This window comes from Dipodomys spectabilis, unplaced genomic scaffold, assembly GCF_019054845.1.
Source record: "Dipodomys spectabilis isolate Male_0828 unplaced genomic scaffold, ASM1905484v1 ptg000573l, whole genome shotgun sequence".
Classification (NCBI taxonomy): Eukaryota; Metazoa; Chordata; class Mammalia; order Rodentia; family Heteromyidae; genus Dipodomys; species Dipodomys spectabilis.
Window position 1 is genome coordinate 8,784 of NW_024871250.1, and position 121,896 is coordinate 130,679.

General features: G+C 64.9%; 6 protein-coding genes across 16 annotated transcripts; 1 reads left to right on the top strand and 5 right to left on the bottom strand.

Moving 5' to 3' along the window:
• Window positions 1–4,775: 4,775 nt before the first annotated feature.
• Window positions 4,776–42,060, bottom strand: Eps15l1 (epidermal growth factor receptor pathway substrate 15 like 1). Of its 5 annotated transcripts, XM_042670609.1 has the most exons (24): window positions 41,985–42,060; window positions 34,824–34,865; window positions 34,650–34,739; window positions 34,271–34,318; window positions 33,757–33,852; window positions 33,453–33,515; window positions 30,256–30,381; window positions 29,458–29,517; window positions 27,582–27,815; window positions 26,013–26,170; window positions 25,476–25,632; window positions 24,151–24,236; window positions 23,997–24,069; window positions 23,072–23,233; window positions 20,778–20,975; window positions 19,689–19,817; window positions 16,187–16,310; window positions 15,840–15,890; window positions 14,904–15,040; window positions 14,710–14,767; window positions 14,185–14,267; window positions 10,424–10,553; window positions 6,473–6,660; window positions 4,776–4,997 (listed from the first exon to the last, which is right to left on the bottom strand). In XM_042670609.1, exons 1-24 carry the CDS (start codon window positions 42,015–42,017, stop codon window positions 4,854–4,856), a joined length of 2,670 nt encoding a protein of 889 aa, XP_042526543.1. In that variant the 5' UTR covers window positions 42,018–42,060; the 3' UTR covers window positions 4,776–4,853. The 5 variants fall into 5 exon arrangements, with proteins under 5 accessions (XP_042526543.1, XP_042526544.1, XP_042526545.1 ...); XM_042670611.1 differs by lacking the exon at window positions 6,473–6,660 and having other exon boundaries at window positions 4,905–4,997; XM_042670610.1 differs by lacking the exons at window positions 6,473–6,660; window positions 10,424–10,553.
• A 2,563-nt stretch (window positions 42,061–44,623) lies between these two features.
• On the bottom strand, window positions 44,624–55,536 carry Calr3 (calreticulin 3). 3 transcript variants are annotated; one of them, XM_042670616.1, is made up of 9 exons: window positions 55,424–55,536; window positions 55,238–55,339; window positions 52,159–52,362; window positions 50,223–50,317; window positions 49,544–49,732; window positions 48,361–48,462; window positions 48,152–48,283; window positions 47,064–47,156; window positions 44,624–45,257 (listed from the first exon to the last, which is right to left on the bottom strand). In XM_042670616.1, the coding sequence occupies exons 1-9, from the start codon at window positions 55,515–55,517 to the stop codon at window positions 45,114–45,116; spliced, it is 1,155 nt and encodes a 384-aa protein (XP_042526550.1). In that variant the 5' UTR covers window positions 55,518–55,536; the 3' UTR covers window positions 44,624–45,113. The 3 variants fall into 3 exon arrangements, with proteins under 3 accessions (XP_042526550.1, XP_042526549.1, XP_042526551.1); XM_042670615.1 differs by lacking the exons at window positions 55,238–55,339; window positions 55,424–55,536 and adding an exon at window positions 54,256–55,045; XM_042670617.1 differs by lacking the exons at window positions 55,238–55,339; window positions 55,424–55,536 and adding an exon at window positions 54,156–54,242.
• A 1,612-nt stretch (window positions 55,537–57,148) lies between these two features.
• On the top strand, window positions 57,149–64,645 carry CUNH19orf44 (chromosome unknown C19orf44 homolog). The gene is made up of 7 exons (XM_042670558.1): window positions 57,149–57,550; window positions 60,056–60,299; window positions 61,457–61,548; window positions 62,317–62,662; window positions 63,546–63,641; window positions 63,966–64,132; window positions 64,544–64,645. The coding sequence occupies exons 1-7, from the start codon at window positions 57,149–57,151 to the stop codon at window positions 64,643–64,645; spliced, it is 1,449 nt and encodes a 482-aa protein (XP_042526492.1).
• A 256-nt stretch (window positions 64,646–64,901) lies between these two features.
• On the bottom strand, window positions 64,902–73,690 carry LOC122100323 (calcium homeostasis endoplasmic reticulum protein). 4 transcript variants are annotated; one of them, XM_042670691.1, is made up of 18 exons: window positions 73,605–73,690; window positions 73,107–73,280; window positions 70,944–71,128; window positions 70,671–70,808; window positions 70,440–70,591; window positions 69,624–69,735; window positions 69,438–69,527; window positions 69,139–69,355; window positions 68,160–68,332; window positions 67,070–67,505; window positions 66,715–66,953; window positions 66,494–66,627; window positions 66,309–66,395; window positions 66,084–66,227; window positions 65,865–65,981; window positions 65,609–65,703; window positions 65,274–65,459; window positions 64,902–65,015 (listed from the first exon to the last, which is right to left on the bottom strand). In XM_042670691.1, exons 1-18 carry the CDS (start codon window positions 73,627–73,629, stop codon window positions 64,975–64,977), a joined length of 2,745 nt encoding a protein of 914 aa, XP_042526625.1. In that variant the 5' UTR covers window positions 73,630–73,690; the 3' UTR covers window positions 64,902–64,974. The 4 variants fall into 4 exon arrangements, with proteins under 4 accessions (XP_042526625.1, XP_042526624.1, XP_042526623.1 ...); XM_042670690.1 differs by having other exon boundaries at window positions 66,715–66,956; XM_042670689.1 differs by having other exon boundaries at window positions 69,624–69,768.
• Window positions 73,691–76,544: 2,854 nt separating this feature from the next.
• On the bottom strand, window positions 76,545–83,867 carry Slc35e1 (solute carrier family 35 member E1). The gene is made up of 6 exons (XM_042670622.1): window positions 83,441–83,867; window positions 83,184–83,254; window positions 80,891–81,028; window positions 80,214–80,339; window positions 78,406–78,651; window positions 76,545–77,914 (listed from the first exon to the last, which is right to left on the bottom strand). Exons 1-6 carry the CDS (start codon window positions 83,865–83,867, stop codon window positions 77,720–77,722), a joined length of 1,203 nt encoding a protein of 400 aa, XP_042526556.1. The 3' UTR covers window positions 76,545–77,719.
• Window positions 83,868–85,480: 1,613 nt separating this feature from the next.
• Window positions 85,481–118,803, bottom strand: Med26 (mediator complex subunit 26). 2 transcript variants are annotated; one of them, XM_042670710.1, is made up of 3 exons: window positions 118,579–118,803; window positions 87,993–88,067; window positions 85,481–87,712 (listed from the first exon to the last, which is right to left on the bottom strand). In XM_042670710.1, exons 1-3 carry the CDS (start codon window positions 118,648–118,650, stop codon window positions 86,072–86,074), a joined length of 1,788 nt encoding a protein of 595 aa, XP_042526644.1. In that variant the 5' UTR covers window positions 118,651–118,803; the 3' UTR covers window positions 85,481–86,071. The 2 variants fall into 2 exon arrangements, with proteins under 2 accessions (XP_042526644.1, XP_042526645.1); XM_042670711.1 differs by lacking the exon at window positions 118,579–118,803 and adding an exon at window positions 105,750–105,811.
• Window positions 118,804–121,896: the final 3,093 nt, after the last annotated feature.

Genomic DNA, 121,896 nt, shown 5'->3' on the forward strand with positions numbered 1-121,896 from the left:
GGGAGCGCTCAGGCCCGGGCCCAGCCCCCCCCCCGTCCCCCCCGCCCCTCTGCCCCCCCCCGATCGGGCGTGGCTAGGGGAGCCCCGTGCTTCCCGTGGGGCGGCGGGGTGGGGCGGGTGGCCTCTGCTCTGTGCCGTGGGGACCCTGACACCCCCATGCTGAGGGGTCCCCGTCCCAGGGCCACCCCCACCCTCCTCCTCACGGCCACCCATCTGCCCTGCCGCCCCCAGCCCTGTGCCTCAGTTTCCTTGTCTGGAAAACGGGGTGCTCAGTGCAGAAGGAAATGACAGGCGGACGGGGCTTTCTGGGGGTTCGCTGGAGATGAGTCTTAGGGACTCTGCTGCCCAGGCTGACTTTGAACCGCGATCCTCAGGACTCAGCCTCCTGAGTAGCCGGGGTGACAGGTGGAGCCCAGCTTGCTGCTCATTATGTTGAGATGGGGTTCTCCCTGCACAGCCCAGGCTGGCCGGGAGCTCGGGGTCCCCCACCTCAGCCCCCCAAGCACTGGTGTTACAGGTGGGGCCTCAGCTCTGTTTCCCCGTCTAGAAGCTTCCACCCACCAGAAAGCAGTGACTGGCCCTGTTGCCCTCCACGGCCGTGATTCGGGGTCCCGGGAGCCCCCCCAGGACTGGGTGGAAGCAGGGGGCAGGCGGGGCGCAGGCTGTGTGGGCAGTTCCTCAAAAGGCCGCAGTGCAATGCGCCATGACTCAGTGATTCTTTTCTAGATAGAGGCCTGGGCTTTGAACTCGCCGCCCAGACACGGCCCCGGGAGACATGAGTGGGGGGCGAGGCGCTGGGGGCCCGGTGCTCGGGGTCCTGGGCCCACGTCCTGCCCCCTCCACACGTGCTGGGAGCGTGGGGTGCGCACACCTCCTCTCCGGGAGTGGATTCTCCCCTCAGCCTCTGAGCTCTCACGCGGGGCTGCGTCGGGGGCGCGGGGCTCACACAGGGGTCCGAGCCCCGCCCGGCGCGGCCTCCGCGCTTTGCCCACTCAAGGCCGGTGCTGTCCACTCGAGCCTCAGCTCCACTTCCACGTGTGCTGGTCTGCGAGAGGGCAGCGTCCGCGGGCCTTCCTGCCCGGGCTGGCCGCAGGCTGGGGTGTTGTGGGCCGTTCCGAGTCGCTGGGACGGCAGGCGTGCTCTGTGGACCGCGGCCGGGCAGCTAGCCTCGTCCCTGCCCCCAGCTTGGCACCCTGTGGCTTCCGGTTGGCCCCCAGTTCCCACACACCAGGTCTGGGTTTCCTCTTCTATGAAATGGGGTGACGGCTGGGACCAGCCCTGCGAGAGGAGCTTCCTGGAGAGCGGGGTTTCACAGCCACCAGGGGCCCCGTGGAGGGGCTGGAAGAGGCCTCTGCGGCCGATCTAAATGATTACACACACACACACACACACACACCCGCCGCTGGTCACAGGCGCTCAGAAACCCAGGTACTCGGCCGGGCATGGTGGCACACTCCTGTAATTCCAGCGGTCTGGAGGCTGAAGTGGGAGGAGGGAGAGTTCAAGGCCAGATTGAGACACGAGCCCTGTGGCTGTGGCTCAGGCCTGTCGTCCCTGCCACCCAGGAGGCTGAGCTCTGAGGACCCTGGACCAGCCGGAGAGCACGGCCAGCCCTGGATGGCACAAGATGCCCGCTCCTGGCTTCCTGGGCAGTTTCTGCCCGTAGCGGTGTGCAGGGCACCCCAGGGCTGGGGAGGGAATGCGACTGGGGCTCCCAGGCAGGGCAGGCAGATGGCCAGTTTCCCAGAACTTTCAGTGGGGCTGTCTGAGAACTTTCATTAAGGAAATAATCAGGTGCAGACCCAATGAGCAAACTCCTACCCCACCTACTACAACACGGCGTGAATTGCCCTGGGCCCAGTCAATCCTGATTTCACCCCTGACCCCAAGTTGGCCTCTAGGGGAGCAGCGCTGGGGCCTGGGTGCAGGCTCCCTGGCCACATTTCCGGGGCGTTCTGAGTCATGGGGGAGGGGGGAGGCTGGCAGCAGCATCGTCACCGCAGGGCTGGTAGCTGTTCCCGCCAGCCTGTGGGTGCCCAGTGTCCCAGGGGGCCGGGGAAGGCAGCGGGGGCTCCTGGAGAGCGTCCCAAGGGCCTGGGTCTGCACAGAGCCCCCCTGCTTGAATGTGGCCTGGGCGCGGTCCCTGAGCCTTCCTGCTCAAGGCTGGCCCTCTACCGCCTGGGTCACAGCTCCACTCCCTCCTTGCCAAGGAAAAGAAAACCCATAAAAAAATTCCCATAGCGGGGCGCCTGGGCCAACGCTGGGGGCGGGGGGGGGGGGGGTGGGTCGGCCCCAGTACCCTGTGCTCTGTGTGCGGTGCAGCTCCTAGCTGGGCCTGGCTCTCAGCAGCTCAGGAGGTGGGCGTAGGAGGATCACGATTGGAGGCCAAAATGCACAACCTTCTCTGACCAAATGACTGAGGCATAAAAAGATTCAGGAGAGCCGGGCGCCATGGCGCACGCCTGTCATCCCAGCTGCTCAGGAGGCTGAGATCTGAGGATCGAGGCTCAAAGCCAGCCCGGGCAGGAAAGACCGTGAGACTCTGATCTCCAATGAACCACCAGAAAACCAGCAGTGGCGAAGTGGCTCAAGTGGTAGAGCGCCCGCCTAGAGGACAGCACCCAGGCCTAGAATTCAAGACCATGACCGACAGCAACAAAAGAAAGCCGGTGCCCTCCTGGGACCAAGTTCCACAGCCTGAGGCGGCGAGAGCGCGTGGCGGAACTTCTGGGAAAGGGGCCAGGGGCTAGGGCTGAATTCCCTTCACCTCAACCCCACACAGAAGATGGGGTACGCGCTGCTTGCTGGGCTCTAAGTGGTTCGGTCTCTGGCCAGGCCAGGTGGCTTCCTGGATAGAGGCACACCCCGGCTTCTTTTGTGCTGCTGCTCAGCTCAACCCAGAACCTTCCTCACACCAGTCTTCCTTACCGACCCCTCCCCCCTTCAGCTTTTCGCTAAAACCAACCTCTACCTCTTCGGCGGGGTGTGGTGGCTCACGCCTGTAGTCCCAGCTACCGGACAGGCTGAGGCGGGTGGGTGGCCGAGTCTGGGAGTACAGAGGTGGCCGGGGCCGCCACACGAGGCTGTCCCCCACCAGCCAATGCAACCCAATGTTCTATTTATGTATGTGTTAATTGTTGGTCCTGGGGCTTGAACTCAGGGCTTGGGTTCTATTCTGGAGCTTTTGTGCTCCTAGCTAGCTCTCTACCACTTGAGCCTTAGCTGCGCTCGTTTTTGTTTTTTTGGGTCCGGTCATGGGCCTGAACTCTGGGCCTGGGTGCTGTCCCTCAGCTCTTCAGCTCAAGGCGAGCGCTCTACCACTTGAGCCACCTTCCCAGCCCTGACACACATTTGTTTGGAAAATTAAAAAAATGGTGTGATGGGATCAGTGTGGCAGGACGCGGCATCTGAGGAGGGGGGGGACGGATGGGGGGATGGGGGGATAGGGGACGGGGGGATGGGGAGGACAGCCCTTTGTTTCTGGACATTTCCTGTACAGCCTTAAAATAGCAGTGCCGGGCTGGCCAAGCCACGGGCGCAGGGCGACCCTGGCTTTGAAGATTGGGCTCCGCTGTGTCCCCCACGCCACTGCTGGGCCTGGCCAGAGGCACCCGCCTTGGCCTTCCCCGCCCAGCTCTCCCCGTCAGGGAGAGCCTTGAGGACCAGCCATCGGGAGGCTGAGGCCAGAGGACCGCACCTGGAGGCCAGCTGGAGGGAAAAGCCCAGGAGGAAGGCGGGAAGTGCCACAGGGCAAGTGCCAGCCAGGACCCAGGACGTGTGTGTATGTGCCCGTGCGCGTGCCCATGCATGCTCTGAGTTTAAATCCCAGTACCGACAAGAAAACCCAAAAAAACTAAAGCAATCCCCCCACACTCTCCTCACAGGGTCGGGGTCAAGGTCAGGGTGAAGGTCACGTCATGGGCTGCAGGTGGAGTTCACAGGCCGTGGTGACCAGCACCGCACTGGATGGCCGGGGCTAAAAATAGGGAGCTGGCCGGGGCGGGGCTTCCGGGTGCCCCGGGAGGGCCTGGAACTTTCTACAAATCTAAAATGGTCCTAAAAAAATGTTTTGAAAAGCCAGAAACAAAGAGATGAACAGAGGGAGCTTCCGGGAGGGGCCCCAATGGGGGGGCAGGGTCCAGGGCGCCCCACAAAATCTGGGCCTGAGGTGCCGCCCCCAGCCTCCCCCCCCCCCCCCCCCACTCCCCCCCCCGCCCCGCTTTGTTCCTGGTCCCCGGTGGCCGGCCGGGCTTCCCTGTGCGGCTCAGGCCGTGCTGTCATCACACAGACAACTAGAAGCTGGCACGGCGGCTCCGAGGTGGAGCGCTCGCCGAGGGCGGGAGGCCCTGGGTTCGATTCCTCAGCACCACACACGCAAAAAAAAGCCCGAAGTGGCGCTGTGGCTCAAGGGGTAGAGCACTGGCCTTGAGCTGAGGAGCTCAGGGACAGCGCCCAGGCCCAGAGTTCAAGACCTGTGAATATGGGCTGGGAAGGTGGCTCAGTGGTAGAGCGCTAGCCTTGAGCTGAAGAGCTGAGGGACAGCGCCCAGGCCCAGCTCAGGCCCAGGACCGGACCCCCCCCCCCCCAAAAAAAAAAGACCTGTGAATAGCACCATAAATTTAAGACAAACTTCCCGCTTTCAGCTGTGAAAACATCCTGCAGTGTCCCGGCCTCCGACCCCGGCCTCTCCACCCGGGGCCTCTGACCCCGGCCTCCCCCACCCGGCAGCCGCCGCGCGCCCCGGGCTTCTGGGAAAAAGGAGAGAGGCCTGGGTGTTTTGTATTAAAATATTATATTAATCATTCAAACTTCATTTTGTACAAGGAGTGCGCGTGCGCGTGCGCGTGCGCGTGCTAGGCGGGCATGTCGGCCTTGCTGAGCGCGATGGCCAGCTCCAGGTCCTCCTGCTCCTGCCGCCGCAGCCGCGCCAGCCGCTCCTGCTCCGCCTTGGCGCTCTCCCGCTTGGCCCAGGCCAGCTGCTGCTCCTCATTGCAGAACTGCAAGGGAAGGTGGGGCTCAGCGCGGGCGGCCACGGGAGCTCCGGATGCGGATTTGGGGGCCTTTCTTGAGATGGGTGGGGGTATTTGGGGGCCCTGGGCTGGGCTCTGGCCTCCGCTTCTTCCAGGAGCCCCGGCCTCGTTCCCCGCCTCTGCCCTGCGCCCCGGGCTGGGCGCAAAGAAGCCGCGGGCCCCGATCACGCACCTGGGGCCGCAGAGCGCCGGCCCGTGGCGCAAGACCCCATCTCAATGCCGCCCCAGGAGGCCCGCCACCCACAGCTCCCGCCTGTAGTCCCAGAGGCTCGGGAGGCTGGGGTCTGAGGATCGTGCCTCGCAGCCAGCCCGGGCGGAACGTCTGAGCGACTCCTCTCTCCACTCAATCACTCGGAAAAGCACAAGCGGTGCTGTGGCTCACGCGGTAGAGCGCCGGCCAGCTCCGAGCGCCCGCGCGTAGCAGAGCCCTGGGCCCCGAGCTCACGCCGGGCCGGGTCCCGCACCCAGGTCCACTCCCTCCTCGGCTTCCACACGCAGCCAGTCCTCCCTCCCCGCCCCTGCCCTTCTCTTCTGGAAGCTTCCAACACATCCCTGGGAGGAACACAAGGGCCGCGCGCGGCGAGGCCGCAGCTGCGGGGCAGGGGGGCTGGGGCCTCGGGACGCTGCGCGGCAGGTCCCAGAGAACTTTCCAGAAAAGGGGTCTCGGGTGTGGTCGTGATGACACAGGCAGGGGCGCAGGGCGCCGTGACGGGCGCTGGCGGGTGTGGGCCCCGCGGCTCGCGCGGCGCGGGATCGGAACCCGGGGCGCGCTGCCCGCTCCCCGCGCCTGCCCGCTCCCCGCGCCTGCCCGCTCCCCGCGCCTGCCCGCTCCCCGCGCCTGCCCGCTCCCGCGCCTGCCCGCTCCCCGCGCCGGGCGGGCCCCGCGCCTGCCCGCTCCCCGCGCCTGCCCGCTCCCCGCGCCTGCCCGCTCCCCGCGCCTGCCCGCTCCCCGCGCCTGCCCGCTCCCCGCGCCGGGCGGGCCCCGCGCCGGGCGTTTGGGCGCTGGCGGGGTGGGCGGCCTGTCTGCCACCCGTCCCCCCTCCTTCCTCGGGGTGCCGGCAGCCCCCCGACACAGAGCCGCACCCCGACCCGGGAGCCGGGGCCCAGGAGCCCATCGCGCCCCCAAGAAGCACAACACAGAACCGCGAGCGAGAGCGAGGGCGTGTGGGAGGCGGGCGCGGCGGCGCGGCTCAGGCGGGGGAGCGCCTCCGCCCGCGGGCCGGCCAAGGCGCGACCAGCCCGCCATCGCCAAGGCTCCCGCAGCGCCGCGGCCGCGGGGTGCCGGGCGTGGACGGGCCGCGGGGGTGCCGGGCGTGGACGGGCCGCGGGGTGCCGGGTGCCGGGCGGGAGGCATGGCCTTGGGGCCCCGGGGTGCGGGAGCGGGCGCAGCGAGCCCCCCAAGGCGGCAAGCGGGGTGAGGGCGCGGGAGCGTCTCAACTTACAGAGGTGAAGTCGGCAAAGCCGGCGGAAGCGGCCTTAGCGGAGGGGACAAGGGGGTCTGTTCCGCTAAGCGGCTCCCCCAGCCCCTCTCTATTTTGGAGCGGGTCGCCGGCGCGGGCCCCCCGCGGCTGGAGGGGCTCGGGGGGCGGGGGCTCCGCGGAGCCGGGCTGGCTCACGGGGGTGCTTTTACCTGGAGGGCGGGGGAGAGAACAGAACAGAGAGAGAGGACACGCGTGAGGACGTGGCGGGCCGGACGGGCGGGGCCGAGCGGCGGGGCTGCGCCAGCCGGGGACGGACCGCGGGGCGCGCGCGCGCACGCGCACGCAGAGACAGGCAGAGGCACGCGCACGCACGCAGAGACAGGCAGAGGCGCGCGCGCGCGCCACGCAGAGACAGGCAGAGGCGCGCGCGCGCGCAGGCACGCGCACGCACGCAGAGACACGCAGAGGCACGCGCAGGCGCAGGGACGGGCCGGGCCCCACGCGAGGAGGCCGGGCCTGCCGACGCCCTGGGCCCAGCCACGACCACAGCCACCAGCGGCGTGACTGCGCGCAGCACACACACGGCTGCCGCAGGGACCGCTGGGAAGGGCTGCCCCCTGCACACACCTGCGGGGACCGGCCTGGAGCCTGAGCCCACGCACACACGCGGGCCGCACGCACACATGCGGCTGGGACCAGCCTGCCGCCCCGCTGCTCTACCGCGTCTGCGGGCTCGGGTGGGAGGGGGTTGGGAGGGGGTGCGGGGCTGGGGTGGGAGGGGGTTGGGCGGGGGTGCGGGGCTGGGGTGGGAGGGGGTTGGGAGGGGGTGCGGGGCTGGGGTGGGAGGGGGTTGGGAGGGGGTGCGGGGCTGGGGTGGGAGGGGGTTGGGCGGGGGTGCGGGGCTGGGGTGGGAGGGGGTTGGGCGGGGGTGCGGGGCTGGGGTGGGAGGGGGTTGGGAGGGGGTGCGGGGCTGGGGTGGGAGGGGGTTGGGCGGGGGGTGCGGGGCTGGGGTGGGAGGGGGTTGGGCGGGGGTGCGGGGCTGGGGTGGGAGGGGGTTGGGCGGGGGTGCGGGGCTGGGGTGGGAGGGGGTTGGGAGGGGGTGCGGGGCTGGGGTGGGAGGGGGTTGGGAGGGGGTGCGGGGCTGGGGTGGGAGGGGGTAGGGTCTCGCCTGTGGGGTAGGGTCTGGGCTGTGGGGTCTGGCTGTGGGGGGGTAGGGTCTGGGCTGTGGGGGGGTAGGGTCTCGCCTGTGGGGTAGGGTCTGGGCTGTGGGGTCTGGCTGTGGGGGGGGGTAGGGTCTGGGCTGTGGGGTCTGGCTGTGGGGGGGTAGGGTCAGGGCTGTGAGGGGGTAGGGTCTGGGCTGTGGGGGGGTAGGGTCTGGGCTGTGGGGGGGTAGGGTCTGGGCTGTGGGGTCTGGGCTGTGGGGGGGTGGGGTCTGGGCTGTGGGGGGGTAGGGTCTGGGCTGTGGGGTCTGGCTGTGGGGGGGTAGGGTCAGGGCTGTGAGGGGGTAGGGTCTGGGCTGTGGGGTCTGGGCTGTGGGGGGGGTGGGGGGCACTGCCCGGGCCCTGCAGGCACCCGGCGGCCGGGCTCTAGAGCCGGCAAAGCTGCTTTTCTGGAAGGTTCTAAGGCTCCCGAGGTCCGTCATGCCGGCGCTGGCGGGCACGATCCCGCGGGACAAGGCGCCCACGCGTGCCTCGCAGGCTGCCTGGCTCTGCGGCCCCTCCCGCGGGACGGTGAGGCCGGGCGCCCCGCACGCTCGCACCCCGCAGACGCTCACCACCGGCGCAGGCGTGCGTGCCCGCGCGGGGCCTGTGTGGCGGGGGCCCCGGGGCGGCGGACCCCAGACCCCCGAGCTGCTCCCAACACCGGGCACAGGGCAGAGCAGCACCAGCCAGGGGTGCGGGGCACAGGAGCCCACGCTTCCGTCCGCAACCCAGCGCCGCGGTGCCACGACCCCCCACGGCCTGCTCTCCATGACCCCCCACGGCCGGACCCCCCACGGCCTGCTCTCCACGACCCCCCACGACCCCCCACGGCCCGCCCCCCTCCCGCGCCCCCCAGCGCGCACTCCAGCGGCCCCCGCGGTGGGGTGCGGGGGTCCTGACCCCTGGGCCGGGTCTGGGCTCCGCGGTGACCCCGCGTCCCGCCCGTTATCTCCGGGGCGCATCGTGGGAGCGGAACTGAGGTAGTTAGGCTGGGCCGAGGCGCTAACCACGCTCGGCGCTGGCACCGTAAACATGAGGTCGGGCGCGAGGGGGGCGAGGCGGCCCCGACCTGACCCCCGCCCCGTCCTGGGGCCCCCAGGAGCCGGGACCCCAAAGCCACGGGGGTCGAGCCTTCCCTGGGCTGTGTGTTGGAAGCACAGAGAGGGGGGCGGGGGGGGGGCGGGGGGAGGGCGGCCGGTGCAGAGGCCCAGGGCTGTGGGGGGCCCGGCGGGGGGGGGGGGCTTGGCCCGTGGAGGGGGCTTGGCCCGTGGAGGGGGCTTGGCGGGGGGGAAGGGGAGCCGGCCGGGGGCGGGGGGCTTGGCCCGTGGAGGGGGCTTGGCCCGTGGAGGGGCCCGGTCGGGGGCGGGGGGCTTGGCCCGTGGAGGGGCCCGGCCGGGGGAGGGGGGCTTGGCCGGTGGAGGGGGCTTGGCGGGGGGGGGGGGGGGGAGGGGGCCCGGCCCGTGGAGGAGGCTTGGCCCGTGGAGGGGGCCCGGCCCGTGGAGGAGGCTTGGCCCGTGGAGGGGGCTTGGCCCGTGGAGGGGGCCGGCGGCGCGGGCAGGAAGCGGCAGGGCGGGGCGCGGCCCAATCACTGGCGCCCACAGCCGTTTCCTGCACTTGAAAAAAATCTGTTTCTCTCTTTGCAAATCAACAACTTTTACCTAGAAACCCGAGAAACCCCGAGAGCGCCGCCGCCCGCGCGCCCGGCCCGGCCGTTGCAGAGCGCGGCCGGCCTGTTTACCTGGGAGGCGCGCACCCGACTCTAACCGACGGTTTCGGGGCGGCCGCGGGGCTGTTTTGCATCTGCTTCAAAGAAAGCGGTTCCCGCACCCCCACCTGCCGCCACCCCGTACCTTGACAGACCTTTCTAGAAAAAGCAGCCCAGGCTGCACAGGCCCCGGCGCGGGCGGCTGGGGACCCCGCGCCCCGCACCCCCTCCCCCACGCGCAGCGCCGGGGGACCTGGCAGCTGCGGCCTCCCCACGCGAGACGGGGCCCCACGCGGGCGGCCCGGGCACCCGCCGCGCCCACCCCGCCTGCTCCTCCACGTTCTTGGGGGAAACTGAGGCTCGTGGGCTCAGCTCCCACCTTGCTGCCCAAGGGTCCCGAGTGCAATCCAGCTTCCGGCCCCTTCGTCCCGCCCGTTCCCAGCCCCGGGCCTGGCCGCCGGGCTGCGTGAAGAGCAAGGGGAGGAGCGCAAGAGGAGCGGGGCGCGGAGCTCGCAGCACGCGGCACACGCCGCTAGCGCACGCACATGCGCACACGCAGTAGGCAGGCACGGGCTGCCCGCAGTCAGTACGCATGCGCGCGAGCCGTCAGTGCACACACACGCAGCCATTGATGCGCATGCGCCATTAGCACCCACGCACAGGCTGCCGGCGTGCGCGTGCCGTGGGAACGTACCGGCCAGCAACGTGTACCGGGGGCCGCTTCCTGGAGCCTCCGCTTCTGGGTGGGAGAGTGAGGGGGAGCATCAGACTCCACCCCACACGGACCCGTCCTGCCCACGACACGCGAGACGCACACGCCCCCGTGGACGCCCCGCCTGTCCCGGCCTCCCCGGGCACAGCCGCCCGCGTCTTCCCCGCTCGTCCACGGGCGCTGCCCGCGGAGCGGCTTCTGCTCCACGCGAGCCCGTGCACCTGGCCGCGCAGACCGCTCGCCCACGCGCCTGTGCGCGCGCGCGGCACGTCCACCCGCTGGCTCCACGCGCGCCCGCCCCACCCGAGCAGCGGCGGAGGCCGCGCCCCGCGCGGAGCCGGCCGCGTACTGACCGCTGGGCGGCTTGGGCCGAGGCGGAGCGGGCTTCTTGGGCGGCAGAGCCGGCGTGTGCTGCGCACCGTGAAAGGGGTCGTCTGAGAACGCCGCGCCTCCCACGGACGCGGGGAAAGGCCCAGGGGGGGGCTGCAAGAGAGGACACGGGAGAGGCAACACCGTCAGTCTCGCCAGGCCGCCGGGGATGGCGGCCGCTCCCCCTGGGCCCGGGCTCCCGCGCAGAGCCGCCCTGGCGCCCCCAGCCCAGCCCGAGTCCCTGTGTCCCCGACCCTCCGCACCCCACACCGGGGCCCAGCCCAGATCCCAGCCCCCATCGCGCAAGGAGGGCGGGTGGTGGGCAGAAGGACGCACAAGCCACAGGTGGGGGGAGGAAGAGGAAGAGCACACAGTTGGCGGGTGGATGGGTGATGGAGGGAGCCAGGGTGGACCACCGGACAAGAGCACGCGTGGGTGAAGACCGAGAGGGTGCTGGCTCGGATGGGGCCGGGCTGCCGGCCCAGCGGGGAGAAGCACCGCGTCACAAGAGCCAGCACCGGGCCAATCGGCGGCCTCCCGGGTGACAGGCGCCGCCCACAGGAGCCAGTGCCAGGCCAATCGGCGGCCTCCCGGGTGACAGGCGCCGCCCACAGGAGCCAGTGCCAGGCCAATCGGCGGCCTCCCGGGTGACAGGCGCCGCCCACAGGAGCCAGTGCCAGGCCAATCGGCGGCCTCCCGGGTGACAGGCGCCGCCCACAGGAGCCAGTGCCAGGCCAATCGGCGGCCTCCCAGGTGACAGGCGCCGTCCCTACCATGCCTCCTCTATGCACAAGGAAACAGGCCTGGTATGGCGCTGCAGCCCGCTAGGGTTGGGCCTGCACCTGTGGTCAGGCTGCGGCTCCTGGGCACTGTGCCTAGCTGTGGGCTGCTGGGTCTGGGGTGGACGCTTCGAGCCACTGTTGGTGACGCTGGTGGACATGGGCAGGGGCCTGCCCTGGCTGACTCAGTTTCCCCACCTTCAGTGCCAAACGCACAGCCACAGGCCCTGGCTCAGCACCGTGAGGACGTGGCTGCGGGTGTGGTACCTCCGGGGCCGCACCCACCCACCCTGGCTCTCCCGACACCAAATACACTACACAGAAAATTCCAGAAGTTAATACCCCTGGGCTCTGGATGGCTTCTGCACACGGCTTGCGCCATGGCTGGTGAGGTGCTGTTTCCTGGGTTGTCAGTCTGGGCTGTGCTAGGCTGGTCTGAGCCCCTGGCTGCGGGCGGCCCGCACTGCCACTGGCTGACCGGGAGCCCGCAGGGCGTGGGGTCGGCGGGGGGCACCTCGGGGCACCGGATGCCCTGCGCCTTGCACTGGGGGAGGGGGGCATCACGTGTGTTCTCTGGAGAGTGGTCCGGCTGTGTAGCCAGGCTGACCTTGAACCCGGGTCCCCCCGAGCGCTGGCATCAGCCCTGCGGGCGCAGTGTTGTGCAAGGAATGGCGGAGGCCTGGGACGTCTCCCCAGGCACTGGGGGTCCCGGGCGGCTCCCCATGCGCTCGGATCCTGCTGCGGCAGAGCCACTCAGGCATGTGCAGGTGCAGACGTGGTGACAGGTGGCCGCCGGCCAAGCCCACCTGGCCAGGCACGAGGCGCACCCTCCCATCAGCGCGGGGCCAATCGGCGCCCTCCCAGGTGACAACCCCACCCCCAGGGGCCAGCGCCGGCCAATCGGTGCCCTCCCAGGTGACAACCCCACCCCCAGGGGCCAGCGCCGGCCAATCGGTGCCCTCCCAGGTGACAACCCCACCCCCAGGGGCGAGCGCCGGCCAATCGGCGCCCTCCCAGGTGACAGGCGTCACCCCCAGGAGCTGGGGTGCGATGGCTGCTTTGAGCAGGGTTTGGGGGGCTGGGTCGCCGGGGTCCAAGCGGCCTCTGCAGAGTCGGGGGCTGACCTCTAGAAAGGTGGCCCTGCCTGCGGGGGCAGCGCAGCCCTGGAGAGCGCGGCCCAGGAGAGGGGAAGAGGCAGAGACGTCCCTGATGATGGACCATGGGGTGGGGGTGGGGGACATGGAGGAGGCACGCGGCTCGTGAGGGGCTCTCCCGGGCTCGGGCGGGGAGACCAGGGCGGGTTATGTAAGTGGCTCTCATTTTATTCTCAGGGCCCTCCACAAACACGTTTTGAGGAACTTATTTGCATCTCTCCTGGGCAGTGGGGGGATGGGATAGGGTCCAGGGCCTGGTGGATGAGCAGGGTCTGCCAGGGGTGCCCAGCAAGAACACGCTCGGGGAGGAGGCTGGGAGGACGCAGGAGGCGGCTGGGGAGAAGGCTTGGGGAGGACGCAGGAGGCGGCTGGGGAGAAGGCTTGGGGAGGAGGCTGAGGAGGACGCAGGAGGCGGCTGGGGAGGAGGCTTGGGGAGGAGGCTGAGGAGGAGGCAGGAGGAGGCTGGGGAGGAGGCTGGGGAGGACGCAGGAGGCGGCTGGGGAGGAGGCTCAGGGAGGAGGCTGGAGAGGGCGCAGGCATTTGGGGTGTTGGCCGCCCCCATTGCTGCTCCAGGCCCCACCCTGCCGGTGAAGGAGAGAGCTGACTTTTTTTAAGCAAAGGAAAAAGAGAAAAGAAAAAGCCAGCTCAGGAAAACAACAGCACGGCGCGGCGCAGCGGCCACAGTTTCGCTTCCCGGCAGTGTTGACACACCTGAGGTCGTTCTTGAAAAACAACGTAACCACAGCCCGCAGATGCGGCCCACAGACGCGGCCCCAGGCCGCGTGCCCAGGCGGAGCTGCAGGGCCGCTCTGAGGGGAGGGCAGGCCGGGTCCACCGAGGAGCTGCCCGCCCGCCCGGCCTCCGCCCAGGCCAGGCCTGCAGCCTGGCCAGGGGTTGGGGTGGGGTGGGGAGGGGGGAAGCGGCTGCAGGGGCCGCAGCGACGAGCGATGGGCTGCTGCCCCCGTGTGGCAGATGCGCCCGGTGTCGGACGGACCCTGTGCTGAACACCCCACCCGGGTGCTGCCCAGCCCACACGTCGCCACCGTCCCAGGCGACCTGGAGCAGTGTGCAGTCGCTGCCCGTCTGGTCCGCGTGTGGCCCCGGCAATGCACGCCAGAGGCACAGGGCCGCGCGTGAGGAGCTGGGCCCGCGGGGCGCGGCGGCTCTCCACACCAGGATCAACCGTGCACACAGAAAACCAGGAACCTGGGTGCCTGTGGGCATCGGGGGGCGCTTCTTGCCCTCGGTCCCTGTCCCACGTGCCAGGCCACCAGCTCCCACGTCACACCAGGGAGAGGGGAGACCATGGAGGACAGCGCGGCTCCCTGCACACGCTGAGATGCCCTGGGCACGGAGCACACGCCCACGGCCGCCTGGCCCACGGCACTGTGCTGCCCCCTGCTGGCCAGTGCCCGTCGTGCAGGCACACGAGGCACCACAGGGCTCCTGGGTGAAGCTGTGGCCACAGCACGTGGGGGGCGGGGGGGGGGGGCCACGGGGACGGCGGCCTGGACGGGGCTCACGCCAGGGGCGGTGCTCACGAGCTGGCTCTGCCCCGGGGAGGGGGGACCCCGGCGTCATTTCTTCCCCCTGGGGCAGGTCTATGCCCACTTCACACTCCAGTCCCCTGCGGCCCACGGGACATGGCTTGGGCACCTTGGGCTTGCATGGCTCCGCCTCCCGCACCCACCCACTCCCGCCCAGTTCCGGTGCCCTGGCCTGTCCGAGCCATGCCACCCGTGTTAAGGGGGACACACGCCTGGGGCAAGCCGGAGTCCCCCCCACCCCCACGGCGAGGCCCGCGCCCCTCACCTTGGACATCTGGCTGAAGTCAGCGAAGCCCTCGGCGCTGCCGAACGCCCCGCTCCCAAAGGGGTCCAGTGTCCCAAAGGGATCTGCAAGGCACCGGGAGGCAGGGGTCATGGCCAAGGACAGAATGCACCCCGTACCTCGGGGGTCAGGACAAGGCGGGGTCCCCAAGGCAGAGGGGTTGCCACGTACGGGAACACGGGCCCCACGGCTCCTGCCTGCTCTGGCACAGGGCCCCTGTGTGGCCACAGCTCAGGGGGCCAGGGGGCACGGCCTGCTGCCCCGGAGAGCTGGGATGGGTGGAGGCAACAGTGTCCGTGGCGAGGGGACACCAAGGTGTGTTTTCAGAGCCAGGGGTCATCACACAGCCCGGGCCGGTCAGTTGTACCTCCCAAGTAGGACTTACAGGCGTGCACCACTGTGCCCAGCCGGAGACACGCGTTTGCGGTGCTGTCTCCTTTGCGCCCCGCCCCATGACTGCCCCCCTGGAGGACATGAGGCCACGGGCAGGGGCCCAGTCCCACTCACCTGATGCTTTCGGCACGCCGGACGACGCGAAGGGCTCACTGGCCTCGAATGGGTCGAGCTGAGGAGACAGGAGACGGCGGGTTCGTGGCCTCTCCGGACCCACGGGACCCCTGAGAGGGCGGGGGGGTGGGGGGAGAGTGGAGGCGCTGGGGCCCTCGCGCCCTGGGCATGGGGGGCTGGTGGGCCGGGCTCACCGAGGTGGGCGCGCCGGGGGTCTTGGCGAAGGGGTCGGCGGCGAACGGGTCGCTCCGCGGCTGCTTCTTGGAGAAGGGGTCGGGGACAGGGCCGCGGAAGGGGTCGCTCTCTCGGAAAGGGTCCCCGCCGAAGGGATCTGGGGGGGTGGTGGAGAGGTGAGTGGTGGAGGTGGCCTGGGAGGAGGTGACCGGGGCAGGCACATGCATGGGAAGCTTGCAGGTGACAGGAAAGGTTCTGATCTCACAGGACGCTGTTGGAAAGGACCCTGGGGTTCGTGGGTGGGCGCCCCGTGGAGCCCCTTACCCCAGCGGGGGGGAGGGGGGCACAGCGGCCCTGGCTGCGCAGGCAGCAGACAGGATGCAAGCTGACCCGCTCACGCCTGCCCAGGCCGGGCAACTTCTGCGGACGGCGGATCGCGGCCAGCGTGGGCCAGGGCGTGCGCAAGATGTGGAACTTGGCTGCGTGGAGAGGCTAGCTCTTCACGAGGCTGGGTTAAAAACCACCGACAAACGGCCAGTGCCAGTGGCTCTGCCTAGAATCCCAGAGGATCAAGGTTCCAGAAAGTTCCTAAGGCCCTCATCTCCATAGAAAAATGTGGGGCGTGGCAGGGGTTGCCTATCATCCCAGCTACACAGGAGATGGAGGTCAGAGGTCAAAGCCCAGGCCAGCCTGGCCACACACCCCAAGCAGAGCAGCCCCTGCTTAGCCAGCATGAGGCCTTGCGCTCAAGGCCTGGCACCAGCTCGCACACATGGAGGTGAGCATCTCAAGAGAATAAAATCCACCTGCTACCAGGCAGGGTCCTGTGTGGTGTGGAGGGCCGCCATCTGTGCCAGCAGCCGCCACCCCCCCTTGTGAGGGTGTGGCCTGAGAGCCACCGCCCCGCCCCGCCCCACCCCACCCCACCCCAGGCCGTGTCACCTTTGCCACCATACCTGTGATCGCTGTCTGCTGCTCCACAAATGGATCGTTCTGGAACGGGTCGCCTACAGGGGGCAGGGGGAGGAACAATACTTGGGCCCGCCCAGCTTCGGGAGGAGGAAACTCCCACCCGGCCCCGACGGGGTGGACACAGCTGGGGGGTCGCGAGCGTGGACCGGAGGGAGCGCCGGCCCCCGAATCACGCCGCCTGCCCTTCCCCGCGTGGGCACGCGCTGATGCCCGCTGCTGGGGGCCGAGGCCGCCGACCCCACGGGCAGCGCGTGCAGGTGCGGACCCCCGGGGCGGCTGCCCGCTCCCGTCAGAGCGCGGGCGCAGGGTGCGGGCCGGCGGGCCCGCGTACCTTTGAAGGGGTCGGCTCCCTTGAAGGGGTCGGTCTGGAAGGGGTCGTCGGCCTGGAAGGGGTCGGCTGGCAGCTCCTGCGCGCTGCCGCTGAACAGCAGGGCTTTGCTCTTGAAAGGATCGTCCTGGAGCGGCGGAGCGGACAGGACGGCGCTGGTCACTGCCACGGAGGACCAGAGCACGCCCCGGCCCGACCTCCGCCTGTCCAGCCACCCCGGATGCCACGGGAGAGGACGGCGGGCACTGGGCAACACGGGTGCGGCGGGTAAGCCTGGAGCAACTAAAACAGTTCACCGAGTGGAGGCAACCCGCATGCCCGCCGCAGCCGCGCAGGAAGGACCGCGCCCCCCCCCCCCCCCAGCCAGCCGGCCCTGGGCACGGCAGGGAGCGGCGGGCGTGGCCGGCAGTGGGCGTGGCTCCAGTGCAGAGGCCTGCCCTCCTGAGCAGGAGCCCGTGTGAGTTCAACCCCCCCCCAGTTGCCACAAAAGGAAGAAAAGGAAAGGGAGAAGTGAGTGAGATCCGGAGCCAGGCACTGGGGGCGCAGAAGCCCTGGAGGGGGACGCCAGGGCTGTGCTCAGCACCCTGAGAGACCGTGAGGAGGGCGAAGCTTAATGTCTGAGCAGAATGACATCTTCAGTCCCGGCTTACTGTGGGCTGGGCGCCGGGGCGCGCGCCTGCAGCACCAGCTCGCGGGGAGGTGGAGGGGGAGGAGGATGGGCGCGGCTTGCCAGGCCTGGCAGGCGGCTGAGAACGCAGGTGACAGTGTGGGAGTGGTTAAAGGCCCCCAAAGACGTATTATAACAAGGCTGCTGTGGCCAGCGCACCCCAGGGGTGCTGGGTTTAGAAAAGAACCGAGGGCTACAGCCTCCGCACTGGGCATGTGCCCAGGAGCACCGGATGAAGGAGGATGGAGGGTTTGGGAGGCGCCGAGCGCTGGGTTGAGGAGGCAGGAGGGCGGGGCGGCGGCGCTGGATCTGGGCTGTGGCGCGATGGCCTCTTTCCCAGCCCAGGCTGCGGAGGACGTGGAGACCGCTGACCTGGGACGCAGCGCCTGGCGCCGCCGCACTGGCTGCCCCCGAGGGGAGGCCCAGCCAGTGCTGAGGCAAGCGCGAGACAGACAGACAGACAGACGGCTCCGAGGGCTGAGTGCCCGTGGCTCTCAGCTCCCACGAGCGTCCCCGCTGAGGCCCGGGAGCTGCGCTCACCCCACCCAAGAGCGCGGGGTCCAAGTCCTGCCCCGGCCAGCATGGGCCTGAGACTTGAGAGCCAAGAGAAGAGGAAGCAGGTCAGGGCCGAGCCGAGTGCGAGGCTCACGCCTGCGGTCCTGCCTACTGGAGAGGCTCACTCACAAGGATCCTGATTGGAGGCCGGCCCCAGCAGACACGTGGAGGCTGCAGGCCAGCCAGGGGCAGACAAGTCCTTGAGAGGCCGGCTCAACCAAAGCTGGGAAGAGGGGCGCGCACCCCTGATCGCAGCCTCAATGGGAACAGGGTCTGGACAGGAAAGGAGACCCTATCTCAAACACAGCCAGTGCCCAGAGGGTCTTAGCAGCACTGACTTATCAAGAGCAAGGCCTCCAAGTCGAACTCCGATAGCGCCCAAAGAAAAACATAAAACCCATAAAAACAGCATGACGTCAGAATGGAAGCTTCCAGTGAGTTGAGGTGGTGCGTCTGCAGGTGGGTTCACCCGCCTGTGGAGGGGCACACCATGGGACGCAAGACACAGGAACACGTGGGCTGTGGGCACACTACCCCACTAACCCCCCCTCTCCCCCCCGTGACACAAGCTGGCATGGCGCGGTCCAGCGTTCCAGTGCTCCAGGAGGTAGCAGGGAAAACTACTCCGCCCCTTTGCTGACTGGGGGAGACTGAGTCCGTCTCCTCCATCTCAGGAGCTGTGGGGTCCTGGAGGGGTCCTGGAGACACCACCGTGGCCCATGGCCGCTGGATGCATCCGCCGCTGCGGTGCACGGCTGCGCTGGGCTGTCCCGAGGGACGTGGGCCTGGCGTCCCGAGCCGCGGCCACCCCTCTGCCTGCTTAGGAAACACTCGCGCCAACTCTGCGGGGCTCTCAGCCGTTCGGGCGACATTCTGTCCTTTAAAAGGTGCAGGGCTCCCGCCTGTCATCCTGGCTACCCGGAGGCTGAGATCGGAGATCGGGGCACCAAGACAGCGGGCAGAAAAGTCCATGGGACTCTCATCTCCCATAAACTACTAAGACGCCAGAAGTGGGCTGCGGCTCACGTGGTGGCGTGCCAGTGTGAGCAGGCGGCTGAGTGGGCAGGGGTGGGCGGCTGGGGCATGCACACGCCATGGATTTCGGGTGAGCGGAGGCTGGGCAGCCGCCTGGAGGCTCTGCTGGTAAGGCCCTGACGGCACGGGGCGGGGTGGGAAGCTGCAGCCCCGCTGTGTGGTGGGTGGTCGGCTGGCCCTGGGTGATGTGAACAGGGCTCTGGGCGTGGGTCGTCCCGCACCACTAAATAAAGAGGCGAATCAACACACACACACACACACACACACACACGCGGCTTCGAGACCTGTGGCGGGCCGGGCCGGGCCGGTGGCTCATGCCTGCAACCCCCACGCCCGAGGAGGTGGAGGGCGCAGCACCGGGGTCTGACGCCAGCCACGGCAGAAACATGGAGGCTCTTATCTCCAATGAACCAGCAAAAGGCTGGAGGAGGAGCTGTGGCTCACGTGGCAGAGCGCCAGCCTTGAGTGGAAAGGAGAAGCGCCCAGGCCCTGAGTGTGCGCACGTAGTCACTCTGTGTAAATCTAACTCTAAACTAGGAACTTGAAGAGAGCCGTTCCTAGAAAGTTCTAGAGGCCCGGTGGTGGCTTCCCGATCCTGGGGGAGCCGGCTCCCCGCTGGACCCCAAGGAGCCGCAGAGGCTGTGCCGGCGACGCAGGAGGGAACGGCACCGGTTCACAGTGTTTATTACAACGCAGACCCCAGGTGCGCGGCCGGGCGGCTCCCCACGCGGCGCTCCTTCCCGGAAGGAGGAAGTGGCCAGATGAGGGGTGGGAGGAAGATGCTGTCAATCAAGCCCGCCTGGACACCTAGCCCCCAGAGCCCCCAGAGCCGCCAGGGCCACCAGGGCACCAGGGCCCCCAGGGCCGCAGAGCCGCCAAGCATGCGCAGGGCGGGCGGCGGCGCAAGCAGAGCAGCGGGTAGAGAAGAGAGGAGGTGGCGGCGAAGGAAGAGGTTAGGAGGATGAGGAGAGGGAGGCCGAGGCCAGCCCAAGCCCGAGGGGCAGGAGGAGGAAGGCAGACCGCAGAGGTGGATGACAGACCGAGAGACCCAGAGACCAAGGCCCAACCGCGGCCTCGGGGCGCAGGAGGCCCGGCAGGCTGAGGCCTGGGCCAGTTGTTAGGCAGCGAGCGGAGCCGAGCGGAGCGAGGGCAGTGGGGCGGGACGGGACGGGGCGTGGGGTGGGGCGAGGATGGCATCGTGGGCACCTGCCAGGGCTGCAGGCGCGGCCGCGTCTACTCCACCGTTACCATGGCTCCAAATCCACCGCCGTCAGCCGGGGCGGCCGGGCCCGCGCCGTCCAGCGCCCGCTCGCGCCGCGCCACGCCACGCGGCGCCTCCGCGCGGCTCTCCTGCAGCTGTGCCAGCGCGCTCCGGGCCTGCGGCAGAGCACGGGCGTGGGGGGCTGCCCTGTGTCCCCTCCTGCCCCCCACCTGCTCCTGTTGAGCCCACACCACTCTCCCTGGCTCATCATGATTTCCCCTGGCAGACGCCAAGCCTGTACGCCTGCTCCTTCCTTCCTTGCTTCCTACCTCCCTCCCTCCCTCCCTCCCAGTACTGGGTATTATAACCCAGGGCTTCAGCTGGGCACTGCTGGCTCACGCTTGTCATCCTAGCTACTCAGGAGGCTGAGATCTGAGGATCGAGGTTCAAAGCCAGCCCAGGCAAGAAAGTCCCTAAAACTCTGATCTCCAATTAACTACCAAAGAACAGGAAGTGGTGTTGCCCAGGCCGAGTTCAAGCCCCATGACCGACAAAACCAAAAACAAAACCCAGGGCCTCAGGCTGCTGCTCTACCACTTAAACCATGCCTCCTGACTGGCTTTTTACAGGTTAATGGAGATGGAACCTTGTAGATCTTTCTACCCAATCTTCACATGTAATCCTTAGCCCTCAGTTCCCAGAGCGGCAGGGATTGGGGTCTGAGCTGGGCACGGGGGGCGGCTGCACATTTTACCCGCCATGATCTCCTGTGACCTCAGACCGTTAACTAACTGCTGTTTCTGTCTCTCCAAAAAACCAGAGCCCCAGAAATACCGAGTAGGCAGGGCTGAGGCTCACGCCTGTAACCCTAGCTCCCTCGAAGGCTGAAAATGGGAGGCCCATGGATTGTGCCAGACTGCGAGAGCCCTTGGCGACTCCCAGCTGGGCACCGTGGCGGGGCTGTGTAGGAGGCTGAGCGGGGGACACGGGGGCCAGTCGGGATTGAGGGGACGCGTGGAGACGCTGCTCTCCTGAGGGCCTCGGGACAGAGCGGCCCATGCCCGACATCCCAGCATGGGGGGCCAGATGGGAGGAGAAGGTGTGAATCGCGCGCATGCGCGCAGCCTCCGCTGTACCTGGCTGATTTCGTCCTGCGTGGACTGGAGGGACTTGATGATGGTGTCCAGCTGCGCGCGCCCGGCCTGCACGCTCTGCTCCAGCTGCGTCTCCTCCTGCTGCAGGCGCGTGAGCTCTGCCCGGGCGCGGCTCAGGTCCTCCTCCTGGCTCCTCAGGTCCGACTCCTGAGACTGGATTTGCGTTTTCAGCGATGAGATCTGAAAGAAGGGGACAAAGGCACTCAGCTGCCAGCGACCACGCACACAGACAGACAGACTCGCCTACCAGCACAGGTGTGAGACGTCAGCTCATACCCAGAGCCGGAGATGGGCCACTGGCCTGCAATCCCAGAGGGCAGAGGCAGGAAGGTGCCCAACGCAGGCCAGCCTCGAGGGGGGAGGAGAGCTGGCCCCTAGGTCCCTTTCTCTTTAATGTGTGTATAGACGTGAATACTTAATGTAAAATAAGTCTATAGCGGAAGACCCAGCCAGGCACCAGGGCGTGAGGTGCTCAGCAGGCTGTGATAAGTACCATGGCTGGCGGCCAGCCCGGGCACAAAGCCCCAAGAGCCCTTGTCAAAGGAGGAGCAGGAGGGACTGGGGCTCTCGCCTGCTGTCCCAGCCACACAAGTCAGCCTAACAGGCAGGTCGCGCCCAGGAAGCGCCTGAAGGAGAGACAGCCAATCCAAAAAATACCCAACAAGGGGCTGGGAAGGCCGCTCAGTGGTCGAGCGCTTGCTAGCATGCATCAAGTCCTGGGTTCCAGTCCTCAGTACCACATACACAGAAAAAGCCCGAAGTGGCACTGTGGCTCAAGTGGCAGAGCACCAGCCTTGAGCAAAAAGAAGCTCAGGTCCTGAGTTCAGGTCCCAGGACCTGAACAAAACCACCACAAAAATCCAGGGCTGGAAGTGGGACCGGGCAGCGGAGAAAGCCACTCCCTGAGCACAAAGCCGGGACGGGGACAGGAAAATGAGAGTGGCAGGAACGGCAGCTCCTCACCCTAGAAAGCAGCCCAGCCCAGAGCTGCCTCAGGGTGGAGTCTCCACCCCCAAATGCAGAAAGGCGGGCGGTGGGGGGGGGGAGGGGTTCATCCCGCCCAGGTGCACAGGGAGGGCGTGGCTCTCAGGGTTGCTTGATGCCCACGCATGGCGAGCAGCACGGACAGGAGGGGGGCTGCACCCCGCTCTGTGCGTCCCAGGCCTGGGGCCTTGGGGTGTGGGGAGGTGGGGTCACAGGAGGTCAGTGTGGGGAGGTGGGGTCACAAGAGGTCAGTGTGTGGTGGGGTCACAGGAGGTCAGTGTGTGGGTGTGGGGGGTCACAGGAGGTCGTGTGTGGGTGTGGGGGGGTCACAGGAGATCAGTGTGTGGGGAGGTGGGGTCACAGGAGGTCAGTGTGTGGGGAGGTGGGGTCACGGGAGGTCGTGTGTGGGTGTGGGGGGTCACGGGAGGTCGTGTGTGGGTGTGGGGGGTCACGGGAGGTCGTGTGTGGGTGTGGGGGGGTCACAGGAGGTCAGTGTGTGGGGAGGTGGGGTCACAGGAGGTCAGTGTGTGGGGAGGTGGGGTCACAGGAGGTCAGTGTGTGGGGAGGTGGGGTCACAGGAGGTCAGTGTGTGGGGAGGTGGGGTCACAGGAGGTCGTGTGGGGTGGGGGGTCACAGGAGGTCAGTGTGTGGGGAGGTGGGGTCACAGGAGGTCAGTGTGTGGGTGGGGGTCACAGGAGGTCAGTGTGTGGGTGGGGGTCACAGGAGGTCAGTGTGTGGGGAGGTGGGGTCACAGGAGGTCAGTGTGTGGGTGTGGGGTGGGGTCACAGGAGGTCAGTGTGTGGGGTGGGGTCACAGGAGGTTGTGTGTGGGTGTGGGGGGTCACAGGAGGTCAGTGGGTGTGGGGTGGGGTCACAGGAGGTCGTGTGTGGGTGTGGGGGGTCACAGGAGGTCAGTGTGTGGAGAGGTGGGGTCACAGGAGGTCTGTGGGGAGGTGGGGTCACAGGAGGTCGTGTGTGCGTGTGGGGGGTCATGGGAGGTCGTGTGTGGGTGTGGGGGGTCACAGGAGGTCGTGTGTGGGGTCACAGGAGGTCAGTGTGTGGGTGGGGGTCACAGGAGGTCAGTGTGTGGGGAGGTGGGGGTCACAGGAGGTCAGTGTGTGGGTGGGGGTCACAGGAGGTCAGTGTGTGGGGAGGTGGGGGTCACAGGAGGTCAGTGTGTGGGGAGGTGGGGGTCACAGGAGGTCAGTGTGTGGGGAGGTGGGGGTCACAGGAGGTCAGTGTGTGGGGAGGTGGGGTCACATTAGGTCGTGTGTGGGTGGGGGTCACACACACCATCTGGGTCTCGTCCTGGCACTTCTGCCTGACGTCGCTCAGCATGTCTCGGAGCTTGGCCTTCTGCTGGTCCATCTCATCCAGGCGGTCCTGCGCATCCTGCTTCTGCGCCTCCAGCTCCTGCAGGCTGCTTGTCTCCCTGTCCAGGTCGTTCTGGAGTTCCTGGGGGACAGGGGTGGGCACGGGCTTGGGATCATGACAAAGTCAGCTCATGATGACCCGGATGACACAAAGTCAGCTCATGATGACCCGGATGACAAATCAGCGCAGGGGGGGAAGGGGGGAGGGCGGCCTGGCGCTGGGGGCTCACACCTGCAATCCCAGCTACTCAAAAGGCTGAGGATCTGAGGACCGCGGTTCAGAACCAGCCCAGGCAGCCACGTCCATGAGATTCTGATCTTCAGTGGACCACCAAAAAGCTGGAAGTGGAGCTGTGGCTCAAATAACAGAGCGCAAAAAGGCTCAGAGAGCAAAAAGGCTAAGTGATAGCACTCAGGCCCTGAGTTTAAGTCCTACGATTGGCACACAAAATAATGGTGCACTGAGCCAAGTATTGGTGGCTTGGGCCTGTGATCATAACTACGTAGGAGGCTGAGATTTAGAGGATCAAAGATTGAAGTCAGCCCAGGCAGGAAAGTTCTGGGGATTCCATCTTCAGGTAACCAACAAAAAATTGAGGTGTGATTCAAAGAACAGAGCGGTAGCTGAGCAAGGAAGCCAAACAATCGTGAGCCCTGAATTCAGACAAAGAAAGAGATAGAGAAAGGGAAGGAGGGGGAAAGCAAATGGAGCTGGCTGGAGACAGACTCTCATGGGCGCTCTCCTGGTGGGCTCTAGCCCCTGGCTCTTTCCCCAGAACCACAACATCTTATGGGTGACTGAGAAGCCCCGAGTTCTGGGCCTGGCCCCCAGAGGATGGCGATACCTGGACTTCACTGGTTTTCTGTCGGATCGCCTCCTCCTTCTCCCGAATGTCCTGTTCCAGGGAGAACTTCTCCCTGAGACCAAGACAAACGAGTGAGTGAGAAATGAGGTCCAGCACAGGCGCCGGCCCGCCCGCTGCCAGGGCCAGCCCACACCTCTGCAGCTGGGCGATCTCCTGGCTGATGTCGTCCAGCTCCTTCACTCCCGTGAACTCCCCGGGGCCCAGCGAGCTGGAGCTGTCCTAGGGTCAGACAGGCCGTCACTGAGGGCGGCGGCACCGGGACTGGGGCGCAGGGTGGGCTCTGGAGGTCTCAGTGCGGGGCAAGGACACCCGCAGCCATCCGGGCCCTGGGGACGGGAGGGGCAGCACCACCTTGCCTGGGCTGCAGGGTGCAGGGTTACAGGGATGGGGTGAGGCTTGGGCTGCAGGGGCAGGGCCACGGGGATGGGGCAGGGCCTGGGCTGCGGGGGTGGGGCCTAGGATGCAGGAGGAGGGACCATAGGGGGCGGGACCTGGGGTCCATAGTGGGCCAGGAGCAGGGCCACAAGCATCAGGGGCGGGTCCGGACCACAGGGAGCGGGGGCGTGGCCTGGGGGCACAGCGGGGGGCGGGTCCAGGACCACAGGGAGCGGGGGCGTGGCCTGGGGCACAGCGGGGGGCGGGTCCGGACCACAGGGAGCGGGGGGCGTGGCCTGGGGGCACAGCGGGGGCGGGTCCGGACCACAGGGAGCGGGGGGCGTGGCCTGAGGCACAGAGCAGGGGCGGGTCCGGACCACAGGGAGCGGGGGCGTGGCCTGAGGCACAACGGGGGCGGGTCCGGACCACAGGGAGCGGGGGCGTGGCCTGGGGCACAGAGCAGGGGCGGGTCCGGACCACAGGGAGCGGGGGCGTGGCCTGGGGCACAGCGGGGGCGGGTCCGGACCACAGGGAGCGGGGGCGTGGCCTGGGGCACAGAGCAGGGGCGGGTCCGGGACCACAGGGAGCGGGGGCGTGGCCTGGGGCACAGCGGGGGCGGGTCCGGACCACAGGGAGCGGGGGCGTGGCCTGGGGCACAGCGGGGGCGGGTCCGGGACCACAGGGAGCGGGGGCGTGGCCTGGGGCACAGCGGGGGCGGGTACGGACCACAGGGAGCGGGGGCGTGGCCTGGGGCACAGCGGGGGCGGGTCCGGGACCACAGGGAGCGGGGGCGTGGCCTGGGGCAGAGGGGGGTCGGGTCCGGGACCACAGGGAGCGGGGGCGTGGCCTGTTGCAGAGGGGGGTCGGGCCTGGGAGGCGGGGCATGGCTGGGGCACAGAGGGGGGTCGGGGTCGGGCCGGGGAGGCGGGGCGTGGCTGGGGCACAGAGGGGGGTCGGGGTCGGCAGGGGAGGCGGGGCGTGGCTGGGGCACAGAGGGGGGTCGGGGTCGGCCGGGGAGGCGGGGCGTGGCTGGGGCACAGAGGGGGGTCGGGGTCGCGAGGAGGCGGGGCGGGGCGCACTCACCGGCAGGGGCGCGCCTCTCTCCGAGGGCGGGACCATGTCCGGCGAGAGGACCTGCGGCGGGTCCACGCCCTTGCTGACCTTCTGCTGAATGAAATACATAGCGAGCGCGAATTGGTCTTTGCTTAGCTTCCCCGTTTGCCTCGTATCGGCCAGGGCCCTGGAGAAACGTGGGGTGCGGTTACACACGGAGCGCCAGACCGCGGGCCGGCCTCGGCCTCCGCCCGGGCCCCACGCCGGCCAGCGGAGGGGCGCCGGGCCGGCCCACAGGGGTGTCCTCAGCTCCTGACCGGCCAGGGGGCACCCGCACCCCGCTACTTGGGGCTGAGGCGGGCGAGGGGGGTCCGAGTCTGGGGGGCCCGTCACAGAGCCGGCACACCCCGCGCCCCTGCGCTGAGGGAGGGAGGCCGCGGGCCTCCTCCGTGGGCGCTGGGAGCACAGCCCCGCCGCGCCGCGCGGAGCCTGGCGGGGCCCGGGCGGAGGCCAGCGCCGCGGGGTGGAGGGGGGGAGGCTGACCCTGACCCCGGGCCCGCGCCTCACCAGATGTGCGCCAGCAGGCTCTGGGTGAGGCCGGAGTGCATGAAGATGTCCTTCACCTCGTGGCCGCTCACATAGCCGTCCAGGTCCAGGTCGGTCTGCAGGAAGACCTCGTCGAAGCGCAGCTTGTCCGCCACGGGCACCACCCAGGCCACGGCCGGCTGCAAGGGGAGGGCGGCCTTAGCCCCGCCCCAGCACCCCGCCCCCGCAGGCCTTAGCCCCGCCCCCGCAGGCCTTAGCCCCGCCCCAGCGCCCCTCTCCCCATGCAGGCCTTAGCCCCGCCCCTCTCCCCCCGTGCAGGCCTTAGCCCCGCCCCAGCGCCCCTCTCCCCATGCAGGCCTTAGCCCCGCCCCTCTCCCCCGTGCAGGCCTTAGCCCCGCCCCCAGCCCCTCGCAGGCCTTAGCCCCGCCCCAGCACCCCGCCCACACCTGCGCACTGTGGCACTGAGGGGCGCCTCGGCCGGCCCTGACCCCGCACTGGAAGTGACGCGCCTCCCCCCCCCCCCAACAGGTGCGGGGAAAGCAGGAGCGCGGGGGGTGAGCTTGGAGGCCACGCACACGGCCCTGGCCTCCGGCACCACCTGCCCTGGTTTCCTAGGAGCAGGCACGCAAGCCGGGCAGGGCAGCACAGGCCTGCGATCCCGGCAACGCAACGCCCAGCCTCCCTGGCACATGGAGCCTGGAGGGCGGGCCTGGCCTGCGCCCTCGCTCAGGGCCCTGCACCACTGGAGCTAGGCCCCACTCCTGCTTTATGCTGGCCTAGTTTTGGCCTTCCCGTTGTTGCTGGGCTGCAGGCCCGCGCCGCCGGCCTCTGCAGGCTGGCCTCAGACACCGTCCTTCCCATCTCCGCCTCCCAGGCAGCCTGGATGACAGCCATGAGGCCCGGCCCCCGGCTGAGCCTTTGTTCTTTGTAAATCAGGAGGCCGAGGGACTCCACTACCGCACAGGAAACGGCGAAGGTGCTGCATGCCAGAGCGCTGATGCCAGATGACACTAGCCAGGTGTCAGGGGCTCCCGCCTCACATCCCAGCTACTCAGGAGGCTGAGAGCTGGGAATCAAGGCTCAAAGCCAGCCTGGGCAGGATAATCGCTCAGAGTCTTAATCTCTGATAAACCAGGAGAAAACCAAAAGTGGCTTGTGGCTCAAGTGGTAGAGTGCTCACCTTGAGATGAAGAGCTGAGGGACAGCGCCCAGGCCCTAAGTTCAAGCACTAAGGCAGAGAGAGAGAGAGAGGGAGGGGGGAAGAGGGAGGGGGGAAGAGAGAGGGGGAGAGAGAGAGAAAGAACACCTATCTCATCCTAAGTCATGGCTGTAACCCTTGCTGCTAGGGAGAATGGGAGGATCGCTGTTCAAAGGCAGCCTGGACACAAACGCTCACGAGACCCTCTTCTCGAGAGTGCCGGGCACAGTGCTAAGACGTGAGCCGCAAGACAAGCAGGTGGAGGCCGGGCGCAGCAGGGGGGAAGCGAGGCCCTCTGCAGACACGCGGCCCGCAGCGGCGGCGCGCCCACTGGGCAAGCCGAGGCCGCGAGTCCAGACCCTGGTGCTTGGACAGGCCTGGCGGCGCGTTACCTGCGGCTGCTTGACGCCGTGCTTGGGGGACAGGCTGCCCGCGCTGTTGAGGCTGCTCACGCTGCCGTGGGAGGGCGTGGAGCGCAGGCTGTCCTTGGGCGGGGGGCTGGCGGGCAGCACGGGCACGGCGCCGGGGAACACGGCCTTCTTCCTCTTGGAGGGCGGGATGAGGGTGGGGGGCAGCGCGGAGGGCACCGGCTCCTTCTCCAGCGCCCGGTACACCAAGTGCATGGCCTGTGGGCCAGACCACGGGGTGAGGGCACGCCCCCCTCCGTGGGGCCCGCCCCTGGTCCCTGTGGGGCGTCCCGCTGTCTGTGCAGGGGCTGCAGGCGCCAGGACATACGGCCAAGCCGCCCTCTGCACCTGAGGCTTTGCCCCTCCTCAGTCTCTTCAGGGTCCAGACATACAACCCAAAAAGTTCTACAAGGCGGGGCCACTCCTGCAGCGCCTGTGCTTAGCCGGCGTCCCGGCTCTGAGGCTCCGTGCCACCCAACCGGGCGCGGGGACTACAGGTCTGTGCCTTGCCACTTGGTGTGGGGCCATCCAGGGCCCGGGGTCTGCCATCTGGGGGCACTGTGCGGCTGGGGGGGGTGTCGGGGCCTGGGGTCTGTCACCTGGGGGCTCTGTGTGTGTGGGAGGGGGTGTCGGGGCCCGGGGTCTGTCACCGCGGGGCGCTCTGTGTGTGTGGGAGGGGTCAGGGCCCAGGGTCTGTCATTTGGAGGCACTGTGCATCTGTGGGTTGGGGGCCATCGGGACCCAGGGTCTGTCACCTGGGGGCGCTGTGCAGTGGTGGGGCTCGGGGTCTGTCACCTGGGGGCTCTGTGTGGGGGGGGGGGGGGTCGGGGCCCGGGGCCTGTCATCTGGGGGCGCTGTGCGGCGGTGGGGGGTCGGGGCCCGGGGCCTGTCATCTGGGGGCGCTGTGCGGCGGTGGGGGCCCGGGGCCTGTCATCTGGGGGCGCTGTGCGGCGGTGGGGGGTCGGGGCCTGTCATCTGGGGGCGCTGTGCGGCGGTGGGGGCCCGGGGCCTGTCATCTGGGGGCGCTGTGCGGCGGTGGGGGGTCGGGGCCTGTCATCTGGGGGCGCTGTGCGGCGGTGGGGGGTCGGGGTCTGTCATCTGGGGGCGCTGTGCGGCGGTGGGGGGTCGGGGCCTGTCATCTGGGGGCGCTGTGCGGCGGTGGGGGGTCAGGGTCTGTCATCTGGGGGCGCTGTGCGGCGGTGGGGGGTCGGGGCCCGGGGCCTGTCATCTGGGGGCGCTGTGCGGCGGTGGGGGGTCGGGGTCTGTCATCTGGGGGCGCTGTGCGGCGGTGGGGGGTCGGGGCCTGTCATCTGGGGGCGCTGTGCGGCGGTGGGGGCCCGGGGCCTGTCATCTGGGGGCGCTGTGCGGCGGTGGGGGGTCGGGGCCTGTCATCTGGGGGCGCTGTGCGGCGGTGGGGGGTCGGGGCCCGGGGCCTGTCATCTGGGGGCGCTGTGCGGCGGTGGGGGCCCGGGGCCTGTCATCTGGGGGCGCTGTGCGGCGGTGGGGGCCCGGGGCCTGTCATCTGGGGGCGCTGTGCGGCGGTGGGGGGTCGGGGTCTGTCATCTGGGGGCGCTGTGCGGCGGTGGGGGGTCGGGGTCTGTCATCTGGGGGCGCTGTGCGGCGGTGGGGGGTCGGGGTCTGTCATCTGGGGGCGCTGTGCGGCGGTGGGGGGTCGGGGCCTGTCGTCTGGGGGCGCTGTGCGGCGGTGGGGGGTCGGGGCCCGGGGCCCGTCATCTGGGGGCGCTGTGCGGCGGTGGGGGGTCGGGGCCTGTCATCTGGGGGCGCTGTGCGGCGGTGGGGGGTCGGGGCCTGTCATCTGGGGGCGCTGTGCGGCGGTGGGGGGTCGGGGCCCGGGGCCTACCACGGCAAACTCGTCCCGGTCCAGGTGGCCGTCCTTGTCGATGTCGCTGAGGTCCCAGACCTGCGGGCACAGGCCGGGCGGGTCGGCGAGGGCGCGGGTGCAGGGTGACCCAGACCACTCCGTGTGGGGGGCAGCGGCGCCCGGCCCCGAGGGCCCGGCTGAGGAGGGCGCTCTGGGAACCTCGGCTCCCCTCGGCCACGCAGGACTCTTCTCCCCACCCTGCCGGCCCTGTGACCCACCGGGTGCCATCGGCAGAGCCTGCGCGCGGCGCTCACGCGTGGGCTGAGAGAGGAGCCCACAGGACTCCGCCTCTCCTTCCAGCCTGAGCGGCGCAGCTGAACGGGGAACGTCAGGCGCCTCCACGAGTGCACGCATGCGCAGGCGCGTGGACGAGCACGCTGCGGTGGAGGGGCCTCCACGAGTGCACGCATGCGCAGGCGCGTGGACGAGCACGCTGCGGTGGAGGGGCCTCCACGAGTGCACGCATGCGCAGGCGCGTGGACGAGCACGCTGCGGTGGAGGGGCCTCCACGAGTGCACGCATGCGCAGGCGTGTGGACGAGCACGCTGCGGTGGAGGGGCCTCCACGAGTGCACGCATGCGCAGGCGCGTGGACGAGCACGCTGCGGTGGAGGGGCCTCCACGAGTGCACGCATGCGCAGGCGCGTGGGACTGGGTTTTGATTTCAAGTTTCCTTTCGTGCTGGTTCTGGGACTCGAACTCAGCCTGGCGCCGTCCCGAGGCTGTGCGCTCCCGCCGAGCCCCGGGCCCCGGCCGCCCCGGCCCGGCCGCGCCTCACCCTGCCCAGCACGTCCAGCGGCAGCTTGGAGTTCATGAGCACCGGCTTCACCTTGTCCCCCGACAGCAGGCCGTTGATGGGCAGGAGACTCTCAAAGATGCCGTCGAACTTGGCCTTCTCCTCCACCTGCGGGGGCAGCGAGCAGCGGCCCTGAGCGCGGGCGGGGCGGCCGGCCCGGGAGCCCCAGGTCCTCCCGCCCGGCGTGCGCCCCGCTGGGGCCCCGAGGGGTCCGGCCCCTCCTCGGGCGAGCCCCCGGCGGGCGGGGCGGGGCGGCCGGCCCTGCGTGCGCCCCCGCTGGGGCCCCGAGGGGTCCGGCCCCTCCTCGGCCCACGCCTGCGGCTGGAGCCGGCCGCGCACGGCCGCGGAGCTGGGAGACGAGAACGCTCCACGCGGACGGGGCGGCGGGCGCCGCACAGAGATGCGTTTTGCAGCCATGAAGACACGGGAGCCGGGCAGCGTGCTCACGCCTGCAGTCCAGCCACTCTGGAAGCTGAGCACTAAGGCCGACGGTTCAAAGCCTGGGCAGGAAGGCTGAGACCATCTCCGGTGAATCACCGAAAAAGCCAGAAGCAGAACTGTGGCTCCAGTGGCCCGGTGCTGAAAGAAGTGTAGAGCTGGGCGCCGGCGCTCGCGCCTGCCATCCCAGCTGCTCAGGAGGCTGAGATCTGAGGGCCGCGGTTCAAGGCCAGCCCAGGCAGGGAAGGCCGTGCCAGTAAACGGCTCAGAAAGATGGAAGTGGTGCTGTGGCTCAAATGGTAGAGCGCTCACCTTGAGCTGAAGAGCTGAGGGACAGCGCCCAGGCCCAGAGTTCAAGAATCAGTATCAGCACAAAAGAAACACTGAGGCTGAGGGGATGGCTGAGTGGAAAATCCTTTGACTAACAGGGGTGAGGCCCTGGCTTCCCTCCTCAGCACAGTAAAAATAAAATAAAGTCAAGGCTGAGCACAATGGCTTACACCTGTAATCCTTGCTATTCAAGATGCAGAGATCAGCAGGATCTTGGTTCAAGGCCAGATCAGTTCACGAGCATCCGTCTCAACCAATAAAAAGCTGGGGTGATGAGGTGTGTGAACTGTAAATAAGATCATGGCCCAGGCCTACCCCAAAGCCCTATGGAGAGAAAACTGAAGTAAAAACGACTGGAGGCTGGCTCAGGGGGTAGAGCCTGCCTAGGACGCAGGAGTGTAGGCACTCGCTTCAGGAAGGTGGCTCAGTGGTAGAGCGCTTGCCTTGCATGCCTGAGGCCCTGGGTTCCATTCCTCAGCACCACATAAGCAAAAAAAAAAAAAAAAATCCAGAAGTGGCACTATGGTTCAAGTGGTAGAGCGCTCGCCTCGAGCTGAAGAGCTGAGGGACAGCGCCCAGGCCCAGAGTTCAGGCCCCACGACTGGACCCCCCCCCCCCAAAAAAAAAAAGTTCAAGGAAATAAAAATAAAATGAGAAGACAGACAAGGGGAGGGCTGTGCGTAACAGAGCCCCCCTTGGGTCTGTGGTGCTGGTCCCGTCCCCCCCTACGCCCCCTCCCACTGCATCCTGCCACACCCAGCCCCACCTGCCAGGACCCCTGCACAGTAGGGATAGGGTCCTGGGCAGCCCTTTCCAGGACCACGCAGCATCTGCACTGCCCAGAGAGAAGCCCCCGCACCCCACCCTGCGGACCAGCGCCCTCCCGCCCCACCCCCACCCACCCCAGGGAACAAAGCTGCAACAAAGTGCCCTGTGAGAATGAGGATGGGAAGCGGAGGCAGAAGGATCAAGTTCGAGGCCAGCCTGGGTTGCGTAGCTAGATTTTGTTTCCCCAAAACAGACACAAACAGAAAAACAGCAAGAAGATGGGCGCGGAGCCCTGGGGGCGGGGTTTGTGTGCACGCGATCACAGGGGGCTTGGGGGGTCAGTTATGAAGGCCACATGAGCCTGGCCGGGGCAGCTCAGGAGGCGGCCGGGAAAGGGGGGGTGCCCGGGCGAGGGGGGACCCTGTGCCTGCTCCCTCACCTCCTCCAGAAGCAGAGCAAGGTCGGGATGGGCCTGCCTCACCGAAGAGGCTGGGACCGCAGGCGTACTCACCCACAGAACCCTTCCTCTTGTCTTTGCAAATAGTGGGCGTGTGCTGGGAATCGCTGGCCGCAAAGCAGCGAGCGCCACACCAATGAGAGCAACAGGAGAAACTGGAAGGTGTGCACGCATGCGCAGACACACGTGTGCACACGCACGTGCACACACACAAACATGCACACTCAGGCTCAGGCTCTCCCAATTTCCATTCTGAACAACCAGCAAGAGCAGGGGGTGGGGGTGGGGGCAGCGGGGCGCGAGCTGGCGGAGGACGGGTCTGCTGCAGCAGGACCTGCTCTCGAAAATAAAAGCCCGCGCCCCACACCCCGTACCCCTCTCTGGGGCTGGCGCTGGGGGACACGCGGCCCTGTGCTAACAAGGACCCCAGTTCCAGACCCCCATGGCAATTTAAAAAATAATAACAATGGCCATGGGTAGTGGCGCTGTGGAGGCTGACGCAGGAGGATCATGGCTGGAGATCAGCCAGGGCAGCCGGCACCGGCAGCTCACGCCTGTCATTCCAGCTACTCAGGAGGCTGAGGTCTGAGGATCACAGTTCAAAGCCAGCCCGGGCAGGGAAGACCGTGAGACTCTTATCTCCAATGACCCAGTAGGAAACTGGAAATGGTGCTGTGGCTCCAGCGGTGGAGCGCTCGCCTTGAGCTGAAGAGCGCAGGGACAGCGCCCAGGCCCAGAGTTCAAGCCCCACAACCGACAACACCAAGAGAAAAAGACCAGCCGGGGCAAAACATAAAAAAGAATAAAAAAAACCCAGATGGCTTCACCCCAGGCTGGGCAGGCGCGCATGGGAGCCACGCCGAAGCGTCAGGGCACTGCCAGACCCTGTGTGGGAAGCGAGCGTGCGGGCACGGGGCCTAGCAGGGAGAGCCTGCGCCAGGCTGCCCCGCAACACGGAGCCACAGACGCAGGAACCCAAGTGCGGCCCAGCGGCAGCTGGAGATGGCACACCTCACTGCGGAGGTCACAGGACCAGACGGGACAGGACAGGGCTGAACCAGACAGGACAGGACGGGACTGGACAAGGCAGGACAGGACAGGAAAGACCGGATAGGACCAGACTCTGCAGACAGGGCTAGACAGGACCGAACGGCCCCGGGCCAGTGAGGTTCCGGGTGGGACTTACCCTCACGGCCCAGTGGGTGTCGGCGGGCGGCGGCGTGGCCATCAGCGGGCTGCTGGTGTCGTGCTGGGGAGGAGAGGTCGGCTGTGGTCAGGGGGTGAGGGGCCTGCGGCGCTGACTGGGGGGGCTGTGGTGAGGGCCGAAGCTGCGCCTCTGCCAGGCTGCGGGATGGACGCGCGCACAGATGTCGTGCCACAGGGGTGCGCGGGGCCTGGGAAGGTTCTGGAAGGGATGGGGCAGTGGGGCAAACAGAGGCCAGTGGCGAGCAGGCCGGCCGCACGTGCTGGGGTGCAGGGAGGACACTCACAAACTTGGGGGGCGGCATGGTGAGACTCAGGTTGCTCAGGGCGACTTCGTGGCCGCTCTGCGCGCAGGCCACCAGCCTGAGGGCCACGTAGAAGCCCTGCAAGCCAAAGGGCGCGTCACCCACCGCGGGCCGGCGCGGGGCCGCAGGTGTGTGGGGTCCATTCCAACCTCCAGGACGGCGGCTCACACGACGGGACCCCTCCCCGCCCCCCCAGCCTGGGAACCCCCCCCGCACCTGCGCCCCACAACGAGGGATGGGGCACCTGCGGGCCACGGCTTTCCATGCAGTACGGGGGGGGGGGGGCCTGGCGAGGGGGGGCCCGCCGCGGGGCTGCGCCGCACGGCCCGGGCTGGCTTTTACAAGGTGGGTGGGGGTGGAGGCGTGACTCAAGGGGTCCACAGTGAACCCCCGACTGTTAGACCGCTGCCTCAGCAGGAGGTACGGGGTGGCGGCCCTCGGGGGCGGCCGGGGTCCCGGTACCGGCCTGCGCCTGCGCGCGCGTGTCAATAAATACCTGTTTGTCCAAGAACCCTTTACCTTCTGGGTCGGCCAGGTCCCATATCTGCGGAGACACGGAGGCGCCGTGACCCCGCCACGCCTCCGCGGGGGGAAGAGGGGGGCACTGCGCCCCACAGCCACACAGGCCATGGCCGAGGAGTCGGGGTGGGGCAGCAGCGCCCTCCCAGCCCTCCCGCCTCCCATTCCCCGTGCGGGGATTACAGGCGGGCACCACGCACCTGGGTAACCAGGCCGCACCAGGAGCCCAGCCCCAGGGAGAGCATGGGGGCCGCCAAGGAGGAGAAATCACGCATGCTCACTCTCACACACTCCCCCACGAGTGCACGCACACACGCGCACACACACACGTGCATGTGCACGTGCACCCGCCATACCTTCCCAAGGGTGATGTCGGAGAGCCCCGACTTCTTGAGGAAAAGCGCGGCCTCGCTGGCCCCCACTCTCCCGGTGTAGGCTGGGTCCACCTGGAGGGGGCAAGGTGCGCTGAGCGGCGGGGCGTGCGGGGTGGCGTGGCCGGGCTGCCGGGGCAGGGTGGGGACTGTGCCTACCTGCTTGTAGTAGGACTCGTAGAGCGGATTCCCACCGGGAATCTGTGAAAGAAAGCACAGCAGGGTCAGGGCGCGCTCCACAAGCCTGCCTCAGCACGGGCGACCCGCGGAGCGCACGCACGCACACACACGCACGCACACACACACGCACGCGCGCACGCACGCACACACGCATGCACACACACGTGCACACACACGGGGGTGGCGGGTGATGATGACGGTGCACTCTGGCTCACGCCCGTCATCCCAGCTACTCAGGAGGCTGAGATCTGAGGATCACGGTTCAAAGCCAGCCCGGGCAGGAAAGTCCCCGAGACTCTTATCTCCAATAAACCAACAGAAAACCAGAAGTGGCGCTGTGGCTCAGTGGGAGAGCACTTGTCTCGCATGCATGAGGCCCTGGGTTTGATTCCTCAGCACCACATACACAGAAAAATCTGGAAGTGGCGCCACAGCTCAAGTGGTAGATTGCTAGCCTTGGGCAAAAAAAAAACCCTCAGGAACAGTGTCCAGGCCCTAAGTTCAAATCCTGGGACTGACAAAAAACCCCAAAGAGGCAAGGTCAGCAGAGCCACGACCCCACCTGGGTGCTCAGTCTGCAGCACCTGCTGCTGAGGAGGCCGGGAGGAGCGGGGGGGGGGGGGGGGCGGGGGGGGGCGGGACACAGGGGCCCTGTGGACAGCCCTGACAGCCTTGCAGGCTGGGGGGCGGAAGCCTGGGTGGCAGGATGACCGCGTCGGCCACCTCCCGGCTGGCACTCTGACAACACACTGTCCCCCCGGCCAGACGTGAGCAGAGACCTGGGCACAGACGGGGCTCAGACGGCGGTCCCCAAGCCAGAAAGAGTCCTCGCGGGGCTGCCAGCCGCCTTCCGTGCCTGAGCCCAAGCAAGCCCTCACCCGTGGGGTAGAGGACAGGGTGCCAGCACTCGCCAGGCTGTGCCAAGCCGCCACCAAGCAGCTGGTAATGGCTTCGGAACTGTGCCTGAAGGAGCCTGTGTAAGACCCGCGCCGTCCCGTGCATGCGCGTTTTCCCTTTTTCAAGACAGGAGCCAGGCTGCGAGGCGGCCTGAAATCCTGATGCAGCCCGGGCTGCAGTGACAAAATACGCCAGGAGAGGACGCTGGCGGCTCACCCTGTCATCCTAGCTACTCAGGAGGCTGAGATCTGAGGATGGCGGTCAAAGCCGGCCTGGGCAGGAAAGTCTGTGAGACTCTGATCTCCCATGAACCAGCAAAAACTGGAAGTGGAGCTGTGCTCCAATGGCCGGGCATCAGCTCTGAGCACAAAAGCTCGGGGACGGCGCCAGGCCCTGAGTTCAAGCCCCAGTAGCAGTGTATGAGCGTGTACACACGCAGGTGCACACACACGCACCATGCTGAGCGTGTGCTTGGCAAGGCCCGGGTTGGGTAGCTACCTGGGGTCAAGTTCACTGCAGCGAGGAGCTTTGCAGGCGGATCACGCTTTTGCTTGGGTTTCCGGGCTGCCCCCACTCCACGGGGCGTCAGCTCCTCCAGCATCAACAGACATGAGTGGGATTCCTTCTGATACAGACCCGGCACCGCCGCGGTGCGTGGTGCACGTGTGTGAGGCCTGGCCAGGCTGCCACGTGCCTGCCACCATCAGGGCCCTGGCTCCACCCCAGGACCCCAAAGCCAGTAACAGTGCAGATGAAGAGCACCCCGCGGGGGGGTACGCGGCGCAGGAAGACGGCGGGGATGTGAGGAAGCAGGACGCAGGGTGGGAAGAGCTGCAGGCGGCTCTGGGGCGCGGGCAGGGGCTGGGAGGAGACCCCGCGGGGGCCTGGGCCACAGGGGCAGCGGCCTTGGCCGTGAGTGGACACATCCGCTGCCCGCCGGTGCCCAGGCCCGAGGCGGCGGCCCTGTGGAGACGCAGCCCCCCGTACCGCTGTGCACCCCTGCAGCTGTCCTGGCCCCCCAAAAGTCCGTGCGAGCATCCCCCTCACATACATCCTTCCTGAAGGCCTGCCCATCCTCTTCATCACCGCACACAAGCCAGGAGCCGGTGCTGCTCGTGGAAACCCCGCCACCGATTCACACTGCTCCCAGAGCCCCGCACAGCACCGGTCCACGCTCCCCCAACCCCCCCCACCGACACACGCCTCTCCCCAGCGAACAAAGGAAGCACGGCCCAGGCCTGAGGACCATGCTTGGGTGGGAGGAAAAACAGATCACCCCCCAAATAACCAGTGTCTGATAGTGCCGGCCTATAATCCCAGCCCTTGGAAGGCTGGGGCAGGAGGTTTGGAGGTCCAGGCCGGCCAGGGTCCCACAGAGAGGCTGGAAAACACGAAGCGCCGTGCACACACAAGGCTGGGGTGGGGCTCCGGTGGGGGGCCGAGCGTGAGAGCGACCAGTACCGGAATTAAAAATCAAAATAATGAGCCGGGTGCCAGAGGCGCACGCCTGTCATCCCAGCCACTCGGGAGGCTGAGATCTGAGGATCATGGTTCAAAGCCAGCCTGGGCAGGAAAGGCTGTGACATTCTTATCTCCAAGGAACCACCAGAAACCTGGAAGTGGCGCTGTAGCTCAAGTGCTATGATGCTCGCCTTGAGCTGAAGAGCTGGGGGACAGCGCCCAGGCCCAGAGTTCAAGACCCACAACCGACAGAAAAAAAGAAAAAATAATTTTTTTAAGCCAGAAGGAGAGGCATGGCTCAAGTGGTAGAGCACCAGATATGAGTGAAAAAGCCAAGTGAGTGCAAGCCCCATGAGCAACACACACACGCACACGCACACACGCGCACACACACATACACACACATGCACGCACACACGCGCACACACACATGCACACACGCACACACACACATGCACGCACGCACACACACACACATGCACACACACACACATGCACGCACACACACGCGCACACACACATACACACGCACACACATGCGCGCACACACGCATACACACGCACGCACACACACACGCACACACACACACATGCACACACACACACACGCGCGCGCACACACGCACGCACACATGCACACGCGCACACACACACATACACACACGCACACACACACATGCACACACGCACACACACATGCACGCACACACGCGCGCGCGCACACATACACACACACGCACACACACATGCACACACGCACACACACATGCACACACGCACACACACGCACATGCACGCACACACACGCGCACACACACATACACACACGCACACATGCACACACGCACACACACATGCACGCACACATACACACACGCACACACACACGCACACACACACACGCACACACACATGCACACACACATGCACGCACACACACGCGCACACACACATACACACACGCACACACACACACATGCACACACGCACACACACACGGGGTGGAGGTTGGGCAGATGGGGTGCAGGCCCCATTGCGAGAGGTGGCTGGTCAGTGGTGGCGGGCGGCAATCCTGAGCCGGTCCAGTCCCTGGACGGTGGCTTCCATTAGCATTCCGGAGGACAGAGGACACGCCGCGTCCCCGGCCATGCCAGCAGGAGGTGGGCACTCTGCAGCGTGGGTCCCCGGTCCCCCCTTCATCCCTGCCGACCTCTGTCTCTGTACAGGGCTGCAGCGCTCCCCCAAATCCAAAGAGGCCCCCGACAATAGTGGCCCTGCCCCCCATGGTGGCGGAACCCTGCCCCAGGAAGCCAGAGGGGCGGAGGCGCTCGGGGTTCAGGAGGCTGCAGAGAAGGGGTGCAGAGGAGACAGCCGGGGCGGGGGGAGGGGTGGAGAGGTCCAGGCCAGCCTGGACTGCAAGCCAGATTCTGTCTCAAAACCACAAGAGGAACTGAGTGGACACTGTGTGGAAAGGATGGCGGGGTTGGGGGGCTGGGAGAGCAAGGGATGGGGTGACACCACCCACAAAGAAATGCGCTCATCAGCTGACTCGTGAACCCGCAGCCCCCCCCCCCAGCACCACCCTTACAACAACACGAAACAGTACTTCACATGGCGGCGCCCAGGGAGGTCAGGGGCGGAAGAGGAGCAGGAGAGGCTGACGGGGATGCCTCGGGCCGCAGGAGCTCAGCGCCCCCCACGAGGCCGCATCTTCCCCGAGGACTGAGGGCGGAGGAGAGCGGAGCGGAGAGCATGCCTGTAACCCCAGCCCTGAGGAGACAGGACCAGCCTCGGCTTCCCCGTGCCCTCTGGCGTGTCTGCCCCCCAGGGAGCGCCGCCGGCTCCTGCTGTCATCTGCCTCACACCTGGCCTCCAGGCAGAGGCAAAGGCGTGGCGCCTGATAGAGGCAGATGAGGAGGATTGCCAGTGGAGGCCAGACGGGCAGCAAGGTCACAAGGTCACCCATCCCAACCCACAGGCCAGGTGTGGCTGGGACCCCCCGCTAGGCCGGCAGCGTGCTGGGAGGGCTGCGGTCTGAGCCCGAAAGCTAGTCCCTGGCTGAGAAAGAAAGCAAAAAGGGGGTGTGGCTGGGGTGGCGGCGCCCCACGCCAGGCTCCAGCTCAGGCCTCGGGACTACCCCCCTCCCCCCCGAAAAGCGCAGAGACATGCGGACACAATTATTCAAAGGAAGGAAACTTGGCCTTGCCTTCCGCCGCTTGGCCAGAGGGCCAGGACAGGAGAAGCTTCCAAAACAGGGGCTGACTCCTCTCTGGCACTCCCTGGGGCCGGACACTGAGGCCGGAGTGCGCTCCCTGCGGGTCTGGGGCTCCGGGGTTCACAGCTCCTGCAGGGCCCAGGGCGGGGACACAGATGGCGGCGTGGGGCGCTGCCAGGCCTCTGGGAAGGCACAGGAGGGCAGCGGCCATCCGGCCGGGGCTGAGGAAGAGCAGCGCGGCACGCGTGGCTGCCGGTGCCATGAGGCCCTGAGTTCGAGCCCCAGTACTGACACAGAGCAAAAGGAAACCAAGTCTGTTGCGAAGGCTCAAAGCAGGAGCCAGGGCCCCGACTCCCAGTCACCTCCCAGCGACACATGTCCCTGGACCTCAAACCACCGCACGACAGCGCGAGAGCCCTCCTCCCCCAGGCAGAGTGCGGGCACGGGACGCACCCACAAACACCAGCTGCGGCCGCTGACAGAGGCCAAATTAGCACTGGTGTCAAAATTAGACAGGAAGCAGAAGCTGGGGACTCACACGCCTATAATCCCCGACACTCAGGGGGCTGAGCTCTGAGGATCGAGGTTCAAAGCCAGCCCAGGCAGGAAAGGCTGAGACTCTTGTCTTCAATGAACCACCAAAAAGCCAGAAGTGGAGCTGTGGCTCAAGTGACAGAGCGCCAACCTTGAGAGAAAAAGCCAAGCAAGGGCAGAGGCCCTGAGTGCACGCCCCAGCACCTCGCAAAAACCAGCACGTTTGAAGAAGAGCCCCTCAAATGAAGGAAACTCTGAGCTGGGTGCCAGCGGCCCAACCTGGAATCCCAGCGGCTCAAGAGGCTGAGATTTGAGGACTGAAGTTGAAAGCCAGCCCCGTCAGGAACAGCTGGGAGACTTACCTCTTGATTAACTACAAAACAAAACAAAAGCCAGCACCCCTGGCTCCCGCCTGGCATCCCAGCCACTCAGGAGGCTGAGATCTGAGGATCGAGGTTCAAAGCCAGCCTGGGCAGGAAAGTCCATGAGCCTCTTATCTCCAATGAACCACCAGAAAACTCAGAGTTCAAGCCCCACAGCCAACAACAACAAAAAGCCAAAGGTATAGTCATGGATCAAGTAGCGGAGTGCCAGAGTCCAGTGAAAAAGCTCAGGGACAGCGCCTAGGCCTGCAGTTCGTGTCTCAGGCCCGGCACGTGTGTGTATGTGTGTTATTTGAGAGGCAGAACCAGGAGGTCAAGAGTTCAACACCAGTCTGGGCAAAATAGCAAGACTCAAGTAACCTCCAGTATCTGTAGGACACTTCCCATTTTACTGAGCACTAAGGTGTAGGTTAGAAGCAGCTGTTAATTAATAACCACCAGCTCTTCAGCCTTATTAATTAACTAACAGCCTTGTAAACTGGCCAGTTCTTGCAAGACTTCACAAGCATGGGCTTCCTCCTCAGGTGACCCGTAGTCAACCAGCCTGTCAACACCCGCCAGGTTGGCTATTAGTACCAGCTCTGATCTCTGCTCCACGAGCACCTAGAGGCCGAATGACCAGACGCTGGGCCTACATGCCGTGTTTAACCTTCATGTCACCCACGGCCCTGACACCCCAAAGAGGAGCGAGCGCTCCACCCACGGGTGCTCAGGAGAAGGAAAGGCTGCAGGCGGGAAGGGAGGCTGGGGTCCGAGGATCGCGGTTCAAAGCCTGGGTGGTCGGTGAGATTCTTATCTCCAGTTAACCAGCAAAAAGCCACCGCGGGCCTGTGGCTCAGGGGTGGTGGGGCGCCCGTCCGGTGCAAAAATACATAAATAAAAGTGCTGAGCTGAGCCCAGACCTTGACTTCAAACCCCGGGACGGGCACACGGACACCAAACAAACAAACAAACAAACACCGTGCCCACCACCCGGGTCTGAGTCATGGCGCTGGGGGGGGGCAGAGCGCTCGGGCGCGACGCGGGCGGCTCGGGGTCGCGGGACACGGACCACAGTCACCTCCGGGACGGCGGCGACCTTGTCCGTCCGTCCGTCCGTCCGGGTGACGGGGCTGCGCTCCCGGCGCCGGTCTCCCCGGCAGGGACGGAGGGACCAATGAATGAAAACCTGCCCCGGAACGCACAGCGGCCCGCTCCCGGCTGCGATCGCCGTCACCGCCACCGTCACCATCGCCCGCGCCGTCATCCTCATCCTCATCCTCATCATCTCTGGCACGGCGGCGGCCGCGGCCGGCCCGCGAGCCCGCGGACCCGAGGCCCGGCGCCGGGACGGCCCCTCGCGCGGCTCCGCTCCGGTGCGGGACCCCCGCGGGAGACAAAGACCGCAGGCGGCGGCGCGGCCCGCGGGGCCCGGGCGCGGCGGCCTCCGGGCGGAGCCCCCCGAGCGCCGCGGCCCCGGCGGGGTCGCCGCCCGCGGAGGCCGCCGGGCGCCGGAGGCCGCGGGCCGCGCCGGCCTGTCACCTTCAGGGCCGCGCCGCGGGGCCGTCCGCGCCGCCCCCCGCCGCCGCCCCCCCGCGCCCCGGCGAGCTCACGCCGCGCGGCCTCCGCGCCGCGGCCCCGCGCCGCTCCTCGCCGGCGCCCCGCCCGTACCTGCTGGGAGAGGGGGATGAGCGGCGCCGCCATCTTCCCGCCGACTCGGGCTCCCAGCGCCCGGGGAAACGGGGAGGAGTGGGCGGGGCCCCGCCGCGCGTGCGCACTGGGACGGGGACGGTGCGCGCGCAGCCCCTCCCAGGCGGGGGCGGAGCCCGGGCCGAGGGGCGCGTGCGCGGAAGCGTCTGGGGGGCGGGGCGGGGCGGGGCGGGGCCTCGCGCCTGCAGCTACACCCGGGGCGGCGGGGCGGCGGGGCGGCGGGGCGGCGGGGCGGCGGGGCGGCGGGGCGGCGGGGCGGCGGGGCGGCGGGGCGGCGGGGCGGCGGGGCGGCGGGGCGGCGGGGCGGCGGGGCGGCGGGGCGGCGGGGCGGCGGGGCGGCGGGGCGGCGGGGCGGGAGCTGCGGGCGTCCCAGGGTGTCCCGAGCTCGGACTCTGGAGGTGTGGACCGTGAGTGCGGCCTGCAGCTCTGGCAGCGCGGCCTGGGGAGCGGAGTCCGCAGGTCTCCGGGGCAGACTGGGAGCGCGAGGCGGCTGGAAGCCGGCGACACCGCAGATCCTCCGCGAGGCGGGCGGAGCGGGGCGCGGCGGCTCACCGGGGCGGGGGCGGGCCAGCCGGGCAGCCACACCCGGGGCACGCTCTCGTGTCCAGCTGAAACGCGGGCGGCCAGACGTGGGGGCGAGGCTCGGGCGGTAGAGCGCCCGCCGAGAAACAACTACTCAGGTTCCTACCACGGTCTCAGACCAAAACAAGCCTCAGCTAAAAAACCACCAGGGGAAGATATTCACTGCAGGCCTGAGACACGAGGCACACCTCTCTGAGCTGGAGCGCCGGCGGCCGGCCCGGGATGAAAGGCCCTGGCTGCTTTGGGCTCCGGGCCGCCGGTGGAAAGCCGGGCTTGGGATGGGAGCCAGCGCCAGGACGTTCGTTCTCTCTACACCACCTTCTGCCAAAACCTCCGTCCCAAAGAACTGCGCTCACTGCCCGCGCCGCCTCGGGGTCACCTTTATAACAGCAGCTGAACAATTGGTGATTCCCACTTCCAGAACCGCAAGCATTTCAAAAGAAAGGGTCTGGGGGCGTGGCCACCCGAAGAGGCGTGGTCCAGAGCTGGGGCGAGGCTTGTGGGGCGTGGCCCAAGGTTGGGGGCGTGTCTGAGCGCAGGGCGTGGCTCGTGGTCCACCTGTAGAGGCGTGGCCCAACACTGGGGGCGTGCCCCACCTGTAGAGGCATGGCCCAACACTGGGGGCGTGCCCCACCTGTAGAGGCGGGGCCCAACACTGGGGGCGTGCCCCACCTGTAGAGGCGGGGCCCAACACTGGGGGCGTGCCCCCAGAGCGGGGGCGTGGCCCACCTGTAGAGGCGGGGCCCAACACTGGGGGCGTGCCCCCAGAGCGGGGGCGTGGCCCACCTGTAGAGGCGTGGCCCAACGCTGGGGGCGTGCCCCGAGCGGGGGCGTGGCCACCTGAAGAGGCGTGGCTCCGCGGTGGGAGGACATTTGCCCAGCATGTGAGGCCCTGGGTTTTACCTCCAACACAACAAAGTAACTAAATGAATGACACCCTGTTTTAAAAGTTGCCTGGCTGCTGGGCGCCCGCCGGTGGCTCGCGCCTGCAACCCCAGCTACAGGAGGCTGAGCTCTGAAGACCGTAGTTCCAAGCCAGCCTGACATTCCTGGCAGGAAAGTCCCTGAGACTTTTATGTCCAATTAGCCACCAAAAAGCTGGAAAGTGGTAAAGTGGCAGCTTTGGACACAAAGGCTTAGGGACAGTGCCCTGGCCCCGAGTTCAATCCCCAACACTGGAACACGCACCCCTGCACGCGCGCGCACACACACACATAGAGTGCATGACTATGAGTTGATTTACAAGCAGAAGAAATAAAGCATTCTTTTTTCATGCATTTTACTGACTTTTATTTTATAAAAACATGTAAGGAGTTAAGATTACAGCTTACACCTGGAATCCTAGCTACTCAGAGGCTGAAATCATGCAGCCAATTGCAATTCCAGGCCTGCCCGGACGAAAAGTGGATGAGAGTCAGATCTCAATCAATTAGAAGCTGAATATCTAAGTAGGGAACTTAAAAAAAAAAAAAAAAGGAAAGAAAAATCTTTCAGACCAGGTGAGAAATTCCTTCCTCAAACCTTGTCACGATGTCAGCCCCTGGGTGCTCTGCTGTCTGAGTTGGAGACATAAAAGTAAAATATAGCCGGGGTGGTGGCTCACCCCTGTCATCCTAGCTACTCAGCTAGCTACAAAGGAGGCTGAGATGTGAGGATCACAGTTCAAAGCCAGCCCGGGCAGGAAAGTCCGTGAACCTCTTATCTCCAGTAAACCACCAGAAAATGAAGTGGCACTGTGGCTCAAGTGGTAGAGCGCTCACCTTGAGCTAAAGAGCTGAGGGACAGCACCCAGGCCCAGAGGTCAAGCCCCACGACCGACAAAATAAATAAATAACATAAAGAGTAATAAATAATGCCAGGCACCAGTGGCTCATACATCTCATCCTAGCAACTCAAGGGGCTGAGAGCTGAGGACGGTGGTTCAAAGCCAGCTGGGGCAGATAAACCCAGGCAGAGATTCTTACCTCCAATTAACCAGCAAAAAGCCACACCTGGAGGTGTGGCTCAAGTGGTAGTGCACTAGTCTTGAGAAGAAAGGCCAAACAAGAGCACAAGGCCTTGAGTTCAAGGCCCAGTTCAGGCACAAAAATGAACAGGGTGTGCTGGCAGGAGTCTATCTTTGTCAGTTTGTGGAAACAGTCAATAGGAATGGTCCCATCCTGGCCAGCCAAGACGAAAAGCAAGACCTACTGGAGGCATACTGGAAACAGAAGTGGTGGCATAGCTCAATGGTAGAGCGCCTGCTGGGCAAACGCAGGGTCCCGGTTCAAACCAGCATTGCCAATAGCAGAACGCCGTGTTTGCGCCAGGCCCTGGCCTGCGGCTTCGGGCGGGGCGCAGGCTGCGTGTGGGCGTCGCGGTGGGCAGCCCGGGCGGCCATCACCCTACCCAGAAGCATGGCAGCATTTTTTGCAAAGAAAACTGGACAAATAACTACATAGAGATGAGCTTTTAAAAGTGGGTGAAGGCCAAAGCGGGGCCTCGCCGCAGACTCCCCGCGGGCTGCGGCTAGAGGCCCTCCCGCCTGTGGAACTGGCTGAAGTGGCCGTCCCGCCCCAGGAACTTGCCCGACAGCATCTCCTGCTCGTCCTCCTCCCGCGCCTGCTTCAGCTCCTCCTTGGCCTGGATGGCGTCCATCTCTCTCTCTGGACCCTGGAGGAAGAAGCCAAGGCAAGTGTATGCTCACAGGGGATCGAGGGAGTGTCCGGAGTCAATCTGGGGGCTGGGAAGGTGGTTCAGTGGTGGAGCGCTCGCCTGGCATGCATGCAGCCCTGGGTTCGAGTCCTCAGCACCACATAAGTGAAAAACAAAGCCTGTGGTTCAGCCTGTGGTAGAGCACTAGCCTTGAGCAAAAAGTAGCTCAGGGACAGTGCCCAGGCCCTGAGTTCAAGCCTCAGGACTGGCCAAAAAAACCCAAAAAACTGCCTCTACCTTCCAGAAGCTTCCATACTAACCTGAGGTAAAGTGAATATGTGGCCCTAAAGATTAGAAGACCCTAATCCATAGGCTGGAAGTCTGGACATGCCACCCTCTGTGGGGAAAAGTCCTGGCAAACTGGGAGCCAGTGGCCCTAGCTCTTCAGGAGGCTGAGATCTGAGGATGACAGTCTGAGGCCAGCCCAGGCAGAAAAGCCCCTGCGAGACTTCTCTCCAAGTAATCACTCAAAACCACACTGTTATCATTATTCTACTTTACTATTAACTATTATCGTTAATCTATTATTGTAAAGCTATTATTGTTAATATTGTTAACAAATGAGAACTTTGTAAGGCAGGAAAAAGCCCAGCATCTGGAAGGCTGGGTGGGACGGTGACCCAGCTTCTCCCATGATAACATACTCATCTCTCCTGAAATAACAAGGGGACTACAGCCCAAAAGTGCCCAGAACGGCTTCACTCAGGAGCGCCCAAACCAAATGCACAGAGGCGGGCACGCGCCCTCTATAAGTGTTGCTGCGTGCCCTAAAATAGGAAGGAATCTGAAAGAGGAAATGCTCATGCTTCCTGCTGAGGTTTAAATCAGTGGCCCCCAGAGGCCAGCGAGCAACAGGCTGGAACTCCAGCAAGAGGCTCCTGAGAGGCACCGGGCCCTGCCAGAGGCCAGCCTCACCGGGCGCTGGTGGCTCACGCCTGTAATCCTAGCTACTCAGGAGGCTGAGATCTGAGGATCGCGGTTCAAAGCCAGCCCGGGCAGGAGAGACCGTGAGACTCCTATCTCCAATAAACCACCAGAAAACCGGAAGTGGCGCTGAAGCTCAAGTGGTAGGCAGCGCCCAGGCCCAGAGTTCAGGCCCCACGGCCGACAAAAAAAAAGAGGCCAGCCTCGCCGGGCACCAGTGGCCACGTCTGAACTCTCAGCTACAGGAGGCTGACATCTGAGGGTCACAGTTCAAAGTCAACCTGGGCAGGAGTCTGTGAGATCATTTTTTGTTTTTTGGTTGGACATGGGTCTTGAACTCTGGACCTAGGTGCTGTCTCTCAGCTCTTCAGCTCAAGGCTAGCGCTCTACCACTTGAGCCACAGTGCCACTTCTGCCTTTTTTTTCTGCTTATGTGGTGCTGAGGAATCGAACCCATGGCCTAAAGCATGCAAGGCAAGCGCTCTACCACTGAGCCACCTTCCCAGACCCCATGAGATTCTTATCCCCAACAAACCACCAGAAAATTGGAGATGTCACTGTGGCTGGAAGAGGCAGAGCACTAGACTTTGAGCCAAAGAGCTCAGGGACAGAGCCCAGGCCCTGAGTTCTAGGCCCAGGACCAACAAAAAGGAAAAATGAGGCGGGACCTGGCAGGAGGAGATTGGGGGCATGGCCTCCAGGGACTCCACCTCTCTCTCCCTCTGCTTGGCCACATTCCCCCATGACAGGGCCCAGAGGCGGAAGCCTCCACGTGGCGACCTGTTCCCGTTCTTATGGGGGGCTGGTGTGAAGACCGGGTGGGGGGCGACGTGGGCCTACCTTGGTCTCACCCCAGGTGGCCTTGCCGAACTTCACCGCATAGTCTTCATCATCAGTGATCAGGAAGTTATCAAAAATGGTTCCAGATCTCACCTGCAGGGAAGGGCGGGCACTCGGTGCTGTGCTCCGTGCAGGGCGCTGGCATGGACCTGCTGCACACAGTGGGTGGCTGCGATCCTGTCATGCTCACCTCCGTGGCTGGGGTGGTGGTTGACTTTGTTTAGCTCGGGGTGGAGCCAGTGGTTGGCTCTCCTTGGACGGCAGTGGGACTGAAGCCCCTGGTTAAGGCCCCAGCACCCAATCAAACACGGGCGTGAGATATCGCCAGTGCCACCAGGTGCAGGTGCGCACACCTGTAATCCCAGCTGAGCTGTAAGGATCATGATTTGGAACCAGGCCAGAAAGTCCCCAATTAAACAGCAAAGAGCCACAGGGGGAGCTCTGGCTCTGGTGGTAAAGCGCCAGCTTTGAGCAAAATACCTCACGGACAACAACACCCAGGTCCTAAGTTTAAGTCCAGGATCAAGACCAACGCCAGTGCCGGTGGCTCACGCTTGTCATCCCAGCTACTCAAGAGATCTAAGGATCACGGTTCAAAGCCAGGCTGGGCAGGAAAGTCCATGATACCCTTATCTCCCATTAACCACCAGAAAACCAGAAGTGGCGCTGTGGCTCAAGTGGTAGAGTGCCAACCTTGAGCTGAGGAGCTGAGGGACAGCGCCCAGGCCCGGAGTTCAGGCCCCACAATTGATTGGGGGGTGGGGGGAGGTAAAAAAGACCCTGTGTCAAACAGCAAGTCGAGTGTGGAGCACACCTATCACCTCAGCCAAATGAGGCAGAGGTGGGAGGATCCTGGTCCCAGACCCATCCCAGGCAAGGCAAGAGTGTGAGGCTGATCTGAAAAACAAGGAAAGCAAAAAGGGCTGGAGGGGGGCCTGGCCCAATGGTAGAGTTCAAATCCCAGTACTGCCGAGGGGGGGGGGGGGGAGAGAGAGAGAGAGAGAGAGAGAGAGAGAGAGGGAGGGGAGGACAGCAGCATGGCGGCGGGGGCTGGGGGCGGAGGCTGCGCAGTGTGCAGTGCCCGTCACCTGCCAAAGCTCCAGGCCGATGGCGCCGATGTTCTCGAACTCCAAGAGGTCCTGCTGCAGCAGGTAGCTGGCCGACTGCATCTTCTTGTGGAGCCACACATCCCGATCGATGCCTTCGGCCCTCAGGCCGTCCTGCAGCGGGGGCCGCGGGGTGAGGGGCCGGGCCGGGCGAGGGCGCCCCAATCCCAGGGAAAGGGGGGGGGGCGCACCTGGTACGGAGGCTTCTGCAGCATGGCCGCCTGCCAGTCCCCGTCCAACTCGCTGTTCCAGTCGCTCGGCGCGCTGGCGTCCAGGAAGTGCTGCTCCCAGTCCTGCCACCAACGGGGAGGCCAGGGCCAGGGGCCCAGCGGAGGGGGACATGGGGACAGAGCTGGGGGCCACCTCCCCCCCCCGCAGGACAGCTAGGACCCACGCGGCTGAGGACGGGGAGGACGCAACATGCCACCCAGTTACACACACACACACACACACACACACACACACACACGGCACACTGCATGGTGGGGTCCCCTAAAAAGTCACGGGTGGCACCTGCGGCTCCCGCCTGACACCCCAGCTACTCAGGAGGCTGAGATCTGAGGAGCCCGGTTCAAAGCCAGCCTGGCCAGGAAAGTGCCTGTGAAACTTTTATTTTTGGTTGGTCATGGGTCTTGAACTCTGGGCCTGGGCGCTGTCCCTCAGCTCTTCAGCTCAAGGCGAGCGCTCTACCACTTGAGCCACGGTGCCACTTCTGGTTTTCTGGTGGTTCATTGGAGATAAGAGTCCCATGGACTTTCCTGGCTGGGCTGGCTTTGAACCGTGATCCTGGGATCTCAGCCTCCTGAGTAGCTGGGATGACAGGCGGGAGCCACCGCCCGGACCTGTGAAACTCCTAAGGATCCACTACAAAAGCCAGAGGAGAGCTGCGGCTCAAGTGGTAGAGCACCAGTCTTGAGCTAAAAGATCTCAGGGACAACGCCCAGGCCTTGAGTTCATGTCCCAGGACCAGCGCACAAGTATGTGTGTGTGTGCCTATGTGTATGTGCTTGCGCACACGCAGTCACATATATGTACAGCATGTTGGCGTGTGCGCATGCGTGTGTATAAATGCGGGGGGGGGGGGCTCTGTGGTAAATTCTCTGCTCAGAAGGACAAAACCCTGGAGTTCAAACTCCAGCACTGCCAAAGACCAATGTTACAAAAACAACTCTCTCCAAGGTAGACATCTGGGAGCGGTGTGCGCGGCCTGAGACCCGGGGCTGCGCGGCCTGAGACCCGGGGCTGCGCGGCCTGAGACCCGGGGCTGCGCGGCCTGAGACCCGGGGCTGCGCGGCCTGAGACCCGGGGCTGTGCGGCTGTGTGCGGGGTGTGTGCACCAAGCTCAGGCTCGCCCCGAGCGCGGGGTCCGCCTACCTGCGCTGTGGCTCCGCGTGCCCGGGCCGGACCCCTGGCCTGGGCCTCGGCCTTCTCCGCGTTCTTCAGGGAGGTCAGCTGCCAGTCGTACTCGACGCTGCCGGACTCGATGGCCTGGCCGTCGATCCTCACCTCGTAGGTGAGGTCGGGCCGCAGGACCAGCGTGTAGAGGTGCGTGAAGGCGTCCACCTGAGGCCATGACAGACGCCGTCTCAGGGCGGCTCCACGAGCAGCCGGCACCGGCGGGGCCGTCTTTAGTCCCGGCTCCTCAGAAGGCTGAGAGCTGAGGGTTGCGCTTTCAAGGTCAGCCTGGGCAGGGGCTGCTACATGTGCTACTAAAAAGGTGGTGCTGGGCTCCAGGTGGCAGCGTTAAGTGGAGACAGCACCTCAGCCCTGAGTTCAAGCCTCAGGACAGGCACACAAAAACAGCTCTCCAGCTAGGTATGGGGACTCAAGCCTGTAATCCCGGCTACTCAGGAGGCTGGGGGCTGAGGATCATGATTGAAGTCAGCGGGCGCAGACACACCTGAGACTGCCCCTCCAATCAGGCAGTGAGCAGCCGGGGAGGGAAGGAGGATGGAGGGAGGGAGGGAGGGGGGAGGGGGGGAGGGAGGGAGGGAGGAGGGGGGGAGGGAGGCAACGTACACCCACAGGCTGGTTTGCTAGAGGGTTTTCTTACCTTACACCGGATGTGTTTCTTGTTTGAGTGATACTGGTTCTTGAAATATAAAATGACGTGAACCGTCTTGATATCAAATCCACAAATGTCGGGTCCTGCAGGAGACGCCAGGGCCGCTCAGAGCCCCCACAATGAAGGAGCCATGCCCGCTCCAGCGCCCCATCCATCACCGGGGAGCCGGCTGCCCAGGGAAGCTGGCGCAGGAAGGTCTGCAGGCGGAGGCCGGCCCGGCAGCACAGGAGAACTCAGAGAAAGGGAAGCGGCCGGGCGCGGCAGCTCCCGCCTGCCATCCTCACTACTCAGGAGGCTGAGATCTGAGGATCACAGTTCAAAGCCAGCCCAGGCAGGAAAGTCCACAATTAAACCACCAGAAAACAGGAAGTGGCGCTGTGGCCCAAGGGGTAGAGCACTCGCCTTGAGCAAAACAACCACCACCACCACCAACACAGGAAAGAGCAGAGCGTGTCTCCGCTGAATCCACCTCTGCGGACTCCGCCTCTGACCCGAGCAGGATGCGCAGCGCGGCGGTGCGCGGCGGGTGTTTGAGGCCGGGCTGCGGTGCTTCAAACCACTTCCTCAGGCACAGGGCTCAAAGCTTCCTCCCCTTTCAAAGTGGCTGCCAGCCAGGACGCAGGGCTCACGCCACGCGTGAGACCTGAGGATTATGGTTCAAGGCCAGCCCAGGCAGGAAAGTCCATGAGACTCTGATCTCCAATGAACCACCAGAAAAACCAAGCGGCGCTGTGGCTCAAGTGGTAGAGCGCTCACCTTGAGCTGAAGAGCTGAGGGACAGCGCCCAGGCCCAGAGTTCAAGCGCGCGCGCGCACACACACACACACACACACACACAGAAATATGTAGCATCCTACCTAAGCAAGTGTAATATATAATTAATATTAGATATCTACTGCCACAGAAATAACAACAATGCTGTGTTGGGCGTCAGCTCATAGGTGAATGTCACTGTCACTCAGCAGTGCAGTGGCCCGGGGGTGGGGCTCCAGGCCCCCATTTCAAAGCTCAGTGCAGGCCAATTCCCAGGGGGATACATACAGCTACACGTGGAAGGAAAAACACGGGGAAGAGTCCTGCGGACCACCCGCACGCGGACAGCAAAGGCCTTGAACGCACAATTCCTCACATCTGAGTTATCTGTGTGTGTGTGTGTGTGTGTGTGTGTGTGTGTGTGTGTGTGTGTGTGTGTGGCGCGCGCGCGCGCACGCCCATCCTAGGACTTGAACGCAGGCCCTTGGAGCCATTCTTGAGCTTTTTCACTCAGTACTGGTACTCTTACCACTTGAGCCACAGTTCTACTTGTGGCATTTTGGTGGCTCATTGGAGACTTTCCTGCCCTGGCTGGCTTCAAACTGCGAGCCTCCAATCTCAGCCTCCCGAGTAGCCAAGTGTGGAGCCCTGGCAATCGGAATCTTCCTGATCATCGTGTGGATGTTCACTCACTGTCCAGGCGGGGCCCTGCCGCAGTGGCAGGAGTGTGGGCCGGAATGCCTGAGACTTGACTTCCAGTCCCACAGCCAAAGCAGAACCCACAAAGCTGTCAGAGCCAGGCACAGTGGCCCGAGCCAGCAATGCCAGCTTCTCGGGAGGCAGAGGTCAGAGTACCGTGGTTTGAAGCCAGCTTAGACAAGAAAAAAGCTTGCAAGATGCCATCTCCACCGATGGCGGGGTGAGGTGACCCCCCTGCCCCCCAATGCCGGCTTACACTGCTGCGCTCGATGGCCCGGGCCCGCCACCCCGGAGACTCAGGGAAGCAGAAATGGGGGACTGCAGTCCAAGCATAAAGGGAGACCTCCTCCCAAGGGAGGAGCCTCCTCTGAGTTGTGCTATGGCCCCAAATGAAAACAGGCAACAAAGATTAGTGGGGGGCAGCTGGGGGAGGAAGGGAGATAGTGGGGGGGGGGGCAGGCCCAGCGCTCACCGAACATGACGTAGTAGGGGGACCTGGCGTTGAGGTTCCTCTGGTCCAGGTCGGCGGGGAAGATCTTCACGTAGCCCCCACCGCAGTCCATCTTCTGCTCGTGCTTCACCGTGTACTGCACCACCAGCGTCTTGCCCTTGCTGCTGAACGGCTTGAAGCGGGCGGAGATGGCGTAGAAGCGGCCGTTCTGCGTGGTCTGCAGCCCTTCCGAGGGAGAGTGCGCGTGACTGAGTGCAAGGGGTGTTGCCCTGGGTTCCCAGAGGACCCCCCCTCTGCCCCCAGTAACGCGATCTGCCCCCAATCTAGTGCCGGTGGTGCTCGAGGCCGGCGCTCCTGCCACAGGGCGGGGCTCCCACGCTGGACCCACAGCCCCTGCAATGGTTGGGTTTTGCCAGTCCTGGGGCTCAAACTCTGGGCCTGGGCGCTGTCCCTGAGCCTCTTTGTGCTCAAGGCTGGTGCTCTCCCACCTGAGCCACAGCACTACTCCTTGGTTTCTGGTGGCGTGAGCCACGGTGCCCAGCCTGGGTTGTTGTTGAGAGGGACCTACTTAGGCTAGACTTCCTATCCATGCCAGTTCTCAGTGAGAAGAGGTTCTGAGAACTTTCCTGCCCAGGCCAGCACTAAAGTGCGACCCTCCTCCTTTCAGCCTCCGAGTAGCTTAGGTTTACAGGAGTGAGCTACCAGCGTCGGCTTTCTTTGTGCCAGAGATGACACCCAAGGACTTAAGTGTGCTGAGCACTGACTTTATCTAGGCCACAGTCCCAGCCCATCACTCATATGTATTTAATATAGCCATACTGCTGCCTGGCGCCAGTGGCTCACATCTGTTATCCTAGCTACTCAGGAGGCTGAGATCTGAGGATCATGGTTCAAAGCCGGCCTGGGCAGGAAAGTTGCCATGAGACTCATCTCCAATGAACAACACAAAAACTGGAAATGGTGCAGTAGCTCAAGTGTTAAAGCACCAGCTTTGAGCACAAGGACAGCACCCAGGCCCTGAGTTCAAGCCCACAACCAAAGATAATAATAATATATGTATGTATAACTATATTGCTAATGTTAACGCCTTAAACCTTATATATTATCAAAGTAATGCATATTAATATATTAATGTATAATTACGTACTTATGTTAAAATACTAAGTTACATTGTACTTTTAACTATGTAAGTACATATATGATTATGCTAAAATATTAGATTAACATAATACAACTATATTAATATTCAATACATACTTATATACCATATATATGCTCCCCCACTTAATTCCCATTCTTTTTTCTACTTGAGTTTTACAGATAAGGCGTATGGACCGGCCTCAGACCACAATCCTCCCATGCTCACCACTTGAGTGGCTGGAATTACAGATGTGGACCACAGCACCTGTCTGTTTTTTGGGGGTTCAGTTGTGGGGCCTGAACTCTGGGCCTGAGCGCTGTCCTTCAGCTCTTCAGCTCAAGGCTGGCGCTGTACCACTTGAGCCATAGCACCACTTCCAGGTTTCTGGTGATTTATTGGAATTAAGTCTCACGGATGTTCCTGCCTAGGCTGGCTTTGAACCTCAATCCTCAGATCTCAGCCTCCTGAGTAGCTAGGATGGCAGTGTGAGCCATGGATGCCTGGCTTGGGATTTGCTGTTGGTGCTGGAGACAGAACCCAGCTGTTGTGGATGCCAGCAAGGCTCTCCCACTGTACCACACCCTAATCCTCAAAGCCCCTGAGTTATTATGCTAGTGCTAGGTTCTGAACTTAGGATCCTGTACTCTCGCTTGGCTTTTTTGCTCAAGGCTGGCACTCTACCACTCAACCCACACCTCCACTTGAGACTTTTTGGTGGTTAGAGATAGAGTGTATCATGGACTTTCTTGCCCAGGCTGGCTTTAAACCTTGATGCTCAGCCTCCTAAGTAGCTGGGATTACAGGTATGAGTCTCGATGCCCTTCTTGTGCGAGAGTTTGTGAAAACTGGCATCTGAGTCATTCCTGTGGGAACCTACCCTACGCCATCATGTATGAACTGGGCATTTTGACGTCATTTGTTGGCAGCGTCAGGATTTGAACTCAGACTCTTGGACTTGCTCAGTGGGCGCTCTTCACCTGAGCCACTCTCCCTGGGACCTTGGCATTTGGCATTTATGTCTCCAGGGTCTGGCACTCCTCTTGTACTGCTTGCCCCGTCCGTCCTTTCCTGGGCCTTGACCTTGGCCCAGTCCAGCACAGGGGTTCCAGCTCCAGTCGGGGTTCCAGCTCCAGTCCGGCTCCCCGGGGGAAGGCAATGCTGAAGAGCCCTCATGTCTTCCATGCCCCACCCCCGGAGGCAAAAGAAGAATCTGCACCGATGTGGACGCAGTGCCAAGCTCTCCTGGCTTCAGTGCTGAAGAAATGAATGAACTGGGCAGGGGTGTGGTTTTATGCATGTGACTTGAGGGTGTTTTTGGTGCTGGTCTTCAGGCTTGAACTCAGGGCCTGGGCACTGTCCCTTGGCTCTTTTGCTCAAGGTTGATGCTATACCACTCCATTACTGGCTGGTTTTGGTGGGCTCATTGTAGCTAAGAGTCTCACAGCCTTTCCCGCCCGGGGTTGGCTTCGAACTGCGATCCTCAGATCTCAGCTCCTGAGTAGTTAGGATGACAGGTGTGGGCCGCGCCGGTGCCCGGACGCAGGAGGGGCCAGGCTGTCCTTGAACTCATGAGCCTCCTCTGCCAGCCTGCTCAGCCAGGCTGGATCGAGCTTGATTTTTTTTCCCCCCACCAACTACTTGGGTCAAGAAATGGCTTACAAAGCAGTGCTCGCTCCACCCAAAGCCAGGAGTGCGGGCCTGGGGTGCCAGGGATTAACACACGCGAGATGGCGGGCCCCCGGTGCCCTCGGCCGTGACCTTGGCCCAGCCCAGCCCAGGGCCCCCGAGTCCGAGACGGGCGAGGCCGGGCGTTCCTTTCGACGTGGAGCCCGCGGTCGGCAAAGCTCGACGGCGGCCGAGCTTGGCTTCAACGGGGCGAGGCGCCTGCGCCTTCGCGTGCGCATGCGCGTGGTGCGCGCGCGCGCCCGGGCGGCGTGCGCGCCCCCGCCCCCCACCAACCTTTGTCCTTCTCCTTATGACCATAAAACTTCCCCGACGAGACGGTGAAGTGCCCGAAGTTGGAGTCGTTGGTGGACTGCACCCAGCGGTTCCTCCAGCGCTCTGCGGGCGGGAACGACACGCGTCACCGCGGGGGCGCCGCCCGCGGCGGGGCCCCCGCGCCCGCGGCCCCGCGCCGCCCGTCACCTCCGTCCAGGAACTCCTCCCGGAAATAGACGGTGGCCAGCACCACCCGCAGCGCGCACACGGCGCAGAGCGCGGCCACGCGAGCCGCAACCATGGCCGCGCGCGTCGCTCCTCCCCCGCGGCCGCCGCGCTCCCAGCGGTCTGAGCCCCGCGCCGCGCCCAGCCTGGCCGACCTCAAACTACAACTCCCGTCACGCCTCGCGATTGTGACCTGAGGCCGCCGTGCATCCCGAGCGCGGTGTACGCCGGGAACCAGCGGGAACTACCACTCCCGTGATGCGTCGCGACTGTGATGTGGGACACACCCTTGGTCTTCGGGGAGCGGGGCACGCCCAGGGCCCTCGGGAAACTACAGCTCCCACGACGCCTCGCGGCTGTGACTTGACACACCATTGCTTGGCTTACGTCGCGGTGTACGCAGGGATGTAGCCCGGAACTACTTTTCCCATGATGCCTCGCCACGACGACCTAGTTCGCCGTTGGTCCTCGGAGCTCGGTGTCCGGAGGGGGCGTGGCCTTTTCCGCCGTCGCGCGGTTGCCCAGGGCAACGGGCTACCGGCGCCGGATCGCTGAGCGGGAAATCCCTGGCGGCCTCCGCGGGAGGACAACGTGGCCGAGGTCAGTGGGGAGGGGGAGGGGGGGAGGGCGGGCCGGGCTCAGCTTCCTCGGGGTCCCGCCGGGCCCGCCCCTCCCGCCCTCGCAGCCTCTCCCCAGCCGCCTGGCTGCGTGGCGGGGCCGTCTCCGGGGCCTCACGCGTGCAGCCCGTCGCGAGGCTGTGCGTGCCGCTCAGCGAGGCGCCCGCCCCGCAGGGACACTTTGGGGAGGGCGTGGATTCTGCGTTTTGTCTGCAGCTAGCAGCCTATGAAGCGGCGGGGCGGTGGCGCCCGCCGGTCGTCCCAGCCACTCAGGAGGCTGAGATGTGAGGATCGAGGCTGCAAAGTCCGTGAGCCTCTTATTACTACCAAAATGGCCAGAAGTGGAGCGGGGGCTCAACTGGCGGAGCACCAGTCTTGAGCTTTGAGGTCAGGGACAGACAGAGCCCAAGCCCAGCCAGAAAAAGGAAAAGAAAAGCACCCCGTGCGGTATGCATTAGCACAGTGAAGCTGGGCCTCACCCCACACGACAGACGGACGTTTACCTTGGAGAAACAAAAATCCCTTGAAAAGATAAAGGGCCGGGGGACCCCCTTCGTAACGCCCCGAGTGCGGACCCCAATCCTGCCAGAAACACAAGTCTGTCCGGTGACGGCAGCGCGCCCGGGGCCGGCGGCCACCGCGGAAGGGCAGCACTGGACGCGGCTCCCGGTGCTGGGGGCCGAGGGTTCCCAGCGGGGCCGGGGAGGCCCGTGACCCCCCCAGCACGGCGGAGCTGCGGGGCCCGCAGAGCACAGCGGCCCGATCCCCCCAACCTCGTCCGCGGCGCCCCTCCCCGCGTCCCCAGCCGTTTCTCCTCTCCCCCAGCATGGCTTCTGCGAGCAAACTGCGTTACGGCCCCGGTGGCATGTGTGATCTCAGCGACCTCTCTCTAGAAGATTCCAAGATGGAAGCAGTCAGAAACCCGCCGGCCCGCCCGGGGCTGGCCCAGGCCGGCCCGGGACACGGCCGGTTCCTCAGAAGAAACCAAAGCGGGGCCCCGCCGCGTGCGCCCGGCGGCCGGGGCCGGACGTCCCGGCCCAGCCCCGGCGCCGCGGCGCGAACCAGCGCGGTGCTGGCCAAGCTGGCCCAGATGGAGAGCAAGCTCCGCGGCCGCAGGCCGGCGCCCGCCCCGGCCCGGCCCGGCGCCCGCTCCCGGAGCGGCTCCGAGGGCCTGTCCCTCCCGCAGGCTCGCGGAAGCTTCCAGAAGAAAGCCGGAGACACCAGTTCCCTCGCCACGCAGAGCCTGGGGGGAAGCAGGTTCCTCAAGACCGGCGCGCCCCCCGCCCGCGGCGCGCCCCCCGCCCGCGGCGCGCCCCCGCACCCCCAGGCCGCGGCTGCGGGCCGCGCCCGGCACACTCCGCGCGCAGAACCTGCTGGAAGAGTTGACGCGCCCGACAGCGACGAGGAGGAAATGAAGGAGTTGCTGGGGAGCTTGACAGAATCTTCTACACGTGAGGAAACGTGGACGAAGCAGAGCTCGGCTGCGCGTGAGGTGGGGACAGGTGCGAGGTGGGGGGCGTGGGGGGGTGCGAGGTGGGGGGAGTGGGGGCTGGGCGGGAGGTGGGGGGAGTGGGGGCTGGGCGGGAGGTGGGGGGCGTGGGGGCTGGGTGCGAGGTGGGGGGAGTGGGGGCTGGGTGCGAGGTGGGGGGCGTGGGGGGGTGCGAGGTGGGGGGCGTGGGGGGTGGGTGCGAGGTGGGGGGGGTGGGGTGTGTGCGAGGTGGGGGGAGTGGGGGCTGGGTGCGAGGTGGGGGGAGTGGGGGCTGGGTGCGAGGTGGGGGGAGTGGGGGCTGGGCAGGAGGTGGGGGGAGTGGGGGCTGGGCGGGAGGTGGGGGGAGTGGGGGCTGGGTGCGAGGTGGGGGGAGTGGGGGCTGGGTGCGAGGTGGGGGGAGTGGGGGCTGGGCGGGAGGTGGGGGGCGTGGGGGCTGGGTGCGAGGTGGGGGGCGTGGGGGGGTGCGAGGTGGGGGGAGTGGGGGCTGGGTGCGAGGTGGGGGGCGTGGGGGCTGGGTGCGAGGTGGGGGGAGTGGGGGCTGGGTGCGAGGTGGGGGGCGTGGGGGCTGGGTGTGAGGTGGGGGGAGTGGGGGCTGGGCGGGAGGTGGGGGGCGTGGGGGCTGGGTGCGAGGTGGGGGGAGTGGGGGCTGGGTGCGAGGTGGGGGGAGTGGGGGCTGGGCGGGAGGTGGGGGGCGTGGGGGCTGGGTGCGAGGTGGGGGGCGTGGGGGCTGGGCGGGAGGTGGGGGGAGTGGGGGCTGGGTGCGAGGTGGGGGGAGTGGGGGCTGGGTGCGAGGTGGGGGGAGTGGGGGTGTGTGCGAGGTGGGGGGAGTGGGAATGGGGTGGGAGGTGGGGGGAGTGGGAATGGGGTGGGAGGTGGGGGGAGTGGGGGCTGGGCGGGAGGTGGGGGGAGTGGGGGCTGGGTGCGAGGTGGGGGGAGTGGGGGCTGGGTGCGAGGTGGGGGGAGTGGGGGCTGGGTGCGAGGTGGGGGGAGTGGGGGCTGGGTGCGAGGTGGGGGGAGTGGGGGCTGGGCGCGAGGTGGGGGGAGTGGGGGCTGGGCGTGAGGTGGGGGGAGTGGGAACGGGGCGGGAGGTGGGGGGAGTGGGGGCTGGGCGGGAGGTGGGGGGCGTGGGGGGCTGGGCGGGAGGTGGGGGGCGTGGGGGGCTGGGCGGGAGGTGGGGGGCGTGGGGGGCTGGGCGGGAGGTGGGGGGCGTGGGGGGCTGGGCGGGAGGTGGGGGGCTGGGCCTTGGGGAGGGATTTGGGGTGAAGGGTTCCTTCACTCCCATTTTACTGTGGGCTTTTTCCACCTTCCTTTGGCTGTGCTGAGATTTGAACTCAGGGTCTGGCTCGCCAGGCAGGTGTCCTACATGTGCCATGCCCTCCAGATCTTTCTGCTGTTGTTGTCGTCGGTCGTGGGGCTTGAACTCTGGGCCTGGGCGCTGTCCCTCAGCTCTTCAGCTCAAGGCGAGCGCTCTACCACTTGAGCCACAGGGCCACTTTGCTTTTCTGGTGGTTTATTGGAGATAAGTCTCATGGAGTGTCCTGCCCAGGCTGACTTCGAACCTCAATGCTCAGATCTCAGCCTCCTGAGTTGCTGGGATGACAGGCGTGAGCCACTGGCGCCCAGCTCCAGACTGTGTTTCTTATTTTCTATTTTTTGTGTGACCAGGCCTGGCTATAGAGCCCAGGCTGACCTCAAACTCACGGTCCTCCTGCTTCAGTGTCCTGAGTGCTGGGATTACAGGCGTGTGCCACCGCGCTCAGTTCTTCGCTTGTGGAGCTCAGTTTCCTGAGCTCCGCTGGGTTTGGGCGGGACGGACGCCGCTGGCTGAGGGCCGGGCGTGGCCGCGCGGGCACGTGTGGTCCGGATCTGTAACTGTCTGCTCTCACCAGGCACCACCAGACCGCACCTGCGGGCTGCTGCAGCGCTGGCCCACAGGGTCTGGCTGTTTGGTTTCTTTTTTCCTAATTGAGGGGACAGTCACGTGATGCAAGCATCCCCAGTACAGCCCAGGGGGTGGCGCACACCTGTGGTCCTGGCACCGGAGCCCAAAAGGAAGGATTGTAAGTTTGAGGGCGGCCGGGCTGCACAGCCAGTGCCAGCTCCGCCTGTGCTACGGCACAGCCCTGTGGAAGAAAAGACATAAATAGCCAGACACCAGAGGCCCAGCCTCTGGAGGCTGAGATGTGAGGACCACCGTCCTGAGGAAGGAAAGGTCCGGGGCAGGAACGTCTGTGAGACTCTTCTCTCCAGTTTACCAGCAAAAAGCCAAAGTGGGGCTGTGGTTCAGGTGGTAAAGCTCCAGCCTTTTGTGAAAAAGCTCAGGGCCAGCGCCCAGGCTGTAAGTTCAAACCCTAGGAAAAGTAGGCAGCTCTGGGGGGGTGCCTGCAGTCCCAGCTCCGCAGAGGGCCGGTCGCGGGGGACCGGCCGCCGTGCGGCCAGGCCGCGCGAGCGCGTGGGTGCGGCAGGTCTGGACGGTCACTTGTTCCCACGTGTCTTGTTTCCACGAAGGACGGTGAGACCCCGCGTGGACCCTCGGCGCTCGCCCTGCCCAGCCCCGAGCCTGCCGGGCCCCTGGGCCGTGCCAGCTCCGCGCACACCCCGCTCCCCGCGGCCTCGCCGCCGCCCTCGCGCGCCTCTTCAGCGCCCGCGTCGTCCGAGCTGCGGCGGCTGCAGCTGGCGTCTCTGTCCACCTGCAGCGAGGCGGGGCCCTGGAACGCGCTGGCGCCCGAAGCGGCCACCGACAGCCCGCAGGGTACGGCCACTGCCTGGGTAGCACACGGGGCATCTGGGCGGGGCGGCAGCACACACCTACCAATCATCCCAGCTGCTGGGCGGGGCGGCAGCACACACCTACCAATCATCCCAGCTGCTGGGGCGAGGGCGGGGCTGAGCCTGAGATTTGGAGGATCCTGTCTGAAGCCAGCTTGTGAGACCCTATCTCAAACAATAAGCCAGGTGTGGTGGTGTGCCCCGGCATCCCTTCTCTGAGGGAGGGGGACGTAGCCCGGAGCACCACAGTCTGAGGCCATCCTCAGTCCCCGTGTGAAATACAGTAAAAGCCCTCTGGGGAAGGACTGTGCGCCCAGCACCCGGCCAGCGGGCTCAGGATCCGCCCCTCCAGGGCCTGGGCAGCCGCAGGTCCACGCCACCCCAGCTTCTCCCTGAGCCGGTGCAGCGGGGTTCACGTTGATCTCAGCAGAGGGGTTTCAGGGCCCACGTCACCCACTCCGACCCATTACAGCAGCAACCTGAGAAAAGAACCTTCTAGAGCTACAGCCGACCCTGCGATTTGCTTCCGTTTTCATTGTTCATTTGGGGGCGCGGGGCGGAGGTCGCTCTCACAGGCTCGGGAAGCTCCACACGCGGGGTGCAGATGCAGGCGTTTTTCTTTGTTGTTTTGGTTTTCGTTTTGTGTCAGTTGTGGGGCTTGAACTCAGGGCCTGGGCGCTGTCCCTGAGCCTCTTTGTGCTCAAGGCTGGTGCTCTGCCACTTGAGCCACAGCGCCACTTCTGGTCTTTGAGTGGTTCACTGGAGATCAGTCTCGAGGACTTTCCTGCCCAGGCTGGCTTTGAACCACAGTCCTCCCGTGTCAGCCTCCTGAGCAGCTGGGGTGAAGCGTGGCGCCCGGCTCTCGGTTGTTGTCAGGACAGCGCCTTGCTTCCTGTCCACGGGCCGGGACGTCCTGGCTTTCACAGCCCGGGAGGGCGCAGGGGTGCGGGTGTGCCGGTGCCTGAGCTCAGCCCCCACCCAGCATCACACGGTGGCCCCGTGGCTTCAGGCTCACACGCGGAGGGCCGAGGGAGGCACGCTGGCCCTCAGAGCGCATGCGTGCAGCCGGGGCCGGGCCCAGGCCGCTGTCCCCAGCCCTGCAGAGGCAAGGAGGGGCTCCGGCCGCCATCTTCATTCCAGACTTCAGAGTCAACATCCTGTCCCTGGAGGACCTGTCCCTGGAGGACCTGGCTGCAGACGTCAGCGGCGAAACCTCAGCTGGGGATTGGAGCGTAAGCGGCCCGGCCCGAGTGCGGATCCTTGGTCCTGCTGGAGTTGTGGTGCTGGCATGCAAGCAGCGTGGGCACTAAGCCCATGCCTGGCCCGACAGGGGTGGGGGGCACGCTGGGATCCCCACGGGGGGGGGGGGGGGCGAGGCTGGAGGATCCCGTTTCAGACCAGCTCGGGGGACAGGGTGGCATCTGTCTAAAAACCAACTTGGAAAGACCTGGGGGTGCTGCCTGTAATCCCAGCTACTCTGGCAGCAGGGGCCGGAAACACACGGTCTGAGGACAGATCGTGCAAAAGCACGGGACCCTAGCAGAGCCAAGAAAGGCAAAAGCTTCCGAGGTGTGGTATGAGCGGGCAGCGCCCCGAGGTCAGGCTCGTCACCCCTGTGCCCCCAGAAAGCCTGCACTGCTGCTGCTGTGCTGCCCTGGGCGCCGTCGGGACAAAGTCCCCCAAGGGCGCCCACCCCCACATCCAGCCCACGGAGGAGCTGGGCACGCCCCCCCCCCCCCCCGCTGCCCTGCCCCCACCCCCCACTACATCCAGCCCACGGAGGACCGGGCATGTCCCTCCAGGATGCCCTGACCTCGGCTCTTGGCGCTGTGCCCCTGAGCTGCACCTCCAGTTCTCTGAATGTTCTGGTCAGATTCCCCATGGAGCCCAGGTTGGCCTGGAATTGGGGATCCTCTGCCCCAACCTCAGGTGTGCTGGGATTACAGACATGCGTCACCATGCCTGGCTCAGATGTGAAACGCTTCCTCCTGTGCCCCTAGGAGGAAAGCACCGGCAGCGGAGGGCCGCGGGCCCCGGGCTCCACGTTCCAGGGTGCAGCCAGCCCCGTGGCGGGGGACGAGAGCCAGGTGTCGGAGCGGCTGGGGGCCAGCATGGCCTCCGAGCCCCCCTCCGAGTCCCCTTCCAGTCTGGCTTACTCGGAGAACTTCGAGCGCTCCCTGAGTCCCAGTGTCTCCGAGCCCGCACCCTCAGGCGCATGGGGGACCCCCCCGGAGCTGTCCTGCAGCCAGAGCGCTGCGCTGCACCCCGGGCCGCGCCCCGTTAAGGAGGTGGCCGTGCAGACGCAGGAGCCGCTGGTGCCCGGCCTTGCCTACCAGTGGAGCCGGGGTAAGGGCTCCGGAGCCCCGACACTCGGGACACTTCTAGAATCTGGCTTGGCCCAGCGCCCCCGGGAAGGCCTTGGGGCAGCTCTGGTTGTGGGATTGGTGGGGGGGGGGGGGGGAGTGCACCCTGCTCCTCAGCCAGCCGCCTGACACCCGCCTGCGGTCCCTGTCCCCCACACCGCAGCTCGGCCTGGGGAGCGCAGTGCACAGGCCCCTGGCCCTGGCCCCATTTCCTCAGCTTCAGAGGGACTTTCTGGAAGTTTCTCTCCCCCAGCTGGCTGGGCCCTGCCCTGCTTTGCCTGCCTCCTCTGCAAGCCTGCCCTGGGGAGGGTGACTGGCACGTGGTGGTTGAATTTGCACCAGAAAGTGCTAGATTGTGCGTGTAACGTGCACACACACTATACATATATACATATATACACATATATACATATACATATATACATGTGTGTGTATACATATGTATATATGTGTATAGTGTGTGTGTGCGTGTGCATGTGCTGGTCCTAGAGCTCCATCTCGAGGCTGGGGTGCTGTGTGCATTTTCACTCAAGGCTGGAACTCCACCACTTGAGCCACAGCACCACTTCCAGCTTTTTGCTGGGTTCATTAGATATGACAAGTCTGACATTCCTACCCAGATTGGGCTCCTGGGATCACAGGCGTGAGCCCTGGCCGTGTAAGACAGAGCCTGTGTGGCCCAGGCTGTCCTCCATGGAGGCCCTGCCTCTGCTCCTAAGCGGCCGGGATTGTAGGTGTGCCCTGAGCAAGGCTGTGGGTTGGGTGCGGGCTGCGCTGTGCAGACCTGGGCTGGCCGGGCCCAGGCCCAGGGGAGGCCCTGTCACCACTGAGCACAGAGGCAGCTGCGTGGCCGCTTTGTCCCGCAGGGGCCGGGGAGGCGGTTGTGGGGCCGGGCCTGGGCAGCGCCTACCTGGACCCAGTGCCCATCGCTAGTCATGTGGTCAGTGCGGATGCCCTGGAAGGTAAGAGCTGGGCCCTTCCGGGGAGGCGGGCGTGGGACCCCTGGGGGTGGGGTGTACCCCTCCCCTAACCTGAGTCTGGAACCCAAACCTGCAGACTACTAGGGGGGGCCAAGAACCAGACTGCAGACTCTGGCCAGGGGTGGCCCCGCCCACCACCGCCCCACCCGGTGGATGCCCCCCAGGCCCCGCCCCCCCAGGCCAACCCACCCGAAGCCCCGCCCTGCCCAGGCCCCGCCCACCACGGCTCCACCCGGTGGATGCCCCCCAGGCCCCGCCCCCCCCGCGGGCCCCGCCCTGCCCGGCCTGAGCGGGGCGGGGCCTCAGCCCTCACAGCCTACAGCCCCGCGGTGCTGGCGCTGAACGAGCTGCTCAAGCAGCAGCTGGGGCTGACGCGCCAGTTCGTGGAGGCCAGCCGCCAGCTGCACAGCTCCTTCCTGCGCTCCCTGGAGGGCGACGCCTTCCACTACCACACGCTGGAGGACGCCAAGGAGGTGAGGGTGGGCGGGGCGCGGCACTGGGGGCGTGGTGGGGCGCGGGCGTGGCGCTGGGGGGCGGGCGGGGCGTGGCGCCGGGGGCGTGGCGGGGCGCTGGGGGGCGGGGCGCCGGGGGCGGGGCGCTGGGGGGCGGGGTGGGGCGCCGGGGGCGGGGCGCTGGGGGGCGGGGCGGGGCGCTGGGGGGCGGGCGGGGCGTGGCGCCGGGGGCGTGGCGCCGGGGGCGTGGCGGGGCGCTGGGGGGCGGGGCGCTGGGGGGCGGGGTGGGGCGCCGGGGGCGGGGCGGGGCGCCGGGGGCGGGGCGCTGGGGGGCGTGGCGGGGCGCTGGGGGCGTGGCGGGGCGCCGGGGGCGTGGCGCATGCCCGCCCAGCGCCCGCTCAGGCCCCGCGTGCCCCCCCCCCCCTCCCGCAGTTCATCCAGTGCCACAGGCCCGCGCCGCTGACCCTGGACGCCGCGCTGCGGGAGGTGACGGAGGAGCTGCGGGGCCCCGCGGGCGCCCCGGCCGCCAGCTGACGCGGGCCGCACCGAGGCCACGCTGTTACAAAAAGGCTTTATTTGAGGTGAAACAGTAAAATCCACGAGAAACCCGGCGGCGCGTGGCGTGGGATCCGGCGTGCGCGCGCGCGGCGGCCACAGGCCCAGCGGCGGCCAGGCGGGGCGCGGGCTCCCTCCAACGAAACCGCGCGGGGGGAGAAGGCGGCGAAGCCCTGTCCGGCCCCGCCAGGCCCGGCCCCGTGGGCGGGGGCCCGCCGGCTCAGCGCGGCCGTGCCCGGCCCCTCCCGCGGCCCCTCCCGCGTGGCGCGGGCCCTCTGCTGTCGCAGGCGTGGCGTGGCCTGGCCCCATCAGTCTTCCTTCTCTTCCTTGCGTGCCCCGAACGTGGAGACTACGGGAGTGGAGCGGCGTCAGCACCGCGGCCAGTGCCGCCCGGCGCTGCGCACCCCCGCCCCGGCCCCCGCCGCGCCCGGCCACGCACACTCGTCACCTTCGCCCCCCGCCCCCGCCCCGGCCCCCGCCGCGCCCGGCCACGCACACTCGTCGCGGGCCTTCGCCCCCCGCCCCCCGCCGCCCCGGCCCCCGCCACGCCCGGCCACGCACACTCGTCACCTTCGCCCCCCGCCCCCCGCCGCGCCCGGCTACGCACACTCGTCGCGGGCCTTCATGCGGGCGATGAAGGAGTAGCTCTTGTTGCGGCGGTAGTTCTCGTAGGGGTCATCCAGCGCCACGCCCACGCCCTTGTACTGGTCCCACTTGTCCCGCACGTCCCCGCCCTTGATGGGGTCCTGGATGCCCTGCTCCTTGGCCCCCAGGCCGCCAGATCCACTCCAACCTGAGGGGGACGTGCGGGACGGTCAGCGCGCTGCGGTCAGCCTTGGTGGAGGCCGGGCAGTCACGAAGCCATGCGTGTGCGCATGGGCAGACGTGCCCGGCGCGAGGCGCACGCACCCCAGCTCGGTGCGGCCGGGCGCGGCCACTTACCCATCTTCACCAGCATCTGATGCCCCTTGTTCTCTTCCCCTAGCCTCGAGTCAGGTATGGGAGGCGCCGAATTCGAACCCAGGCCAGCAGAGGAACTGCAGCAGGGCAGTTTGGGTTGCTGAGTAGGGGCTCACCACCTGGAGTCCCCTTCTCCACCCACTGCCGGGCCCACAAAGTGCGCCCCAGTGTGGCTGGATTCTGCACCCCTGCAAAGGGGGCGGCGGGTGCTTCCCCACAGGCCCCGAGCAAGACTTACGGCGGGGTGGGGCTTCTGGAGCGGGAGCGGCGCCGCCGGCCTGGAGAATAGGACTTGGAGCGGGAGCGGGAGCGGGAGCGGGAGCGGCTTCTGGAGGAGCGGGACCTGCTCCGGCTCCTGCGGGGCGGGTGGGCGGTCAGGCCGCTGGGTGACGGCGTAGCCCGGGGTGGGGTAGGACGGTGGTGAGGGGTCAGCCCCTCGGCGGGGCGGGGCTCGTACCTGGAGCGGGAGCGGGAGTAGGACCGCGAGCAGGAGCGCGAGCGCGAGCGGGAGTAGGAGCCGGAGGACTTGGAGGACCTGGAGTGCGAGCGTGAGGACGAGCGCCCGCGGCTCTTGGAGCGGCTGCGGGAGCGCGAGGGGCCGCTGCGGGAGAGACGGCAGTGAGCGCGGGGCGTCCAGGGCCGCGTGGGGCGCGGGCGTGGGGGGCGCGGGCGCGGGGCTCACCTGTTCCTCTTCTCCTGGCCTTTCCGCCGCCGCGCGCGCATCTTGGCGCGGAAGAACTCGTACAGGCCGTTCTGCTCCCAGCCTTCGCTGCGGGGCGGGGCGCGGGGTTAGGAGAGGGGATGGAGGGGGCACGGGGAGGGGGGCGGGGACGGGCACGCGAGGGAACGTGAGGACACGGGACGCACCTGTTCCGCGGGCGGTCGTGGGAGGGCGGGCTGTAGAAGGCCTCCACGGCGGCCAGCAGGCGCTCGCTGGGCGGCATGGGCGGCGGCAGGCGGATGTCCTTGGGGTCCAGGGGCTTGTACTCGTGGTCCTCTAGCTGCGGGGACACAGCGCTGCCTGCACCGCCGGCCCGCAGCCTCCCCGCGGCCACCCGCCCCGCGCGCCAGGCCCCGCCGCGGCTCACCTTCACCAGGGGTGCCATCAGCCCGGCGGGGAGGTCGAAGTAGGGTACGTTGGGGACCAGGCTGGGGTCATCGTGGTTGACATGGGGGGGGCCCTGCCGCCGCAGGTGTGGGGGCTGGCCGTTGAAGCCGTGTGGGGGGGGCCCGAAGTCGGGGTGCTGGGGCCCCGCCCAGGGCGGGTGCTCGTTGATTCCGGGGTGGGGCATGCGGTGGCTGGGGTGGTGGTGCGGGGGCCCCATTTCTGCTGAGAAGCAAGAGTTGCAGTGGGGGGGGTTGGCGTGGGGGAGCAGGGTGTGGGGGTAGGGTTGGTATGGGGGAGCAGGGCGTTGAGTGGCCGCGGGCAGGGCGTGCGCTCACCTGCGGGGAAGTCCCCCTGCGGGTAGTCGAAGCGGTGCGGATAGGGCGGCCGCTCGAAGGGGTGGCGCGGGGGGAAGTCGTCCTGCATGAAGCGCGGCGGGAAGCGGTTGAAGTTGTGGGGGTGCGGCGGCTGGCTGAAGGGCGGGTGCTGCTGGTGCGGGGGGAAGGGCCCGCGGAAGTGGGGCGGCCGCTGCATGCGGAAGGGGGGCTCCCGCTGGCCCCCGCCCCAGGGCGGCTGCTCATGCTGCCCGCTCCAGGGGCCCTCGAATGGGCCGCTCCAGTTGGGGTCCGGCTGGCTGTTCCAGGGCGCGTCACGCTGGCCGCTCCAGCCGGGGTCTCCGCGCTGCTCGCCCCACATGCCCTCGTGGCCGCTGCTCCACGGCGGGCAGTGTGGCGGCCCGCCCTGGTGGTGTGGGAAGGGCGGCTGCTCCGGAGGCTGCAGACACGGCGGGCGTCAGAGCTGGGGCGGCGAGGGTGTGGGACCCACGGGGCCGGCGGGGGATGGGGGTTGGCAGGGGGAGGAGGGGGGTACTGGAGGGGGGCATCCTGACAACACCGGCCCACCCACATCCACGCGTCTGCGGCTACTGGGATCAGCTCTAAACCAGCCTCAGTCCCTCATGCTGGGCCCGCCCAGTCCATTCTGGGGACCCCGTGCGAGCCGCGATCCCCTCCCAACCCCAAACATGGGCGAGGTGACGGAGCGCAGTGCTGGGGGCCTCTCAGGCCACAGCCGGGGGACAAAGACCTGCACCCCTGTTCCAGAGACACACATCCCAGCCCCACAGCACGTGCCAGCTCTGGTCCCGAAGACGGGGTGCGCTGAGTGGGGTGCATCTGCAGCCCCACAGCTGGGCTGTCTAGAGCTCCTTTGGCTGCACCCCACAAGCTGCAGGGCACCTCCTGCCACACCACCCAAGAGGATGTGAACCCCAAGGACGGGATGGTTGTGCAGTTGCCTGCCCCCCCCCAAGAATGTCAGTGGCAGCCTAGGACCCTGGTCTGGCCAGAGCGGCCCCTGCCCGGCCCCCAGGGTGCAGTGTCTGGGGCTCAATGTCCCGCTCCCCACCTCCCTCCTCCGCCTCAGTACCTGCTGCTGGCCCCACGGAGCCACGGGGTGCGGCTGGTCGAACCACGGAGGCTTGTTGGGTGGGATCTGCTCGTGGGGCCCAGGGCCCCGCGGCCCCCCAGCCCCGGGGTCTGGCACCCCTCCCGCGGCGTCGTACTCGGACGAGCCTGGCATCTGGATGGGAGGCTTGTCATCTAAACAGGGAGGGACTGTCAGGGGCGCGTAGCCAGCGCTGGGGGCAGGACGGGAGCCAGCGGGCCGCACGGCACGGCATGGCACGGCGACCGTCGCCAGGTCTCTGCCGGCCGCCCTCGCCCCTGCCGCCCCTGCCCCTCCAGAGGAACACGGGCACCCCTCCCTCCCCACCCCAGACAGCCTGCCGCGCTGCAGGCCACCCCCGCCTGCCTCCCAGCGGCCGGGCTTGGCCAGGCCTTGCTCCGTTTTCTAACGTTAAGATGAGGGAACCAGCGATGGCGCATCTCGTGGCAAATGTAAAACCCGGCGCGGCGCGGCCATCCCACGGCCAAAACGAGGGGCCACAGGCGTTGCCAAGTTGGTTCCCTGATTCTGGAATATTTACACGAGTTTGCGGCAGCCCACCCCGGACGTGAAAGCTCCCTCTTGAAACTCACGTGTTCTGTTAGCGCGGACACTTTGGCTCTCGTTTGCGGATTGGGAATATCAAAGCTGTACGCTGCTAGACTGGACTTCTCACTGGGTAGCCCCACCTGGCCCTGAACTCGCAACCTTCTCGCCTCTGCCTTGGGAAGGCAGGGATTGCTGCCGTTTCAGGTCTTACACGCTATTCCCGCATCTGTGCGCGCACGCACGCCTGCGTGACTGCAAGGCTGCAGTGCAGGCGATGGCGGCGGGGTCCCCGGGGTCCCGGGGGCTGTGCTTTCCAGGCTAGGACAAAAGCTATTGACCTCCCACCTGAGCAGTCCACGCGGGCGGCTCCCCAGCCAACGTGTAGGCAAGGGGCGGGCGCGGGGATCCCTACCGGGCTGCGTGGTGGGTGGCATGGCCGGGGCAGGCGCAGGGGCGGGCGGCGGGGCGGGCGGCGGGGTGGCCTTGACCTCGGCCTCCATGGGCGGCATCTGCTGCTGCGCCAGGCTGCTGACGAAGTCCTCGTGCTGCGTCTTCAGCGTCTGGATCTGCTGCTGGAAAGCCAGCTGCACGGGCTGCACCACCGACGAGTGCTCGCTGATGAGTGTGGCCTGTGGAGGAGCCGCTCAGCGCCCGCATGGACGTGGCCACCACCGCATCCCCGGTGCTCGCTGGCCTCCGTCGGCCACTCACCTGGTACTGGCCCAGGCCGAGGGCCGGGCTCTGGAGCTGCTGGATGATGGAGTCGTCGAAGTAGCCGTTTTTCTCCCAGAGCTGCAGGAGCTGTGTGAGGAGAGGCGTCAGGCCCCGCGGCCCCCCAGTCCCCCCGTGGCCCCCCAGTCCCCCCGCAGCCCCGGCCCCAGCCCAGCGGCCCCGTACCCGGGCAATCTTCTGCTGCTTGTCCTCCTCCACGGCCAGGAAGCTGGTGCAGTAGATGGGCACCACCACCTTCTGCAGCGCGGCCAGCAGCTCCCGGGCCTGCTTGCGCTGGCTGTGAGGGAGAGACCTTCCGCGCGTCAGGGCCCTGGACGGGACCCGGCCACGCTCCCGTTACCATCGTGGCTCCAGCCACGGCGCCCTCCGCCGCCTCAGGAGACACCCCCACCCTGCAGGCCATGCTGGCTCCCTGCGGCCCGCTCCCAGGGTGGCAGCAAGGACCGGAGCCTGCCCTAGAGGGCACCATGGCCAGCCCTCGCCCCCCCACCGCGTGTGGGGACAACGCGTGGGGAGCTTCATCCTCAGCACCACAAAAACCAAAACAAGCCAGCAGCTCGGCGCGGGGCGGGTGCAGGGCGGGCGTGGGGTGGGCGGCCTCTGGTGGGTTGGGCGAGTTGAGGGGAGAGCCGCTGGCAGGTGGACGGCTGTGCAGTTAGAAAGGCAGGAGGGGGAGAGGGAAGGAAGTGGGGACCACGCGGCAGCGGGGCTGGGGATGGAGGCTGCGTAGGTGTGGGGGGGGGACAGCAGCCCTTGGGGTACGCGGGGGGGGGGGGTAAGACGACAGCCTGTGGGGCACATAGGGGGGCGCGAGCAGCCGTGCGTGCGCGCACAGGGAGGACCCCGCCTCTCCACAGACAGAGTCACCGGAGCCTGCGCGGAAGCTCACCCGGCTCAATCAAAGGCCACCGTGCCACCACACACGGGGACCGGGCGTGGCGAGGAGGGCCGAGGGGGCCAGGCGGCCTTGCCCACGCTCACCAGTGGTGTAGCACGTCGTTGATGAGGTAGATGAGGTGCAGCCGCAGCTCGAAGTGCGCCCCCTCGGCCGTGATGCGGCTGCGCAGGTGGCCGGCCATCAGCTCGCAGTGCGGCGGCGACTTGGCATTGCTAAACATCCAGTTCTTCCCAGCCTGCGGGCGGAGGGCAGCGGGTGAGGGTGGAGCCCGCGAGGCCCCACGCACGCACGCATGCCCGCCCGGTGGCACTCACCGAGATGGCGTCCTTGGTGCACGTGTCGATGATGGGCTGCAGCAGGTTGTCGAACTCGTTCATGTCCAGCTGCGTCTCCTCCAGCAGCTTCTGCATCTGCTGCTCCACCGCGTGGGCCACAGCCGCCGTCACCTGCTCCTGGGGGACAAGGCACAGGGGGGGCATGAACGACCCCGTGGCCGTGTCTGCAGGGCGGGTGCGGGTCGGGGGCCGGGACTGCGGGCCGGGGGCCGGGACTGCGGGCCGGGGGCCGGGACTGCGGGCCGGGCGCACCTGTCGGAGGGCCAGCAGGTGCTGCTCCTGCTGCTGCAGGTTCCACTGGCTTTGCTGGATGAGCTCGTCCACAGACGGGGCGCCCTGGGCGGGCGGGATGGGCGCGGCGGGCGCCGGCGGGGGCTGCGGCAGGGGCGGCAGGGCTGCGGCCGGCTCCAGCTCTGGCGCCTGCTGCTTGCAGAGCACTGGGGACACGAGCGACCAGGTGAAGACTCGCCACTCTTGGGTGCCCCGGACTGCACTGTGTGTCCGTGCAGAGCACAAGGCCAGCTCCAGCCCGGACCTTCACTCCCAGCCCCGCTCCCCCCTGAAAGCCCAGGTGCCCTCACCACTCCGTCAGCGTGTCTGGGTGGCGGGACAGCGGGGCCACGGGAGCCATCTCCCACCCCTGGGCGTGCCCACAACCCCTGTCCCAGCTACCTAAACCCTCCTCGCCTGCAGGGCACCCAGGCTCTGGGCCCGGCTGGCTCGCCTGTGGCCCCCAGGGGCTGCTGAGCTCAGGGTCCACGTCCCGCTGGAGCCCCCTGGAGCCTGTGGCCAAGCAGCCACTCAGCAGGGGGAGCGGGGCAGGCGCCCGTTCCCATGTAAACAAGGGACTAGGGAAGGCCCAGCTGAAAAGGTGGCCAGCCTCCACTTCCGCCTCTGGCTCTGCCTGAGGCAGCTGGAAGCCGGCCCGCCCCATGGGGCTCGCGTGGCCCACTCGGGCGGACGCACCCCTCCCCGACACCTGCTCCTCTCACTTCTGCAGCCCTGCACCTCCCGGGAGCTGGCTAGCCTTTGGTCCACACTTGGGCCATCTTACAGCAGCGCTGCGCCGCACCATGCCGCAGAGGATCGGAAACGCGCCAAGCGTGTTCGAGAAGGCAGACCTGCGCCTGCCTCCCCAGGCATCCACAATCTGCGCCCCCCCACGCTGCAGCCTCACCTCCAGCCAAGCCGCTGCCCCCCCACCTCCGGAGCCTCTTCCCTGGCCTGCAAGGCTCGGCTCTGGGTCCACCCAGCTAGCTCAGCAGCGCTGCTCCATCTGCACAAGGCGCCCCCAGACCCCGCACAGCCAGCATCGGCTGGGGGGGGAAGAGGGTGCAGGGAGAGGACCCCGGCTCAGCTCTCCCCAGGGCGCCATCCCACACGGCTTTCTGCTCAGCCTCGCTGTGCCCACACGTGGCAAGCCCGAGGAGTCCACTGAGTCTCACTGCCCTCCCCCGCCAACTACATCCACACGGTCCTGCTGCCCAGCCCGCACGGCAGCCCCACAGCACCGGGCTGCAAGAGCCACGCTGGACTCGGGAGTGCGGGCTGACGGGCAGTCCTCTGGACACCTCACCCCACAGACACGCAGGCAGAGCCCCAGCACTGACCGCCCCAGACCCCGCCCTCTCTGCACACGCGGGGCTCCCGGCCTGCGGGGCCTCTCCAGGTTCTACAACTGCTTCCTCCACCCTGAAGCTCTTCCAGGACCTGTCGTCTGATCTACCCGCTTAGTGTGTGTGTAGTACAGTGACTTCAACTCAGGACCCAGAAACCCACCTACATTTCTGCACAAGGCTGGTGTTCTACCATCTGAGCCACAACTCTGCTCCTGACTAAACTCGAGGCGAATCGGAGACCAGAGTCTGACTGATTTTCCTGCCTGACGTGGCTTCTGACTGCCGCGCTCCTCAGTCTGCTGACTAGACAGGAAGACAGGTGGGAGCTTCCGGCGCCTGGCTGTTTTGCCAACTTGTAAACTGGATGACTGTGGCGCAGGATGCGCGTTGCTGAGGCCCAGACAAGGCGCTGCAGGCCTCACCGGTTGCAGCTCCACCACCGGCACCTATGCAACAAGGCCCTGACGCTCACCACTGCGGCCTGACAACACGGGTGGGTGGGTGGCGCCTCAGGCCCACGGCCACTCAGCAGTGACAGCCATTACTCCACGGGGGCCAGCGACGGGGCGCGGCCCCACCCTGGCGTACAAGTCCTTTGGGTCCGTGCATCACAACCGCACAGAGTCCTCCCTGGGCCCACGGCCCACGGCCCACGGCGGGGGCCGGCGGTTCCCGGGCCAGACCCAAGCGACCACCACCTTCTCGCGCCACGGGCATCCCGGCGCTTCCGAGGACGCCATGGGCGGAGGGGCCGCCGCGCTCCGGGGCCGGCGGAGGGCAGGGCGCGGGGACTCACGCTGCTGCTGCTCCAGCGCCAGCTTGCACTTGTAGTAGCTGTAGAACTCGCCCCCGAACAGGAACGAGAACTTGGGGTTGTCCTTCTGCTTCTCCATCGTCATCTTCTCAAACTCGGGCCCGTTGCGCGCCACGAACTGCGCGAGCTTGTCGATGACATTCCGGAGCTCCTGGTCTGCGGGGCGGAGGGGAGCGGGGATGAAGGGAGGGAGGGAGGGATGAAGGGAGGGAGGGAGGGATGAAGGGAGGGAGGGAGCGCGCGAGCGCCGCACGGCCCGGCCCGGCCCCCCGCACGCCGCCCCGCAGCCCGCGCTCGTACGGGTCCCGACAGGGGCCACCCGCCCGCCGGGAACGCGGGGCCCCGCCGGGGAGGCCGCGGGCGCCGGCGCGAGGCCCCGCCCCGCCCCCTCCCGGGCCCGGGACTCGGGGACGCGGGCCCGGGGCCCGACCGGGAACCCCGGCGGGAGACACACGGCCCCGGCTCGGGGCCGGGCCTCACCGTCCGGCGGCAGAGGCATCTCCATGGCTCCGGCCGCGGCGAACGTCCTGCGGCGCCTCACGATGGCCAGCAGCGCCGTCAGTGAAACCCGGCCGGAAGTAGCGCGAGAGGGCCGTGTGCGTCCGGACGCTCGCCCCGCTTCCGCCCGTCACTTACGGCCGTTGCTGGGAAACGCCGGAAGTGAGGCGCGGAGGCCGGCGGGAAAGCGGTCGCGCGCCCGCGGGGCTGCCACGGCGCAGGCGCGGGCGCCGGGCGCGCCTGCGCGGCTCGGGCGCGCCGCGGGCGGAACGGACTCGGCCGCCGGCGTCTGCCCCCGCCCCTCGCGCGCTCAACGGTCCGAGAAGCCGGCCGGCCTCCGTCGCGGCGAGCGCGCGGGGAGCCGCGTGAGGCCGGCCCGGAGCACGCGCGGCGGCCGCGCCGGGGCGGGGTCGCAGAGCCGGCCGGCCCCGCCGGCGCCGCCCCGGGACGGGGACGCGGGGCCCGGACGCCGTCCGCACCCTCGGGGTTTCTCTCCGGGCTGGCGCGGGCTCCACGTCCGGAGGCCGAGGCTCGCCCCGACCGGCCGGCTCTGAGCCCGACCCCGGCAGGCCTGCCTCGGTTCCGACTCCGGAGCCGCGCCCGCCCCGCCGGACGGACGGACGGACGGACGGACCGCGGCCGCCCGGCGCGCCGTCGCCGGCTTCGGCCGAACTCGCTGTGCGGACGCGTGGGCGGGAGCCGCTCGTGGCCAGCGTTTCCGCGCGCGCACGCACCCTGTCACGCACGCGGCCGGCCCGGGCCTCCGCCCCTCGCGTGAAGCCTCCGTCGGGGAAGCCGCCCGCGGCCTCCGCGCAGGCGCCCGGCGCACACCCGCCGCCCAGGCTCCGGACGGAGCGCGGCCCGACGGCCACGAACCCCCAAGAAGAAAATGGCCCGTTGGGCGACGCCTTCCCCCACGCAAGCCCAGCTCGCTGGTGCGGGTTCCGAGCTCGAGCCCGGGGCCTGGGCCGGCCCGAGCTTTCGTGCTCCACGCCCGGCTGTGTGGGGAGCGCGCTGGCCATGGAGACGCACAGGCCTCGGCGCCTGGGCCGCTTCAACCATGACCCTCGGATTTCAGCTTCCTGAGGAGCCCGGAGGAGAGGCAGGACGGGGGAAATCAGATGCCGAGGGAGGGAGGAGGGTTGAACCGATCGAGGTACGCTTATGTCGTGTGTATGGACGTGTCAAAATGCAACCCACCTGTACTACTAATTGATGCTAATAATAAAAGCTGCAAGGGGGAAAGCGGGTCTCTGCTAGGTACCCCAACATGGCCTCCACTCCTGCTGGTCCCACTCGCTGCACAGCGCTCAGGGGTGGCTTGTGGATGTGGCCTGGATCCAGCTGAGACAGGACAGGACCCTGACCGCTCCGCTGCAGGGTGCAGCTGTCCTGCCCGGACCATCCCAAAGCGACCATTGACCCGACCCCACAAAGCTCCCAGGGCCCACTTCTGTGCTCCCACCATCGGCTTCCTGTTCCACTCTATCTGCTTGTTCTGGTCTAAGCCCTGCCTCTCACCTGTAGCAACCAGCACAGCCCCAGTCACCAGACCCTGCTGTGGAACCCCCAAACCCCACCCTGGGGTAGGGGATGAGTGCAGAGTGGGAACAAATGGCAGTTCTCCACACTCCTGGCTTGGCTCCCCAAGCCCATGATGTGTGGCAGAGGCCTCCACACAGCAAGCGTGCAAGGTGGTGTGCAGCACACGGCCACAGTGCCGTGAGCATGCACGCCAGGACAGGGTCTTTCCTTTGGAAGGCAATACAGGGGTGCTGATGGCTTCGTGCAGACTGGGCCTCTACCACTGAGCAAGGCCTTCAGCCCTGTTTTTCCTGGGGGTTTTTGAGATTCCTGCCCAGATATGCCTGGGCTGGGACCTGTGTCCTTGTGGCTTCCCTGTGTGCCTGGGCTGACGGGCGTGTGCCCCAGGAACCAGCTTCCCTCGGCTGAGATGGGGTGTCAGCTTTCCAGTCTGGCCGGGCCCTGTGATCTCCGTCTCAGCCTCCCATTCCAGTGGGGTGGCAGGTGTGCGCCACTGCGCCCGGCACTGCTAGAGCCTTTGAATCTGGGTTTGGCGCTGTGGCTTGGCGTGGCGGCCTCTCCAGCTTCTTGGTGGCTCTCAGCTCAGGCCCAGCCCCGTTCTGACAGCAGCGAGGTGGTGGCGTGGACGGCAGGCAGGCAGGCAGGCAGGGTGTCGGGGGAGGGAATCCATCTGCGCCCTCACAGTGACCTTGACGCCTCACAGTGACCTTGACGGGCAAACCCTGCATGTGCCGTCACAGGACGTGTCGTTCATGGATGGAGTCCACGGCCGCGGCGTGACTCGCGGATGCCTGCTGTTTGTGCTACCTTCGGGTTTTCTCAAAAGCTTTCTCCCACTTTAGTAAGACAGTATGGTGGTACACGACGCTTCCCAGCTGGGGTGAATGGAAGAGGACTGGGGCCCAGGCCAGCCTGGACACAGACACAAGGTTTTATCTCAAAAACAACCAAAGCAGAAAGGACTGGGGGTATGGCTTGAGTGGTTGAGGGCCTGCCTGGCAAGCATGAAGTGAATTCAAATCCTGGCACGACCAAAAGCAAAGCGACACTGCTGCGTGATGCTGGGCTGCAGCTCCTTTCCTCCACCACCACGGATCGCGTCCTGAACCGGCAGTGAGGCGCCGGGCCGCCGCTCCCGCACACCCTGCACAGCGCCCAGACAGACCACTGCCAGGCCCTTGAACAATGGGGTGCCCTCTGCTGAGTCCTGCGCACCCCACCTGCCTCCCCGGGAAAGGCACTGTGCCTCACTGACCCTACGCTCACAACACCTATGAGCCTCAGTTTCCCCGCGGAAGGCGTGGGGGAGGGGAGCGCGGTGAGGGCACCGGTTTCGTCTGTCGGCTTGTGGCCGTGCACACGCGTGCCCTGAGTGTGTACAGAATTAAATATCCCATTTATTAATTTATAAACCATAAGAAAACCAAAGCGATCATCTCCCACGCCAGCAGACTCTGCATGGGGAGGAAGACACAGGAACGCGCGATCTCCACCCACACCGCAGCGCCTCCTGCAGCTCATGCCCACCCGTGGATGTCTGCAGCCCCACGCCATGCCTTCCGGCTGGACTAGGACCAGCAGCGGCGCTGCCGGCCACGGGCCACGCCCACGGTGCCACGGGCCACGCCCACGGTGCCACGGCCACGGGGCGACCCCCGGCAGCCAAGAAAGCCAGCGAGCAGCAAACCTCCTAAGATAGCAGACTGCTTCCCCGCGCAAACGCGAACGCGCTGCAGCTGCGGCAGGGGAGGGCGTGGACTGCTCCCAGGAGAGGCCGTGGGCCCCGCCCCAGCTCACCAGGTCAGCCAGGGCCCCCGAGACCGACGGGGATCGTCTCCCCATTAACCAGGCCATGATCCTCACCCCACACACCCGCCCGCGGCCCACACCCTGCTTGTCACCATGGCAACAGGCGCCCCACTGCTGCTCAGCATGTACAAGCGTTTCCCATCCACACGCCGGCCCCCGGCCCCCAGCGGGCCACGGCCTAATGCCACGCAACTACAAAATGCCCCCCGAAAATGCACCACCCCGGTCACGCCAGGAGCAGCCCATGGGCCGGCCTCGGGTCCCCAGAGGTGGCCACGGCGTCCACGCCGACAGCAGCACCTGTGGCCACACCTGACACAGGGACCGGGGCCTCGGCGGAGCTGGGGGCGGGGGGCAGGGGGAGCCCCGGCCTTGGGGTCCCGGCCAGCTGCAAACCGTCTCACCTGGCACCGCCGTGAGAGCCACATGGGCCACGTCCTGGGCCCACGGGAAACCTGTGCCAGCCTGTGTGTCCAGCTGCCTCTCCTCCACACCTGCAACCCCAAAACACCACCTCTCGCCGGCTCTGCAGCCACGGTGACCCTGCTTCACCAGGCTGGGTCCTGAATACCGCGCACAAAGTCACCCAAGGATGTGGCAGGTGCGTGGGGCGCGTGGGGCTCGGGCCGCGCAGGTCTGACCCGGCTCCCCTGCGCCTGGGGGGGCTGGGGGGGGCTTGCTGCCCGCCCAGGGCCCTGCGGCGGCCAGTCACGTGTGTCCCGGCACTGGCCCCACTCTGGGCTCTACACGTCGTAGCGGCTGAGCGTGTAGGAGTTCGCGTGGCTCTGGCGGCCGTACTGGAAGTGGTCGGTCAGGGCGCTGCTGCGGCCATGTGCAGGGAACAGGGCGCCATTGTGCGGCCGCTCCAGCAGCCCCAGGTCTGCCCCCGACACCGGGAGGAGCGGCTTCCGGGCCTGCTGGTTGGCATCGTACTTGGTCTGAAAGGATAGAGTTCACGCGTCAAAGCCGATCGGGAGCTGGGCATGGCGGCGCATGCCTGGAATCCCGGTTGCTGGGAAACGGTGGCTCAAGGCCAGTCCGGGCAAAAAGTTGGTGAGATCTCTGTCTTAAATGAACCAAGCATGGCGGCACACGCTTGCAATGCCAGCACTTGGACTGGTTGGAGGCCAGGCCCGGGCAAACACACAAGCCAAACAGTTATCAAAGCAGAAAGAGGGAGGCGTGGCTCACGTGGTGGAGGGCCGCCTGGCAGACACCGGTCCCGGGTTCACTCCCCACACCACCGCCACCTACTGCCGCCACTTGGGTGGGCTTTGGCACCAACCAGGATAGACAAGGCTGGCCAGTCTGTGGCCAGCCTGCCACAGACTACACATGGCCACGGGAAGGAGGGGGGACCCAGCTGAGCCTCGCCACAGGTGCATGTGCCAAGGCCCTGTGGCCGCCCCCGCCAGGCCCCGGGCCTCACCTTGTTGTACAGGAAGACCCCCAGGATGGCCGTCATCATGCCCAGCACGTTGGTGCTGGTGACTGGGTTGCGCAGCATGACGAGGGACACGGTGATGACCAGGATGCGCTTGGTGGCGTTGGCCACGGAGTAGCTGAGCGGGCTGACGAGGCTGAGGATGCTGAAGGCAATCACGTTCTGCGCCAGGTTGCAGAAGCCGCTCACGGCAAGCAGCAGCAGCGTCCACGGCCACTGGGACACGTAGGTCTGCGGGGACGGGGGCAGAGATGGCCGTGGGTGGGGTGGGAGGTGGGGGCCTGCGCGGCCCAGCGGCCCCGCCTCCAGCGGACGCCAGGCCCTGGAGCTCAGGTGCCAGCAGACGAAGGGCTGCATTCTGGGGATGGAAGGTTCTGGAAATGTGGCCTTGAGCTTGTCACGAACCCAGTCACAAGAACGCAGGGGTCTCTCCTGGCTGTGAGTCCTCGGGCCTGGCTAGTGCCGTGTTTTTTTGGCGGAGCTGGGGCTTGAACCCAGGGCCCCACTTGGGCCAGGTGAGCCTGCCACGGGCCCCTCCGGGGACCATGTGGCAGAGGCCACGCCTTGAGAGACAGGAAGCAGAGCCAGGAGGAGGAGGAAGAGTTCGGGAGGCCTGGCTCTCAGAGCCTCCCTGTCGGGCCTTGACGGCCCAACCCCAGCAGGAGCCACGGACACAGCACCAGCAGGGAGAAGGGCAACGGGCCACCTCCCTTGCTCTTAGCGCAGATGCCGCCTACAACGGCTCTTCAGCGGGGCATGGTGGCACATGCCTCTAGTCCCGGCTACTTGGGGAGGCTGAGGCAGGATCACACGAACCCAGGCATTCAAGACCAGCCTGGGCCACAGGGCAAGATCCCTCAAAAGGGGGGAAAAGTGTCAGAACGAGAGCTGAGCGAGATGGTCAGGCGGCCAAAGGCACCTATGCCAGCAGGCTCTGTGCTTGAAGCTTCCCGCCACTGGGAAGCAGGACCCAGCTCACAGGGGAAGCCAGGCAGCGCGGTGCCCGGCCCTGGCTGTGGAGGCCACAAGGGTCCCTGTGCTCCAGGGCCAGCAGGCGAGACGACAGGCTTGGTGATGCTTACTCACTATGGGACCTTTAAGAGGCGGAGCTTCCTGGGATGGCCTTCTTCTCTTGCAGGGGGTGGGGCCTGGCAGGGGCGGGGCCTGGCAGGGGGCGGGCCTGGCAGGAGGAAGTCAGGTCTTTGGGCTGCCTGTTGAACTCCGCTGGCTCCCTGCACGGCCGATCCAAGGGCACCACAGACCCATGGAGCACGGGCTGGAACTGAGGCACAGCCCTCCGTGCTGTCCCAGCGAGGCCGCACCGGCTTCCTGCCTGGCCACCTTGGATGGGGGAGGCAGCGGCGCTGCCAGAGCTGCGCTGTGCTGTTTGGGCCGGACAAACCCTTTTCCTTTTTTTTTTTTTTGGTGGGTCGTGGGGCTCGAACTCTGGGCCTGGGCGCTGTCCTCCAGCTCTTTAGCTCAAGGCTAGCGCTCTTGAGCCACAGCTCCACGTCTGGTTTCTGGTGGTTTACTGGAGATAAGAGTCTCATGGACTTTCTTGCCCAGGCTGGCTTTGAACTGTGATCCTCAGATCTCAGCCTCCGGAGTAGCTAGGATGACAGGCGTGAGCCGCCGGTGCCCGGCAACCCCAGCCCGCCGCGCGCGAACACATGCACGCTTTGACACAGCCTCGGGAAACAGGCCAATATAACAGATGCCAGAAGAAGGATCGCAGAGCCACAGCGACCGACCCAGCCCTGCGGGGAGGCGCTGCCCCGGAGCTGGACACTCACCAGGTCACTGCTGACCAGGAAGGCCGAGAGGTCCACGAGAACCCACGTGGGGATCATGAAGAACACAGCATGGCAGCCCAGGATGTTCAGGAGCCGGAGGTGGTGGATCCGCGAATCTCTCAAGACCTGCAGGGAGAGAGCTGCTAAGAATGACCAAGAACTGGATGAGCTGCGCGCAGGGCGGCTGCGGCAGGCGCCTGACACGCTGCGGGCCATGGCCGCCCACTGCCACGCAGGAAGTGGCGTCCATAACGTTGTGGCCCCAGGACACGGCCACCTCCCCTGGCACAATGCCGCACGGAGGACCCCGAAGTGCTTCTTTGCCTTGTCTCTGCTCTCCCCATGTTCACCGCAAAGGGGTGTGTGTGTGTGCGCGCACACACAAGCCAGTCCTAGGGCTTGAACCCAAGGCCTGGGCGCTGTTCCTGAGTGTCTTTGCTCAAGGCTGGTGCTCTACTACCACTTGAGCCACAGCACCGCTTCTGGCTTTTTGCTAGTTCCCTGAAATCTCAGACTTTCCTGTCCTGCTGGCTTTCACCCACAGTCCTCAGACCTCAGCCTCCTGAGTCGCTGGGAGGAGCGGTGTGGCTCCTTGTTCACTTTGGAACAGAGAGCCCTCTTGGGGAGCTGAGCACGGGGGTGGGGGGGGGGTGCACTATCCCCTGCGGGGCCGTTACCTTCTTGGAGAAGATGTTCTGCAGAGAGAAGCACAGCGTGGCGGCCAGCGCGCTGACCAGCCCCCACGTGTCGAAGGACAGCTCGGTGACCGTGGCCAGCAGGACGCCGCTGATAATGGGGATGAGGGACAGGTACACCTGCGGGGACCAAGGCCTGTGCTCGCTCTCCTGGGCCTCACCTGGCGTCCGGGGCAGCCGGCCCAGGCTGGGCCCTCCCCGCGGCCTCCCCTCGCCTCTCCCGGCCAAGTCTGGCTCCCCTGGTTGGGACAACCCCTCCTCGGGTCACCCACGGCTCTGTCCTCCCGTGTCCTGTGCTGCCTGGTGTCCCGGCCCAGCCTGGTCGTCCGGCTCCGCCCACTGGGCCATCTGCTCGCCATCACGCAGGCCGGGCCCGCACGCTGCAGGCCTAACAGCTGTTGGCCGTGGGGACGACACAGGCACTAGTGGGAGAATCCTCAGTGCCTGAGGGGCCACCAGGTTCCACAGACCATGGGGAGCTGTCCTGGCTTTTAGCTTACCCCGAGCTATAAAAAAAATTTTCAAACAAGGTCAGGGCTGGGTGTAGCAGCATGCACCTGTAATCCTGGCCCTCGGGAAACTGAGAAAGGGGATCAGAGTTGCCAGCGAGCAGGGGCTCCACAGTGAACCCGTGTCAGAAAAACAAAGACCAAGACGAAGCCAGGCGCCCAAGGCTCCCGCCTGTCATCCCCGCCACTCAGGAGGCTGAGATCTGAGGATCACAGTTCAAAGCCAGCCTGGGCAGGAAAGCCCATGACACTCTTCTCTCCAATGAACTACCAGAAAACCAGAAGTGGCGCTGTGGCTCAAGTATAGAGTACTCACCTTGAGCTGAAAAGCCAATGGACAGCGCCCAGGCCCAGAGTTCAAACCCCATGATACCAAAAAAGAAAAACGAAGACGAGCTGGAGGCATGACTCAGCAGGAGAGGGTCCCCCTGGCAAGTGCAAGTCTCCAAGTACAGGTCTCAGTACCATTCGAAACAAAAAAGCAGAGACAGGCCGAGGCACAGGGATTCACACCTTTCACATAAGCTACTGGGGATGGAGATCAGCAGGGCAGTTAGTGAAACTCCAGCTCAACCGATGTGCCCACCTCTTCTGTGACAAGCTCTAGGTAGGAGGGGCATGGTCCAGGCTGGTGTGGACAAAACCACAAGACACTTAGAAAAAACCCACAAAAGCTGAGAGAGCTCACGCGGAGCTTGCGCAGCTAAGGCCCGTGCAGCAAGCACAAGGCCGAGTTCAAATTCCAGTACTGCAAAAGCAAGGAGAACCCTGAAAGAGCCACAGCAGAGATTTCAGGGGCCTCGCCTGGGAGGGCAGCGTGCGGGCTGCAGTCTGGGGGACGGAGTCCCAGCGCCCCCCCCCCCCCCCCCCCCGCGGCCTTCGGTGCGGTGCCTGTCCCCTTGGAGTCCCAGGTCCTGGCGGGCTATCAGTGATCGGCCTTATCTGCCCACTGGGTGGGACCAAGTGAAGTAATCGCCCTTCCCTGGCCTGCTATCTGAGAGGACCAAGCCACAGCCAACCTCTCGCCGGCCGCCACGTGGGCTCCCTGCCCAAGCCCAGTACAATGTCCCATGGAGCCCGGAAACCCGATCAACACCACGGGCTCTTGGGCGACGCACCTGCACCTGTGTGTCACCCGTGCCTCTGACCCCCAGGGGCCAGTCACACCTGACGTCAGCCTCGGGGTAGGGGGAGGGTGCACAGGTCCGCCAGCATCCAGCCGGACGGGGCCCGGTTCCCAACAGCTCGTGCGGGGCAGCCGCTGGGCTCGGCCCAAGCCGCACACAGCGAAGGCTGTCCGGGTCCCCCACAGAGGACTCCAGCGAGGACCCCAGGAGTCCCGAGAGCCCGGAGGCAGGAAGCGCCGGGCTGGGCACGCTCACACAGCCCTGGCTGGCGCCAGGGGCATCCCCTCCTTCCTGCCGGGCGCCTTTCCGTGCCCAGGTTATCAGCGCGCGGCTTTCATGTTCAAGACGCCGCCCGGGCCATCGCCCGACCTCTGGGTCCAGCATCTCACGTCAGATCTCCACGTCCGCCTCCCGCGGTTCTGTCTGTCCAAGCTCCGTCCATGGCCCAGGTCCCGGGCCGGCCAGCCCCAGGGCGAGGCCGCACACAGGGGCCAGCGCCGGGCCCCGAGGCCCCCGGCACGGCCCGCCCGCCGCGGGGGGACCCCGGGAGCCTCCCCGCCGACTTCCCTTCCTCCACAGGAAGCCGGGCCGCCCACGTCAGCAGCCCGGGCCCGCGGCCCCCGCGCGGGGCGTCCTCACCTTGGTGCTCTGCTTCTCCTTCATGATGATCCGGGACAGGAGGACCACCCAGATGGGCATGGTGGCCTTGACTGCAAAGAGAGGGACGGCGCTCACCGGGAGGCCGGGCGGGGCGGTCCCGGGGCTCGTCCGGGAGCGCGCGCTGGTCCGTTCTCGGCGCCTCCGGTCCCTTCCCCCGCCCGCGGCCTGGGCGGCCTCTGCCCCGCGCGCTCCTAACCGGGCGGAGTGGCCCGGCGCGGCCCGGGCCCCGCACCCACCGGTGTGAGCGTAGGACACCGGCACCTTCCAGATGCTGACGTGCGCCGACACCGACGCGAAGTACTTGCCGAAGGCGAGCGGCAGCACGTAGCGCGGGTAGAAGCGCGGCGGCAGCAGCGGGCCGGCGGCCGGGTGCGGGCCGGCGGGGCCGGAGACGGGCGGCGCGGGCGGCACGCGCCAGGCGCGCAGCAGCGGGGGGAGCCCGGCGCACAGCGCCAGGATGTGGCACAGCGACACGGTCACCGGGAACGGGAAGGCGCTCAGGATCACCTTGTTCACCACGTTGCCGCCCGCGCTCAGCGCGTACCACAGCAGGCACAGCGCGGCCACCCGCGCGCCCTCGCGCGCCCCGCCGCCCGCCGCGCCCGGGCCGCCCGCGCCCGCGCCGGGGCCCGCGCCCGCCGCCGCCGCCGCCGCCGCCGCCATCCTGCCCGAGCGGCCGCCCCTTCCCGCCCGCCCGACTGCCCGACGCCGGCGGGGGCGGGGCCGGGCGGAGGCGGGCCCGCCGGCCAGCGCCGCTCCTCATTGGCTGCCGCGGCTGCGCGTCAGCGCCGCGCGCCCCCCGGCGCGCCAGCCACCACGTCCCGAACGCGGGCCCCGCCCACCCGCGGCGCGCTTCCGGCAGCGCGGGGGGGCGTTCCCGGAAGCCGAGCGGGAGGCCCCGGGCCGGGCGGACGTGCGCGTCGGCCCGGGGGGCCCGGGGTCTTCCTCGCGCCGTGGCCCGGGGCGCGTGGATGTCAGCCGGGGTCGCTGCCCACCCGCACCCGCCCCAGATGGGCGACGGCACCCGGATGCCCAGGGCGCGCGGGAGCGGAGGCCGGGCCGGGCCGCGCCGGGACCAGCGCGCAGCCCCGAGGCCGGGGAGCCGCAGGTCTCGCCACTCCACCCCGCCGGCCCGCGGGCCCCCGTGTCGGGCCGCAGACACGTTCCCACGAGGCACAGCACCCCGTGTTCCCCACACGCTTCCAGCTTGGCCCTGGGTGCTCGCGGGCAGGCGGGTGATCGGCCCCAGCGCCCCGGGCCTCCGAGCCGCCCGGGGCAGTGGGGACGGGGGCTGGCCGGACGGGGGTCGCTGCGGGGGAGGGGGTTGGTTTGCTCCCGGCTTTAAAGCTGCCACTTTTGAGCACAAGGTCACTCTCCCTTACTTCGGCCCTGAGGCGTGTATGGAGCGCAAGACGACTGTCTTGGGAATGAAAAGCCTGCTGAGCCTCAGCTCAGGGCTCAGGGAGACAGGAAGGGCTGCACCGATACTACACCAAATCACGGGAGAGAAAGTTCACCACTAGGTAGCAAGGCAGCTCAGCTGGGCTGGGCACAGCTTGCGCTGCCAGACCCGCGCCTCTCCAGGACTTACTTTCGGGGCGAGGGCTGGGGAGGGAGGCCCCGGGACCTGGGGGACAGCTCTGACTTGGGCAGGCAGAGGCCCCACAAACAGCAAGGCCATCGGGCGGCTTAGCCGCTGTGCGCTGCCTCCAGGCCAGCGGCTGTGGGGCCCAGATCTGCGAGGACAATCCAAGTCCAGAAAAGGGCTGCGGCTCAGCTGCGTGGGTCCAGAGGGGAAATGACTCACACCCAGGCTGGTTTGTGCAAATGTTTTTTTTTTTATTTCCACATTTATATCACAAGGTGTCCACTTACTGGACCAAATAGCAAAGTTGCTTCCTTCTGCGTCCAGAGAACACAGAAGTCTAGTACTGTACATTCACTAAGGCTCCTTGTTTTTGCAAATCGCATTTATGACAGATAACCATAAGGCAAACGAATCTAAAGGAATGGTTCTGAGTGTTTCCAGCGCACAGACACGTCTCCCTCACCCAGGAGAACAGCTCACACACAGTAGCACCCGCGCTTACTTTGTGGTGGGGGGTGGAGGGAGAAGGGGTTCTAGAAAGCTGAAATTTTCTAGAAGTGCAGGAAGAGAAGAGGGCAGAAAGAGGAAAGTTATCTGGCTGGTGGTCAGATGGAGGAGGGGATGAAAACAAACTTGAAAACTGAAACTTCTGCAGCATTTAGGAACCGGGTTTGAAGTGAAACCAGATACAAACGGGTGGGTCTGCCCGTGGAGTCAGGGGTGAGGCTGGTGGCCGACTGGCCTGCCCACCCAATGCCCATGGCTAAGAAGCTTCTAGCAAATGACAGAAAGAAAACACTGGCTCAACAGTGACTGGGTGAGGGTGAGAAAAAGAGGCTGAGGTGCGGCCCACTGTCGGCCTGGTGAGAACAGAAAATGCAGAGATGAGATGCGTGCGTCTGTCGTCTGTCGCTGTGTAAAGGTAACCTCTCCCGGGGCCTGTCTGCACCCGCCTGCCTGCCCACCTGCCAGGGAGGGCCCAGCGCTTGGGCGTGGAAGGGGCCTGCACCTTGCAGGGGGGCGGGGTGGGGTCTGACGCTTTTAGAGCTGGTTTGCTATAGAGTTCTGAACTCCCTTCCGCTGTCCGCCCTTCCTTCTGCAATGTCGTCCTTCCTTTGCAGTTTCGTTAGTAACCTGGTAGCAGCATTTCACAAGAGAAGGAGACTTGGAGGGAAGAGACAGTGCCTCCCCCTGGGCCCACCGCCCCAGGCTGCCGAGCGCGCTGCCGCCCCGGTTCCTGCCAGGCGGGAATGCACTTTGGGGCAGCTGCAGCGCCAGGTCAGTCCAAGCAGACATAAGGCAGAACGTTCAAGCGCCCGTCATCGCCATGCGGGTCGAGCGATATGCACTGCGTCCAGTCATACCAGTTACCCTGTGTGTCCTGACACCCGTTCACCCCCGGCCACCGGCCGGCCTGGAGCCTGTCCAGATCGTCCCGCGCGATCTCCCGGGTGAGGCCCGGGAGGTGGCTGGGCGGCTCGAGCGGCAGCAGCACGTGCGGCTGCCGGGCCCCACGCCGGCTGCTCTCCTCCTGCCGCAGGTACTCGGCCATGAAGTGGTGCGCGCCGGGGGTCTGCGCGCCCGACGAGGACAGCAGGCTGCTCTGGCGGCTCAGGTACGACTGCACGATCTCGCTGCGAGACAGCTCCTTCCAGTTCGTCTGCTCGAAGGGGCTCTGCAGGCTGGCCTTGGCCTCCGACTTGTCCGGCTCTGTCCTGGCAGGTGGCTCAGCCTGCACGGGGCTGTCTACCCGCACCGGCTCTTTCTGGGTCAGAGGTTTGATCTGTCTCGTCATGGGGTCAAAGGTGAGCTTCCGCTCTTTTAACCGCACAGGCTTCACACCTGCCTCGGCCTCCTGCCCGTCCAGGTTCACCGTGTAGTCCCGAGGCCGGTACCTCTTTTTCTTCTTGCTGTCCGAGCCCCCCGAGGAGGCAGCGTCGCTGTCCGCCTTGGAGGAGTCCGGGGAGAGGCCAGCCCGGGCGAGGAGGGGCTCGGCGGGGAGCGGCCCAGCCTTGCAGCCCGGCCCCGCCAGCCGCGGGTGGCCCTCGGGCTGCTCCGGCCAGCGCCCCGGGCTCTCGGCGCTGGGCAGCAGCTCCAGCCGCCGCACGGGGGGCGTGGACGGCTGGGCCGGCGGCAGGGGTGACGGCACCTGCGGGGTGTCGAGGGGCTGAGGCCGCGAAGAAGGGCTGGGCACTGAACCCTTGGGGGCGCACGGGCTCCGCTGCCGGGCAAAGGAGCCCTCGTGCCGTGAGTTCCGGGGGCTGAAGGAGCAGCGAGGGGGCCCCCGAGGGTGCGGAGGCCCCGGGGTCTCCTCCACCCTGTCCAGCTGCTGCAGCACCGAAGCCTTCGTTTGTGGGCAGGGCCCGAGGGGCTGGCCCGGGCCAGGGGAGGTGGGGTGCGGCCGCACCGCGTTGATGGGGATCTTGCCGCCGTGCTTGTCATTCTCGCTGGGCTCCAGGCGACCACTACTGTCCCGGGGGCTGGGCAGGCTCTCGGGGCTCCCGCTGAGGCCATTGGTGGGGAGGGGGGATGAGTTGGGGACCTGGGACTCGTGGCTGGCTTTGGCCACCTTGGGCAGCGGCCCAGGGTGGCCCAGGTTGCGCTGGTCCCCGCGGCGCTTGCGGCCGCCCAGCCTGTCCAGCCGCTGCCCGGGCAGCCTCTGGATGTCATTCCGCGTCTTCAGGTCCAGGATGCTCTTGGGCGCACTGGCCGTGCCTGCCTCGGGCCGGCAGTTGTGCGCGCCGCCGTTGGCTGAGCCGGGCAGCCCCGGCAGCCCCCGCAGCGCCGCCTCATTCTGGTGTGCGTGCGCGGGCTCGATGAGCTTCTGCCAGCTCCGTAGTAGCCGCTTGGCGCGCTTGGCGAGCTCCTCGTTCTGGGTCTTCTTGCGGACGTCGTTGATGAGCTTCCCCAGCCGCGTCTCCTGCAACCAGAGCAGGTGGCCCCTTACCGCTGTGCCACGCCACGCCACGCCATGCGGGGTGACTGCCCAGATACATGACCCACACTCACCCCCCATCTAAAGCCTTTCGCACCACAAGCTTGGCACAACAGGGCCGCTGCCAGGGCCGCTCTGTGCATGAGAAAAAACCCGTTAGAAAGGCGACAGAGGACCAGAGCCAAGGCATGAGGCCTCCCCACGTCCCACGTGGACCCCAGCCCTTGGCCCCCTGGGAAGCAGGGGATGCAGGTAGGTGACCCACCTCTAGTGCCTCTTTGGTAATGGGGTATCTCTCCAGGCTGGAGATGACTTCCAACACCGCCACCATGTTCCGGATCTGTAAAGCAAGAGCCACAGTCAGCTGCCACCCTCAACCCACAAGGCTGGGGACCCCAGGGCGTGCCCACGCCGCCCCCCCCCCCAGGGCCTTCTGCTCCCTGGGCCCACCCCTCAGGGCCAGCTGACGGACTGGCAGGGCAGCTGATGGCCGCCTCGCGGGAGCGCGAATGCAGGAAGGGAAAGACACACCAACTGTGCGTCACGGGAAAGAACGATGCGGTGCGGTCAACCAGCCCTCCTGGTCTCAACCACATCTTTCCAGAACTCATCTGGAGACAGTCACAGACACCCAGGGGGCAAAAAAGTCACAAGCTGCAAGACAGGCAGCCAGGTGCCCGGGCCAGCGGCTCCACAGGGCACCTCGGAGCAGGCTGAGCCGGCAGCATCTGCGCAGGCGCACCCACACTGGGCGCCGGGCCGGGGTGAGGACGGCCTGAGCTCGCCGCTGACTGCGTGGCCCTGTGGGCTCCATGATCAAGACCCGCCAGCATGGAGGCCAGTCCTGAAGGGACAGGGAGCCCTGGTGGCCTCGGGGCGAGCCATACGGCCTCCATCCCACCAGTGACCTCACCCTGGTCGATTTAGAGCCCGGGGCTCCGCACGCTCGCTTGAGCAGCCTGGCCCTGCCCGCCCCTGCCCAGCAGTACAGAGTGACCTTGTCCCGGGGCCAACAGCGTTGCTCCCAGACAGGAGGCACAACACCTGGGCACCCCAGAAATCAGTGCTGAACTGAAAGGCCAGCCAGAGCGCTGCATGTGCTCCGTGGCTCCCGCCGCTCCTGTCCCCAGTGTGCCCTGGAGAAGGAGCCGCCTAACCCCCCGCCCCTCCCCCAGCCCCAGAGCTCCGGGGCCATGAGGACCAGAGCTGAGCACTGCAGGCCCACCCTGGCTGCGGGGACCCAAGCAAGACCCCGAGCTACACACAAGGGGCCTGCACCCTCCCCGAGCAAGAAGGCACAGAGACACGGCAAGGCAGGGTCGCAGGGCTGGCTGCGGGGCTCAGGCAGGCAGCGCCTGGACGCTGGGCGCCCGAGGGGAGGCGACGTGCTAGGGAGGGAGACGGCAGCGGAAGCGAGGCTCAGGTCTCCCCCAGGTGCGGAAGGCGCGGGGGGGGCAGCAGGCAGGCACCTGGAGCGGGCTCCCCGCAGCTCTGCAAGGCGCGTCCCGCAGCACTGTCTGCATGGGGGCCTGGAGGGGCCGCCTCGCCTGGAGAAGGAGAAGGCTGGGCACCACCCTCTGCTCTGCACGGATCTCCAGCCCAGGCCGGGGCCGCGCTGGAGCTCAGGAGTGGAGCCGGCTGCAGCCCGGCCTCTCCGGGAGGGGTCACGCAGAGGGCGCGGGAGCGCGGGCACTGCAGGGCACGGCGGGCCACGCGGGCGGGGCTGCGCTGCGCCCGCTCCCACGCCTGCCCTGAGGGTATTTCCAGCCACAGCCCGAAAGAAGGAACTGAGACACCCTATTTGGGAGTTTGGGGTCCCTCCTTTCTGCGTCTGAAGTGCCCCAACCTGACTCTCCCTGATGGCAGGGGCGCACCCCCTGACCCCGGGGGCCACTGGCTGGACCCCTGCGCCCACTTTCCTTCCCCAGCCCTCTTCCCGGGTGAGGAGACCAGCCCACTTCCCACCACCTGGCACGGGCTCTGCCCCCGGTGCTTTGCTCGGTGGATCAGGGCGTATCTAGCTGAGTGGGCACTGCCAGTGTTCCCCAAACCAGCCTCGGCGAGGACACGCCTGGGTTCATAGCCCAGAACACACACAGGGCCACTTTTTTTTTTTTTTTTGTCCATCGTGGGGCTTGAACTCTGGGCCTTGGCGCTGTTCCTGAGCTTCTCTTGCTCAAGTCGAGCGCTCTACCACTTGAGCCACAGCACCACTTCCCATTTTCTGGTGGTTCATTGGAGAGAGTCTCATGGCCTTTCCTTCATGGGCTGGCTTTGAACCGCGATCCTCAGATCTCAGCCTCCTGAGTAGATGGGATGCCAGGCGTGAGCCACCAGCACCCAGCGTAACACAGAGTCACTTCTCCTAAGGGCACTCAGGAGCCCTGGCCAGGGAGGCCCCGGCCCCACCGCAGTCCATGCCCCGTGGTCCCCCCACCCCGAGGGCTGCGACGACGGCAATGAAGCCAGCTCATCACCGCGCTGGCCCTTGGAGTGGCCCCCACTCCCATGTCCCCTCAGCACCAACTCCTGGCCTGGCCAGCCCAGCCCTGGACGCTGCTGCCCGACGCTCAGGGCAGCTGCCCGGGCAGGGCAGGTAAACCAACGTGTGCCTGTGTTCCAATCCCCTCACCCACCTCCTCGGCTCACAGAATCAGGCCTATTTTCATACACGCCAACCATCTCTGGCTAGCAGCACCCCCAAAGAGCCTGTTCCTCTTTCTCCTTCCCCCACCAACCACCAGCGGCCAGGTTTTCTCCATGGTTCCCTTTCCTAAGCTCACAGGTCGGCCTGGCGTAAAACCCCAGCAGCCCGGCACCCCAGGGCCAGGCTGGGCCTCGTGCGCTGGCAGACAGGTGCTCTATCATGTGAGCCACAGCGTGGCCTTCTGCCTTGAGCTATTTTGGGCCCCACTCGGGGGCCCAGCTTTGGTAAGGATGCAATCTTCACTGCTCCTTCCCTAGTGGCGAGGAGGTCACAGGCACGAGCCGCTTGTTTTGGCGGCAGTACGGGGATTTGAGTTCAGGGCCCGGTACTTGCTGGGCAGGTGCTTTGCCTCTGGCCCTTATTTTGACATCAAGTCAAAATAACATGACTTCCTAGTCATGTTGCCCGGGCATGCTCCCGGCTGGAAATCCTACCTTATGCTTCCCCTGGTAGCTGGGGTGACAGGCGTGCACCACCATGCCCAGCTTTCTTCTGCTGAGATGGCGTCTCACCAACTTTCCTGCCCAGGCTGGTCTGGAACCACGATCCTCCTGCTCCCAGCCTCCCTCCCAAGTAGGACTGCCGCACATGTGAGCCACTAGCGCTTTTTTTTCCCCCCCAATGCAGAATGGTCTAGACAAGAATCTACCAAAACAGCTGAGCTCAAAAGACTCTGGAAGTGTTCATTAGCAAGCGGCTGTCCTTCCAAATGAAAATATGCTATAGCTGACCCCAGGCGGGGGTCTGTGCACACCAGGGTGCTGAGCATGCCCGCGCAGCTGTGAGTCCCCAGGGCACCCCAATCTGTTCTAGGCCGTGTCTGTGGCACGTCTGCACAGGAGGCCGCTCAGACCAGAGCTCCAGGCCTGTCCTCTGCACTCCGGCTGTCCAGCCGCATCCACCCCACACCTGGCAGGAGCCGGGAGAACCTGCCAGGCACGGATGCCCCTGGCATGCCCTGCTCAACCACATGGGCTCTGCCTAACCAAAGCCACTTCCCCTCGCGAGGAGGACCGGGGGCCACAGTACTTCCCACGGGCGGGCGGCCTACCCGTTCTCGTGGGCTTGGAGTCGTATACACGTCCTACAACAGCCCACAGAGCAGCGGCGGGAGGACAGCCTGGACTCACGTGGGAGGTGGCGTGGGTCCCCGCGGATCCTTATTCAAGCTCCACTCCCCTGACCCCGGTCCACAGGGCTTCCGCTCCTGTCACTTGGCCCTTTCTGAGCACACACAGGCTTCCCGAGTGCCTGCGAGAACTGGCTCCAGGCAGGTCCCGGAGACGGTGGCTGAGGACGTGGGGGGGGGGGGGGGGGGCTCCGCCTTCCCAGCCTCTCCTCTAGGAAGAGCCAGGGCCGATGCCAGCTCCACAAGCCTGGAAATGATCCAGTGCCCAGGGAAGGAACACGGCACCCATCCACACGACTGCAGGGCGCGGAGCGCGGGCGAGAGTAAGCCAGCTTTCCAGGAACAGACAGGGACTAGACTGAGCCGGTGAGCAGCCACAGCGCGCAGTTAGGAGCAGAAAGGCTGAGGACCTGGGGGCCCAAAGCGCGGCGGGGGGCGCCCTCTGTGGCCCGTGCTGGCACAAGCTCGATGGGAGCCACACTGCGCCGGCGGCCCTCAGCGAGCCTGGACTAAACAGGGACTGGGGTGCGGGCCGCAGGGGGCCTGGCGGCGCCCCGCTGGCAGGCAGCGGCAGCAAAGCAAGGACTGCGGCTCAGCAGAGGGCAGCGGGTCCCAGCCCACGGCGGGCGGGCAGGCGCTGCACCCCAGCCCCAGGGTCAGCAGGAATTGTGCGCGTCAGAACACAAGTCACAAGGCGGGCTCTGGCGCAGTGACCACACCCACTTGAGGGTGCCCCGCCAGCAGGAACAGGGGTCTGGTGGTCCACTACTTGCTTTAGGAGGTCACATGTGAACACACATGGGACACACATACACACACACAACACAGGGCCCACTACATGGAATTCTACTCAGCACCGAAAAGGAACTACGAACACAGAGCATCACAGACCCACCTCAAATCAACATGCACAGTTGCCGGGCGCTGGTGGCTCACGCCTGTCATCCTAGCTACTCAGGAGGCTGAGATCTGAGGATCGCAGCAAAGCCAGCCCGGGCAGGAGAGACTGTGAGACTCCTATCTCCAATAAACCACCAGAAAACCAGAAGTGGCGCTGTAGCTCAAGTGGTAGAGCGCTCGCCTTGAGCTGAAGAGCTGAGGGACAGCGCCCAGGCCCAGAGTTCAAGCCCCACGACTGACCCAAAAAAAAAAAAAAATCAACATGCACAGGAGAGACAGCAGACAAATGGGGGGGGGGGGGGGGGAGACATAGCGCACGACTACAGAACTCTAAGAAAGCGCCTCGCCAGTGCTCACGCCTGTCATCCTGGCTACTCAGGAGGCTGAAGACCTCAGTTCAACGCCTGCCTGGGCAGGAAAGTCCGTGAGACTCTTATCTCCAATAAACCTCCAGAAAAACAGAAGTGGCTCAAGTGGTGGAGCGCTCGCCTGGAGCTGAAGAGCTGAGGGACAGCGCCAGGCCCAGAGCTCGAGCCCCACGACCGACCAAAAAAAAAAAAAAAAAAGGCAACCTCAACTAACGTGCAGCCACCAAGCAGTTGTCTGTGGGCAGGGGTGGGGAAGGAGAAGGATCGGCAAGGGTGAGAGGAAGGTTCTAGAAGGATAGGTGGCTATGCGCATTTACCTCAACCAGCACCTGCCACAGGCTTCCTGCAGAGGCCACAACTGACCAAACGTCCATTTGAAATGTGCCATGTTAGTTATGTGCCAATCCTACCTTAAAATTCTTTTAAAAAGAGAGTAGAGGAAGTTTCTTTGTGAGGGGAAGAGCTCTCCTCAGTCCAGCCCTCACATGGGGGGAGCCCAGCCCCTGCGGGGGGGGCGGGGGGCCCAGCCCCTGCGGGGGGGGGGGGCCCAGCCCCTGCGGGGGGGCCCAGCCCTCACGTGGGGGGAGCCCAGCCCCTGCGGGGGGGGGGCCCAGCCCCTGCGGGGGGGCCCAGCCCCTGCGGGGGGGGGGGGGGGGGGCCCAGCCCCTGCGGGGGGCCCAGCCCCTGCGGGGGGAGCCCAGCCCCTGCGGGGGGGGGGGGCCCAGCCCTCACGTGGGGGGAGCCCAGCCCCTGCGGGGGGGGGGGGGCCCAGCCCTCACATGGGGGGAGCCCAGCCCCTGCGGGGGGGGGGCCCAGCCCTCACGTGGGGGAAGCCCAGCCCCTGCGGGGGGCCCAGCCCCTGTGGGGGGGCCCAGCCCTCACGTGGGGGGAGCCCAGCCCCTGCGGGGGGGGGCCCAGCCCTCACATGGGGGGAGCCCAGCCCCTGCGGGGGGGGGGCCCAGCCCTCACGTGGGGGGAGCCCAGCCCCTGCGGGGGGCCCAGCCCCTGCGGGGGGGCCCAGCCCTCACGTGGGGGGAGCCCAGCCCCTGCGGGGGGCCCAGCCCCTGCGGGGGGGCCCAGCCCTCACGTGGGGGGAGCCCAGCCCCTGCGGGGGGGGGGGGCCCAGCCCTCACATGGGGGGAGCCCAGCCCCTGCGGGGGGGGGCCCAGCCCTCACGTGGGGGGAGCCCAGCCCCTGCGGGGGGGCCCAGCCCCTGCGGGGGGGCCCAGCCCTCACATGGGGGAAGCCCAGCCCCTGCGGGGGGGGGGGGGGCCCAGCCCTCACGTGGGGGGAGCCCAGCCCCTGCGGGGGGGGGCCCAGCCCTCACATGGGGGAGCCCAGCCCCTGCGGGGGGGCCCAGCCCTCACGTGGGGGGAGCCCAGCCCCTGCGGGGGGGGGGGGGGGGAGTGCTGCTTCATCTACCTCGAGTCCCCGGGGGCTAAATAAGGACTGGAGAGGACACTCAAGGCCCTCTCCTCCCATCAGGCCCCGCCAGCTCCAATAAGCAATAAGCACTGGTTTCTCTTTCTGGAACCTTCTGCTCACATCATGCGTGCACGCCACCTGTAGGTCTGCTCCTTGGTTCAGAGCCTCTACCCGAAGGGGCCGTGCTGCAGCTGAGGCTGCAGAAACCAGCGTGAGCTTAGAGCCAGCGCCTCACCCCCACAGGCTCCCACATGCCACGGGAAACCCAGGAACCACCTCCCGGCAAAAGTCGGACACACACCTGCACGGAGCCCGCCAGACAGCACTGTGCCCTCCCCCCCAGCACCGACCCCCACAGCACCGACCCCCAGCACCGACCCCCACAGCACCGACCCCACAGCACCAACCCCCAGCACCAACCCCACAGCACCAACCCCCAGCACCGACCCCCACAGCACCAACCCCACAGCACCAACCCCCAGCACCGACCCCCACAGCACCGACCCCCAGCACCGACCCCCAGAGCACCAACCCCACAGCACCAACCCCCAGCACCGACCCCCACAGCACCGACCCCACAGCACCAACCCCACAGCACCGACCCCCAGCACCGACCCCCACAGCACCGACCCCACAGCACCGACCCCCACAGCACCGACCCCCACAGCACCGACCCCCAGCACCGACCCCCACAGCACCGACCCCCAGCACCGACCCCCAGCACCGACCCCCACAGCACCGACCCCCACAGCACCGACCCCCACAGCACCGACCCCACAGCACCGACCCCACAGCACCAACCCCCAGCACCGACCCCCACAGCACCGACCCCCACAGCACCGACCCCCAGCACCGACCCCCACAGCACCGACCCCACAGCACCGACCCCACAGCACCGACCCCCAGCACCGACCCCCACAGCACCGACCCCCAGCACCGACCCCCACAGCACCGACCCCCACAGCACCGACCCCCAGCACCGACCCCCACAGCACCGACCCCCACAGCACCGACCCCCACAGCACCGACCCCACAGCACCGACCCCCAGCACCGACCCCCAGCACCGACCCCCACAGCACCGACCCCCAGCACCGACCCCCACAGCACCGACCCCCAGCACCGACCCCCACAGCACCGACCCCCACAGCACCGACCCCGACAGCACCGACCCCGACAGCACCGACCCCACAGCACCGACCCCCAGCACCGACCCCCACAGCACCGACCCCCAGCACCGACCCCCACAGCACCGACCCCCACAGCACCGACCCCCAGCACCGACCCCCACAGCACCGATCCCCACAGCACCGACCCCACAGCACCGACCCCCAGCACCGACCCCCAGCACCGACCCCCACAGCACCGACCCCCAGCACCGACCCCCACAGCACCGACCCCCAGCACCGACCCCCACAGCACCGACCCCCAGCACCGACCCACAGCACCGACCCCCACAGCACCGACCCCCAGCACCGACCCCCACAGCACCGACCCCCACAGCACCGACCCCACAGCACCGACCCCCACAGCACCGACCCCCACAGCACGGACCCCACAGCACCGACCCCCAGCACCGACCCCACAGCACCGACCCCCACAGCACCGACCCCCACAGCACGGACCCCACAGCACCGACCCCCAGCACCGACCCCCACAGCACCGACCCCCACAGCACCAACCCCACAGCACCGACCCCCACAGCACCGTGCTCTCCCTGAACAGGTGCTACCGCAAAGCTGGCAGCCACCCCAACCCCTGATGAGTCTCCAGCTCCAGCAGAGCCACGGCATCCACGGGAGGGGCAGGCGCACCCCCACGGCGCCCACCTCCCGCAAGCAGGGGGTCCGCGCTCCAGGCCGAGAAGAGCCTGACCTCTGCAGAACGCGGGGCGCAGCCACCGTGTGTGCTCCACGCCACGCTCAGAGCCCCCCTCCCCCGTGCCACGGCCGGGTCCAGCTCAGCTCAGCTCAGGGCCCCAGCCTGTGAGGAGCAGGCATGTCGCGGCGCGACTCCCTCCGGTGGGGCAGATGCAGGGCCAGGCCCCCGGGCCCGCGACGGGAGGGAGCGGCTGCAGGTGCCGGCTCCCGGGGGTCCCCAACTGCAGCACCCTGCAGGCACGGGGACCTGGTGCGGCCACTGTCCCCTCCCATGTGACACAGAAAAGCTGGCACGAGGACAGTGGGGGATCAGGGTTGCTCCTGAGTCACCCAAGAGCAAGCGAGACAAAGCCAGACACTCAGGAGCAGGGGCCGCGCCTCGGCCCACGGCGGGGGGGGGGGGGGGGGGGGGAGGGGGGAGGGGGGGGGAATGGGCAGAGGCCTGGGCGTGCAGTGGCCCGAGCCCACTGTGGTTCACTAGGACACTCGTCACCGAGAGTCAACGACCCGGTTCCTCTCCCCGTCCTGCCCCCGGTGGCCCCCGGCCATCGTATTCTGTGCCAGGGCCCCCACTTCAAGCACAGATTGAGAATTAGAGGACAAGACGCAGCGCTGTAGAAGTAAGTCGGTGGGTGCAAGTTCACTAGCGCTGACTCTCCTGACCCCGGGCTGATGTGCTTCATCTCTGCTGCTGCCCGTCCGTCCACTCGGACCTGGCCGGCTCACGAGACGTGGGCGCGGCGGCGGTCACACGCCTGAAGCCAGCAGGCCCGGCTCCCGGGTCAGTGCTCTTCACAGTGCCCACTCAGCCCCGGGCACGCTGAGCAGCAGGGCGTGCGGGCGGGCAGAGAGACAGATCCCCTTTTTGCCGAAATGGTGGGACATAGAGCTTAAAGCAAAAAGAAGAGCATGTCCATGCTTCCGCCAAGCTACTGTAATGCTCACGCACACTGAGGCGGTTGCCGTCCTCAAGCCCCTGACCTGGCAGGCCTCAGCCTGCCTCAAACCCAGCCCATGCCCTCGCCTCCTGCAGTCTGGCTCCATGACTTTCTCAACAGTTTACTGTCCAGGCTCCGGTGGCGCACGCCTGTAATCCCAGCTACTCAGGGGAATGAGATTCTGTCCTAAACAAAAATATCAAGGGTTGGGCGGTACTGGAAAGGTTTCTGCTTTTTGCTTTTAGCACAGTTTCCCAAGCCAGCCTCAAACTCAGGATCTTCTTGCCTCCATCTCCCAAGCACTGGAATTACAGGTGTGCTCCACCACCCAGTCAGGCTTTCTTGTTCTAGAACCCATTAAAACAACTGCAGACTGCACAAGCCAAGTGTGCCCGTGGCTCATGCCTATAATCGTACTCAGGAGACTGAGATCTGAGGATCTTGGTTCGAAGTCAGCCTGGCAGGAAAGACCATAGATGACATGTTTATCTCCAATAAACTCAGAAAAAGCCAGAAGTGGTGCTGTGGCTCAAATGGTAGAGCACTTGCCTTGAGCACCAAGAGGCTCAGGGACAGCGCCAAGGCCCTAGTTCAAACCCCAGGACTATCAAACAACAACAACTGCATAGCTATCAAACTACAATGCGCTCCCCGCACAAACCTGCCGAGTCCTCCTCACCCACACGCGCACACGCTTCGGGTCACAGACACAGCCCTGCCTCCCAGACAGCCCTGCCTGCGTGGCCCCAGAGCACACTGCGCCCGGGCGAGGCGGGGCTGGGGAAAGCAGGTGAGCAGAGCAGCCCCTGCAGGGCCGGCAGCACCGTTTTCCTCACCCTGAACCCACATTAAGGAGCACCAGGAAGCCCAGAGGCTGAGCTGAGAGCTCCCGACCAGAGGGACCCCCGCTTCCTCCTCGGCCCCTCTGGGGCCCGGCCCTCTGCCTGGGACGGATCCTTTAGTCCTAGGTTGGTGGGGACAGGCACGTGGGCCGAGACCGCAGTCACACTCACACGCACATGCGCACATGCAGACGCGCAGACAGGCTGGGGGGGGGGGGGGGCCTTTGCCCGGCCGAGGGAGGCTGGGTCTCCAGAGCGCCTGGCCCCAAGGAAGAAGAGGCTCCGCTTGCAGAAGCCTTTGAGTTCCTGATTCCCTCAGTCTCAGCCTGTGTCCACCTGTGCCCCCAAAATGGGCAGGAGCACCCCTCAGTGGGGCGGTCCCGCTACCTCCCCTCCTCGGGCCTCAGCTTCACCAAGGGCAGGGACAGCCTCCAGGAAGTCTGCCCCCAGAGCGCCACTGGGACCCGGGGAAGCCACCCACAGCCAGCTGGAGGGGGTCCCCTGGGGGACCCAGGGCCCTGCCCTGCCCTGCCCTCAGGGCTGCCACCATGGAGGGGAAGCAGCCCACTGCAGGGGGAGCCCCGGGGGGCAGGGAGCCTGCTGAGGCCCACGTGGGCCTGCTCCTGCATCTGCCACCTGGCTTCCCACCAGGCGGGAGGGCTGGCACCTGCCCCTTCCCTCCAAGTTCAAACACTGGTGGGACCGAAGCCCTGGCTCTGGCCCCAGACCCCTATCTTCCCAGAGGAGCACTGAACGCTGGGTGTGGGACGCCCAGCTCTGACAGCTGAGAGACGCCTCTGGGTGCGCCCCACGGCCCCATCAGCCCCAGCCCTGGCCTCCTGCTCTTGGCTTCCGAACATGCGGTGCAGCCTTTCCTGACCAGATACCCCAAAGCCAGGCTTCCTACTAGCAAAAACCAGTTGGATTCAGAAGGGGCTGCTTGGGCTGGGAAGGGGGTTCAGTGGTAGAGTGCTCACCTTGCATGCATGAGGCCCTAAGGTTCCATTCCTCAGCACCACATAAGCAGAACAAGCCAGAAGTAGAGCTGTGGCTCAAGTGGTAGAGCGCCCGCCTTGAGCTGAAGAGCTGAGGGACAGCGCCCAGGCCCAGAGTTCAAGCCCCACCACTGACCAAAAAAAAAAAAAGGCGCTGCTTTCTTTACTAAGCAATTCTTACCAGGAGCTCCACAAACAACCATCCTTTTTTCTCAGTAGTAAATCAAAGCACAGAGAGGTCACCTAATTTGCCGGAGGCCACACAGCAGGGCGGGGAGTGTAGAAGCCTGGCCCGAGGCCTCTCCAGCACCCGGCCATTCTCCACAGCACAGCAGAGCACAAGCCTGGCCTTGAAGGCGCTGGCCCCGGGCGGGCGGGGCCGCAATGCCCGGGTGCCGCACAGAGGGTGTCTTTGAGGAGGCCCAAGAGCAAGTGGGAGTTTGCAGGGCAGACCAGTGGGGGGAAGTGGCACAAGCAAGGGGGGGGGGGGGGTCGCGGGTCGCAGGTGGGGGAAGGGCTTGGAGGTAGAGCCCAGGCCCAGGCGAGACTGCGTGGTGAAGGCCCAGCAGCAGGAAGGAGCGGAAAGGGGGCCACCCCACCACGCTGGTTGATGGGACAGGAGGAGGCGGCGTTCGCGCACCGAGGCTCTGAGCATTCGCGCACCGAGGCTCTGAGCACAGACGGACACCGTGCATCCATGGCCAGAGGCCTCCAAGTTCCCAGGATGGGGCCTCGCCCTCCCCGTGGCCCTGGGCTCGTGTGTCCTGTCCTGACAGGGCGGGCTGTGGCCCCTCGCAGCTACATGGCGACCGCACCTCATGCGTGCGCACGGTGCTGCCAGGAGGGCCCGGTGGGGCGCACTGGGGAAGGGGCGGCCCCAAGGGTGTCCCCGCCAAGCACAGCTCCCCATCACTACGGAAACGCCCGCAACACCGGCACGCAGATGCCAGCTTCCCCCCTCCGCCTCCCAGGTCTCCCGCACCCTCAGGCCTGCTGGGGGTTCAGGCGTCAAATCCCAGACAGATCACCTGGACAGAGCGCACTGGCCTGGGCGCCCCTCAGGGCAAGTGAGGCCCAAAGGACCTGGGGGTGCAGCAGGGAAGGACGTGTTTTCTGGGGTGACAGCAGCCCGCACCGTCTGGGGGTGGAGCGCCCTGCAGAAGGCAGGTGCAAGGGTGGGCCCCTTCCCCGCGAGTTCCCCAGCACGCCCGCTGGGGATGGGCCGAGAGCAGCAGCAACAGCAGGCGGCTGCCTCCGAGCCTCGCAGCGCAGCCGGGGGCCCGCGCCCCGACACCGACACCACAGTCCAGCTGCACCCCCACAGCATCTCAGACACGAAGCCCAGCGCAGCCAGCGGCCCGCGGGGAGCACCCCCACCCCCACCAGCTCCACCTGCACACATCCCCACGCTTGCCTGTTTCGGGGGCCGCTGTGTGCCCCCCATCGAGCTGGCATGAGGGGGCAGGGACGGTGTGCCAGGCATGTGCCAGCGCTGGCTCCACCCGAAAGCTATCACCAACTGAGATTTTCCATCAACGTAGAACGGGCCCGCTGCGAACAGGAGACACAGTCCTCCGTCTGCGACAGGGACCAGCACCCTGTCTCTGTGCTCAGTCATGGCCACGGCCTCCCACCCCGGCTCCACTCTCAGCACAGCCGCCGCGGGCCGGCCGGTGGCCTGCCGGTGGCTCTGGGGCAGCAGGCGTGCACACCAGGGAACGGGCGGCATGACAAGCCCTCAGCTCTCACAAGAGTGCAAACTCCCAGGCAACGTCCCTCACACTGTCCATGTCAGCACCAAAACTTTGTTAGGTTAGTGTGTGTGCGTGCGCATGTACGTGCTGGTCCTGGGATTTGAACTCAGGGCCTAGGCATTGTCCCTGGGGGCTTTTGCTCAAAGCTAGGATTCTACAGCTTGAGCCACAGGCTCCAAGTCTGGCTTTTTTGGTGATTAATTGGAGATGGGAGTCTCCTGGACTTTCTTGCTCCAGCTGGCTTTGAACTGGGATCTCACATCTCAGGCTCCTGAGTATCTAGGATTACAGACAGGGGCCACTGGCACCCAACTCCAAAACTTGTTTTTAAAAGCCATTTACATGCTGTTTGTATCACTATCAAACTACATACTGTTTACATTAAGGTGGAAACATTACCACAGAGCACATAGTTTTACTGCAGCTCAGTCATGCCCAGTCACTGCCACTACGCAAGGCTGTTCTATGGAGCAGACAGCAGTCGCGTCAGAAATACCTGAACTATGTGGCCTGCAAAGGCAAAATCATTAATCCTCAGATCCTTTACAGAGAATTTGGCTGCCTTCTGAAGTTTAGACTTGAGAAGTAATGAGAAAAGGTTAATCATAAAAATTAAACTTTAAAAAGTATGTCAGAGCCGGGCACTGGGGGCTCACCCCTGTCTTCGTAGCTACTCAGGAGGCTGAGATCTGAGGATCACAGTTCAAAGCCTCTGGGGCAGAAAAGTCTGTGAGACTCTCATCTCCAATGAACCACCAGAAAACAGGAAGTGGAGCTGTGGCTCAAGTGGTAGAGCACTCGCTTTGAGCTGAAGAGCTGGGTGAGGGACAGAGCCCAGGCCCAGAGTTCAAGCCCCACGACCAACAACAACAAAAAAGTATGTGAGAACTCAGAAGGTGTCTCGGTGGTAGAGCACTTGCCTTGCATGCATGAAGCCCTGGGTTCGATTCCTCAGTACCACATAAACAGAAAAATCTGGAAGTAGCACTGTGGCTCAAGTAGTTGAGTGCTAGCCTTGAGCAAAAAGAAGATCAGGGACAGTGCCCAGGCCGTAAGTTCAAGTCCTGGGACTGGCAAAAAAAAAAACAAAAGCAAAAACATCATAAACTAGGCACCCGTGCTCCTGTCTGCAATCCCAGCCACTCAGGAGACTGAGATGTGAGAATTGTGGCTTGAAGCCAGGCCTGGCAAGAAAGTCTGTGGGACTGGTATCTCCAAGTATCTACCAAAAATCCAGAAGTAGACCTGTGGCTCAAGTGGTAGAGTGCCAGCCTTGAGCAAAAAAGCTCAGGGACAGTGCCTAGGCTGTGAGTTCAAGGCCCTGGACTGGCAAAAAAAAAAAAAAGCAGGTCCTTACAGTATATGAAGGCTATCACCTGACTCATTAACATAAACAAAAGTATTAACTGAGGACTCAGCCACAGTGCCAAGAGGAAGAGGCAGGATTTCAGTTTAAGGCCAGGAAACACAAGCCTTTATCTCAAAGAACATGCCAACATGGTGAAAGGCACAACTTCTGTTTCAGCGCTCAGGAGGCAGAGGTAGAAGATCATGGTCTGATGCTAGCCCAGGCAAAAACAACAAACCTTACCTGGGAAAATAACTAAAGCAACAAGTGCTCAGGGTGTGGCTCAAGTGGTAAAGTACTTTCTAGCAGCATGAGGCCCTGACTTCAAACCCTCAAAGCACAAAAATCAATCAATCCCATCAGCTGTAATGATCTCAGACCCACGCTCCTAAGGTGCTCCTAAGGTGATAGAAAGTCCAGCAAAAATTGGTAGGATGGCCTGGCGTTGGTGGCTCATGCCTGTAATCCTAGCTACTCAGGAGGCTGAGATCTGAGGATCGCGGTTCAAAGCCAGCCCGGGCAGGAGAGACCATGAGACTCCTATCTCCAATAAACCACCAGAAAACCGGAAGTGGCGCTGTAGCTCAAGTGGTAGAGCGCTGGCCTTGAGCTGAAGAGCTGAGGGACAGCGCCCAGGCCCAGAGTTTAAGCCGCACGACTGACCAAAAAAAAAAAAAAAAATTGATAGGATGGTGAGCATTTGCAAGTGTTGAGAAGCAACTGGCCACCAGGCAAACTATGTTGCCCATCCTGCACCTTGGCAAAGCCAGAAGCTGGTGTGTGCAAGCGAGTCCGCGCAGGGCTCACCAGGGGCAAGCCCCGCCAAGCTCAGTAACAACAGCTCTAAGGGAAATCCACCTCTGCTTTCAGGGCCACTGCCCCCCAAGCGATGTGGGGTGTTGTTTTCGTTGTAAGCCACCTGTGGGTAGCTACTTCCACTCCGTGTCGCCCTTCCGAGGGCCTAGACAGCACTATGGCACCACAGACGGCAACCACGCCGCGCCACTCCACAGCGCTCAATGCCGGCCAGCGGCCGTCTATGCTTATTTTCATTTGTTTTGGGATTTAGAGAGACAATGGGGAGGGGGGAAGACTCAAACAACCTTTCCTACTGTCCAGATCCCTACCAATGCTGCCCCTTCTCCCCCATTCTGCTTTGGGTGCTGCCAGGACGGCTCTGCCAGGCCGGTGGCGCTGCACCCCTGCCTCGAGGGCAGTGTGTGGGCTGGAGCTACAGAAAGGCAACTGAGTAACCAGAGCTGTGCCAGCATCCGAAGCCCTACATAGTCAGGAAACTGAGATCTGGGGACCACAGTCTGAAGCCAGCCTAGGCACACAAACCCCAGAGCCTCTTCCCTCCAATTAACCAGTGCGTGCACGCGCACACGCACGCACACACACGCACGCACACACACACAGAGCAACTTATCTTGGTGGCTACTGTCCAGTCCTCCAGCCTGCCAGCGGCATTTTTCCCCACACGTCTGTGAAGCAGGTAGATTTTCTGAGTACTAATTACATCAACCTTTCTCTGCGTGGTCTCTGAGATCTTATGATTGTTAGCTGAGTATATCCTTCCCCGGGGAAGGCTGCTGCATCTTAAAAGCAATTTCTCTCTCTCCCTTTCCCTCCCCCCTCTGCCTCCCTCCTCCCTCCCTCCCCCCTCTTCTTCCCTCTCTTCCTCTCTTTCTCTCTCTCCCCCCCTCTGTTCATCACCACTGCATCAGTGCACCGAGGGATCCTGAGTAGGCCAGGAAGACTGAAACCTGTCAGCTTCAACCTCGGAGCTCCAAGGAAGGGCGCCTGCCTTCCCTTCCTCACAGGGCTTCTGCTCCACACCCCATGTCTTCCTGGTTTGTTTTGTTTGGGGGGGGGGGGCGCTCTAGAATTGTGGGAAATTATGCAATGGTATCCTGTACCTGCCCATTGCTGACAGTAAAGCAAGAGTGCATCACAAAACCACAGTTAACTATCTACAATCTCTCCCCAGGAGTAATACCACAGTTAACTATCTACAGTCTCCCCCCCAGGAGTAACACCCCTACCCAGAAAAAAGGGGAGAGGCTCCGCTTGTTTATTTCGCGCCTGCTTGGCACCAAGCAGCTCCCCGTGGAGCCTGCGTGCAGGGAGGCGGCCTCGGCCTCCCTCTGCAACAGGACAGCAGACGCGCAATGCCATCGGCCCAAGGACTAACAACTGAGACCCAACTACAGAAATGTGAGCCCGGGCCTCCCTGCAAAGCCCATCTGTGCACGACTTTTCTTTCTTTCCAGCCATCTTCCTTTATTTGAAGGTGGGAGGAAAGCCCAGAGGACCACACATCACCCGACAGCTGGAATGAAATTATCTTCTCCACAAGACACCACCTTGTGGGCTGGAGCTGGCGTGGCCCTGGGGCAAGCATGGCATGGGGGAAAAGTCTGGCCTAGGAGGGGACAGCAGCCCAATAGCCCTGGGAAGACCCTGGGGAAGAACAAGGAGCCAGCATGCACAGACACCCACCTCCCCCTCCCCCCCCCCGCCCCCCCAGCACCTGGCAGATAAAGGCTTAGAGACAGGAGGAAGTCCGCTGCAGGCTGCCCAGGAGCGACCCCGAAGGCAGAGAGCTGGCATGCACTCCGTCGTCTCAGGGGTTCACAAGACAGGGTCCGGAGACCAGAGGGCATCAGGCAACCCAGAGAGCAGGCTCAAGGCCTTGTGGGGACCCCGCAGGAGAAACCCACCCAAATGACTCCAGCCTGAAGGCCAAGAGCTAGGGGGAGGGGCGTCCTCCCTGACCTGCCAAGCCCAGGCCCCACGAAACCTTAATTCTTACCCCATCCCTCACCGGGTATCCTCAGGTTAGGCACTACTGGAACAATGGAGGGGGTCACAACCCATCAGCAAGAAAAGAACCAGAGGAGCGGGGGACTCAGTCCTCAGCACCCAGCTGGTCCCAGAAGAGCTCTGCCCTCAACTTCTAGTTCAAGTGAACCTATGACTTCTTTCTTTTGTAGGTCCTGGGGCTTGAACTCAGGGCCTGGGCCCTGTCCCTAAGCCTCTTTAGCTCAAAGCTAGTACTCTTACCACTTCTAGTTTTTTCCTGAGTAGTTCATTGGAGGTCGGAGTCACAGGGATTTTCTTGCCCTGGCTGGCTTTGAACTGCAGTCCTCAGATCTCAGCCTCCTGAGTAACTGATTACAGAGACGCCACTGGTGCTGGCTTTGGCTTCCTTTTTTGACCCTAGTCCTGTGACCTGGTGTCTCTGCCGCTTGCAGCCCCAGGCACACAGATGTGTCCAGGCAGCAGGCAGTTCCCACCCCTCCCACCAGCTCTCTACTCTCTGCACAGGCTCTGACCAGTCATGCATCCACCCTGGGACCACACAGTAGCCGGAAGCTGCGTCCTGTGGCAGGCAGGCCCACTGCCGACAGAGGGAGGGGCGTGCTCTGGAAAACCAGGAGGCAGAGCTGGGTGGCTGCTCACTGCCCAGCACGACCAGCGGCAGGCAGCCCGGGCTGGGCCCCGAGAGACCCAGCTCGCTAGGATGGGGTCCCACGGCAGCTGTGGGATGGCCACAGCCCCATAGGGGGAGGACAGGAGCCAGTGCCACCCCTGCACTGTGGCCGTGGGTGCCAGGGGCCGCCGGACACAGGAGGGTGCTGCACAGCCAAGAACCTGGAGCAAGGTGGGGCGGAACGAGGGTGCAGGGGAAGCAGGCATCCTGGCAGGGAGGCGGCGGGAGGCGGCACCACTCACGGTCAAGGCTGCCATCCTTCTTGAGTTCAAATCCAGGCCAAGAAGACAGTACAGTATGGTGACCCAGGCAGACAGCGTGGAGTGATGCACCCCAGAGGCACCGTGGGGCCCAGGCAGCTTGCCTGACACAGCAGGTGAGGTCACTTCCTCTTTCTCAACAGGGCGGGCGGGGCCCACCACTCACCAGGATGGAAAACCTGTGCACAGCAGTACACACCCACACAGGCAAGCACGCGAGCGCGCGCACGCACGCACACACGCACGCACGCACGCACACAAGGGGCACGGTGCAGGGCAGCTGGCTAGCACCACCCAGCCACAGGCAACTGCTGAAGACAGAATGCTCACGTCTCCACTGCTCATCCTAATGCAAGTACAACCTGCCAAGTGCACCCAACTGCTGGAGACCCGTCTCCAGTCACCCTGGGAGGGTTCCCACCCTCTGCGCTATGGGCTGGGCCGGCTGGGGATCGGCTGCTTCTGGAAAGGCCTCCCTCCCAACTTCTGGCGGTAGCCATCACCTCTCACAGTGGGGCGGGCCGGGACAGTGGCCTCCATGGTGCAGAGGCAGGCCCACTGTGGAGGACGCCCCACCTGCCCCCCACCTGTGGCCACAACAAACGGGCCCGTTCCCCCTCATTTCCTCTCATCTCACACTCAACCCCCAACGCCGCTGCCAGCACAGGGCGCAGGAGGGCAAAGTTCCAGGGTGGTGCGGGAAAGGCCTCAGAGGCCAGGGAGGAGAGCAGCCGGCACTCACTCAAATGCCCAGGCAGAAGCGCCCCGAACACGGAAGCCAGCGCGTGGCACCCGTTCACACAGCCCTTCCGGACACCCGAGCCTCACGGCGAGCACACAGCTCGCTTCTGTCACCACCAGGCTGCCAACACAAGCTCGGAGGCGGGGGGCGGGAAGGCGGCTAACCACGCTGAGAGCCGCCCAAAACCAGGAGGGAAAGAGGCTGTGGGAGAAGGATGGCTTGGGCCTCTCAACTAACCTACCGGGAGGAGCCAGGCCCTGAAACACAGGCCAGTTTCAGGTCCCCAGGAGGGAACACAGGGGAGATGGGCAGGGCCGCCAGGCCGCCTGCCCCCATCAGTCACCTGCAGTCACCTCTGCCCACAGGAGGCGCGGGGACTCGGGGGGAGGGCTCAGGGCCGACCACGCCCACTGCACGGCCTCGGAAGCACAGACCCGCCCACCGCCAAGCCGGGTATCAGGAGGAGGTGAACGAGCCACAGGAGACCCTGAGCCCACAATAAGGGCCAGAGGACTGTCCGAGGGCGACAGCAGGCGCGTGCAGAGTCTGGGACCTGGGGCCATCTGCCCCACGCTCCCCTCCCCCCTCCCCAGGCTGCCCTGCCAGCTGCCCCGCTGCCCCGCTGCCTTCAGGATGCGAAGCTCCAGGGCAGCGCAGGCCAGCACAGCACCCAAGAACAAGCAAATCAGCATCCACAGGGACGTCAGCCCGCAACACGCTCTGCACGAAGGGGACCTGGAGAGGCCCCGCAGACACCCTGGTACCGTGCGCCCATCTGCGTGCCACTAGCCCGGTGGCCAAAGCTAAGGACAAACCACGCCACATGCTCTGCCGACCCCGGAAGCAGGATTAAACTGTGGAGCTTCCGGGGAAGACCCAGAAGATGGCATCAAGAAAACCTGACACCTCCGAGGGAGGGCTCCAGGTCCATGGGGAGACCATGCTGAGGGGCGTTGGCCCTCCGCCCCAGTTTCATAAGACATTTCCTATCCAGGCTAGCCTCTGTTTGGGCTGCCCCCCGACACACACCTAGCACAACCCTCCCTCTGGGAAGAGGTGAAGATGGGGCTCTGCCAGACATCCACTAACCCAGTGCTCAAGAAACCATGAACTCGCCGGCTGCCATAGCTCACGCCTGTCACCCCAGCCACTCAGGAGGCTGAGATCTGAAGATCTCGGTTCAAAGCCAGCCTAGGCAAGAAAGTCTATGAGGCTCTTATCTCCAATGAAGTACCAGAAAACCAGAAATGGCACTGTGGCTCAAGTGACAGAGCGCTGGCCTTGAACTGAAGAGCGCAGGGACAGTGCCCAGGCCCCGAGTTCAAGTCCCAGGACTGATGAAAAAAAAAATTCCCTCAATGGCTCCTTCTGCCCTCCCCTACAAAAGAACCCAGCACAGGCCACCCAGAGGTCAAGAGTTGGTGTGCGTAGAGGGTGGAAGGTGGGCGATGGGGCCACCAGGACCTGGAGGGGGACTCCAGACCCCCTTCTGGGCTCTAAAGCACATGCACCGGCTACTGGCCAATCATGGCCAGCCCCAGCCAACCTCCTGTAAAACCACACAGGGCACAGGAGTAACCAAAGTCAGCAGCAGCCACACAGCTAACCAACCACAGGAGGGTGTGTGTGAGCATGAGAGCACGTGAGGGTGTGTGTGTGATACATTTTATCACACAACAAAAAAGGCCAGAGTCCTGGGGAAGCCAGGCTCCTGGAAGGGGTGTTTGTGCGGTGAGGATGGAACCCAGGGCGCTGTGCTGGCTAGGCAGGAGCTCTACCCACCCAGCCCGGAGGAAGGAGCATTAAACACCACATCCAGGTTCACAAACATGCCAGCTCTGCGCTCAGCAGGGTCTTGTCGGTCAGGGATAAAAGATGTCAGCCGAGAAACAAAAAGGGAAAAACAAAAACAACCTTGAACATCCTTCTCAGCTAGCACACAGTATGTCAGGGACAAGTTGAATGAACATCTCTAACCCAAAAACTGAACATCAAACTGCTGCAAAATGCAAAACACGTGTGTGTGTGTGTGTCTGTCTGTCTGTCTGTGTGTCTGCGTCGCCATCCTGGGGCTTGAACTCAGGGTCTGGGCACTGTCCCTGAGCTTTATCACTTCAAGACTAGCAGTCTATCACTTGAGCCACAGCACCACTTTTAGCTTTTTGGTGGTTAACTGGAGAAAAGAGTCTCACAGACTTTCCTGCCCAGGGTAACTCTGAACCCTGATCCTCAGCCTCCTGAGTAGCTAGGAGGGCAGGCGTGAGCCTCTGGCACCAGGGTCTGAACTCAGGGCTGCCTGTCACTCAGCTGGCACTCTACCGCCAGAGCCTCAGCTCAGTGTTGCCACTGGTTATTGTGGAGATGGCATCTCCTGGACTCTTTGGCCTGGGTTGGCTAATCTGGGTCTCAAACTCCTGAGTAACTAGGATGACAGCTGTGAGTCACTGGCATCTGGGTAAAACACAAAACGTTTTGAGTACCCAATCACACTGAAAAGCTTTCAAACTTTAGATCACTTCAGATTATAAGCCCTCCCCTAGCCTTTCGAATTAAAGATAATCAGTAAAGAATCTATGAAAGTTAGGCTGGGAAGGTGGCTCAGTGGTAGAGAGCTTGCCTTGCAGGCATGAGGCCCTGAGTTCTATTCCTCAGCACCACAGAAGCAGAAAAAGCCAGAAGTGGTGCTGTGGCTCAAGTGGTACAGCGCTAGCCTTGAGCTGAAGAGCTGAGGGACAGCGCCCAGGCCCAGAGTTCAAGTCCCACGGCCGACAAAAAAAAAAATCTATGAAAGTTCAAAAATGCAATTAAAAAAAAATAACCTTCACACCGACAGTACCGCTCGCCCCAAGGGTTTGGATGAGGAGCTGTGGCTGACCCAGGCCTGGGACCCAGGCAGGATGGTGGGAGGCCTCCTCTGTCCACGCCTCTCACTGGGGGCATGGGAGCCCCCAAGCAGCCAGCCAGGCTCTGGCCATGTGGCCACTGAGGCCCCCACCCCCGTTTTTTCACTGGCTCCTGCCTTCCGGGCCTGGACTCGTGGGGGAGAGCTGTGGATGCCCAGCACTCAGAACTGCTTCCCCTGCTGCTACCGCTGCTGGCCAGCACTAGCCCTGTCACAATAGAAGCAAGGGCAGCAGGCCCTTCCTGTGTTGTACAAGTTCTAGACACGCAGACAGCAACCTGCACTCTGCCATCAGGAACCGCACGGAAGCCGCAGCTGACAGGACCTGTTGTCAGGCTGTGTGCCCTGTACTTGCTTCCTGAAGACGGAGGCAGGAGTTCAGGAGGCCAGGGGCTCACAGACAGCCTACGCAGCACAGCAAGACCCTGGCTCACACAAACCTCCCTATCCCCAACACACAAATGGGCTCGCTGCAGGAAAAGGAGATGGTGAATGGTTTCAGAACGAAACCACCATGCACTGAACTAGGAAAGGGTCCCAAAATGGAAGCTGTAAGGAGCAGAGGGCTCTCAGCAAGAGGTAACAAAGGCCGAATTCTCAGAGACAGGGGTACTGAGGAGGTCACCCTCAGATGTACGAAGATGCTCTTTTGGTGACAAGTTTTCTTCTGGCAGTACTGAGGTTTGAACTCCCGGCCCTGGCACACTAGCAGGTGCTCTACCACTTGAGCCATACTCTCCGCCAGTTTCATTTTTCACTATTTTTCAAATTAGATCTTGCTTATTTTTGCCCAGGCTGACCTGGACTGCAATTCTCCTATTTATGCTTCCCACATACCTGGTGAACACGCACGCACCACCAGGCCCAGCTTTTTTTTTTTTTTTTATTGAAATGGGAGCTCAAGAAGTTTTGCCCTGGCTGGCTTTGAACCCCCGTTCTCCAGATCTCAGCCTCCCCAGCAGCTAGAATTATACATATAAACTACAGGTGTTGGTGACTAACTGTAACTGTAAAGACATAACTAGGTTAGGAATAGCGTCTGGCTTTGACTTTTTCCGGTTACTCCAAGTTTGGCATAGTAAAATTGTACCCATGCACTCAAAAACAGCTGCAACCACTGGGAGGGACAAATGCAAACCACAAGGAATAGAAATGCAAAGCACGGGCTGGGGATGTGGCTTGGTGGCAGAGTGCCTGCCTCGCACGACTGAAGCCCTGGGTTCCATTCCTCAGTACCACAGACACAGAACAAGCGGGAAAGTGGCTCCAGTGGGAGAGTGCTAGTCTAGTGCAAAAGCAGTTCAGGGACAGTGCCAGGCCCTGAGTTCAATCAAGCCCCAGGAAAAGAAAGAAGGAAGGAAGGAGGGAAGGAGGGAGGGAGGGACGGAGGGAGGGAGGGAGGGAAGGCAGGCAAACCCTTCAACGTGGAAGGGTAGTAGGCCAGGGATTCCCTGGGCTCAGCCTCCGGCAGGGCACTCCTTGGGGGGGGGGGGGGGGGACATCTTGTTCAGCCACTCACTTTAGGACCACCTGGTACCTAGTCAGGACAAGATTTTGATTCCCTCATCTGAGACAAGAGACAGATTGCACTGATGTCTCTTCAAGATGCATCAGCTAACTTTTTGGAGCAAAGAACTAATCGGCCAAGGCTCCAGTGGCTCACACCTATAATCCTAGCTACTCAGGAGGCTGAGATCTGAGGATTGAGGTTCAAAGCCAGCTAGGGCAGGAAAGTCCATGAGACTCGTATCTCCAAGGAACCACCAGAAAATCAGAAGCGACACTGTGGCTCAAGTAGTAGAGCACTAGTCTTGAGCTGAAAAGCTCAGGGACAATGCCCAGGCCCAGAGTTCAAGCCCCACGACCAAGTGAAACACAAAACAAAACAAAACAAAAAAAACCCAGATGGTCCACCCAGTACCTGGCACATAGTAAATGCTCAGTAAATGACAGCTAGGCACGGGTACTGCCCACCCAGAGACCACCACAGGACACAGAGGGCGCCATGGCCACCTGTGGGTTTTGGGAAAGGCTCTAATGAGCCCTTGGCGCTTCCCTCAACTCATCTGGAGGCCCCTGTTCCCCAGTCCTGCAGATACGTCCAGGAACTCTGCCAAAGTCCCAGTGGCAGACACAGAGCTTCAGCTCCATCTGCCTGGCAGTCCCCAGAGGCCATGACGCATGGCCCGATGTGACCCTTCCCCTTACCGCTCCATAGAACCTTGGGAACTGGGAAGCCACAGAGCCCAGGACCCTGCACGGCCAGACTCTGGTAGCAAGCTCGAACAGTAACGCAGCGGGCACGGGGGGGGGGGGGGGGGGGGGGGGGGGGCCAGACTCTGGTAGCAAGCTCGGACAATCACGCAGCGGGCACGGGGGGGGGGCCAGACTCTGGTAGCAAGCTCGAACAATCACGCAGCGGGCACGGGGGGGGGGGGGGGGCCAGACTCTGGTAGCAAGCTCGAACAATAACGCAGCGGGCACGGGGGGGGGGGGGGGGGGGGCGGGAGGCCGGCCTCCCTCAGCCTGGGTTTGCACTTCAAAGCCCCCCAGAGGATGTAACAGTGTTCCAAATACTACTCAGCCTCACCTGTAGGCCCAGCTTCTCAGGAGGCTAGGGAAGACTGCTTGAGCCCAAGAGTTCAAAGCCAGCCTGGCCAGCACAGGGAGCCCCACCTCCACAGCACACACACAGCTCCCACAAGGCCCACTCGGGAGGTGTAGACAGAGCCTGTCACTGCAGCAGAGCCCCAAGGGCCACGCCCAAGACCTGCCGGGATTCCCGCCCCTTCCAGCTGTCCCCTCACCCCAGAACTGTCTGCAGACACTGGACACACAACGCTAAGGTCCCTGGTCCACCTCTCAGCTCAGGTATACTCAGTTTGTGCCCCTCCCTAGGAGGCTGCCAGTCCCCAGGAGGGTGGGGCAGGGCAGGGCCTCCCCAGGGTGCAGCCTTGGCTGGAAGAGGCTGCTCAGCTGAGGCCCAGCTCCCTTGGGGAGAGGCTCAGGCCAGGCCTCCCAAAGCCCCGGCACTGGAACACACACCACACAAATCCCGGGCAGGCCCACTTCCCGGGACCAGCACGCAGCTCAGGAGGAGCCCTACTCAGAGGATTCATGTGCAGGGTAATAAAGTAAGGGGTTCTGGATGGGCAAACTGTCAGCCTGCACCCACCAACCCAAAGGGCATACTGTGCTCCCAAAGGGACTGGGCAGACTCATGATTGCAGAAATATAAAGCTCGACTCTTACCCACAGAGAAAGTACCCCACCCCAGGGGGAGGTCTGCAGGGGGGAGTGGGCAGGAGCCATCCTCCCCCCCAACTCCCCTGCAGAGAGGGCAGGCTGGAGCTCTGGGAAGATGCTCACAAGGCGCTCTATCACCTAGCCCGGAGCCACAGCTTCATCCCCTCTCTGGAGCCCAGCTGACCGGTGGACCTATTCCATCTGTCTTCAAGACCGAGGCCTTCCCACAGGCTGCGCTTGGGACAGTCCCTCAGCCTCCAGACCTCCGCCAAGACAACATGCTACCAGGACGACAACACCTGCATCATGACAGACCAAAGAGCCCACCCTCGGGGGATGGGGAGTCCTGACTGGTTACCTCTGCTCTTCCCCCTCCATCCTGGCCATCATAGAACAGGGAACAGCGTAGGGCAGGATCAGAAGAGTTCACGTGCCCAGGCTTTGTGTCCTCTAACATAGGCTGCAGAGTCAGGGGCCAGTGATTTTTTTTTAAGGATTCATGGCATTTTAAGTTAACATCAAAAGCGCTAGCCAGGTGCCAAGCAACTCAACCATGCTGCAATCTGAGAATTTGGGTTTAAAGTCAGCCCAAGCAGGAATGTCTATGAGATTTTTTTTTTTTTTTTTGGTCAGTTGTGGGGCCTGAATTCTGGGTGTGGGCACTGTCCCTCAGCTCTTCAGTTCAAGGTTGGTACTCTCCACTTGAGCCACAGTGCCACTTCCAGCTTTTTCTGCGTATATGGTGCTGAGGAGTCGAACCCAGGGCCTCATGCATGCAAGGCAAGCGCTCTACCACTGAGCCACCTTCCCAGCACCATCACTTTATGAGACTCTTCTCTCCAATTAGCCAACAAAAATGCCAGATGCTGGTGGCACACACCTGTCATCCTAGCTACTCAAGAGGCTGAGATCTGAGGATTACAGTTCAAAGCCAGCCAGGGCAGGAAAGTCCATGAGACTGATACCTCCAATGAACCACCAGAAAACTAGAAGTGGCACTGTGGCTCAAAGTAGTAGAGCAACTAGCCTTGAGCTGAAGAGCTGAGGGACAGCGCTCAGGCCCAGAGTTCAAGCCCCACAACCAACAACAACAACAAAAAAAAAAGCCAGACTGGAGCTGTGGCAAATGGTAGAGCACCAGCTTTACTCAAAAAAGCCAAGAAGCGCACAAGAGGCCAAGTTCAAGCCCCAGGACGGGCATACACACTGGTACACATGTACACACACACATACACAGAGCACTCTCACTACACAGAGCACTCTCACCGTGAAGCAGAAAGCAACGCAAGGCTAGGCGCACGAGAAGCTGCCAGCAGCCTGTGCAGGCGGCGCTGGCCCCGCGTTCTGCTGCTGCAGGCCTCAGGTGTTCCCAGCCCCGCGGTCCAGCAGCATTCTCCTGTCAGCACGATCGCAGGGACGGTGCACCCAATCTCAACTTCAGCCTGTGTGGCAGGCAGGCCTCTTTTCCCAGGACACTTGCACCCAGTGGAGCAAATCCCAACGCCAGGTCCCTGTGTCCTGAGAATGGTAGCAGCAGGCTGGAAAGTGTGCTGAGAGTAAGGCCCTCGGGAAAACACGGCCTCCCTGCTTCTTTTCTGACCCACTCAGGACAGTGGCCCCACCCCACCTACACCTCTTCTGACACCATCTACCGTCAGAAACCCTGTCACTTAAGAACACGGGAAGCCCCTAACTTTGGGCCAGCCTCATACTGCGTCAGCAAAAAAAAAAAAAAAAGCACAAAAGTACCTTGTCATCTCCTGGCCACAGGACACCTTATGCAGGCCGGTGCCGACCATCAGCAGCTGCTGGCTCTGCCCCAAAGCCCCCAGCTGGGCTGTTGGGAGAAACCTGAACACCATTACAGGAGCACGCACAGCGAGGCGCATCTCTGCTCAGAAATCTATTTCTGAAAAAGTTTCCCTAATGGGCTGGGAAGGTGGCTCAGCGGTAGAGTGTTTACCTCGCATGCATGAAGCCCTGGGTTCAATTCCTCAGCACCACATAAGCAGAAAAAGCCAGAAGTGGCACTGTGGTTCAAGTGGTAGAGCACTAGCCTTGAGCTGAAGAGCTGAGGGACAGCGCCCAGGCCCAGAGTTCAGGTCCCATGACCAAAAAAAAAAAAAAAAAATTCCCATAATCCATGTTGCAGATATTTAACACAAGTGAACAGAAAATCTAGGATGATTCGTGTTAGCCTCTGCTGCGCCTCCTAGAACCAGAAGCTGGGTCTGTAAGAAACCTTGTAGGAAAGACACACTAGTTCCGGATCACTCTGCAGACACCGGGCCTGCAGGCCATCCAAACCAAGCAATGTCTCAACCGGCAAACTCAAATTCCTAGAAGGGCAAGCGATCCTCCTTGCGCTTGTGTGTGCGTGTGCATGTGCGTGTGTGTGTGTACGTGCGCACTTGTGCATGCGTGAGTATATGAGAGTGTGTGTGTGTGTGTGTGTTTCTCTGCAGGGCTCTGTGGCGCATCTCCTGAGGTCCCTGATGCCTGAAGAAGCAGGAAGAGGAAGGTAGCTCCTGAGATTTCTGGCTCTCTGGCTCCAGAGCCTGACATCAAAGGCTCCTGCAAATCCCTTTTCTCCAGAACCTTCTCTATGGAGAAAAGGGGTCATTGCCTGGCGCAGGAAGCCTGCTGCATAGGCAACCACGACCCCTCCACTGTCTGTCAGACAGTCTCAGAAAAGCTCACCTGCTACCACCAAGGCACATCCCTGGTCACCAGCTGGAGAGAAAGTTCTGTGTTAGACCGTTCTATAACTGCAATTCCGGGGATACAGCGGCCAGTCACCAAGGCTTCTTGGAAACTAAGGGCTCACATGCAGCCCCCCAGGAGGCCCAAGGAGGCCACTAAGACTCAGAGAGTTAGAGGTGCTAAAGGAAGCGAGCCCAGCGCCTTGGCAGCTGAGAGGGTAAGAAGGCGCTCTGGAAACTGTGCTCTTCTAGCAAAGGCAAGGCCTAGACTTCCAGGGAACTCAGGGAGCAGCCTTGTCCTGCCCGGTGCTTGCGGAGTCTCCACTTCTCCCCACAACCTCCCTGGAGGCCGAAGAAGCATGCACACGGTGTTGGGAGAGCCTGCCACCATGCAGGGTGCACACGCGCGCACACGCGCACACACACACACAAAGTTGTCATGACAGCTCGGGAACCCGTTAGATGCTTTTCAAAAAGGAGAGTGAAGGATTTGCTGTATTACAGATTGGCAGAAATTACTCCCTCTCAGCCTGCTGTGGTGCAAATTCAAATACTCCAGAGATTAAACTTTAGAGCCGAGACAGCTTTTCTCCTGAGCACTCCATGGTGGGGCAGGTGGGACACAGCCCGCCCGCAGGGTTACACACCTGGTATCAGCTCGGCGGGCGCGACACTGATTTTTCAGCAATAGATAGCTAAGTTTGTTAACCATAATTGCATGACCCTAAGGTAAGCATTACATGACATAATTCTCTGTCACTTCTCTCAGAAGAGGTTTAATTTTAGTGTTGGCTCTTCCGCCCTGTCCCCGTTTTTTTTTCCTCTAAGCATCTTAGCTGTGTGTCAGTTTCCCAGTGGTGGAGTTCCTAACTGGCAAGGCAGACAGGCAGCGGCGCAGCAGCACCCTCCTCTCACTCGCGTGCACCCAGACACCGTGCAGAAGCGCAGACACGGGGCTCGGGCCTCCTCCGCCAGGCTCCGTCTCTGAAAGCTAGCTCCTGTCCGAGGAGCTTCGCTGGGTTGGTGGCTGGCACTGATAATGGCAGCATTTAAAGGGAGGTACTTTCCTCATCACTCACAGTCAGTGACCATCTCCCAGCTCCGTCCACCACACAGACATCGGCAGGACTCTCCCACAGCCACCGCTAGCGTCCCCCAAATAAGCCACGGGAAACGTGAACTCCGTGCTGTGGAACATCACCACTGCCCGACAGCCCTCAACACTTTCATGTGTGCTAAGATCCAGAAACTAAGGTCTGTTCCCTCCTCTCCCACCCCACTCCCAGGAACCCTTCAGGTGAGAGGTGTGCACACACTGGAGCCCGAGATGACTGTCACAGCTCATCTACAACATGGTGGCTGCCTGCTCTACCAGGAGGCATTAGGAATCAGTGCTACCAGCCCAGCAACCTCTCGGAGCCTGGAGAAAGGCAGGCAGGACACAGACTTGAAGCGATGGTGCTCTGGCTCCAAGAAAGATGAAAAGGCACTGCAGCTGCTTTCCCTCCCTTTTCAGTCCTGGAACTGCAGCAAAACCATTCACTGCAGATAGGCCCTTCTAGAAGGGTTTACAGTCTCTGCCTGCCCCACCCCCAAAGCCATAACAAAAATGTCTATAACGTTTGTTGAATTACCTTGGAGTCAATCTTCCATTACTATTAACATTACTGTTACTATTATTATTACTGTTGAGATAGGGTCCTGCAGTGGAACGCCCCCCCCACCTTCTGCTTCTTCCCCAGAATGCCCTGAAAACATGCAGGTGCCACCATGCCCGACTCTCAGGAGGCAATCTTTTTCTCATTTGGCAGCACTGGGGTTTGAACTCAAGGCCTTGAGCTTGCTAGACAGGCTTTCTGCCACTTGTGCTGCACCTCCTGCCCTCTTGGAATCAATCTTCATGGGTCCTGAAGACCAAGAAGAAGGGCAGCACTATGCTCCAGCGTCCAGGGCCTCACAAGGATCACCAAGCCTGTGCAGACCACATGAACGACCTTACCACCAGCAAAGGAAAGCAGCCAGCTAAGAGTCACCAGCAGCGCTCCTGCTCCTCCAGTGAGAGAAACCTGGGCAACCTGGCCAAGCCGCAGACAAGCCTGCTTCCATCTCAGCATATTAAAAAAGTGATCTCAATGGCCACTTCCTGGTCTCCCAGCAAACCTTCCCTTCCACCTGGATGGCCTGCGTCTTCCTATTGTCTGATGCTGCCAGGGGAGAAAAAGGACCCCTGCCCCCACTGCCAAGGCACCGGGGAGCCAATGGAGGGTCACCCGAGGGGGAGGGGGAGGGGGAGGGCTCTCCACCCACAGTAGCCTTGGCAAAGAGCTCCTGAGACAGGGACCCCCTGGAGCTCACCCTGACCCTCTAGGAGGTCTAGGTCACCACCAAGCGCCAAGCTGCGAGCCCCAGGTGGGAGAGGAAGACGGCGGGAGTGGGGTTCCTGGGAGGATGGCAGAGAGAACAATCATCTCTAATTGACAACCAAAAAAAAAAAGAACAGAACAAAACCCGTCCAGCTCTGGCTGGGTCGGGGCTGGGAGAGCACCGAGGCCCAGAAAGACAACAAGAAGGCTCCGGCCCTGCCCGGGACCCAACCCCTTTCCCGAGGCCGGCGACCCCGGGCACAGTCCCAGGGCCGGGGTGGGGGACGCTCGGGGACCCGGACCCTCAGCTGGGGACAGGCGAGGCCGGGGCTCGCGCAGGAGCCAGCAAGGAGCGTCCAGTCGGGGAAAGGGAGGACGACCCCTCTCCTGACGCCCTCCTCCGCACTGAAGGGTCGGGGAGCCCCGGGGCGCCCCGCAAGTCGCGCACCCCCGGACACCAGTTGCTTCGCGGGCCGCCTCGCTCCCCTCCCCCCCGGGAGGGCTTCCTGGGGGCGGGGGTCGCCTCGGGTCCCCCGGGGGCGGGGGGCGGGCGACAGCGGTGAGCTCCGCGAGGAGCGACCGAGGGTCGGCCGGCCGGGGCCGGGGAGGAGGCAAAGCTCGGGCTGCGGTCCCCCGCCGGCTCCCCACGCCCAGGCCGCACCAAAGCCTCGGCCTCACGTAGGGAAGGCCGCCGGGCGGGCCGCGCCGGCTCCGGCCCGGGTCCGGGGGCGCGGAGGCCGGGATGGCAGCGGGCCCCCCGGGGCGGAGCCCGGCGGGCGAGGGTCCCCGAGGAGGGGGGAGGGTCCCGAGCGCACGCGGCCGCCGTCCCGGCTCCGGGCCGGCCGAGGGCACTCACGTTGCTCTGGGAGTCGATGGCCTGCAGCAGCCGGTCCCTGATCTGCTGCGGGGACGCCGGAGCCGCTGTCATTGCCTGGGCGAGGCGGGGGGGAGAGGCCGGGCCAGCGGGCGGGCGGGCTGCGGTGGGGACGCGGGTCAGTCACTCGCCGGCCTCCGGGAGCGGAGCCGCATGTTCCCCGCGGCGCCAGAGGAGGTGGGGGCGCGCGGGGTGGCGGAGAGGGGAGCCGGGGCCGGAGCGCGGGCCCGGGCCGCCGCCGCCGCCGCCGCCGCCGCCGCCGCCGAGGGAGGAGGAGGAGGAGGAGCCGCCGCCACCGCCGCCGCCGCCTCGAGAACCAAACTCCACTGAGCAGCCCCCGCGCGGAGCACGCTGGGTAACTCGCGCCGCACGCAGCGTCGGCGCCACGCTGAGGAGATTGGGAGATGGGGGGGGGGGGAGGAAAGGCCGGAGACGCCGGGCTTGGGCGGGGCCCGCGCGCGCGCGCCACGCCCCGCGCTTCTGCGCAGGCGCCGGTGGGCGCGCGCAGGCGCCTTGGCCCGGACCCCCCGCCGCCCGACCCAGAAGAGCCGTTGGGTGGCGGTTGGGCGGGGCAACGGCCGGCGTCGGAGGCCCCGCCCCCGGGCGGGGTCGGCCGAGGGGAGCGCGCGCTCCGCGTCGGGGAGCCCGGACGCTCCGGGGGGCACCGGCCTCGGGCTGTGGGCGGGGGCGGAGGTTCCCCGCGGCGTCCGTGACCGCAGGGACCCGGGAGGGCGGGTGGGGGCCGCGCGGCCTCGAGCGGGGCCGCGGGAAACGCCCACCTCGGGCACCTCGCCCAGCCGGGTCCGTGAGGCCCGACTTCCGCCCCGGGCCGGGAGCGCTGGGCGAGCCGACGCCGCGGAGCCGAAGGCCTCCCTCCGGTCCGCGCCGCGCGTCTGGCGGCGGGGAGGGGGCTGGGGGCCCGGGGCCGGGGCCCGGCTCCCCGGAGAGAGTCGCCCCTTGTCGGGATCGTCACCGGACGGAGCCCCGGTTGGGAGGGGCCCGCGGGGCGGCGGCCACCGGCCTGGCACTTGGCCGGGGGCGGGGCGGTCCGGCCACGCGCGGAGCCCGCCCTCCCTCCCTCCGCCCTCCGCGATCGCCCTCCGCGATCGCCCTCCGCGGCGCCCGGCGCACCAGCAAAGTAAGTGGCTCCGCGGCCCGCGGCCGGGCGCGGTGCCGCGCGCCAGCGAGCTCACGTCCCGGTCGTGGAAGCCCGGCGCGCTGGGGCCGCGCGGGCTAGGGTGAAAGCAGAGGCGCTGGCTCGGACGACCAGTCCACAGAGGCATACCGCGACACAGAAACAGCCTGGAGCAAAACTACCCACAGCAAAAGCGGCTGCGGCGGGGCCTAAGAGGCACCTGTTTTTAGCAAGCGGGGAGCCCCAAGGCTGGCCCCCCGTTGCTGCTAACACGTGTCCGGAATGAGCTGCCGGCCCCTGGCCCCTCGCGGTCCTGGCTGAAATGTATTGATTGATTGTTTTCGGTTTGGGTGCCAGCTTGAACTCATTGACTTTTTCCATTCTACTACTGGAGCCACACCTCCAGTTCTGAGGAGTTTGCTAGTTAATTGGAGATAAAATGTCTGGCCAGATTTGCCTGCCCAGGCTGGTTTCTAACCTTGACCCCTCCATCATAGATCCCACTGAGTAGAGAACAAAATCTTATGTTTTCTTCGCTTTTTTGTTGTTTTTCTTTATAAGACATAAGACAAGGTCGTACCTCCTAGCTCAGGCTGGCAGGGAGCTGTGGGCCTCTCGAAGCTAGCCTCTACAGGAGCTAGGATAATAGGATTACCCGGGTGTGTCACCTGCTCAGGGCTGCTGGCGGGTTTGTTTAAAAAAAAAAAAAAAAAAAAAAAACCTTTCTTGTATATTCACTCAAGCATGTCTTTGATCCCTGAAGGACCTAAACTGATAGGTTAAGCCTTAAGCACTGAGAGGTGTAGCCTGGCATGTAGCATTTGCTTGGGAGGCCCAAAGGCCTGGGTTCCATTCCCAAGGGGGAGGTAGGAAGGAGGGAAGGTTGGGGGTTCTGCTAGCTCACACCTGTAATCCTTGCTACTCTGGTGGTTGTGATCTGCCAGCCCTGGTCGTTTGTGGGGCTTGAACTCTGGGCCTGGGCCCTGTCCCTGAGCTCTTCACCTCAAGGATAGCCTTCTACTACTTGAGCCACAGTGCCACTTCCAGTTTTCTGGTGGAATTGGAAATAAGAGTCTTGAGGACTTTTCTGCCCAGGCTGGCTTCGAACCTCAATCCTCAGATCTCAGCCTAAGTGGCACTATAGCTCAAAGTTACCCTTGAGCAAAAGAGCCCAGGCACTGAGTTCAGGCCCCACAACTGACAAAAATTAGTAAATGAGGGCCGGGAATGTGCCTCAATGGTAGAATGCTTGCCCAGTATGCATAAAGACCTGGGTTCGGTTCCTCAGTACCACATAAACAGAAAAGGCCAGAAATGGCGCTGTGGCTCAAGTGGTAAAGCACTAGCCTTGAGCTGAAAAGCCCAGAGTTCAAGCCCCACTACCAACAACAACAACAAAGTGGTTAAGCATGGAGTTCAGAGTTCTACTTGATTTTAGGACTTCCAATTTTATTGCTGTTTTTGTTTTTAAGGTAGCATCTCACTATGTAGCCTAGGGTGCTGTTAAACTCACAGAGTAGGCCAGGCCATTCTCAAATTTACAATCCTACTTCCACTCTATAAGTGCAGTTCTGTTCACTTTAGAAGTGAAACCAGCCAAGTGTGGTGGTGTATGCCTGTAATCCCAGCACTCTGGAGGCAGAGGTAGAAAGAAAAAAAAAAAAAAACCCATGTGAGAGACAGCCATTAAAACCTAGTACTCAAGTCAGGCACCGAGGGAAAAAGCCTGTAATACTGGCTACTCAAAAGGCTGAAATCTGAGGATAGTGATTTGAAGCCAGACTGGGAAAGTTTGTGAGACTCATCTCTAATTAACCACCATTAGCCAGAAATGGAGCTCAAGTAGCAGAGCAAGAACCTGGGGCAGAAAAAGCAGAGAACGTATGTACGAGGCCCCAAAGGTTCAAGCCCCTGACACGGGCAAAATAAAACCACACTGCACACACGTTAACCTTCAATGTTTTATTAAAATATTTACATATGATACACTGCCGTCCCTTCAGCAGGAGAGAGCGGCCTGGGAAAGGTGCAGAGCACCCAGCAGCACACACCCTGCACCCAGGATTCTGTGCAGCCTTACATGTCACTTCCCTGGACCCAACTTCATCCAAACACAGATAACCAAACACGGTAGCTCACTTCTGTAATCTGAGCTACTCAGGAGG

Coding starts and splice junctions, on each gene's coding strand:
- Eps15l1 (XM_042670609.1), bottom strand. CDS start 42,017: ATGGCGGCGCCGCTCATCCCCCTCTCCCAGCAG. Junction 29,518..30,255: donor CGCTGGACGTGCTGGGCAGG/GTGAGGCGCGGC, acceptor CTGTGCCCGCAG/GTCTGGGACCTCAGCGACAT. Junction 10,554..14,184: donor ACTTCAGCCAGATGTCCAAG/GTGAGGGGCGCG, acceptor CCTCTCTTGCAG/CCCCCCCCTGGGCCTTTCCC.
- Calr3 (XM_042670615.1), bottom strand. CDS start 54,460: ATGGAAGACATGAGGGCTCTTCAGCATTGCCTTCCCCCGGGGAGCCGG. Junction 48,284..48,360: donor TGCAGAAGCCTCCGTACCAG/GTGCGCCCCCCC, acceptor CCCCCGCTGCAG/GACGGCCTGAGGGCCGAAGG. Junction 45,258..47,063: donor CCACCTGGGGTGAGACCAAG/GTAGGCCCACGT, acceptor TTCTTCCTCCAG/GGTCCAGAGAGAGAGATGGA.
- CUNH19orf44 (XM_042670558.1), top strand. CDS start 57,149: ATGGAGAGCAAGCTCCGCGGCCGCAGGCCGGCGCCCGCCCCGGCCCGG. Junction 57,551..60,055: donor AGAGCTCGGCTGCGCGTGAG/GTGGGGACAGGT, acceptor GTTTCCACGAAG/GACGGTGAGACCCCGCGTGG. Junction 62,663..63,545: donor TGCCTACCAGTGGAGCCGGG/GTAAGGGCTCCG, acceptor TTTGTCCCGCAG/GGGCCGGGGAGGCGGTTGTG.
- LOC122100323 (XM_042670688.1), bottom strand. CDS start 73,629: ATGGAGATGCCTCTGCCGCCGGACG. Junction 73,281..73,604: donor GATGCCTCTGCCGCCGGACG/GTGAGGCCCGGC, acceptor TCCGCCCCGCAG/ACCAGGAGCTCCGGAATGTC. Junction 66,957..67,069: donor GCAGGGGGACTTCCCCGCAG/GTGAGCGCACGC, acceptor CTTGCTTCTCAG/CAGAAATGGGGCCCCCGCAC.
- Slc35e1 (XM_042670622.1), bottom strand. CDS start 83,867: ATGGCGGCGGCGGCGGCGGCGGCGGCGGGCGCGGGCCCCGGCGCGGGC. Junction 81,029..83,183: donor AGGAGAAGCAGAGCACCAAG/GTGAGGACGCCC, acceptor TGGTCCCCGCAG/GTGTACCTGTCCCTCATCCC. Junction 80,340..80,890: donor AGAACATCTTCTCCAAGAAG/GTAACGGCCCCG, acceptor CTCTCCCTGCAG/GTCTTGAGAGATTCGCGGAT.
- Med26 (XM_042670710.1), bottom strand. CDS start 118,650: ATGACAGCGGCTCCGGCGTCCCCGCAGCAGATCAGGGACCGGCTGCTG. Junction 88,068..118,578: donor CCATCGACTCCCAGAGCAAC/GTGAGTGCCCTC, acceptor CTTGCTTTACAG/ATCCGGAACATGGTGGCGGT. Junction 87,713..87,992: donor TTACCAAAGAGGCACTAGAG/GTGGGTCACCTA, acceptor CTCTGGTTGCAG/GAGACGCGGCTGGGGAAGCT.